Genomic DNA, 144,179 nt, shown 5'->3' with positions numbered 1-144,179 from the left:
CCATAATTTGTACTGGTACCTCCTCATACACTAGTGAATCACTGAGTTCTAATTCACCATAACTGATGATATGAGAAGGATCTGGGACGTATTTTCTCAACATAAAAATGTGGAATACGTCGTGCATCCTGGATAATGTAGGTGACAAAGCTAGCCTATAGGCCACCGGTCCCACTTTATCTAGAATCTCAAATGGACCAACAAACCTAGGGCTACGTTTACCCTTCTTTCCAAATCGCATAACCCCTTACAACGGAGCTATTTTCAAAAATACATGATTACCAACATTAAACTTCAGATTCCTGCGACAATTATCAGCATAACTCTTCAGTCGGCTCTGAACTGCACTGATTCTCTCTCTAATGAGTCGAACCTTATTGTACGCCTACTGCACAAGCTCTAGTCCCATAAGTCGCTGCTCACCCACTTCATCTCAAAATAAATGAGAACGACATTTTCTACCATAAAGAGCCTCAAACGGAGCTATGCCAATAATGGTCTGATAACTGTTATTAAACACAAACTCTACCAACTGCATGAACTGATTCCAACAACCCCCAAAATCCAATACGCACGCTTGGAGCATATCCTCTAATATCTGTATCGTCCTCTCATTTTGCTAATCTGACTAAGGATGGAATGTCGTGCTAAATGATAATTGAGACCCTAGAGCTTCCTGTAAGCTCCTCTAGAAATGTGACGTAAAATGCGGGTCTCGATCTGACACAATCGATACTAACACCCCATGAGAACGAACTATCTCCTAAATGTAGATCTCCGCTAAACGGTTGAGGGAGTAGCTGATCTTGATAGGTAAAAAGTGGGTAGTCTTAGTCAATCATCTACAATCACCCAAATCGCATTATGGCCATGTAACGCCATCGGCAATCCTAACATGAAATCCATGGATATATGATCCCACTTTCACTCTGGGATAAATAATGGCTGCAACTGACCTGCCGGCCTCTGGTGCTCAGCCCTTACCTGCTGGCATGCCAAACATTGCACTACATACTCAGTGATCTTTTTCTTCATACCACTCCACCAGTACGACTCTCGCAGATCCCTATACATCTTCATACTTCTAGGATGAACTGTATACAAAGATCTGTGAGCTTCCTTTCAAATTGTCTTTCTAATGTCAGCATCGGTAGGAACACATAACTTGGAATGGAACCGCAAAGCTCTGTCATCTGCAACATTGAATTCCTCCTCCTGACCACTATACACTCTATCCATCACCTCTACAAATTCTGGGTCTTCTCTCTGAGCAGCTTTAATCCTATCCTGTAAAGTAGGTTGCACTACTAAGCTGGAAATGTGAGCTTGAGAACCATTGTCAACTAATTAAATGTCAAGTCTTTCCAGATCCATTATGATCAGATACTGGATCTCCATAGCCGCAAACACTGATTCCCTAGATTTCCTGCTCAACGCATCAGCTACCACGTTAGTCTTCCCTGGGTGGTAATTGATAGTGCAATCAAAATCTATAATAAGCTCCAACCACCTTCTTTGCCTTATATTCAGTTCCCTCTTAGTGAAAAAGTACTTTAAACTTTTATGGTTGGAGAAAATCTCACACCGCTCGCCATACAGGTAATGCCTCCAAATCTTCAATGTGTGTACTACTGCAGCTAATTCAAGATCATGGGTAAGGTAATTATTTTCATACTCTTTCAACTATCTGGACGTATACGCCACCACCCCGCCATGTTGCATCAATACACAGCCAAGTCCCTTCAAAGATGCATCACTGTAGATTGTATAACCCTCACCCCCTGACTAGATGATCAGCACCAGCGTTGTGACTAGCCTTTGCTTTAACTCTTGAAAACTCTGCTCGCAGCTATCGTCCCATTCAAATCTAGCATTCTTCCTAGTCAATCGTGTAAGAGGCCCTGATAAAGCTGAGAATCTCTCAACGAAACGACGATAATAACCAGCTAACCCCAAGAAACTCTTGATCTCCTGGATGTTCCTTGGTCTAGCCCAATTCACTATCACCTCAATCTTACTAGGATCCACAGAAATAGCATCTCCAGATATAACATGCCCCAAGAACACAGCCTTCTCAAGCCAGAATTCACATTTACTGAACTTGGCGTACAACTTCTTTTCCCATAGTGTCTGTAGAACCTGCCTCAAGTGTGTCTCATGCTCCTCATAGCTCCTCGAATAGACCAATACATCATTAATAAAAACAACAACAAACTGATCTAAATATGGATGAAAAATCCTATTCATCAAATCCATAAATATAGTAGGAGCATTCGTCAGACCAAATGACATAACAAGGAACTCGTAATCCCCGTACCTGGTCCTAAAGGCCGTCTTCGAGTCGTCTTCTGCTTTCACTTTCACTTGATGATAACCATATCTAAGGTCAATCTTCGAATACACCCGTATATCCTGGAGCTAGTCAAACAAATCATCTATATTGGGTAGAGGATATTTATTCTTGATTGTCACTTTATTAATCTCCCTATAATCTATACACATCCTCATAGACCCATCTTTCTTCTTCACAAATAGAACTGGAGCTCCTCACATAGATACACTAGGTCGTATAAAACCCTTATTAAGTAAATACTGCAACTGATTCTTCAATTCTGCTAACATCGCTGGCGTCATCCGGTAAGGTACTTTAGAAATCGGTGTTGTACCTGAAAATAGATCAATATGGAAATCTACCTCACGATCTGGGAAAACATATGTAAATTCTTTTACTATAGGCATGCTAGCAAGTTTCAATTCATTCTCTGACATTTCCTTTACAACTGCCACAAACCCTTGACAACCACTCAGCAGAAGTGTCTTGGCCTGGGTAGCTGAAACTAACTGAGGCAGGGATTGCAGTCGCGACCCTACGAACTTGAATTCCACTCGTCCCGAAGGTCTGAATATCACTTATCGTGAATAGCAAGCTATGTTGGAAAAATTAGCTACTAGCCAATCCATGCCAAAGATTACATCGTATGTCTAACACTATCAGATCAATAGACAGAATTTCCTCTTGAATATCAACTGACCAACCCCAGAGCACCCTACTACACCTCATTGCCGACCCAGTTGATGTAGATACCAACAGTTCAGTATTCAACAAATGTATTTCTACCCCACATAGTCTAACGCACCCCAAAGACACAAACGAGTGTGTGGCTCCTGAATCAAACAATGCAATAACTTTAAAAGAAAGCATACTAACCATACCTGTCACCACGTCGTCTGCCGTCTTAGCATCACCCGGCGTTAGAGCGAACACTCTGGCTAGAACCGTATTCCTCTGCTAGCCCCCACGTGGCGTCTGATAACCTCTCTAGTATAGTCTGGGAGCTGGAGTTGCATCTGGTGGTATAGTGCAGTCTTCCACCATATGTCCCGGTTTACTATAATGATAGTAGACCACACCACCTGCTCGACACTTTCCCCTATGTCTTCTACCACAAGTATAACAAACTGGAGGACCCTGCACCACCTCGCGACCTCCAGTCTCCTAGCTTCGTCTTCTTCCATGGTTTCCTCTCCTCCACTGACCTTATCTAGGACCCTGCTGCTAGACCAAAGATGCAGATCTCTTCCTTTATCCTTGCTCCTCTACATCCAAACGCTCACCAACCTCTGCCAAGGCTGCTCTATCGACTAGCTTAACCAAATCCTAGATCTATAGCACTACCACCTGCTTGAATACACTCCGCCTCAATCCTCTCTCAAACTGCCTCACCTTTTTCACTTCATCAGGTACAATATACGAAGTGAAGTGAGAAAGCTTAATAAATTCACCGCATACTGCTAGACTAATAACTATCCCTGCTTCAGACTCAGGAACTCCTCCACTTTAGCCTCCCTAACAGTAGTTAAAAAATATCTATCAAAGAACAATTCCCTAAACCGATCCCAAGTCATGGCTATCAGCATAGTCCTCTACTGCTCCAAAAGCCTCACAGCAGTCCACCATCCCTCGACCTCTCCTATCAGTCTATAGATGGTGAAGAGAACCCTTTGTTCTTCAGTACACTACAATACGACCAAGACTTTATCAATCTCCTACATCCAGCTCTCAACGGCTGCAGGATCGACTCCTCCCGAAAAGGCAGAGGATTCATCTTCGTAAACTTCTCGATAGTGCACCTATGGCCCACCGATGGACCACCTTGCTCCCTCAAGCTCCTAGCAATCTCAACCATAACCTACTGAGCCACGCTACGTAATACCGCGTCAGAGTCTATCTCGCCTGCACCTAATGGCCCTGCTCCATCACTGCCACTCACATGGGCACTACCTCCTCCTGGATCCATCCTGAAAAATAACAATTGCAACTCAATAATCCTATCCTTATAATTTACCCACTTACCTTAACCTTTTATCTCAACACTCTCAGCTTATTTCTAACCCCAGTCCTACATTCTAGGAACAGAACCAATCAATAGTTTACTATGATTTTCCTGAAAAACACGGAAACCACCACGGAAGTCTTGTCTCTAGCCAGTAGAACAAATCCTTAAATCTTTTCTTATACTCTGGTATTGTTTCTGCTGCATTCTAAAGTCTACAGAACCTAGCAACCTAGGCTCTGATACGAAACTGTAACGACCTGCTTAATTTCCACATTTTTTTTCCTTTTCCTTAAAAATAATACAAAATTTGTATAATAAATCTAGTAGATCATAATCAACCTGAACCTTTGGGTACCAGAGATATAATAGAAACACAAACGGAAGTCTAAGTAGCAGGAAACACAAAAATCATAATAACTCATAACACCATACACAATACGATCCATCATAATACCAGAGTTACTACATCCATAATATTTATATACACATCCCAAAAAGAAAGTCCTAGGGACATTTCCCCCCAAATCCAACCGTCCCCACCAAAACTTACCCTTCAGAGAAGGCAAATCAACAGTACTATCTCAGCGGAGCTTTATCCGCTCTTATATCAGAAGCTCCTGAAATGTTTATGAAATTCGGGGTAAGACACCTCTCAGTAAAGGAAATAAACTAATACTAGTGCGTGACAACATGAGCATTTCAATGATATATATATGTATGTATGTATGTATATATAATCATTTACATAAACATAACCAATAAAACTGTATATCTCATTTCTGGGAAAAACATGTATAATCAATGCATAGCAGAACATACACGATTCTCATAGCATAATTCATCTCATATAAATATAATACGAAAACAACCCTGGTAGGTTAGTTGGCTGTTGTCATGTATTACCCCCACATGACTGGGTTGTGTGGCCCAAAGGCGGGACCTGACAATGGTTGGCCGACCACTACCAAGTCAAAAGTACAGTCTGTAAGTTCGATGGGTCTGCCAGACTTGGTCCGTACACCAAGGGCGCTCACACTTCTTAAAACCACATCAACCATCCAACCTCACGCTACTCCGTACAACAGCGTTAACACAAATATCATAATGAATCATGAACACATAGCAGCGGTACCGTGCAAGTGCTAGCGTAGACCAAGTCAACCATGTTCTGATACCATATAGCATATAATCAAACTGTGATACGTAGATATTTCATACTAATATTTACCAATTTAATCATCACATCATTTTGCATATTTATATACATCATGAAAATTATCGGCTCGTACGCCGACATTTCAAATTTTACCATAGCTCGGCCCGTACACTGGCATATCTTATCTATAGCTCGGCCTGTACGCCGGCACATCATATTCATAGCTCGGCCCGTTCACCCACAAATCATATCCATAGCACCGCCCATACGCCGGCAAATCATATACATAGCACAGCCCATACGCTGGCAAATCATATACATAGCACGACTCGTACACCGAAAAATCATATCCATAGCACGGCCCGTATGCCGATTTTTCAGTATAAAAATCCATATCTTTATCATATTCCCAGAAAAGAGTATTTCATTATAAATTCTACTCAGGCCACACGAAATAGGTTTCATACATATTTAAATATATCATCTTTTACAATAATATTTTCCAAACATAAACATATATAAATATATTTATTTTCCTGAAATTAGATGTTGTAATAACATACATACATTTTCATAAAATAACTAGTTTAGTTTATCCCCTTACTTGATTCCTGAAAAAAGCCCCTAAAATAAGCAGTCCTGCACCCGCAGGGTTTCCCATTCAACACCCTAAAAATGAAATTCCCCAAAACTAAACTTCGGTATTTCTAGGCGCACTACGCTTTTTACAACTGTTAAGCAGTCAAATACTGAGTAGAAAGTCTTACCCTAGATTTGAGACGGATTCCGAACTAGCCCCACCAACGATCCACTCCAACAGATATGCAGAAAACTTCCCCAAGACTGTCATGGTGGCTTCAGATAGTTGATTCGGCAAAGAACGGACCCAGAAAGCTAAAGAGAAGTGAGGGGAATCGAAGAGAGTGTGAGAGAGAGAGATTCTGCGGCCAAATTAAGCTAAAAATCACGTTAATCACTATTTATACACTAGCCTTTGTCGTCGAGCCATGTCACCTCATCGATGAGGTCATGAAGACAACTCGTCGACGAACTCTCCCCTCGTTGACAAGATTCAGAATCACCCAAAACCCCTCTCGGTATTTTCTCGTTGACGAAGAGTACACTCGTTGACGAGCCCAATACGTCGCGTCGTCGACAAACGTGAAGACCTGTTACCCCCTTTTTAATTTCCTTTTCTCCCTTCCTTTTTTTTTTCAAAATATTATAATTCCTCTGGGTCACTACAGGGGGAGCCTTGTCAAGGCTACCTCATTTTGCTCTTTTTTTGTCATCATCAAAAAGAGGGAGATTGTTAGCTTTTCTTGGTCTCATCTCGTTTTGATAATGACAAACCAAAGCATCTAATTGTACTACTATGTACATAGGTAATAAGGTACTAAAGTCAATAAAAGATGCAAATTGTAAAGCCATGAAGTGTACAAGACGATGATATCTGGCTATAAACACAGAGTATATTAAGATCAAGCTTGAAAATTATGAAGATATTCATGGAGCTCATGAAGTCCAAGCTTGAAGAATTTAAATAACTTATTTCATGTATTTTGCAAATAAGACCTATGTAAGTACACTTTCATTGATTATGTAAAGAAACTCATAGATGACCTTAATTGGACCCTAGGTACTCTATATTTCATGGAAAATCATTTTTAAGATGTGCAAAAATTGTTTTAAAGTGTTGAAAATCATTTTACAAATGTGGAAAAATTATTTCAAGTGTAAAAATCATTTTTGGAATGAAAATCCCCAAAATAGGTTTTTCAAAATTCCCTTCATGTTTCTGTCGGTGCATTGATGAGCATATTTCTTTTGATACCAAGAACGCCCCATTTGGAGTTTTCTAGAAAATGTTAGACCCAAAATATTGAAGGGTTTCCGTAGCAGAAAACCTAGAATCGAGTCGTCCAAACCCTTTGCCTAGTCGACTGGACCTCTCGGGAAAAGCAACGTAACGGCCAAAAAAGACTGGTTTTCAAAATAAAGAATTATTTTCAACCCCCAATGGTCATAAAATGGCTAGTAGATCTCTTGGCTATAAATACAAGGTCTTTAACTTGTTTTCATAAGAAGAAGAAGAGAAATATCCATCATAAAAATCCAAGTTTTTTATCTTTAGTTGAAAATATTTCACAAGTACTTTGCAATTTTTTTGTTCATCGTTCAAGTGCTCACCTTCTAGAGTCTCCTTTGAGTTTCATTCATATTCATTTGGGAGTGTATTATATTTTTGTTTCAAGTGTACTCATTCACTCAATAAAGGAGCATTCATTGTATAACTTCTATTTTTTCTTTCTACAAACGATGATTTGAGTGTGAATCATGCCAAGTAGGGGGATATTGCTTGGAGACGTATCTCCGTCTACAAAGAGGAATTGTAAAGGCTTCTCCGTCGAGTGAAGGAGGGAGGTGACTTCCCCTATTGAAAGGAGTGGATAGTGAAATCCTCAAATGGTTTTCTTGAGACAAGGACATAGGCGGGTATAGTCGAACAACAACTGTAGTGATTCCAAAAAAAAATAAAGATAAAAAAAATAAATAATAAAATAAAATTTAAAATTAAAATATATTAAATTAAATAATTACTTAAATAATAATAGTAATCATTAATTAAATTATATAATATAACATAATAATATATTATTATAATATAAAATTAAGTAAAGGATCCTGAAGTTGGAAGCTTTAGGATCAATTAGATTTTAATTGCAGAACCTGAGAAGGCCGCTTCCCCCCCCCACTGAACTTTAAACGTCTTCCTCTATCTCCATCTCTTTCTCTCTTCATTTCTCAACGGATATTTGGCGATTGGGAAATGGAAGGTATGTTGGGTTCCTAACTCTGCCACCGACATTTCTATTGGAGCGGATTTGTCGTGGAAACAGCGTAAGCACCATTCTTGGGGTAAGGCAATTTTTTCCTATTTTCTTAATTTCTCTTTAAATCTACCGTTAAATCGATGATCGAGCACCACCATAGGGTCCTAGTCGCGATTGTCGTCATTTTGGCTGGAGTAAATTTCCAATTTGGGTTTCCTAAGCCCCACTCCAAAGCGAGAGTGGAATTTAGGAAAATAAGTAAATTGGTTATATTTGAAGGTATAATTATTTATTTGGAATTTATGGGCTTATGAAATATTAAAATAGTATTTATTTAGGGTTGATTTAATGGAACTAGGATTTTTATTTTAGGGCTCGGGTGAGCACCGCAGATATCTTTTCGAGGTCCCTGTTGGTGTAGTTCAAGAAATTAGGTAAGAGAAAAAATATATATTAAACCAAATTTTTTATGAATTTAATGAAAAATGAATTGTGTTATATATACGCGTATGTGTTTCGGTATGAGTTTAAAATGCCAACCATTTAAATTATGTTTTTTGAGCTTAGGGTTGTTTTATTAGATACGTATATGTGAAATTGAACTAATAAAAGTGAGAGATATTTTCAGGAAAATTATGTAAGAAATGAAAGGTATTTTTTTAGCATATAAATGTTAAATGTAGGTTGGTTTATTTTACAGGAAATATGTATGAATTTTACTGCAAAATAGTGTGGCATGAGTTAATAGGAATTTTGTGTGGAAATATGTTATATGTGTAAGATGCAGGATATACAGGAAATGAACTGAGTATGAAAATGTTATATGAAATATGCTGCATGTGAGTGTTAATGCAACCATGTAAAATAGCTGAAAGATACTGGGTAAAACAGCTGAAAGATGTTGGGTAAAACAGTTGAAAGATGCTAAGTAAAAATAGTTGAAAGATGCTGGGTAAAACAGCTGAAAAATATTGGGTAAAATAGCTGAAAGATGTTAGGTAAAATAACTAAAAGATGCTGGGTAAAACAGCTAAAAGATACTGGGTAAAACAGCTGAAAGATGTTGGGTAAAACAGATGAAAGATGCTAGGTAAAACAGCTGAAAGATGCTGGGTAAAATAGCTGAAAGATGCTGGGTATGTTATGAAATGAAATGAAAATGAAAATGAATGAAACGGAAATGAAATGTGAAATGTGAACAATGTAAAATGGGAAAGAGTCACGTAAAGTCAAAACGTTACAAAATGACAAAGCTGAGAACATGAACAGATGTGAATTATAGAATAATGACAAATAGAATAACGTATTATGGTATTATCAGTATTTATGCTAGTAGAACATGTTACATTTGGGTGAGGCAAATTCTTCACCTGAGGGCTTGTTGAGAAAGGCAAGTACCCTGGTTGTATCAGGTGTAGCAGTAACCGCATAATGTGTTAGGGCAAAGGGAAACTACTTGTATGAGCGAATAGATTTCCCTATTCTTGGGAGCCTTCGCCAGTAAACCTTTGTATGAACTGTGTGAATACGATATTAATCTATCACTTGAGGGCTTACTGAGTAAGGTGAGTGCCTTGGTATGCTTCAACTGTGACCTTTGGGTTGTCTAATGTATTAGAGCAGAGGGGTGTTACTTGTATGGGCGGGTAATCAACCCTATCCTTAAGTAATCTCGTGGGTAAAATGCTTTGCATATATTTGAATAAGATTATAAAATGATTTCAAAAATTATGATAATGATTAGCAAATGATAAATAATATGTTATATGCAAACCTCATGTTGGTCACACACTATTTTATATATTGTTTCTTCCTTTACTGAGATGTGTCTCACTCGACTATGAACTTATATTTTCCAGGACCTACACGAGATCGAGCTTTGAGGGCTCGAGGTTGTTATATCATTTTGGAATATAGTAATAAAAAGGTTATAATTTCTGATGATACTTTTGGGAATGTATAAATTTTATATTTTATGTTTTATATTTTAAGTCTTCTGAGAAATGGGTGGTTGTTAATACTGGAAGTGTAGATTATGTTTTGGAGATATGTATATATGTGAATACAAGTGGATGCATGGTTTATTATGGTGTATAGATATGAGTAGAAAACTCTGCTATTATGTTTGTTGGAAGATTATATTTATGTTTTCCGCCGCATAAGTGATATTAGAATATCGGTTAGCAAGTAAATAAATGGATTAGTCGCACTCCGGGCCCACTTAAAGGGTCGGGGCGTTACAATAACACCCCGAAAAATGATATGCATGGGAGAGTAAAAGAAAAATAAAAAAAATAATTAATTTATTAATTAATTAAATATTATTAAATTGAATTAATTAAGTAAATAATATGATATATATATATATATAATGTAATAATGATATTATACATATTATATATGTATATAGATACTTACTCAGGAAGTTAAAGATTCATTTCCTAAGAAATTGATTTCAAATGAAATCAAAGAATCCAGAAGACCCCTCAATTATTTCTCACGCAACTCTCTCTCTCAGTTCTCTCCACACCCTCTCTCTCCTCACCATCACTCTCTCTCTCTCTCTCTCTCTCTCTCTCTCTCTCTCTCTCTCTCTCTAAGATCTCTCCTCACCCGTAAATCGAATCGAAAAACGAACACCACCACGAGGTCCCGACTTCGATCCTTAGCAAGTTAAATGAAACAAATTTTAGGTTTGAGCTTCCTAGGCACCACTCCAAGGCTAAGGTAAGGGGAATAAATTAGGTCAGTCTATTTTTGAAATTTAACCGTTTAAATTTGAGTATATGATTTTGGAAATATTTTGGAATTAAATCAAATTGTAGGGATTTGATCATATTAGATTTTTAGGAATATTTTGAAATCAAGTTAAACTGCATGTATTTGATTAAATTAGATTTTTGAAAATATTTTGGAATTAAGTTAAACTGCAAGTATTTGATTAAGTTAGATTTTTGGGAATATTTTGGAATTAAGTTAAACCACAGGTATTTGATTAAATTAGATTTTTAGGAATATTTTGGAACTAAGTTAAACTGCAGGTATTTGATTAATTTAGATTTTTGGGAATATTTTGGAATTAAGTTAAACTGCAGGGATTTGATTAAATTAGATTTTTAGAAATATTTTGGAATTAAATCAAATTGTAGGGATTTGATTAAATTAGATTTTTGGGAATATTTTGAAATTAAGTTAAACTACAAGGAATTGATTATATCATAATTTTTGGGATATAATGGAATTTAATTAATAGGTGAATAAAATATGTTTTTCCCAGGCAGAATATTATATTGTAAAGTAATACCCATATTGTGTGGCAATGAGATTAACACAGAATGTAAATATGGCAGTGCATAAATTATAATATAAATAATCATCTATTTTGTGTGACATGAGAAATAACTGTGTTATTGCATAAATAAGCCTGTTAGGTCATTTTATGATGATATAAGGCAAAGTATGTTTTATATCGAACTCAGGGAACGTAGGGAGTATGGTAGATATGGTAGCTTGATATGATATGATATGATGGTGTTTAAAGCAGAATAATGATATCACCGTGTTTTTATATAGAGATATAAAATGAAAATGTTTAATATAGAATAATGTTTTGACAATGTTTATTACAACAAAATGATATGACAGGGTTGGATATAGAATAATGATTTGATAGTGTTTAACGCAGAGTAGTTGTATGACAGAGTTACAGTATGATATTATTCTATACAGAACAATGGAATGATAGTAGTTTATTAAAAGCTGGAGTATGATAGTGTGATGTATTCATGTGAATGATTGGACAATGTACTACTACCACTTACAAATACATTTAGAAACGCTCACCTTATACGCAAATTATAAAACATAAATCACACAAATTATAAAACATGAAACATATAATCTTAAACCATGAAATATATATTTAACGATAATGCACAAATTACGCTTAGGATAACCGAAACTTGCGAATGAAACCACACAACGAAAACGCTCACCAAAACATATTGTCGTTTGTTAAGTTATGGATATGAATGACTGGTTTGAGGGACGGCGGTATGAAGCTCCTCAAACTTAGCAAGTGTAATGTATGAATAGCTTATTGAGGGACGGCGGTACGAAATGCCTCAATCATGCAGTGAATGTTAATATGTGTGTAGATTATGCAACTTGTGGATTTATGCATACGGCTTATGAGCCAAATTATGAACTAATTTTAAATGGCTGGATGGGGGGATGGTGGTACGAAATGCCTCAATCTCAGCGAATGAATTATATGTGTATATATATCATGTAACTTGTGGTTTTATATGTATAAGGTTGTTAAGCCGAATTGTGAACTGATTATGAATGGCTAGATTGAGGGACGGCGGTACAAATTCAAAATGTCTCAATCTCAGCAAATGATTTATATGTGTACAAATCATGTAACTTACAATTTATATGAATAGGGCTTTTGAGCCGAGTTATAAACTGAAAAAGAATATGTGCTATGAAATTGTATAGGTATGAGTGTAGTTTAAATTTCTATTTCATTTAAGTTAATTAATAAATGAATCATACGTACATATATATACTCATTGCCACACATTGGCACTAATTTATTCCATTTTACTAAGAGGTGTCTCACCCTATTAATATTTCAACATTTCAAGGTCACCAGGTAACCGGGCCTAGGAGCTCAGTGACGGGGTGTAGATATTACAAATAAAGTAAGTGTTAATCTGGATTTGTGTATATAATGTTTTAAGCTTTGGGTTATAGTTCTGTTTGAGGAAATGGTATAGTAATGGTTGAGAGGGAGTACTCTGGTATGTACAGTTGTGGATAGGTTTATCTTTGCTTCCACAGGTAGTGAATGGGCAAGTGTAGTATTTATATTATCGTAAATATATGTGTTATGATTGAAATGGAAAAAAAAAAAAAAAAAAAAGAGGTATAAAGAGATGGGAATGTAAAAGTATGGTATCAGAGACGTCATGATGATTTATTATTATGAATATTATTGTAGAGACCTGGGAAATAATATTAATAAAATAATTATAGAAAAGAGGAATTTGGTTTGGTAAAGACCAAACCATCGACAGTTTTGTGGGAGCTCAGAAAACCATCGACGATTTCAAGTTACTGTGGCTGGGTAAAAGGTAAAACATTTAATAATGGTTTGGTTAAAGACCAAACCATCGATGGTTTCATAGACTCCTAAGAAAATCGTCGACGGTTTTGTCTAGTAGTGCTTAATAAAACAAATCTTGCAAGCCATTTTTGTAATCCAAAAATCAAATATCTCTCTCTTTCACTCTCAGCAGTGGAACCCTCTTCTCCTCTCTTTGATTTCTCTTCGAAGTTAGCCATGACTCGACAATCAGACACCACTATAGGGTCCTAGGAATGACCCTCATCAAGTTAATCAGAGTAGATTTTCGATTTAGGCATTCCAGGCACCAATCCAAGACGAAGGTAAAGGAGATGAATTTTTAGTTATTTTTGCAGTTTAGCTAGTTTTGGAGTGTGTTGGCCTGGGGAAATGTGAATATGATTTTAATTCTAGGGTTAAGTTGATTGAATTAGGATTTATGGATATAGGCTTTGTGCGGGCGCCACATAGTATTCAATTCCCTGCAGGCATAGTTCCACGAAACAGGAAAGGGGAGTAAGTTATGCTAGTTAATTTTAGCAATTTTACTAGTTAAAGTATAGTATAAATTATGAGATATTAGTATATGATTTTTTGGGTATTACAGGATATGAAATTATGGGTAGGGAAATTTATGATTTTTCAAATGATATGCATATTCGGGAAAATTCAAAAATTTGGGTTGCATGAAAAACCCTATAGATGATATATTACTTTCATACAACAGAAATGTAATTTTTCCATACAGTAGTAAAATATAGTTTTCCCATACAGAATATAATATTATAAGCATTATTCAAATTGTGTGGCATGAGAAATACTAGATTTAGTACAAAATTTTTATACAGAATTTTATAGCATTTACAGAACCATGATATTACAGTTATTACAGAACCATGATATTACAGTTATTACAGAATCATGGTATTACAGTTATTACACAACCATGATACTATAGTTATTACAGAATCATGATATTACAGTTATTACAGAATCATGGTATTTCATTCATACAGAATCATGGTAAGACAATAATATACATAAATAATATTATTTCGTATCAGAACCCTGATGGGCAAGAACAGAGCATAGAGCACGGTATCGTAGCTAATTTAGTGTAGATAGTGCAACCACACATCTCAGATAGAGTGTGGTGATGGCAGTCGATTGTGCCTCAATGAAGAGTAGAGTAGCTCCCTAGCAGTCCGGACCAGGTTGAGCAAGCCAATTGTACTACAAATGAGTTATAGTTTGACTTAATCTGGTAGGTCAGTCATGGTTAAGTCCAGCCCTCGGGCCGCACAACCTAATCATGCTGGGTTAATTAATGATTACAATTATCCATCCAGGGAAGTTTTCATGATTATATATATACATACATAGATTTTTAGAAATAAAAACAATGAAGTACAACTAGAAGTATGTTCGAATAGAAAATGTGTATTTTAAATGGCGTGGGTGCGAGTTGTACTACGTGTTTGTATTAAATTGTTATTTTTGTTACAGATTAAATTAACAGTTATGTTATTTGTGTAAAACTCATCTGCCACACACTGGTATAACTTATTTTGTCTTACTAAGAGGTGTCTCACCCCAGGGATCTTAAACATTTCAGGTAATCTAGCTAGCCACACGGAGCGGGCTCCGAGATAGTGGAGGAGTAATTTTAGGAATACAGGGTATGTATTTATTTTGGGGTCTAGGTTATGTTTGAAAATCCCTGGGATTTCTGATGGATTTTGGGAAGTTCATATGTATATTTAAGAGACTCTAGAACTGCATATAAAATTTTGGTGTGTAATGTTTTCCACTGCGTAGTTAGAATGTATTTATGATAGGTTTATCCCTGGTACCCCCTTTTGGGTCTGGGTTAACTTTGTTTACAGTCTGTGGTATCAGAGTTTATTAAATAAAAGGAAAAAAATAGCCAAAATTTTTGGGGCATTACAATTATTATTATATCAGCGGATATTTTTTGGGGTGTTACAATTGTGGTATCAAAGCCTAGGTTGCTAGGTTCTGTAGACTTTAAATGGATAGTACTACCAGAGTCTAGGAATGAGTGGTGATGATAGTGGAAATGGGATAGGTTGTGTGTTGTATGGTGGATTTGGAAAAGGATATATAGTGAAATGGAGTATTCAAAGTAAGTTGAAATTTTAGGTTTTGAGTTTGGAGGCAGAAATCCATTTACGGTCTTCTGAGATTTTCCTGAGAGGACAGTTTCAAGAAAATTATGGCAAACCCTTAACAGTTTTTGTTTCTAGGCAGAGGGACTAGAACTTGAGATGTTAGTTGGTTGGATAGGTCATAATTCATGTGGATTCAGGGTTTGGTCCTTAAAATGACTAAGGGTATATGAGAAAGAGGATAGTAAAGGTATTTGGGCCAAACCATTGACGATTTAATGTGATAGGTACAAACCATCGACGGTTTTGTGACTGAGTTATGTGTTAAGGCTTACCTTGGAAACATGGATGTTTAACTATTTTCTTAGTTGGATAATTGGGTCAGTTACATTAAGGTATTGAAATTCTAAGATTGCTTTTTGTCCTATTTTCAAGATGGACCCAAGGAATAACGAAGCAAATGTTGGTAGTAGTGGTAATGTGCAGGCATTTAGCAAGAGTGGCAGTGATTCAAATTTAGTACTGCGTAGGGTTGTGCAGTAGGTCATGGTGGAAATTGCACAGAACTTTAGGGGATAAGGTTTCCCACCTGCTGATAAAGGCTAAACTATAGAGCAGTTTACTTAGATGAATACCCTAGCTTTTTTAGAAAGTGCCAACGCAATTATTGCAGACAATTGGGTACAAGAGATTGAGAAGATACTGACAGTGCTACGCTGAATTGATGAATAGAAAGTTCTTTATCCTATATTCAAAATGACGAGTGAAGTCGAGCGATGGTGGTTAGTGGTAAAACTTTTGAAGGAACAAAGGCCAGTACCCGTAGCATTGACTTGGGGCCGTTTTAAAGAGATTTTATTTGACTGATACTTTCCCACCTCCGTCAAGGATGCTAAGATGGAGGAGCTTCTGAATTTGACTCGGGGCTATCTTGTTTCACTCCATATATGATTCCTAATGAATTTAGAAAGGAGCAGAGGTTTGAGAGGGGGCTTAGACAAGAAATATATGACCAGGTGACAGTTTTGCAGGTGCGGGATTTCTCAGAGCTGGTGGATAAAGCCACTATAGCAGAGGCAAGTCAACAGATGGGCACAAGAGTACAGAGACAGGGGAAGAGGCCCGTGCCTTTTGGTTTCCAAGCCAATACAAATTAGAGTTCATGGAAAAGGAACGGAAATAATATGGGCCAAAGATCTTAGATGGGGAATCGAGCAAGTCAGGGTAATCCGTTACGCCCTCTTTGTCCCAAGTGTAAAAGGAGACATATGGGGGAATGTTGGGCTGGGACGAATGTATGTTATTTGTGTGGTTGGCCCAACCACATTGCACATGACTGTCGTGCGCACCCGATTAATGCAATCTCTATTAGAAAATTTCAGGGGGATAGTCAGGCATCCCGAGATGGCCATCAGAGGAACACTGCCCTGTGCGGGCCTATTATCTTACACTAGGAGAAGCAAAAAATACAAATGATGTGGTGACAGGTAATATTTTATTATTGTTGTCAAATAAAGTTGTTGTATTATTTGATTTCAGGGCAACACACTCATCTATATCTTGAGAATATATCGAATTGCGTATGATAGAAGCTTAGCTGTTAAATACAGATTTATTTGTGGTCACACCGACAAGTATTATGGTAGGTTGTAGAAGGATTCTCAAAGATTATCCAATTAGTATTCTAAGGAGGATGCTACCTGCTAATCTAACGGTTTTTTATATGCATGAGTTTTACATGATTTTGAGGAGGGACTGGCTAACTTTCAGTTATGCCAGTATTGACTGTTATAAGAAGGAAGTGGTGTTGAGACCACCAGGGGAGTAGGAGTATAGATTTTTGGGTCGTACATGCGCCCTCGCCACAGATGTTGTTAGCTGATCAAGCGAGGAGGCTACCTCTAGAGAGATTTCAATGGTACCTAACCTATGTGAAGGAAGTGTTAGAAGGAGGAACTAAAGTTGGAAGATATCCCGGCACCAATCTCTAAGACTCCAATAAAATTGGAAAGATTTAAAGGATCAGTTATAGGAGTCAATGCATAAAGAATTCTTAGACCCAATGTGTCACCATGAAGAGCACTGGTTTTGTTTGTTAAAAGAAAACGGGATGTTGAGGATGTATATCAATTATCGAGAAATAAGTAAGGTGACAATTATGAACAAGTACCCAATACTCTGTACAGATGACTTGTTTAACCAACTTATGGAACACAAGTCTTTTCTGGAGCGTTACACGAACCTTGCAAAATTTGGGTTTTATTCTCTCATCCCTAATCTCTTTAATTTGACCATAATTTTATTTGTTTATATTTATTGTGAATATTGATTGCATGTGCATATTTAAATCACTTGCTCAAACCGTTGTTAAAATTGTTTAAGTATTTTCCTAAAATTTTTAAATACCTAATTTTCCCTCCCTCTTGGGACTACACCATTGCAAACAATATGAACACACATACTCAACCAGGTCGCACCAGGTAGGAGTGATAGTCGCACAAGTGTCGACTTATTTTGTAAAAGTTTGGAATTTTGAGGCTTCAGGGGCTAGAATGGTCGACCTAGTCGCACCTGATATGCTTAATGGTTGAGCCTTGGTCAACCTATTCTGTGAAGAAAGCCATATTTCCCTAATTAAGGGCCATGAGAGGTGGACCTAGTCGCACCTAGGGAAGCCCTAGTCGCACTTAGGTCAACTGAGACACTAAACTAAAACCTAATCTAACAACTCTAGACTCTAACACATCCTACAATATATAACCTAAAGAAACAAAGACCAAGAAAAACACTTGGGTTACCTCCCAGAAGCACTAAGTTTACCGTCTTCAGCCAAATGTAATGAATGCTTACATCAGAATCAGTCGGGTTCGATGCACACCCGCTTCATACATGGCTTAAACTCAAGCAATGGTGGGGCCTCGATGGAAGATCGCATTGGAATGCTAGAAAGAAAAGGAAGAGTTTTGAACTTAGCTTTTCAAGCTCTTCTCTCTAGTCCAGAGGCTGGGGCATAAACACTCATACAGGTCCTCTAGACCGAATATGGAAGGGCGATCAAGCTGAAGCATAGCCTCAACGGGATCCTTCAAAAGAATCGAGGGGGTAACTTCCTCAACACACTCTTCGATCATATCTACATCTACACATTGGATGTCATAGGATGGGTGTTGGGAGGCACAAAAAATATTTAGCCGAAGCTTAATGTTGCCAAAGGATATATCCATGATGCCGGTCCTACTGGATACATGCATTAGCGGTGGCTAAGAATAGTCGACCTAGGAGAACAGGGATATGATTTTTTGTCGGGTTGGTTGGTCCTATGTCTAATACAATGAAGTAAACTGAGAAATAGAACTTATTGATCTTTATTAGGACATCCTCAACAACACCTTGGGCCTTTTAATGGATCGGTCAACGAAGCTCAAAGTGACCAAGGTAGGCTTAAGCTCTCCTAGACGAAATTGTTGGTAGACCGAGTAAGGAAGTAGATTCACGCTTGCTCCCAAATCCAAAAAGGGCCTTATCGATGGTGTAATCGCCAATCACACATGAGATGGTGGCAACGCCGGGGTCCTTAAGATTTGGGGGGATGTGACCTAACATAATGGAGCTTACATACTCGGTTAACCGGACTTTTTGTTAATGTGCACCTGATATTTGCACTTTTGGGTGTATAGGTCCTTGAGGAATTTTGCATAAGTGGGAACTTCCTTAATTGCATCTAAAAGAGGAAGTTTGACCTTTACTTGCTTAAATGTGTCCATCATGGACTCTTCATTGGCTTCCTTCTTATACTTAGAGTTTGACTGAAGAGCTGCAGGAAATGGCACTGTAAGGATATAGTGGGTCAATGTGCAGTTGGAAAAGGCAAGAATCATGGGATCACTCACCAGATTAGAGGAAGAAGGGTTACATGGTTCAACTATGGGGTCGACCCTCATCTTCTACTTGGCCTTACCTAATTCTGTTTTCCCTTCAATCTTGTTGTCTACCTCCTTGCCACTTATAAGAATGGTCACGACTTGGGCTTGCTCATGATAAGTCAAATGACTAGCAGAAGGATCACACTCTATCCCATATTGATCTTTTGGGTTGAAAAGGGGCTGACTCGGCAACTTACCATCTTCCCGCCTACTCACGAATGTAGCTAGTTGGCCCAAGGTGGCCTCTAGCTTTGCTATGGACTGGGAGTGGGAATGGAGATCTTGTCAATTGACCTAATGATCTGCCTCAGTACCCTTAAGGGCTTTCAACACTGTCTCCTAAAAGGAACCATCATATTGAGGGTGTTGAGTAGGTGGTGGTTGATAAGCTTGGTGACGAGGAGTAGGCATGGGAGGATTTCACTAATTTGGATTTTGAAATGAGTGAGTAGGGAGAGAATTTTGGTGATTGTTGAGGTATTGAGACTGGAAATACTGGAGCTTGTAGTCTCCAAGAGAAGTTAGGATGTTGACCTTACCTAGGATTGTACTTAGTGGAATATGGGTCATTGGCCTGTGTGTCGTACCATATGTGAGTGGACTTAACTTCCTCTTGCACAAACTCAAGCGTGAGAGGCGCATGGGGGCAAGTGTAATCATATGGCACACAACTCCGCACACGTTACCGGCTGAGATGGTTGTCCTAAGGAAAAGACTTGATCAAGTTTCTTGATGATGGTGTGCAGAGTGGGTGTGAGCTCATGGTCAGATGCTAACTCGTAAATTCCCTTAGAATAGGAAGAAGAAGGTTGGGAAGTTTAATGAGTTGCAACGATGTGTTGTTGAGAATTCTCAGTGAGGGTCTCAAAGAGAGTCCAAGCCTCATTCTCATGCTTTGTGAGGAAAGTATCTCCATATGATGCATTGACGATAGATCGATCACGCTCAGCTAACCCCACATAGAATGTTTTGACTAGTTACCACCTGAGGACTTGATGATGAGGACATTTAAATAGAAGGTCCCTAAAATGCTCCCAAGTCTCGAAAAATTGCTTACCGTCTATCTGATAAAAACAAGTGGAAGCCATCCTAAGTTGATTAGTCATCCCGATGGGGAAGTACTTTTTAAGAAATTCATGTTGCATGGTGGCCCAAGTGGTCACCGAGTTTGGTTCTAAATAATTTTTCCAATACTTGGTTTTGTCCTTAAGAGAAAATAGAAATAACCTAAAGCGGTGGGCATTATCACCAAAATTGGATATGCAGATGGTTGAGCAAATTTCAAGGAATTCATCAAAACGCTTATAATGACTTTCAGAGGATTTCTCATAGAAGTTGGGAAGCATTGAGATGATCGAGGTCTTGATTTCAAATTGTGCAACCTCAACATCTGAGAACCAAATTCAAGATGGTGATCTGTATGCATTTGGAGTGAAATAGTCCCACAAAGGCCGAAGAGGTTGCTCCATCGCTGCAGATCGATGGAGTGCATGAGGGTCCAAATTTTGATTTACGTTATTGGGAACCAAAACCTGTTGGAATTTAGCCATGAATTTAAAATTGGAGGACTCAACTAACTTTAGACTCGAAGTGGATTTCCTAACTGACCTGTGAGATCTCTCAATCTTAGGGTCGATAGGCACTAATTTAGGTTCCAGAGATCTCAAACCCTACATAAAACAATTTAGCATAGATAATCAAGACTTCAAATAATAGATAAAAATGAAAGAACAAAGAAAATAAAAATCACACAGTAAACTACACTAATTTCGGCTCACTACCGTAAGTGAGTCCCCAGAAATAGTGCTAAAATTTGATAGCTTCGCCAAGACTTGGGTCCTTAACTACCAAAGAGAAAACATATAACCTACCTATCCCCAAACCGTTGACGGTTTCCCCTTAAATAGTAGATGATTTCATTCAGGCCAAAAACCATTAAACTCCTTGCTTGAAATCGTCGATATACCTGGGCCAAATCGTCAATGGTTTGCCCTGTTTCTTTTAAAACTTGACAGTTAGGTGCTTAATATACATTTGATTATAGGATATTTTTAGCAAAGTCTTTATTTTGTTTATGAAAATCATAAGTATTAAACTTATGACTTAGTGAAATCCTATATTCTCTTATGAACTAGTATGTACATGCAATTTTCTTAACTCATGCTCAATAAACATGCGTTAAACAATACTGCAAAAGTTACATTAAATTCTACCTCAAACACTCGCCATTATACATATGTTTCTGCATGTTCTTCATTGGAAGTGCTTGAGTTCGTTCGAGTAATTGTTCACTTTGATATTTCCTTCTTGAATGTCCACTCGATCTTTGCCTATGAGAATGTTCACTTAATCTTTGCACTAAAACTTGCATTTGTGTGATTTCGCCACTTATATCTACCACAACTTAGTATGTAAAGATTAGTTGAACTTAGAACCACTAATGAGTTGTTATCATCAAAATACGACAATTAGAATCATGTAACCACTTAGACTAACAATCTCCCCCTTTTTTATGATGGCAAACCAATGGTGTTCTCATAGGATATAATTGTAAGCTCCCCCTTAATTTATGCATATTGTTGAATAAGATGAAAATTTTCTCCCTCTTACTATATGCATATAAGGCATAATTAAAACATTGAACTAGATATTTTATATCTATTTAAGCTACATCATACAATTATAAAAACTAGAAAGTTCATTTTATATTAAGACAAATTAAAAAATAAACTAAACTTTCGTTAAAACAGATTAAGTAACAAATCTGAACTTCCATTAAAATCATTTTAAGCAACACTACAGATTTGTACTTAATACACTCACCTATAGCACCCAACCTACAACACTAACCTACTTACTTCTCACCCTTTGATCATCATAAAAAATAATCATCAAAAAGAAAGGAACTATTCTTTTGGCTTAAAATGTTCCAAAATGAGTTAGGGGTTGGATGGTACATAGTATTCATGTTGTTATGATTAATTTCCCTAAGACTTAATATTATGCAAGAAATATGCTGACTATGCATATTCATTAGTTTTACCATCGTATGTTCATACTACTAAGGAAGACATCTCTTGTCTATAAGAGGTAGGTTTCTTGGGCATGCTTCTGAGATTTTAATCAAAAGTGGATGAAATTATAACCAATACTTTCATTTATAAATAGTGACCAATCAATGAGGATATGTACAGTTTAAAGATCATATTGGTGTTAACATTTGAACTCATCAATATTGGCTTCAACTTCTAAAGTCCCCAGCGTAGTAATCAAGCAATTATTATGCATAAACTGGGATTTTATACCTTGAGGGCTATTTACAGAAATTGTGGCAAATGCTTCTAATTTTGTACTACATAAACTTACTTAGTCATCACAATCCTTTTTTACCTAGGGATGGTTTACCTAATGTCTATCATTCAACTAATCCTAGGTTCTAAGGAGGCAATAGTCTAAAATTTAGGTAGTTCGATTATTACCCATTCTTCTTTGGGTTTCAAGGGGTTTGTCTTCCTAACTACCCATTCTAGCTTTCTTTCTTTGCCTCTAGCACCTCTAAAGGGGCAAGTGTAGCAGATTTGACCTTTCCATTCACAATACAAGTAAGTCTTGTTTTCATGTGAAGGATTTGACTTACTTGCCCTATTTGATAAGATGTCAATGTGACCATGGGAATTATAAGAGAGAACATAACTCAAACCCTTTTTGTGAAATATATTTCTTTGGGTCCCCAAGGGCTTATTGAAGTTTTCTTTTTCCTCTTGTGAATTTATAAATGATTTTCCCATAATCTTCATTTTTCTTTTTCAAGAGGATATTTTCTTTTAAGGTATTTTCAATTTGAATTTTTAAATCTTCAGCATTTGCAATAAGCTCCTCATTTTTCCTCGTAAAGGTACTATTTTCTTCTTTCAAGATGGAACAGAGACAAGGTTTCTTTTGTTTGCACTTTGACAATTTTTCTTCCAAATTTTTGTTCCAATAAACATGTGTGAAACAATACTAGAAGAGTTACAATAAACACTACTTCAAACACTTCCCATTATACATATGTTTCTACATGTTCTTCATTGGATGTGCTTGAATTCTTCCGAGTGATTGTTCACTTTGATCTTTCCTTCTTTAATGTCCACTCGATCTTTGCCTATGAGAATGTTCGCTTGATCTTTGCACTAAAACCCATATCTGTGTGATTTCGCCACTTATACTTGCTACAGTTTAGTATGCAAAGATTAGCTTAACTTATAATTACTAATGGGGTGTTATCATCAAAATACAACAATTAGGATCTTGCAATCACTCAGGCTAACAAAAATATTCATTATTATAAAAAATAATAACAAGAAATATTAACAATAAAAAAGACCAAAATAATAATTATTATTTTAATGATAATAATTACTATAAAAATAATAAATAATAATAGCAACTAATAATAACTACAATAAAATTAATAATCATTATTGTAAAATAATAATAATAATAATAATAATAATAATAATAATAACAACAACAACAGCAACAAAGGCAATAATAATAAAAAAAGTAAAAAGTAATAATTATTATTTAAAGGATAATAATTGCTATAAAAATAGTAATAACAATAATAAAAATAATAATTACACTAATAATAATAACTATTATGAAAATAAAAAAAAATAATCAAAGGAAAACAATAATAAATTACAATAATACCAATTTTTATTATTATTATAAAAACAATAACATCTATTAATAATTACAACAATAATAACAACTAATAATTTATTACTGCAAAATAATAAAAGAACATCATAAATAACAAAAAAAAGGTCAAACAAGATAAGGTAGGGATGACTTAGATGGTTTGGGCATTCAAGACGTGGGTCTAATATCGCACCTGTGAAAAGTAGTGAATCAGTTATTGTTTCTGGTATTAAAAGGGATAGGGTAGACATAAAATGGCCTGTAATGAGGTAGTGAGGAAGGGTTTTTAATAGCTCTTAAGTTAGTTATGGGAGGAAAAAAAAATGCTCTCGATTAGATGAATTTGGGAAAAAGGATTCATGTAAACCCTGCCTAATGGAACTTAAGGTTTGTCATCATTGTTGATGTAGTGCAATAGACTGAGTCATCTTAGCAAATTAGGTTTAGCATTTCCATGACTTGACATGACAACCAAATAGGAATGGTTTCCCAATTCATTTGAGTTCTTCACCTAGTATAAATCTACTAGGTGAAGATGTAGTCAAATAACAAATGACTCCTTGTGGTTTCCTAATTCATTCGAGCACTTGAATTCTTAGCAAATTAGGCTTAGCATTTCCATGACTTGGGGCAACCAAATAATATTGGTTTCCCAATTCATTTGAGTCCTTCACCTAGTATATGAATCTACTAGGTGAAGATGCAGTCAAATAACAAATGACTCCTTGTGATTTCCTAATCCATTTGAGCCCTTGAATTCTAAAATTCAAAACATACTCTACAATAAATCAAAGGTAACAAATGACTCCTTGTTTATGTAACAAATGATATGTCATTGATTTATATTGACCATTTTCTGTCACGGTTATACACATAATGCACATTTTATATGACCATTTATGTTTAAATCCTTCTAATTGCATGATAAATAATATGTAATTGTTTTACTTACTATTTTCTATCACATTATACACAAAATGCCTATAGTATAAGTATCATTACGGAATGGTCAAATAAAATGTGCATTTTTTTTCACAAAGTTGAAATTGACATCGACATAAAAAATTCCACATCTTTTAAGCCTTGAAATTTTTACTCAAAATTGAAATCTATGTGTAGAGACCCGGGAAATTCAAATAATAAGAAAAATAAGGAAAAGGAGGAAATTCGGTTTGGTGAAGACCAAACCGTCGACAATTTGGAGAGGGGCGCAGAAAATCGTCGATGGTTTTGTATTTACTGCGGACCGGTTATAGGTAAAATGGTAAAAAATGGCGGGTTAAAAGCTCAAACCATCGACGATTTTGTGAGAGGTGCAGAAAACCATCAACGGTTTCGTCTGTAGTATTGATTATAAGGAAGTCCTACAGCTAATTTTGTTTATAAAAATTAAATCCTCTCTCTCTCTCTCTCTCTCTAAACCCTACAGCCCTAACCCCATTCTCTCTTCATTTTTGCTCCAATTATAGGCCGAATTGACGATCGGGAACTATCACAAGGATTTGGGGAGGATTCTCTTCAACTTAATCGAAGCAAAATCGTGATTTGGGGCTTCGAGGCACCACTCCAAAACTAGGGTAAATAAGGTATTTTAGGATTTAATTGTTAATTTGGAGTATATGGGGCCTAGGAAATGCTAAATGAGAAATATTCTGGGGGTTGAGTTGATTAAATTGGGGAAAATATAATTTTAGGGTTTTAAACTTCGAACGTAGTGGGGCGTGTTGTTAGCAAGCCTCTTAGTAAGGCAGGTAAGGAGAATAAATTATAACAGTAATTTTTTTGGAAATTAAAGGATTGATTAGAGTATGTGAAATGCAAATATGGTATATAGTTTTAGAAATTATGACATGAATATTTTTTGTGAATATTATTATATTATGAGTAATGGTGTAAAATGGTGTGGCATGAGAAATATAAAATGATTGTTTAATATTGGGAATGTGATTGAAATTGAAATATGTGAATTGTACTGAGAAATGAGACGATGATATGATTATATTAAAAATTTTTATACAAATATGAAGAAATGGAAACCCAATAATGTTTGCATATATATAAGTATGATGATACGAGATTTATATACAGAATTGATGAAAAGTGAAACATAGATATGTTTTTACTAGGAAATGATGAAATATGATATACATATATGTTTACAGTGATACGATAAAATATAAGATACAGATGTGTTTTTATTGAAAGGTAGAATATGTGAAAGAAAGATATGTTGGTACCGAAATGTTTTATATAGAAATAATGAATTGAGTTGTATACTGATATAAGATGAAATATGTACTGAAATGATGAAAATGATACGGAAAATGATGAGATTATTACTGATGTGATGAAATCTACCAGCATACTGAAATGCGAATACTGAACTGTGAAAATGAGTTCCTACTGATGCTGATGGGGAGGTATGCTCAGTATGGAAATTGTGTGTTTAGTTCCTACTGATGCCGATGGAGAGCTATGCTCAGTATGGAAATTGTGTGTGGAGTTCCTACTGATGTCGATGGGGAGGTATGCTCAATATGAAAATTGTGTGTGTAGTTCCTACTGATGCTAATGGGGAGGTATGCTCAGTATGGAAATTGTGCTTGTAGTTCCTACTGATGCCGATGAAGAGGTATGCTCAGTATGGAAATTGTGTGTGGAGTTCCTACTAATGTTGATGGGGAGGTATGCTCAGTATGGAAATTGTGTGTGTAGTTCCTACTGATGCCGATAGGAAGGCATGTTCAGTATGGAAATTGTGTGTGGAGTTCCTATTGATGCCGATGGGGAGGTATGCTCAATATGAAAATTGTGTGTGTAGTTCCTACTGATGCCGATGGGGAGGTATATACTCAGTATGGAAATTGTGTGTGTAGTTCCTACTGATGTCGATAAGGAGGTATGCTCAGTATGAAAATTGTGTGTGTGATGTTCCTACTGATGTCGTTGGGGAGGTATGCTTAGTATGGGAACCATATTGTGAAATTCCTACTGATGCCATTGGGGAGGGATGCTCAGTATGGAAAGTAAGTAAGTGTTGAGAATTAAAATTATGTGATCTGTTGTGTAAAGTACATATATGTGGATTTACATATACATGAATATTTATTAAGTTAGAGCATGTTCTTGAGAATGAAAGCTATTTGAATATGAATTTGAGAAATGAAAGCTTATGAAAGTTATTGAATATGAAATGAGATATGAAAGAGTGTGTATTTAATAGTATGAATAATTAGGGCGAAGCAAAACTCTCTACTTGAGGGCTTACTGAGTAAGGTAAGTGTCTTGATGAGTATCAGTTGTAGTCGCACCTGAATTAATCGAGTAAGGTTACAGACGAAATCAGAGCAGAGGAGCGTTACATGTATGGGTGTGTAAACTCCCCTATCCCCGGGAACTCTCGCCGATAAATATTGTTTGTAAATGTATGAGTATGACAAATGGTATCAAAGCTAACAAAATTATGTTTTATAATTATATGATTATGAGTACATATCTTGTAACGCCCTAATTTTTATACCACTTTTTTTACATAATTACTCTGATACCCTTAAATCATAACCTGAGTCGACCCAAACCTATAGGTACCGGGGATGTTCCTGTTTATATTACATGTTACCAAGATAGAGGAAACATAATATGTATGATCATATATACATATACAATACAAACCAATACAATACCAGAGTCTACTGCATCCCCCAAAAGACCATAAACAACCTAGGAACATATCCCCAAAATTCCACCCAAAAATATCCTTCCTACTACTTACCCTCCAATTAGGGAAATATCAATTGTCTTCTCTATCTCCTAGCCTGCTCTGCTCGTCTAACATGATCACCTAAAATGTTGGAATTCTGGGATGAGACACATCTCAGTAAGATGAAATATGTTAGTACCAGTGTGTGGCATAAGAGTTTTCAAGAATAATATATTTATCTGTCAAACTGTATCTGAAATAACATAATAATATAAATCATATCATAACTCACACCTAGGTCACTTAAAATACAAGCATTTCTGAATTTTCTATCTAATCATACTTTCATCTACAATATATATAATTTTTGTTTACTATAAATCCATATATATATATATATATATATGTGTGTGTGTGTGTGTGTGTGTGCGCGCGCGCGTGCGTGTGTGTGTGAAAAATCTCCCCTAAATGGATAACTGTATGCATGAATTAACCCCGCATGCCGGGTTGTGCAGCCCGTGGGTGGGACTTAACTCTAGCTGACCTACCAGGGTAAGTCAAACTGAAACCTCTGTGGTCTGATTGACCCCCTCAATTCAAACTACCGGGGAGTCTTCGTCTCTCCTCTGGGCACAATCAATCGATCAATTTCCACACTTTATCTGAGATGTGTGGCTGCACTCTGTATTCTGTATTAGCTATGGTACCGTACTCTGTAATTTGATCTGGTCCATCAGGGATCTAATACTATATAATACCGTATGTATATATATATATATATATATATATATATATATATATATATATATATATATGTATCTTACTGTTTACCATAATTCTGCATAATTGAAATAACCATGATTCTGTATTATATGAAACAACTGTACTGACTGTAATACCATGATTCTGCATTACCTGTATATCATGGTTTTGTATTTTCTGTATATCATGGTATTGTAAAAACTATAAAATCATGATTCTGTATAACTATAAATTATAACTTTGTAATAGCTGAAATCATATTTCTAAAAATATTTGAAATTCATGTTTCTGTTTCAACTGTAAATCATAATAATGTAGAAATTGAGTAAAATTATGTACTAAACTGACATTTCTTATGCCACACAATTAAATAAATAAAACTCATATACTATGATTTGCATTTTTTTTCTATTATATAAAAAGAACTTATAATCTATAGAATTTTCCTGAAATTCAAATTCTTGAATTTTTCTGAAAATACATACTTTCTTACCCACAATTTCATATTCTAATTTTTTCCTGAAATTATATTATGAAAGCACATAATTATTTATATATACTATAAATTACTGGTAAAATTTCTAAACATCTGGCATAACATATTTACCTTACCTGACTAACTGAGACCTGTTTACTATTTTTTTCTATCTCACGCCTATGGCGTTCATGATTTCAACACCCTGAAATTACACATATACTCCCTAGTCAATCAACTGAATTCCCAGAACAATTATCATATTCACATTTCTAAGCCTATGGAATAAACTAGATAAATCACCAATAAACACCCTCCTTACCTCAGTTTTGGAGTGACGCCCTAGAACCCCAAACTGAAAATCTGCTCCAGTGAAGTTGTAGAGAACCTTCCCACGAACCTCATGGTGGTTCCTAATCGTCAAAACGGGGTTTAACGGAGTGGGAATCGAAGGAAGAAAGGGATAGAGCCATAGGGTTTGAGAGAGGAAGTAAGAGAGAGTTTTTTTTTCTAAACTTACAAAATGCTCTCGGGTTCCTTATTTAAAAACAATTCTGCCAAGAAAACCGTTGATGATTTTCTATTCCTCACACAAAATCGTCGATGGTTTGGGTTTCACTCATTCCCTTGCACCGGTCCACGGTAAAAAGAAAATCATCGACGGTTTCCTTGCTTCCTCACAAAACCGTCGACAGTTTGGGTTATACCCAAACCATCTTCCACTTTTCCTTATTTCTTTTATTTTATTATTAATATTAATATATTTTTTGGGTCTATACTATACTTTATCAAAAGATATAATCATTAAAATGAGTGTGTTATGATATAACTAAACTCATGTGCCACACACTGTAAATGATTCATTCCGCCTTACTGAGAGGTGTCTCACTTATAAGAACTTGACTCGAGATATGTAGATTGACTAAATGGCGAAAGGGTAAAAGGGTAAATTTTGTAGGCTTCATCGACGAAGGCCCTCGTACTCTTCATCGCCGAAATTCAGAGCCTCGTCGATGAAGAGATACTGAATGTGTTGTAAAATATCGAAATAAGGTTCGTCGCCAAATGAGCCGGTTCGTCGACAAAATGTATGGATGATTCGTCGACGAAGGCGCCATCTCGTCGACGAGGTTGGCCAGGTCAAAGGGGCTATAAATATCCTATTTTATTACTTCATAGCTAAGTAAGCTACAATTCTCTCTCTCTCTCTCTCTCTCTCTCTCTCTCTCTCTCTCTCTCTCTCACACACACACACACACACACACACACCAGCGGGATCTCTCTCTCTCTCTTCGATTCTTCATTGTTCATTGCCTTATTCAACAATCCAACGTTGCTGCGTGGATTAGGAGAGGAATCTCTTCGAGAATAGTGGACCAAATCTTCATTTCGGGGATTTTCGGGTTTTGACACCAAAATCGAGGTAAGGGTCCAATTTCAGTTTTGTTTCGATTTATATGTAGTAGTAAGAATTATAGTGAAGTATAGTTCTTGGATGTTTAGGTTTTGGTGTCTCGGTTCTTAGTTTTGGAGCCGTAGAGTTCGTATTTTGGTATTAGGGAAAAGGTAAGGAGATTCTGTTTATATTAAGTATTTTTGAAACCGGGATTGGTAAACCTATAGTTTATGATCGTATGTACGTTTTGATTACTTATTTGGGAAAATCTATCGGGTGAAAAAGCGGGATTTTCGGGTTACAGTTTTTGGGAAAATTTGGGAGTTTCGGGTATCATCTCTATTTTGTTAGAAAAACCATATGTTGTATTGAAAATGTAGTATTGAGATGATCGTATCCATATTTGTATTAAACTGTATTCTTGAACTGAAAATGATAGGATTTGCTGTATACCAAATTGTGAGGAATGAATTGTTGTATGTAAAATGTTTCAGGTTTTATAAAAACAGTTAGAGGTAGCTAATTACCGTACGCTGATGAGTATAAGGACAGTTCCAAAATTGTTCCACATTTTGTAAATCAACTAGGGGCAGCTAATTACCGTATGCTGAATCAGTTAGAGGCGGCTAATTACCGTACGTTGACGCTACGTCTCGGCTAATTACCGTGGCCTAGAGTGTCCGACTCTGTATCCGAGGGTGTGAAATATCGCCTGTTCTTTCTGGCTAGTCACCGATGGGTGTGAGCTACACCATACTGGCAATGATATCGCTGTGAGGCTTCGGTTATTGCAGGGTATCAGGTGCTTGAGTGTGATGACACTGACCGTATGTTTGGTATCGTATGTACTGGAATGGATTTGTAAAAAATACTGGAATTGTATTGAGCTGTATTGTACTGTATTATATTGTGTTATGTTTTACACTGAAATAACACTCGTATGCCACACACTGATATAACCTGCTTTAGTCCTTACTGAGAGGTGTCTCACCCCGAATATGCAATTGTTTTTCAGGTCTTTCGAGTAGCCGAAACTAGCATCCTAGCGTCCGGAAGCAGGGGTGTCATTTAGCTACGTTTGGTGCCTGAGTAGGTACGAGTTTTGTAACCGGATTGTTAGTGTGGGGTTTTGTAGACACCCGGAGTATGTTTTGTATTTTGGGATATATATTTCCTGTTATGTATAGACTCTGGTATGACATGATGTATGTATAGAAAGAACAATTTCGCTGCGTATTTGATTAGTATGGATATGTACGCGATTGTGTATAGGGTGTACGTGGTGTACCCCACGGGGTCGGACCCTCATTCAGTGTAGTATGTTTTAATTGATACAGAGACAGGTTAGGTTATATTCACACCTGGGACTCATCCGCGGGTTGAGGGCGTGACATCACCTAAATATTTAAATATTTTAGGGAGTCGTAATAGATCAGAGTTCCAAGATAGAGGGGAGCTAATAATACCCTGATAGACAGGGTAAGCATTTTGTGTTGGGGATGTTTACGTAATCCCCTAGAGTATGTTATGGATTTTTGGGATGTGTATGGATGGTTATTTGTATCTTGGATGGTTTGTAAAATATTGACTTGCACTGTTAGGTTTGTTTGTATAAGATAGACTCATTACCCGGTACCCTATTTCGGGTCGAGTTATGTTGATACGGTATCAGAGTTTGCGAAGTGGTAAATGATTGATTTATTGATTATTGTTTATAAAAAAAAAAAATTGTATGAAAAATCAGGATGGACTACTATGTAAAATTAAAAGATTCAGAAAATGTCAGAAAGAGCATGCTTTGGATGGCAATAATCTGCAAGTCACATAGCAATGGAGATTGGTTATAATCAATGGAATGCCTAAACAATTCTGTTCAAATTACTGCCAATTGAAACTGAACTGCCTAAAACAAGCTGTTCAAAAAACTACAACTGTCTAAAAAAACAAGGTGTTCAAATTCCAACTAATGGAGTTGAACTGTCCAAACACAGCTGCCAGTCACATCATGGAAATGTAGAGCCACAGCCGAGAGTGGCTGAACGCTGAAGACAAAGACCTAAAAACAAGGTGTCAAATTCCAACTAATGGAATTGTGAACTGTCCAAACACAAGCTGCCAGTCACATCATGGAAATGTAGAGCCACAGCCGAGAGTGACTGAAGACAAAGACAGACAGTCTTTGTCACGGAGAGGTGACCTGCTTTCTAATTCTGCTAGAACGCCTAACTGGAGTTACTGTTTCCTCTTCACCCTGAAAAAACAAACAACCCAATTCAGGAAATATAAGAAAAAATGCCATGTAAATTAGCACTTCAAAAAAATTTTCTAATAAAAGGTAGAACAGATGTCAGATACTCACATGCTTGTAGGGAATTTTCTCATACGTGGTAAAACTGCCATAGGAAAGTGAATCTAATGAGTAGTCTGAAGAAGCAAGGGATTCTCTTTTATAGTTCCTCCCAGGCTTCCTATCATGCCAGCTTTGAGCCTCATCTCTTATGCTATGGGATGAGCTCTTCTGAAAAGAACTCATCTCATCTGAGGGACATGACTCTGCAACAATATCAACTTCAGTAGGCCAATTTTCAGAAGAACGCCTCTCTTGATTTGTTTGCTCGACTTCGGGTGATACTGAGCTTGATATCGATTTCTTAGCCAGTTGTTGATCCATCGGGATGGGAGCATTTGTGGTAGACTTTTTTGCTTTTTTCGTATGCAACATGGCTGAAGCCACCGCAAGAGTCAGGATAACGAGAAAGATTCCAAACATGTTCTGCACGTTCGAATGTCTATCTTCTGACCCATCCATGGTAGCATCTACTGTTACTAAGCTTTGAGAGCCACCAAATGAAAGATAATCTTCTGCAATGGACTTTGTTTTAGTTGCAGAATTGAGATCATTTTCACCCTGGACTTTTGCTGCCTCGAACATTTCAGAGCTTTGAGAGCCACCAAATGAAACATAATCTAATTTTGAGATTTCATAATCAGCATCTTTTGCAATGGACTCGGTTTTAGCTCCAGATATGAGATCATTTTCACCCTGAATTTCTGCTGCCTCGAACATTTCAGAGCTTTGAGAGCCACCAAACGAAACATCATCTGATTTTGCAATTTCAGCACCGGCCTCTTCTTTGATGGGCTCTATTTTAGCCCCAGGATTGAGATCACTTCCACCCTGGACTTCTGCTGCCTCGGACATTTCAGAGCTGATTTTTAAAGCCTCTGATGCCAGAACTGGCTCATTCACGAAGTCAATGTTATTTTGCAGCTCCTTATCCATGTGAAAATCAACGAACCACATAATTGCATTATCTTCTTCAGTCTGTTCTGCTTCTGGATAATCAGGTTTGCTTACTTCGTCATGTAGAATTGAATGCACTTCATCAAATCCCAAAGTGCAGTGTTTTTCCAGGTTGCCATGTGCTGAAGCCTCTTCAGTATTGACATCATCAATCACTTGATGGTCTTGCTCTTCCATTAAACCCATTTCAAACTTGTTCTCCCTTACAGGCCTCAACTCATTTTGCCCCCCCATTCCAACCCCTACCACTTTCTTTACAGGTCCCAACTTATTATGTGGACCTATTCCAACCTCTACCTCCTCTATAGCTCGCAACTCACTTTGCTCACCCTCGTCATCCATCCCTCTATTGTGACTATTATCAACAACAATGAAATCATCAACCGAAAAATCCTTGTGCAAGGCAGTCAAATTACCGTAATGCAGAGGACCCAATTTGTCTGCATGGCTCAAAATAAGAATGAACTTGGAGACGTAAGATACAGAGTAGGCTGACAAGAACCGAACATTTTGAGCTAACCAAACCTGGAAAGTCTGTGCTAACCCAACAAAATTTGCTTCTGCGAATTTGGCAACTGATGAGCGATACACTTCAGATGTCTGAGCTCTATAAGTGGAGTAGCTGATGACAGGAGAATCAGTGTTTGAGACGGATAAACAAGCAATTACAAGGATTAAAAGCAGACCAATGGATTTTGATCCCACAAGGAAGTATGGCTTAGGCTTAGGTGTGCATTTTGCTTCAATAATCCTCTTGACGGGTGACGGGTTGGTTGGAATGGACTTCAGTTCAGAAACATCCTCAGATTTGGGGGTTGCCATGGACCTTGGTTCAGAAACATCTTTAGGCAAATGAACGTCGTCGTCTTCTTCTTCTTCTTCTTCTTCTTTGGTTGCTTCCACAGGAGAAACTACATCCTCATATTCTTTCTGGGAATCATCAGATTCAGTCTCTTCACTGTTTTCTGTATCTGAAAAGCATTCAAAAGAAGTGAGGTGATCCCCGAGCTGGCCCCCTTCTCCCATGCCAACCTCTCTTTCCTTGTTGAGATAAGCCTCAATCCGTGGGTTAGGTCTATAGTGAAGGAACCGAGGCCTTGGTGAAAGGTAGTTAGTCTTGGGATCATAAGGAGGAAGAGAAGGATCGGCATCAAGAGGGGCTAATACAGCAAGGGATGGTGTTGATGGTGAACAAGGAAGTACAGACATCGGACTAGCATCAACGCTGTTAGATTCGATAGTTATAGTCTTAGTCAAGGATTCAGAGGCATTTTGGGAACTCAGTGGTATCTTGGAATTGAGGATTATTTGTTGTTTTGAGCCTTCCGATATGGATGCTTCCCAGTGGCCAGACTCTGTAACTGTGGAGTCAGATGAAGCTTCATTCTTCATTTGATTCAAAGACTCTGTAGCTGTGGAGTCAGATGAAGCTTCATTCTTCATTTGATTCAAACTCGGGTATGCCATCGGATCAGAATCGTCTGCAACATTCAACAGGTTAGTGGAACTAAATGGGCTCTTTCCATCAGAGAATGAAACAGGCGTTCGAACAGGCTCGTTTCTCTCCGTCAAGATTTTCTTTCTCGGCGATGGGGTAAACTTGGAAGCCGCAGAAATTGTTGGAGACATAAAATTCTTTGTGCCCTTCAAAGCAGCAGGTGGCTTTAGACGCGCAGGTTTCAGATTCGAATCTTTCTCGTTCTCTTTCTGCTCATAATCCCGTAACGATGCCAGGCTTTCCTTGTAAACGGGATTTTTTCGCCCAAAATCTGCAAAGAGAAACAACAAATATTAAAAACCCAGAGGCGGGGCAAAAATTCAATGCTCCATCTAGTGGCTAAGAAATTTAAATAAAATAAAAGAATAAACTGGGAGGCCATATCTTATGCATATAGTTTCAGTAAAACTCTAAAATTCCTGTAGCAACCAATCAAGTGGGGAAATCTTAAAAATGAAGAGGAATACGTGAAAGATTGTCGAACCTGAAGGACTGTTAGCGGGAGTGGTGGGGTTGAAGCCTCTTGGGTGTGCAACAATCGAAGAAGGCCTTGTAGCTGGGTTTCCGGAGAAACTCTTTCTAGCGTCGCTGCTATTTTCTTGGGTTCTTGAATTAGGGTTTGGTCTACCTACATGCGGGGAAGGAGACCTGTGTGAAGATGTAGCCATGGATTTCTCAGAAGAATTCGTGGCTTGGTGGGAATACGAAAAGGGAAAGAGAATCGGGGGAGATGACTGGGGTCGCAAAAGAATCTTGAAATATTTAATGAGGGAATTGGGAGATTTTGAGACTTGAGAGAAGATTTTCGCCAGACTTGGAAGATCTGGGAGATTTCTTGTCTTCTGGTTGTAACGGCTAGTTTCAAATCAGAACGAAGAATGGATTTGGAAATTTAAATGGCTGGTTTTTGACCGTTGGTATAAAGAGACTGAAAAAATGATAATAATTAATGAGGAACAGTAGAGCCGTTGGATCATCCCCTCCTGTTTAAAAAGGTCTATACATTGTAGCCGTTAGAGGATCTTTTACTTTATTCACCAGTGGCTCAAAACGTGGCGTTGACGCTGGCGTCCATTCTTTATGCATCCCATTTTTTCCCTTTTAAATGGATTTTTAGCATGATTTACAAAAATAGATTAATCCGATGCTTCAAAACGCAGCGAACGGAGCCCGCATACAATCTGCATCTTGCAGATGCAAAAGAAGACAAAAATTAAATCTATTTTTATTATTTTTCTAAATTTATTCCTTGAATATCATTGCTCTTGATCCTGTTTATTTCTTCATCTCTAATATTTTCTTTTAACTTTTCTTTTTCCCTTATGGAGAAGTTTCCTTTCTCTACATTTTTCTGCTTTTTTGTTTAATTCCTGCTTCTTTTTTTGAATTTCAATTTTTTTAATTTATTATTATATTTTGATTTTGGTTTTTGGTTTTATAGTAGTTATCATTTTGATTTCTACTTTTTTTTATATGTATTTTTTGTATTTTTTATAATAACAATAATAATAACTACACGAGGAAAAAAAAAAAAAAAACTTAGCACGAATAAACCAAACCTTAAATCCCACTAAGTGGGACCAATTACATGAATCCTCATCTATCAATTTATACAATCTTGAGTGATCTCTTTCGATCTCAAATCTTTATTTACGATCTCATTGCAAATTATTTTATGTTGACTTGCATCCCTTCTCCTCATTGATGTATTATTTGGTACGTATTGTGGGTTCCAAACCATCTCAACCACCTTCCCTTGTCTTTAACAAATGGTATGCTTAACTTATTATGAATATGTTCACTCTCCTTTAGCATTAATTGTTCATTCATCTTAACATTCCTATTTTAATTTCTTTTACTTTTGGAAATATTGTTTCTTACTTACCCAACATATTGATTTATATAACATAACTAGTCTTATAGTTGTACTCTACAACTTTCTATTTAATTGTAAGAGCACTCTATGATCACACAACTAATCCAAGGACTTCTCCTTTTGGCCAACTTGTTTTAACTTTATGTGTTACATCTTTTTCAATTTCTCCTTTAGCTTGCAAAATAACACAAAAACCTATCTCTTCAAAAAAACTTCTTTTTTTCTTTTTGAAGAAAGATCAACATATATAACATCATGTAGAAATATAAAAGACTAAAAACTATGGCCATAAAACAAAGGATTTACACTGATCTCCCCTAAGGTTTGGCAAAAAGACAAGAACCTCCCCTGAGGTTTCAAAAATTCCATTAACCTCCCCTATGGTTTCAACACCATAAACCTCCCTTGAACCTATTTATATAGAATGATAAAGGGATCCTTGTCAAAAAGACATAAATCGCCCTTAAAAGACTTGTTTTTTTACAAAATACAAGGGGAGATTTATATCCTTTTGGCAAACCTCAAGGGGAGGTTCCTGGATTTCTCAAAACCTCAAGAGAGGTCCCTAGAATATTTGAAATATCATGGGAGGTCAGTGTCTTGCTGTCAAACCTCAAGGGAGGTCAATGTCTTTTATCCAAAAGCAAAAAGTGTAAGGTAGGGCAACTTGCCCTAACATCTTGGGTAATTTTTCTTTCTAATAAATCAAAACTAACATGGTCAGCCTAGTAGAAATCAAACAAGAAATAGAATTAGATGCTCATTTGAAAAAATTAAATATCAATACTAAATTCTATTCAAGCTAATTCTAGATAGTGTGTCCAAAAACAAACCTTAGTTATCCCCCTCGTTCCACCCAATTCTTTCCATGTCGAGGCATTTTTTTGCCCTATTTTATCCATTTTAGTGGTTTAGGGTGGTCTAAAATGGTTCAGATATTTTCAAGAGGATTTAAGTTTTTGAACAAAAATCAAGAAAACTCATATATTTTAGGGTTTTTCTCTCTCCCCTACTATTTTTTGTTGCGCTGAAATAATGCCATTCCACTTAAGCATTTTCAAATTAAAATTTTTGACAAAACAACTTCATTTTGAACCCTGGTGTAGAGACCCAAAAAATAGTAATTAATGAAATAATAAAGGAAATAAAAGAGTTGGTTTGGCACAGGGTCCAAACCGTCAACGATTTGATGCTATCTCAGAAAACCGTCGACGGTTACAACTACCGAGAGTATTTTAAGTACCAAACCGTCAATGGTTTCATCAAGCCGAGGAAAATCATCAACGGTTTTGAGTTATTGTGGTCAGGTAAAGGTAAAACAATAGAAATGGTTTACTTAAAAAACCAAACCGTCGACGATTCCAAGGAAATCGTCAACGATTTCCCCTACGCCAGCAACCTTATATAAAGGGATTTAAGTCATTTTTAATTGTTAAAATTAAACTCTCCCCTTTCTCTCTCTCTTAGGGTTGCGGCCTCCATACTCCCTCTCTTCAATTTTTGCCCGGATTCAGCCCGAATGGAAGGATTAACATGATTTTGGGTTCCCTGCTACGATTCTCCGCTGTTTAGCCGGAGAGATTTCGCTGTTCAAACTTCTCACGCATCACTCCAAACCTGAGGCAAGGAAGTTGTTTTTCATGTTTAATTAATGATTTAAAGAACATGGGCTTAAGAGTATTAAAAAGGTAAATATTTTGGGGTTGAGTTGATTAAATTAGTATATTTGGATACAGGATTTGTGTGAGCGCCGCAGGCACGGTTTTGAGTTCCCTGCAGTCATAGCTCCAAGAAACAAGTAAGCGGAATAAGTGACATCAGTTATTTTAGAAAATTGCATTGATTAAAGTATAGCATGCGATTATAGGATTATATAGTATAGAAGTTATGGGTATGAAAATTATAGTTTTACGTATATGTATGTATTTTGGGAAAAGCCTGGTATTTGGGATTCTGATAAACCCTAGAGATGAGCATATTGTTATTTTACAGTAGAGAATTATAGTTTATCCCAAACAACAGGGAAAATACATTTTTTTCTCAATTATATTATGAATAACACTTAAATTGTGTGGCATGAGAAATGATAGTTTTAAATATAGAGTTTATATACAATATTTTACAGAGCCATGGAATTACAGTTTATTCAGAACCATGATATACAATTTTATACAGATTCATAGTATTACAGATTTTACAAAACCATGATATTATAGATTTATATAGAACCATGATATTACAGATTTATACAGAATCATGGTATTATAGTTTATACAAAATCATGGTAACAAGGTAGTATTTATAAATAGTATGATATAGTATCAGAACCTTGATGAACCAGAGATTCACAGAGAGCACGTTACCATTGTTATACAGTTATAGTAGTGCAGCCACACTTTCAGATAAAGTGTAGAGACTCGAATGATTATAGCAAATAAATAATAAAGGAAAAGAGAGAAAAATGATTTTTCCTAAGGGGCTCAGCAAGTTCTCATCGACGAACGCATAATGCTCGTCGACGAAGAGTTACCGAGAGGGGTGATTTCAGGACATTCAGGCTCGTCAACGAACTACCTTCCTAGACTCATGAGGAGTCGTGGCTCGTCGACGAGGCCACATGGACAACACTCTATAAATAGGCTCAAACCACATTTTTAGCGAGAAATAAAGCGCATGCAACTCTCTTTCTCTCTCTCTCTCTCTCAAGAAATTCGCCCCTCTCACCTTCTCTCTAGAATTCCGGCTTTGTTAAAGCCTGAATCAACAATCGGAAGCCGCCACGCTACTCCTGGGAAGATTCTCTTCAAGTCTGTTGGAGTAGTTTGTTGGTTAGGCCAACTTGGGAACCATCCCAAAACTAGGGTAAGTTGAATATTTTGGAGTTTAATGATTTATTTGGATTATTAGGGACCTAGGAAGTGTTTTATGAAAATTATTTTGGGGTCTCATTGAATGTTGTGGGAAATGAGTTGATAGATTTGGTAAAAATATGATTTTTAGGCTTTTGAGTTGGGAATACCGAGGATTGTCAGAATTGAGTGTTGTTGTGAGTATCTCAGTAAGACAAGTAAGGGGAATAAATTATAGTAGGTGTTTTTATGAAATACTGGGTGAATTATATGTGAAATGAATTATGGTATTTTCCCTAAAATTATTATGATATGATTAATAAATAAAATTTTTGTGGCATATGATCATATGAAAATGATGAAATGTTAATTGCGATTTTTGGATAATAATGAAATGGGATAAAAGGATGTATGGAAATGATTTTTATGAAAACATTAAAAGTATGAAATATTGATATGTGCATACTGGAAATGATGAAACATGTGATATGTAATATATTTTCATATATATGCATATTGTTATGAAAGGAAACTGGTATTGAAATACTGAGAATTTATTAGTAGAGAAGTGTGAATTTACTAGGAATATTGAAATGTGAACATTGCAACTAACAACTACAATGAATATTAAATTTGAAAATGCTAATATGAGAAAAATGAAATAGTGGAAAAGAGAACCTTGATGGAATGAATATGTAAACCCCAGCGATGGGTTATGATATCGAGCACAGTACTGATGCTAGCGAATAAAAAGTGCAACCACACAAACTCGTGGAGCATATGGCAAGGCAGTACGAATGGACCAGAGCAGGGTTGTATATTGCCCCCTGGATTTCGGACCAGGATATAAGGCAAGCCATTTGTTACTATAGACAAGTATATGGTATTACTTAATCTAATCAAGTCAGCCAACTGCGATTAGATCCAGCCTTCGAGTCACACAACCTTGACCATGGGAGGAGGCATGATGTGTAGGAAAATCCTCAGGGCAGTCGTGAGTTACAGACATGGGTGTATGGATTATCGAGGATACTCATGTGCTAAATATGGAAATGGAAAAGAAGTGGGAATATGGAAATGAAATGAAAACAAGAAATGATATTGTGTGATTTAATAAATAATTAAAGCGAAGTAAGACACATCGCCTGAGGGCTTACTGAGTAAGGTGAGTGCTCTGATAAGTATCAGTTGTAGCTGAACCTAGGTTAATTGGGTTAGGTTGTAAACGATTTCAGGGCAGAGGGAAGCTATTTGTATGGGCAAGTGAGTTTCCCTATTCTTAGGAACTTCGTAGGTAAACTTGGATTATGAATGAATGATTTTGGAAATGGAAGTAAAAGCTTATGAAAGCTTGTGTTTTATATCTATATGATTATGATTATGGAAATGATATATTTTCTCAGAAGATACTATCACTGATATGTTATATGCTATGAAACAATGAATCTCATATTGCCACACACTATAAATAATTTATTCTGTCTTACTGAGATGTGTCTCACCCAATCATTTAAATATTTCAAAAAATTGAGATCGAGCCGGTGATAGAGCTCCCAAATAAGAATAGAGCTGGTATCCTGACATACAAGGTGAGTGTGTAAACTAAGGATGAATGATTCCCCCAGAGTTTTGTTATTTTGGGATGTATGTTGATGTATAAAGTTCTGGATGGTTGACACTCTAGTATGTGTATTCAGTGTGATGTATATATATATTTTGTGACTTTCGCTGATAGGAATACTGGTATGACCATTTTGTCCGGTACCCACCCCGGGTCGGGTCATGCTTAAATGGTGTCAGGGAGGTGATGTGGCCGATATGTTATGTATGCTAATATATGGAAAATAAATGGTAATAAAAATCGGGGTGTCACAATTTGGTATCAGAGTCTAGGTTTGCTAGGTTCTGCAGACTTTAGTAAACAACGAAATATAATACTAGAGTATAGGAATGCATATTGATTAGTATTTAGGGTTTTGTCTTGTGACCTGCAAATAGGGGTTCTGTGGTTGTTTTTGTGTTTTTCCTAGGGTGACGATTCCAGGAAAACCATGGATACTATCACTGGGTTTTGTTTTGGGTGGTAGGATTGACTTCTAAATGAGAATTGAGAATAATAAAATTAAATGATTTTAGAAAGATGTTTTATAAGTTATAGTCTGATGAATATATTAATTGTGTGATAATGATGGAATTCTGAGATTGACTGTGTCCTTTTCAGTATGGACCTTGGGAGCAATGACACGAATGCTAGGGGTGATGGAGTAGGACCTTCTAGTATGGGAGGCAGAGATTCCAACGCAGTATTGTGACACCCCGATTTTTATTACCATTTATTTTCCACATATTAGCATACATAACATATCGGCCACATCACCTCCTTGACACCATTTAAGCATGACCCGGCTTGGGGTGGGTACCGAATATAACGGTCATACCATACTAGAGTATAGGAATGAATATTGATGAGATATAAGCTAGTTGTTGTTAGAGGATGAGATTAGTATTTAGGGTTCTGTCTTGCGACCTGCAAACAGGGGTTCCGTGGTTGTTTTTGTGTTTTTCCTGGGGTGACGATTCCAGGAAAACCATGGATACTATCACTGGGTTTTGTTTTGGGTGGTAGGACTGAATTCTAAATGAGAACTGAGAATAATAAAATAGATGATTTTAGAAAGATGTTTTATAAGTTATAGTCTGATGAATATATCAATTGTGTGATAATGACGGAATTCTGAGATTGATTGTTTCCTTTTCAATATGGACCTTGGGAGTAGTGACACGAATGTTAGGGGTGATGGAGTAGGACTTTCTAGTATGGGAGGCAGAGATTCCGACGCAGTATTGCACAGTGTCACTTAGCAGGTAATGGCTGAGATGGCCAGCAGTTTGGGGGAGTGGAATTGCATAATCGAGCAATTTACGCGTATGACACCCCCATCCTTTGCTGGAAGAGTAGACCCGATAGTGGCTGAGAATTGGGTCAGGACGTTGAGGACATACAAGTAGTGCTCCCATGTACAGATGAACAGAAGGTGTCATTTGCAACATTCAAGCTGATCGGAAAAGCAAAACGCTGGTGGAGATCAGCGAGGTTGATTGAGGAGCAGAGACCGGATCCTATGCCGGTGACGTGGGGTACGTTAAAGGAATTGGTTTTCAAGTGATATTTCCCTACTATTGTACGAAGCGCGAAGGCAGCAGAGTTCCTACACCTGACTCAAGGGCAGATGATGGTGCAGCAGTACGCAGCCCGGTTTATTAAGCTATCATGGTTTGCCCCATATTTAGCACCAGATAAGGAGAAGAAGGCGAGAAAGTTTGAGGAGGGCCTCAGACAGAATGTATTTGAACAGGTACATACTCATAAATTAGAAGTTGTACAGACGATCCTTGACATTGCCATACCTGCGATGCCTATGCAACAAAGAATGAGAGTATGTGTTAAAAAAGATACATGAAGGGGTATGTGGGAATCACCTGGGTAGAGCCTTAGCTCACAAGGCTCTGCAACAAGGATTCTATTGGCCCACTATGAGGAAAGAAGCGATCAAGATGGTCAAACGATGAGACAGATGCTAGAGGTGCGCGAGCATACCACACCTACTGGCTAGTGTTCTCTCCCCCTTGACGAGTCCTTGTCCCTTTGCCCAATGGGGACTGGATATCCTCGGACCACTACCACGAGTGATAGGGCAATGAAAATTCTTATTAGTGACTACAGACTATTTCACTAAGTGGGTAGAAGTAGAAGTCTTGGCCTACATAACAGAGCGTAACATTACCAAGTTTATATGGGCTTCAGTAGTCTGCAAGTTCGGCATCCCTGCGGCTATAGTTACAGACCACGAGTGGCAGTTCGACAATGACCACTTCAAGAATTTTTATGCCGACCTGAGCATAAAACTTTCATTCACATTTGTTGCACATCTACAAAGTAACGGACAGGTGGAGAACATCAACCGGACAATACTGCACGGTCTAAAAACGCAGCTTGAGGCTTCATATTGACTTTTTGAGTCCGATCATCGATTTTGATAATAACAAACTGCATATTACTAATGTGTGTGCCTAAGTACTTGAATAGGTTAATCATTCAGAACACACACATGAAAGTGATGTGGCTGCCAAAAAGACCTTAACGAACACATACTCCTAGCATAATCTATGGAAATCTGAAGAGCAAAAGAAAGAAGAAGAAGTTTTTCATTGTATTGTTTTTGGTTTTTAAATTTGGTTTATATTATAATTGCATGTCTTGCATGATAGATTGCATAAGCTCAAAAAGACCATAGAATGATTGTAGGAATCTCTCAAGAATTTAGGTTAATAACTCACATTTATAGGGATTTAACTTATGTCTTTATTTGGGCTAAATTTAGGATTGACGACAAATTCAGTCGACCAAACCTAGGCAGTGTAAATTGCCTCAGTCAACTAAACCGGGTGGAAGTCAACAATTTTACTTCACTTGGTTGGATGTATTCTTTTTTAACGTATTTTTCTCAGTAGACTGAACTCACACATGTCTGCCCCTCAACAGCTCAGTCGACCAAACTTCCAGTTCATTTTTTATTGAGTCGACCGAATCATAAGAATAGCATATCAAAGTTCAGATGTAGTCGATCGAACCTCGAAGGGTTCGGAAATTGCCCTGTGTCAGTCAATCAAGCTTTCAGTTCAAAATCTTCTTGGTCGACCGAACTTGGCAATTGGGTTGATCGAACTTAAAATATAGTCGACCGAAAACTTTAGGTTGAACATTTTTAATAGCAGTAAAACATGGTTAATTTTATTTAACCTTCATTTATCTTTTCTAAAAAGACTCTTATGTCTCTCAACGCTTATATTTTTGTGTATGTCTATATATACTAGTTCATTTTGAAAGATTAAGTGGGATTAGAAAATATCATTAGCCAAAAAATTCTCTGAATTTCCAAATCCTTATTTTCTTATATACAAGCCAAAAATCCCTCTCTTACTCATCCTACTTGCTAAAATCCTTTGGTAAGAGTATTATTGAGATTGTTTATATTAGCTTATACTCTCATTGTATGTGTTTGATATTGATTTGATTGAGAGTGAGCTTGAGATTTCCCTTGTGATTTAATTCATAAGTCTTTAGTGGGAATACTCTCTAGAGCTTGAGAGTCTTGCATTATTGTTGCAAGTATTCAAAGGCTTACTTTTGTGTGCTTTTGTAAAATACTTTTCAAACAAGTTTGATTTCAAATATCTCCTATACTTTATACTTGATATTTGTTCTAGAGATATTTGAGTGTGCACTTGAGATCTTTGAGGTTATTGCTTGTGATTGATGTACATATTTGAACTCAAAGATATATTCACACCACTCTCAGACATAAACTATTATTGTTGTGTATAACTGAGAGTTGGCTTTTAGACTTCACTGAGCTTATACTTTCATATCATACAAAAGTGCAATTTGTAATTGTATTGAGCATATTGTTGTACAAATCTGCTTGTGTTGGAAACACCTTTACTTGTACGAAAAAGGTTATTTGATTGTAATCCAGGCGTGGCCTGATGTGGGAATTCTCCGCCCCGTAAGGACAGTGTGTGAAGGTTGAGGCCAGCCCCGATAATTTGACTTGGTTGTAACTAGTACCGCTCCACCCGTTAAGTGAGTAATAGTGGTAATCCTTGAGCTTGCGAGTTAAGGCAGGGACGTAGGTAGTATTAACCGAACCCTAATAACATTTATTGTGCTTGCTTTTAATTTCCGCATTTAAATTTCAGCACTTGAATGTTTGCGTTTAATTGTTTTAATATTTGATTGAGTTTATAATTATATAGAAAGACCCTACGTTTGTGTAATACTGGCTGAGGAATCTGAATTGACTTAGGAAAAAGTTTTAAAATTCCAATTCACCCCCCTCTTAGGAATTCACCAATTCCAACACCTCACACGGCAAATAGGTAGAAGAACTTTCGTCAATTATCTAGGCGTACCACACAACCCGATGAGCAGCTATATGTGAAACCCCTTTCATGCTCGCCTTTGGAGCAGAGGCAATCATCCCTATAGAAGTCGGAATCCCCTCCTAGCGAAGGCAACACTTTGACGAGGAGAGCAACAACAAAGAGTTAAGAGCGGAATTAGATCTCCTAGAGGAAAGAAAGGATCAAACACATTTGAGAATCACGACATACCAACAAAAGGTGGCTAGGTATTACAATGCTCGGGTTAATGCGCAAACATTTAACCCAAGAGACCTGGTCCTCAAGAAGGTGTGAAACAACCTTGCAGAGCCCGGTTCAAACAAATTGAAGCCCAATTAGGAGGGACCATACCAAATCGCGTCAGAAATCAAGCCAGAGACGTACACTCTAAAAGACATAGAGTGAAGGGAGATGAAAAAAAATGTGAAATTCTTATATCTTAAAGAAGTACTACTCTTAAATTTCTATTACTCAAAAAGTTGTACAATTAAGCTTTAGAGGCTTCAACAACAAGAGTACACTATCAAAAATAATAAAATAATAAGCTGAACTTTATAGTCGTTAGCTTTGCTTCCCTCTCCAACCTCTTCCTTCCCAAGCTCTTCAGTCTCGTCCATCTCCTCCCCTGATTTCGGGGTCTCATTGCTATAACCGTACGAGCACACACCAGTCGAAGAAAGGTCAGGAACTCAGGATGCATCGTCCTGACTTGCTCTTGGTACCTCCAGAAACCAGTGCGATAAATTTTAGAAGAGTTGAGGATGAACTTATTGGAATTCTAGTACTCTGACACTGCGACACTGGCAGCAGCAGGGATTTCTTCGCGTCGAATCCTTGCTATCTCCTCTTAGAGAGCCCTCTCGTGGCGATCAGCATTAGCTTGGGCCTCATGCAACTTATTCTGTGCAACAACATATTTCTCCCTCGCATCAAGGCTCTGCTGGTACATCTCAGTTACCTTCTCCTCTTGGGCCAAAACCATAGTTGCCATCTGCAAACAATACAAGATTACCACGAATTACAAGTACTGAAAGTGAGAGATCATAGACAAAACTAACAAGGGTATCTGCTAGGTAGTATGTCGCATGGTGGTAGACAAATAATCAGGAAGCAACAACTTAGCCTCCACAAGGTCCTTCGAATGCACTATACAGCGCAAGGCGAGGCTAGTAAGTGTGGGCTCATGAAAGATGGGCCCTCCCGATGGAGCAGACATGGGCGGATCCACCTGAGTTAAGGGCTTGCACTCCACTACCAACTTATCCACCATCTGTTTGACTCGCCCTGAAAATCTCTTTTCTTCTTCTTCTTGCTCAACCTTTGCCTTTTCGCCTCAACCATCATCGTCTCATATTTATTGAAATCCATATCTGCAAAAGGAAGAGGGAAAATGAATAAAACAAAGAACAACAACCACATGGTATATACAATCATGGATAGGACACACTTGGAGAGATGGGACTAAGCTTGTACTGCACAAGGACCCGTTCCTTAAGCAGCTCGCCGTGAGGAACAATCCCCTACCGACAACCTTCTCGCAGATTTTTAAGGATGACCTGCTCTGATGGGGATAGTGTAAGAGCCAGGTGCCGCAGCAGCACTGAAGAAGAGAGTAAAGTTAGATGCAAAGTATATATGCAAACTCTAAAAGAGAGAGGAAGGAACATCACCATCGCCATCAAGAGGAGTATACCAGACGCGGGGGTCGTGATAGTTTAGCTCACCAGAAGCAAAAAAGAATCCGAACTTCCTATTGTGAATGGAAGAGCTACCAGGAGCAAACAATTCATATTCAGGAAGAGAGTTGAAGTAATATAGTTCCTTATCTATGGAATGTGATCTCATCTAAAAGCAACTCCGAAACAGAGGTACTATAGGTTGATGACCTCGTTTTAGGAGGGCAATGGAAAAAGATACCAATGATAAGTAAGAGTTGGGCACGAGCTGTGAGGGGGCAATATTATAAAAACGGAACACGTTGGTGAAGGAAGGATCAAAGGGCAACCTAGGACTAGGTCAAGGAAGTCGGAGTATAGAAATAGCTTATTAGGCCCTAGCTCTAGAGTAGACTCGGAATTGGTCGGCAACCTAATATTGATATTATTAGGAACAGTGAATAAACGACGTATATTGCGTATATCTACTAGGGAAAGGCTACACCGGGTAGTCCTCACAGTAATTGGAGGCTTGGACTGAGCCTCCGACGACCTCATGATGATCAAAGGTAAACACAACAAACAACTTTAATTACTTGATTATTTGGATCAACAGCATAACTTTCTATAAAATCACTAAGAACATACGAAGAACATCTCAAGAACATATGAAGAACATACGAAAAACACCAAGAACGTACGAAGAACACCAAGAACATACGAAGAATAAAGCACAAACCAACATACAACCAAACATAAACAAATAAAAACAGTGAAAAGAGACAAAGAAAAAAGTAAAGGAAAAACATAGCTAGCAGAGGAAAGGGGAAACTCTCGATCGGGACAAGGAGCAAATGGGCAAGTGAACACCCTTTATAGCGAAAAGCTTGCCCAAATCCCAAGAAAGCGTGCATCTGGAGAAGGCAGGAAAATATAAATTCATTCGCATCTCAAGGAAGCACTTGAGCCCCCGTACAAGCACATTATCTAAGAAGGATGCATATCTTACTACACACAAAAGCTGTCACACGCATCCCAAGCTAATGTAACATCCAATAGGAGTGATCACGAATCAAGAGAAATCTTGAATCTCTCAGGGTATGACACAAATAACAACAAATCTTGAAACTATGCAGGTGCGAAAGAACATAAAAAAGGACCTTGAAATGGCCCAACTAAAGAACAAAGCTTGTGAAGCCACAAGAATGCCTAAAGAATGAGCACAACCCATTAGGCAAAAATGGCCTAACTGATGAGCAAAGCTCATGAGGCCACATGAATTCCCAAAGAATGAGCACAACTCATTAGGCAAAAGTGGCCCAAATGACGAGCAAAGCTCGTAAGGCCACAAGAATGCCCAAAGAATGAGTACAACTCATTAGGCAAAAGCAGCCCAGCTGACGAGCAAAGCTCGTGAAGCCACAAGAATGCCCAACAAATGAGCATAGCTCATTAGGTAAAAATGACTCAATTGACGAGTAAAGCTCGTGAGGCCACACGAATGACTGTCGAATGAGCACAAATCATTAGGCAAAAAAGGCCCAACCGACAAGTAAAACTCATAAGGCCGATAGAATTGCCACGAAGAGCAGTTCGGTAAAAATAGCTTGGTAAGAATTGCCACGAAGAGCAATCGGTAGGAACAACTCGGCAAGAATTGCCATGAAGAGCAGCTCGGCAAAAACAGCTTGACGAGAATTGCTACGAAGAGCAGCTCGGTAAGAATAGCTCGGCAAGAATTGCCACGAAGAGCAGCTTGGCAAAAATAGCTCGACAAGAATTGCGACGAAGAGCAGCTCGGCAAAAATAGCTCAACAAGAATAGGTTGGCAAGAATGCCCAACGAAGGGCAGGTCGACAAGAACAGGTCAGCAAGAATAGGTCGGCAAGAACAGGTCGACAAGAATGCCCCACGAAGGGCAGGTTGTCAGGATCAGGTCGACAAAAATGCCCTATGAAGGGCAGGTTGGAAAGAACAGCTCGGCAAGAATGCCTTACGAAGGGCAGGTCAGTAGGAATAGGTCGGCAAAAACAGGTCGGTAAGAATGCCCCATGAAGGGCAGGTCGGCAAGAACAGGTCAACAAGAATGCCCACGAAGGGCAGGTCAGCAAGAACAGGTCGACAAGAATGCCCCAAGAAGGGCAGGTCGGCAGGAATAGGTCAGCTAGCACAGGTCGACAAAAATAGGTAGGAAAGAATGGCCCACGAAGGGCAGGTCAGCAAGAACAGGTAGGCAAGAATGCCCCACGAAGGGCAGGTCGAAAGGAACAGGTAGGCAGGAACAGGTCAGCAAGAACAGGTCGGCAAAAATGGTTCAGTGAGATTAGCACGACAAGAATTGCCCACGAGGAGCAGGTAAAAAAAAACTTTCGAATTTTAGAAGCAAGCTCCACAAATTCGAAACTGAAGAAGGGACAACTGATATACCCTAAATATACCAAAGTCAAAGGGTTAACTTGCCATATGGGAGAATTAAGATGCAGCACCAATCAAGGTCATCAACACTCAAAGATAGCTACTCATAATGGGTCAAATACCATAAAGGCCAGAGTGACTCAGACCTGCACCATAAATAGTTGGTGTCAACTCCATAAAGGCCAGAGTGATTCACTCTTGCACCATAACTCACCAATAAATGACATTACATCCTCGGGTTAAATTCCTGCGCTATAAATAGGGACTCGGGTCACCAATAAATGACATTACATCCTCGGGTTAAATTCCTGCGCTATAAATAATGACTCGGGTGGACATGCCAATGTATCTCATTCATAACCAAACTTTACTATTACTTTATACCTCTCAAAGCCAATCCCTGAATTAGGCATCAGAGTGATCCCCCACAGTACACCCCATGTCCACTAAGCCTTGCTTCTTTTTCTGTCCTTTTCGGGGGATCGAGATTGGAAGGTCCACCAGAGGTTCTTCAACTTTTTATCCCGCAACATATATATATATATATATATATATATATATTCATAAAATCATAATATTTTAAATACTATCATATTCTAGCTCACTTTGTTTTTAAGATTGGATCATTTATAAACTCACATATTGCAACTTTCGGCACAAGTCAAGTATAGTGGTAAAGAACAAATGATATTCACATGATCATTGTTGCCCCAATATACTTATCATACTTCTTGTTCACCCTTTGGAACCATTAAGCACACACTTATGTCATCAATTAAATATCTCCTAGAAATGCCCCCGGGTATAAGCTCAGATGGTAAGGATGAGCGACAGACGACCTTGGACAAAGGTGAAGTCTGAAATTTGAATTCTACCGCTTGTAGCGCACATCCATGATTTACCTCCTACATGTTGGTTGAGGGCACAACTGACGTAGGTGTGGAATTAGTCTGGTGCATAAGCCCAGGACACCCCGATGATATCCAAAAAAAAAAAAAAAATTCCTAGAAACATCTCAATATTATAAATCTTTGACATATGGACATTTGTTTTGTTACAAAATTTGAGCTTAACAATCTCAATGTAGCAATATAGAAAATTTTAGAAAAGGTAATAGATCTAGTATGGTTTCAATCTTCACCTATAAGCATACTAATAATTTTTCAAGTTCTTTTATGTACTTACCATCTTGTATATTTAACAAATTAAAGACCTTTTTGAAATTTTAGAGCATATTATAACATCAAATAAGTAAAAACCAGCAGAAAAACATGCTATGTATGGGAAGGATTTTAAAAAACAAAATAAAATAAACCAAAAAATGTTGTCCAACTACAAAATTTTAGCCATGTAACTAAGTATTGTCAAAATCCCGACAATAAAAATTTTATAATATTTTAAGCCACAAGAATTGATATTAATTGCATAATTTAGAAAATAACATGAATGTTAAAAAAAAACACAAAATTCAATATTGACTTTAGTTATGTGTAAAATATAAAAATTTGATATTATCCCTTTTATATTTCAAGTATTCAATAAATTTAACTATAATAAAGGAATATTATAAAATCAAAATCTTCATTAAGTTCATTGAATAATTTAGCACATAAATTAAAATATCCTTATAATTTCGTTATTTAAATTTTTAACTGTTATTAATAATGTATTCATTATTTGTATAACCATTCCCAATAAATGAATTAGTTTATGACACAACAAAGACAAATATTTTAAAAACCCTCAACAAATAAGGTGATCCATAGTTTAAAATGCCATCATAAATTTATAAATTAATTTTTGTAAAAAAAACCGGCTATCGGAATCGAACAGATGACCATCGCATTACAAATGCGATGCTCTAGCCTCTGACCTAAGTAGACTCACTAAACGTAAATTGTACATGCATAGGAATTCAATAAACTATTGATCTTATAGCTATTCATTTTTAGTTATTTATAATTCTATTTAATTTAAATATTTCATTTATTGATTGACCTAATATTTTTATAATCTCTAATAATTGTTGAATTAATAATTTTTGTAACTTTCTTTTATTCTTAAACTATTTTATGAAACAATAAATATAGTGATTAACTTTTAAAACCTTGTCATAAATTAAGTAATTACTATTTAGAACCTCCTGATAAATTTTAACGCTGCCATTCAATTTTTTTAACCCGTAGTTTGAGGTAATATCCTTACCTAGTTTTTAATTTTCTTGAATGTTTGTTACTATTTTTTTTGTTAATTTTGTCAATCTATATATTTCATATCGTTGCATGCTACCCTCTCTCTCTCTCTCTCTCTCATAAAACACATCCAAAATCACTCACCAACATTTATAGCCTCTTAAAATTACTAAAAGTTACATAATATTGAAAAATATTTGAAATCAAATAATGTACACACTCAATAACTATACAATTTAATTATTACAATTTAATTCAATAATTTAAAAAATTTTCAATGTTAATCCAAAATAACCTCTACAAACTCGATGCAAATATAGGCACACCAAATTTTATCAAAATATTATCTCTTAAAAATATGTAAGTGTTTAAAATTCCAAACTTAATGATAAATGTCTTATATTTGAATTGAATTCTATGAAGGTAAAAACTAAAAAGCCTCCAGTTGTGTAAGCTCAGGTGGTAACGAAAGATGATTGAGGGCCGGTTGACGGTCAAATGGGAGTTCGAATCTTACCATTTTGAGTGCATATCCGCGATTTACTTCTTTACGTGTAGAGGTAGGCGTGGGACTAGGGCTTCCAATGATCCCACACTCCGCGTAACCCAAAAAAAAAAAAAAAAATCTTCGAAACTATTCTCTTCTAAAACTACCAATATCTCTGTGCCTTACTCAGCTACAGAACTACAGCGAGGCCCTTCGGTCCTCGCGATCTGACCAAACATCTCTACACGATTATCGTACGACGCTCTCCAGACAAAACCCCGTTCAACCCCAACCCTTCCCCAACCCCCCACGCCGCACCTTCGGAAGGGCCATGTCCGCGCTTATCAGAGCACTCCCTCTACTTGCCTTTCGCTCCAAACCACTCTTCCTCGCACCCCTCCCTACCTCCCGCACCTTCAATCTTAAAACACTTCCAAAAAGCATTTCCTCTGTTTCTGCTTCTCTCACCCCGCCTTCTTCTGCTGAAACCCAGATAACTGACTCTAAATTTAATTCTGCCGTCAAGGACTCTTTTCAATGGCTCAGTAGAACTGCGCATTGCGGTAACTTATCTGTCAATGATATGGGTAAACGGGTTCGTCTCTGCGGCTGGGTTGCTCTGCATCGGGTTCACGGAGGTCTCACTTTTCTTAATCTTCGAGATCATACTGGTATCGTTCAGGTAAATGTACTACTCGTTCTTTTTTTTTTTTTTTTGGGGTTTTCGTTGTATTTTCTCAGCTAACCTCCGGTTGTGAATTTTAGTGTTTCTTCTACTTACCCCCCCCCCCACCCTTTTTTTTTTTTTAATATTTTTAATTTTAATTTTTATTTAGTGTATGCATATATGTATATATACGAGTTTACTCTAAAGTTAGTGTTTTTTTCTATACCTGAGTGTGAATTACTTGAAAGCTGAATTTCTGTATCCCTGATTATGAATTATTTAATTCCAATTCACGGGTGTATGTGGAAATGCCACTTCATATATATGTTATTTCAATGGCAACGAGTGTTTTAAGTGCCATGAGGAGTGTCCCTTGAATCATTAGTTGTTCAAATATTGAATAATTCCTGAGGACGGGATTATGAATTATTCAATGCCAACCTTTTTTTTTTTTTTGATATGGCTGGGTGTTACGCACCAGACTAATTCCCACCTACGCCAGCCGTGCCCAATGCCAACTTATTTTGAAAGTAGTTTAATGAATATATTTATGTTTTTCTTTGTTCTACTTGTTTATTTATTCTTTTAAAATTTAATTTTATCAATGCTGAAAATGGCAGAATGCAAATTTGCCACGATGCATTGGTCTTCATTCATAGATTTTAGTGATGCTTTTGTGAAGATTTTGTTCTACAGTTGTTATTCTTGATTTTGTGTATTGATGTTGGTCTTTTGCAGGTTGCAACCCTTCCTAATGAGTTTCCTGATGCGCATTCCACTGTTAATGAGTTGAGGCTTGAGTATGTGATTGCTGTGGAAGGTGTTGTTCGATCCCGGCCAACTGAATCTGTTAATCAAAAAATGAAGACTGGGATGATAGAGGTATGTTTCTCTGTTCAATATTAATTCTTGAACTGATCTGATCAAGGTGATGTTTAAAATTTTATAATGAACTACAAATTCCGATGGGGGATGATTTTGATCAACAAAGAAGTTGCACCAGAAGAAACTAATCGCTCTCATGTGAAAATTTGAATAGTAAACAAGACTATTCCAACTTAGATGAGTATTATAAAAACTGCAAGATGTGGCATTCTTTGTTGCATGTTTAATGATTTCCTGTCCACGCAAAAAATATTTTTTCCTCTTAAAGAAGAATTTAACAAAGGGAGAAGGAAGGGAAAATTACAAAGAGAAGAAGTATAAAACACCCTACCAAAAGAGGAAGACAAATGAGAAAAATGAATGAAAAAAGAGAAAAAATAAAAGGATATCAATGTAAAATATCCTCCAATTCTCGCTAGAGATTGATGTTCTCTTGATGGCTCTTGAAATAGAGCTGCAGAATTAGGCTAGATATACGAATATTTTCTAGAATAAATGCAAAAGATGATACTAATATGTAAAAAATTATTGGTCTCTTATGGAGGTAGATGAGCTTTCTTCTTTGTTGCTGATGTTATGATTGTCGTCTTTCCTTTGGAGTGGATAGTCGTTCTTGGTCCTTGGATTCTTTGGAGGTTTATTCTTGCAAATCTTCTTGCAATATTTTGATCCGTTCAAAATTTTATTTTCCGCACCATAAAAAAATCTAGAAGGTTAAAGTTCCCCCAAAAGTTAAGGCTTCTTTGCTTGTGCTTCATAATGTCAACACCAAGAACTCGTTGCAAAGTAGGGGATGGAACTTTCCCTAGATGTATGTGTTCTTTGCTTTAACAATTCGGAAAATATTGTCTCATTTGTTTTTGCACTAAGATTTTGCTTCGAAAGTGTGGAATAAGCTTTTTGGTTTATTGGGAGGAAGTTGGGTTTGTTTGGATATGGTGGTGAAGTTACTGGCAATTTCCTTTCATGGTTTCGTAGGAAAAAGAATTTGGTAGTATTATGGGGATGTGCTTGCAGTGTTATGGGGTTTATGTTGGAACCTAACGTGCATATTTTTTTTTTTTGAGAAGAAGCTGAATATCTTGTCGTTTTGGGACAAGATTCATTATTTGACTTTGTGATGGTGTGTTGGTTCTTGGTGCTTTAAACGAGTGAGCTTCTCAAATATACAACATGATTGACTTTCTTTGATGGTTTGATTGGTGTTTCTTTTCCTTTATTATTTTTTACTTTTTTTGTTTTTTGTTTTTGTTTTTGTTTTTTTTGTTTTTTTCCGTTTATGTTTAGGAAGACTTCTTATTCTCTTTTTTGTACATTCCTGATCCTTTAATGAAGTCTCCTTCTTTTCCCTTTTCAAGTGTTCCTTTGGGGTTATTTTCTAGTTATTGGGATCCGGTTGTGGAGAGGGTGTCTAGTGTTTAGATGGGTGGATGAGTGCCTTTTTTTTCCCCCCTTTCGGATGCAAAATTACTCTTATGAAGGTTTGTCTTTCTACTATCCAATTGAATTTTCTTTCTATTTTTATAATTCTTGTGGGGTTTGCTAACAAGATTGAGAGAATTATGAAATATTTCCTCTGGTCAAGGGTAGGGGGCTTTAGGGATCATTTGGTGAGGTGGGAGGTGGTTTGTTGGTCTAAATGGGAGGGTGGATTAGGTCTTGGAAATTTAGCATCTAAAAGCTCGACTCTCCTGGTCAAGTGGCTTTGGCGGTTCTTGCTAGAGAATTCTTCATTGTGGTGTAGAGCTTTTAACAACAAGTTTGGGCTTGATGAGAATGGTTGGAATACTAATTTTGGTTTTAGGTGTTCTTTGGAAATTCGTGGAAAGCTATTTCTTAGATTTATTCCCTCTTTATTCCCCATACTAAATTCTTGTTGGGTAGGTAGGGGCTGTAATATATGTTTTTGGCAAGATCTTTGGATGGGGAATGTTGTTTTGTCCACCGTTTTTCCTTGTCGCTTTCATTTTGAGCTTGGGGCTAATAGGCTCCATTTCTTCATTTATTGTAGATTTGGGCGGTCCTTTACCTTCTTGGGATTTTCAATTTTGGAGGTCCTTGAATGATAGGGAGACAAAAGAGTAATCCTCTTTGTTAGTCTTGTTGCGTAGTTGTCCGATCTCTTTGGGGGCTGATAGTTGATCCTGGTCTTTGGAATCCTTGGGGATTTATTACTGCAAGTCTTATTCTGTTTTTTTGACGAGTACTCTATTCTTCCTTTCCTCTCTACAGAAGTCTTTTAAAGGCCAAATTTCCTCCTAAAATTAAAGCTTTTATTTGGTTGGTTGCGCTTAATAGAGTCAATAACAATAACTTGTTGTAGATTAGGAGGCCTTTGAAGGCCCTATCTCCAGATGTTTGTGTGCTTTTAACTGTTCAGAATTTGCTCCGCGTCTTTTCTTGCATTGCTGCTTTGGAGGCTATGGAACAAGTTAATCTATTGTTTTGGAGAATGTTGGGTTTTTCCAGAGACAATGGAGGAGTTTTTGGCAGTTTCTTTTGTCAGTTTTGGTAGGAAAAAGGAAAGGCATCGTTATGGAAATGTGCTTTCTTTGCTGTATTTTGGGGATTGTTGATGGAATGTAATGTGTGTATTTTCTCAGGGAAGGCGATGTCGTTTCTGCTGGTTTGGGAGAAGATTTGATTATTTGGCTTCATGGGAATTTCAAGGGGGTGTGCTTCTCGGATATTTAGCGCCATTGGCATTTTTTGTTGACTTGTTAGGGCGTGCTGGTTTTTCTGTTTTGTTCTCTTTGATTTTTGGTTTCTCTTCAACCAAATGCACTTCAATATGGCAAGCATAGCACACCTACCAAAAACTTTGAGCTTCATGTGAAAAAAAAAAATATTGAATGCTTGGGACAACAACCCTCCAATATAAAGAGAGTCGGGTATTAATTATCATCAGTATTATTATCATTAGGAAACTAGGATTAGATTAACAACTTGGAATATAGGGGCACTTACGGGTAAAAGCATGGAAATTGCTGATACAATGATTAGAAGAAGAATTAATATAATTTGCCTTCAAGAAACTAAGTGGGTGAGGGAAAAAGCTAGAGAAATTGATAAATCAGGATTTAAACTTTAGTACACTGGAAAATAAAAATATAAGAATGGACTAAGCATTATTATAGACAAAAATTTAAAAGGTAGCATTGTGGATGTAACTAGAGTAAGGAATAGAATTATAAAAATCAAGATGGTATTAGGACAAGAGATAATAAATATCATTAGTGCTTATGCTCCTCAAGTTGGCTTAGCAAAAAATCTTAAGAGAATTTTGGGAAGATATAGATAGTATTATACAAGACATACCAGGGACTGAGAAAATATTTATAGGAGGAGATTTGAATGGACACGTTGGAAGAGATGATAATAATTATGAGAGGATACGTAGAGGATATGGAGACAAAAATGAGTCTGGGGAGATGATCTTAGACTTTGTTATATCATATGATTTTAGAATAATGAATACTTGCTTTAAGAAGAGAGAAGAACACTTAATAACCTTTAAAAGTGGACAAAATAGAAGTCAAATAGATTTTTTTTAACTAGGAGGGTAGATCGTTTATCATGCAAGGATTGTAAAGTTATTCCAGGTGAAAACCTAACCACACAACATAGAGTATTAAAAAATGGAAGAAAAAGGATAAAATAAACCAGTGTAAGAAAACTAAATGGTGGAACCTAAAAGGAGAAAATATAATAAAATTTAAAGATAAAATGATCAAAGATTGGGATTGGACCATAGAGGATGAGATAGATACAAATACTCATTGGAAAAGATTAGCTAGCTCTATTAAAAAGATAGCAAAAGCGATTTTAGGTGAATCGAGGGGAAGATTCTCGAATAGCAAATAGAGTTGGTGGTGGGATAAAGATGTACAAAAAATCATAAAGACAAAAAGAATTTGGTATAAAACGTGGCAAAAATGTAGAAACAAAGATAACTTTGAAAAATTTAAGGAGGCAAGAAAAGATGCAAAAAAGATCGTTAGTGAAGCTAAATATAGATCTTTTAATAGTTTGTATGATAGATTAGGTACAAAAGAAGGGGAAAGAGATATATTTAAACTTGCTAAAGCTAAAGAAAGGAAGAGCAAGGACTTGGGAAATGTAAAATGTTTAAAAAGTGAGGATGATATTGTCTTGGTTAAGGACGAAATATTAAAGAAAATGGCGAAGTTACTTTAGTAAGTTGTTTAATGAAAACTAAATAGAAGGCTTAAACTTAGAATTGTCAAATGAGGAAAAGACCAAAAATATAAGATTTATTCGCAACATTAGAGTTCAAGAAGTTAAGTTTGCACTAAAAAAGATGAAAAATGTGAAAGCTATGGGACCAGATGACATCCCAATTGAAGTTTGGAAATGCTTGGGTGATAACGGAATTATATGGTTAACTAATTTATTTAATATAATTGTAAAAACTAAGAAAATGCCAGATGAACGGAGGAAAAATACTTTAATACCTATATACAAAAATAAAGGAGATATTCAAAATTGTAATAACTATCGTGGAATTAAACTTATGAGTCACACGATGAAACTATGGGAAATGATAGTTGAACAAAGATTAAGGCTAGAAACGAAGATCTTGGAAAATCAATTTGGTTTTATGCCTGGGAGATCTATCACAGAGGCCATTTATCTTTTAAGAAGATTAATGGAAAAGTTTAGAGAAAAGAAGAGGGACTTGCATATGATATTTATTGACCTTGAGAAAGCATATGATAGGATACCTAGGGAAGTTCTATGGTGGGTTTTAGAAAAAAAGGGTGTATGTTGTAGGTATACCGATGTCATTAAGGATATGTACGATGGAGTAATGACTAGTGTAAGGACTATAGATGGAGAAACTAGAGAATTTCCAATCACCATAGGTGTACATCAAGGATCTGCTTTGAGTCCTTATCTTTTTGCTTTAGTGATGGACCAATTGACTAAGAGTATTCAAAAGGAGGTTCCATGGTGTATGTTGTTTGCAGATGATATTGTATTAATTGACGAAACTAGAGACGAAGTAGAGACTGAGCTAGAATTATGGAGAGAAGTTTTGGAATCTAGAGGTTTTAGGATAAGTAGAAATAGAACAGAATATATGAAATGTAATTTTAGTAATGATAGGAGAAATAGTGGAGACAAAGTTAAACTTGATGATGAAGAAATAAATAACACTTGTAGATTTCGATACCTTGGATCTATTATGCAAGTTAAAGGAGAAATTAAAGATGATGTAATGCATAGAGTTAAAGCACGTTGGGTAAAATGGAGAAGTGCTTCAAGTGTGCTATGTGATCGTAGAATACCCTTAAAATTGAAGGGGAAGTTTTATAGGACAACTATAAGACTAGCTATGCTATATGGATCAGAATGTTGGGCGAGGAAGAAACATAATATCCAAAAAGTAAAAGTTGCAACCCCCAGGGTGTGGTTCAGGTGGTAGTGCCGGTTGCGGGAGTGCTTCTCACGAGGTCAGGTGTTCAAACCCTCCCGAGTTTGTTTCCGCTCCTGAATTCCTGAAATTTACCTCCCTTTGGAGTTGTGGGGTCGGCTTTAAGGGGCATGGGATTAGTCACGTGGACTATAAAACGGACACGTGGAAACCCGATGCGTAATCCAAAAAAAAAAAAAAAGAGTAAAAGTTGCAGAGATGAGAATGCTTAGATGGATGAGTGGTATAACATTGAAAGATAAATTAAGGAATGAACATATTCGTGATAAGTTAGGTGTAGCTCCTATAGAAGATAAGATAAGGAAGAGACGACTTAGATGGTATGGACACTTGCAACGTAGGCCGCATAGTGCACCTGTGAGGAAGAGTGACTTAATTACTGTGAGGGGCAATAGAAGGGGTAGGGGTAGACCTAAAATAACTTGGGAGGAGATAGTGAGTAAGGATTTAATATCCTTGAATCTATCAAAAGAAATGGTCCATGATCGCATAAATTGGAGGAAAATAATTCATATAGCCGACCCCACTTAGTGGGACTAAGGCTTGGTTTTGTTGTGTTGTTTGTTGTTGTTGTGTGTATTTTTTTAAAATAAATTTATCATGTCTATATATGGTTCAAATGATTCAGTATGGTCTTTCCTGAATTATGACCTGTTATTCTGGATATGTGCAACAGGTTGCTGCAGAACATGTTCAAGTTTTGAATGCTGTGAGATCTAAGCTCCCATTCTTGGTTACTGTTGCAGATGATGCAAAAGATTTTGTTAAAGAGGATATCCGTTTGAGGTAGTTTTCTGGAGATTGTTTGTGTGCGTGTTTTTTTGCTAGCATTGTTTGTGAGATCTAAACTCACATGGTCACGTGTTCTAACCTGTTTACTGCTCCTGTTTAACTGATTTAATCCATCATTCACAGAGTAAAAATGTTGTATTTAGATTTTTCATTTGGTTCGCACCTCAGATGAGCGGCAAAAGCAAAATCCTTTTGGGATCTGAATCATTGATGAAAAGTGAAGTACTTAATTGTTTTTTAATCTTGCTGATTGCCTGATGATATGTTTAACATCTGTGATTTCATTCACATGTGAGGAAGGATGGATGAGCTGAAGGATGGGTTCTTGTCTTGATTGATGAAAGAACAATGAATTTCATTGACATCAACGGTGTTGAGAGAAGAAGAGTTTGGACTGTGGAGTGAGGATATGGGTATTTCAGCCAGATTTTATATAGGAGGGGGGGTTTTTTTTTAAACTTTTTTGGTGGATTTGCATATATTGTCAAAGATTTCTAGGCTAAAAGATGTTGAGGGCTTCGAGGATGTGAGTAGAGATGGAGATAACATCTTTGGAGTTCTTGGGAAGATTTTTGATGGGAAGCAGCTTCTTAGAGATGGAAAGTTGTGAAGAGGGAAATGAGGTGTCTATTTGTTGTGTGAGGAGAAGAAGAGGCTGTGGAAGCCTCTGAATTGGTTTTTCAAGATTTCATCAAAGAAGGGAGAGGTGACCACAGTTTTTGTGGAGGATAATCATATGATTAAGTAGCTTAGAGGGAGAGTGGCCCAGTGATAAGTTGGAAGTTCACTTGAAGAATGGGGCGGAGTCCATAAAAATAAATCTCAAATGTTGCTTTTCAAGGGTAAGATTTTTGGGCAAGGCTCTAGTTGGGGAAGTTTGTAGGTGCCATTGATGCTGTTCCTTTGAGGAAAGATTTTGAAGAATAGGCTAACAGAGTGTGGCGAGTGGTGACTGGACTTAGGGCTTCTGAGATGATGGACAGCCTTTATGTTTCAGTTATCTCCAGAAGCAGTAGCAAAAAAGAGGATTCTAGAGGAGTGTAAATAACAGAGAGCGAAGATGGGGTTGCTGCTTGATTGGTGGTATCCCATAATAGGATGTGGGTAGGTGAATGCTCAATAAAAAACTATGTGGATGTTTGTGATGGATTACTGGTTTGTTGTCAAATGAAGATATCTTCAAATATATTTGTCGAGGGGGGGGTATATGGGAGCAGATGAGGCATCTAGACTGGAGACACATTTGAATTGGGCAAAACAATTGGTTAAAGCCCATGATTTTTTTGGGCTCTAGTGATGGTGGAGCTTGAGCTAGGAATCTGGAAGGTGGTAGCCCCATTGTGGTCAGAGTTGGCATTGGTGATGATGAATGCGGCGATGGGTGAGAGGGTGAAAAGGTTGGTCTTTATGCACCCAATTACTGAAAGCTGATTGGATACAGGGTGGTTAAGGAAGGGAGATGTCATTTTCATATTTCAAAGGACATCAATGGAAGGGCTAATAGGGCAGCTGGATGCATGAAGGGGGAATAGACCCAAGATGGTGAAGTGGTGAGGCCTGCTAGGCTAATATGGAGTCAGACATTTTAGGTGATGCTAATGACAACATCTAGAGTCTGAAGTGGTCTATCTAGATAATGTTTAGGCTAAAGATTTTGGTTTGTTAAAATACTAAGAAGTCTCCAGATCTCATATGGGACTGTCATGTCACAGAGGAAGCATGTTCTTGATCTTTTAGATGAGACTGGGTTTTGGGGATCCAAACCCGCATGTACACATATGGATCCTAACAACAATTATTACTTGATATGGGTGATTTGTTGGCTGACCTTAGATGATATTGGAGTTGTTAGGAAGTTGAAATCCCACATGACTAGACATATCTCTTGCAACAAGTGTTGTCAGCCAGTTTTTTGAATCTCTTCGAAAGATCCATTGGGATGCTGTCATTCTATGTTGTGTACCTCAAAAGGTGCAGGGAAGATGCCTCTTGTATTAGGGGTCCACATTGCTATTCAAGGTTATATGATGCTGATTGAGTTGGGTCACCCTGAGATCTACAACTGGATATTGTGTATTTTTTGGTGGTAACTTAATAATGTGGAAGAGTAAGAAACAAAATATTGTGGCTAAATGAAGTGCTGATTCAGAATAAGGAGCCATGGCAGACGCTACATGTGAAAAACTGGTTTTTCTAAAGAACATGTTGGAAGAACTTGGTTTTACACGTTTTCAGTCTATGGAGTTATGTGTGATAATTAAGCTGCTACTCATATTGCCTCCAACCTAGATTTTCATGAGTGGATGAAATGTCACTTTATCCCATAGAAACATGGGCAAAAGCTCATTATTATCACTTGTGTGAAGTTTGAATTCTGACGTGCTGATTTACTCACTAACGGTCCAACTGGGGGTGGACGGGCGCGCGGGGGGGGGGGGGGGGGGGGGCGAGCTCGGGTTAAACCCATTTGTAACAAGGTAGGACCATATGATATCTACGCTTCAACTTGAGGGGAAGTGTTTCCGGTTATTAGTAATTTTTTCTCAATTATTTCGGCATGGTATGATGGTCATTTCAATGTACACGACACAATTATAAATAAAGAGGGAGATCTATCATGTGATCATGTCTTCCTTACACCACTGCTAACAGTATTGTGTCAGGCGAATAAGGAGATTTATGAAGCCTGATTTAGATAGGACTCAAAAAGTAGCTTGTGTTTCTTATTCTAGGGCTAGGGGCTTAGTTGAGGAAATTGAACCTCTATAGAAGGGACATTGCATGTGGTAGGAAAAGCGGAATTGGCTGAGGATAGAAGATTCAGTGCAATTGGAGGTTCTCAAATGCTAGAAGATTCTTTGAGCCTTTTTTCTATGGGGCTGGGAGGCTTGTAGAACATAGGGCTGAAGAGTATCCAGCATAGGGATTGTTTAATTTTGGTAAACTAAAGCAGAACAGGATTAGGCGATCTAACTGAAGGAGATATTAACAAAGTGCTAATGGAGATTAAAAAAAAAAGTGTGGAGGATCCCTTGTCCTGCACTCCTATAGCCAAATTAGTCCTACTTCTTGTGAGATGGGAGGAAGTGCGGTAATGTCATCTAGTGCAGACAAAAGGAGGCTTCTAGATGGGTAAAGAAAATATTCTAGGGCTTTGGGAGGTCCTTAGGGGCTTCTAATGCAGTATTTGAGAAGGAAGCAATGCAATTGTGGATGAATCTCAAACAATAGATGGAGAGAATAGCGAGGATAAAGAAGTTACAAAGAAGGAAAATAAGGGCATCATTGTGGCTCCCCACCATGGTTTTAAATAAAGGTTGCGACCGTTATGTAACGCCGTTACGTAACGGTTTTTTGGGTTGTCGATATTGTTACACACCGCGAAATCAGTGTGAAGAAAAATCACGGTCCTAGAGGCCGTTACGAACCGCGATCGTTACATAAAGGCCGCTATGGTCGTTACGTAACCGCTACAGGACTGTTACACCAAAAAATTTATTTTATTTTTTACTTTTTCTTCTCACTTTTCCTTCTCTTTCATAAATCATTTTCAATATACCATGTGGTGAGAGGGAGAAAAGATTATAATGAAGATGACAATGATACAAAACTTACTATTTCTTTAAATACTTACACAATAGATGCATTAATTAACAATTTGAAAATAGTAGTTTGGTAAATATTTTATTTTGATGATAATGTAATGTGATATTTATGTTCTATATTTTTCAACTTCAACCATCTTTCATTTCTAGCTATTTTATATTTGTATTGTTTGTATGTCTTATGTGTCTAATAGATTAATGGAGTGTAGAATGTATTTTGTTCTATTAATTAATTTAGCACACATAAGAATTTATCACAGATAAGAACAATGAGAAGCATAAATGCGCACACACCTAAGTTTTCTATCAATGGTGGTTTAAAACAAATGCAAACTTGTTGCCCTTACCAAAGAACTTATTTACTCGAACTAAATGATCCAAAATACACTAAAACTCTTTCTAAGAAGGGCAAAAAGCTTAAAAAATGCAAGTACACTAGTATGCACAAGGTTGTGCGTGCTTCAAAAAAATTCACGGTCGTTACACCCGCTTCCCGTTATGTAACACCTGCCAAACTCATTCTTTTTGTGTTGGAGCATTAGATTTTCTCCTCATTCCTCTTCATTTGAAACCAAGGTAGGGTTTTGTTACTGGCCTAGATGTCAACCCAGGAAGTGAGTAACCACTTCGTCTCTCTCAACTCGAGGAAGATGGAAAACATTTTGGCCTTATGGCATTCGGTGATCCTGAGCAAACCGACTTGTTCTCCGTCAAGAACCAAGTCAAAAGATTTCCTTTTCACGACCAATGGCATTCTCAAGTTGCTTTGAATGAGAGAGAGGACCAGATTGGCTGTGCACAATGTCAGAGAAGCTTGCAGATCTTCGGTGGTGGAATTGGGAAGTCGTATTTTTTGGATAGAAAGAAGTGAAAGTGGAGCATTTGTCATTAATTTTCAATTTTATATACAGAAAGATTGTTATTGGAGCACTAAGAAGTGAGTTTAAGAATAAAATAATCAAGTAGAACAATTGTAGTTAATTTCAAATTTTTATTGTTATATTTTAATTTGTACTATTTCACATTTCTTCATTCTAGTCATATTTTTTAATGTTATTTAATCCGAAGACAAAAAGTGAACATGTGTCCAATTATATTTCAAATTTGTTTTGGTTTTGAGAATATTAACCAAGTAGGTTGTTGATTTTCAATTTTTAGTTTTTTCTTATGATTCTCAGTTTTCCTTTGTTTTTCTTTTCCATATTATGATTGAAAATAGCCCCTGAAATCTGAACAGTTGAAGGTTGACTTGAAGATATGGAATTAGGAGGTGTTTGTTAGGGTGGATATAGGCTGTCTCAGATCTTACAGGAGGTGAAGGAGCTGGGCGTAAAAGACAGCCAGAGGGATGGTATCATCTTGTTTGAAGACAAAGGCGTTAGGGACATACTCAAAGAAGAGGTATAAAAATTTGTTAATTAAAGAATATTTTTTTGGGGTCAGAAATCTAGATCTCTTTAGCCATCAGCTGGTGTTAAATAGCACCAAATTTTTTCATGAAGTTGCAAACTCACATAGAAGGATCAACCATGTCATCAGAGCTGGCATTGAGGGGCTGAACTTCAGCAAGGATGAGAATATTGTTAAGGGATTCTGAAGTTCTTTGATTCCTTGGACAAAGACTCTGCTGGTTGGAGGCCCAAACTTGATGGTTAGATTTTGACTCAATCAGTGAGGAGGATAACTCTTGGATGGAAAGGTGTTTTAATGAAGATGAGGTTGTTCAACACTTGCACTAGGGACAAAGATCCTGGGCTGGAGGGTATGTCCATGGCCTTCTTCAGGAGTTAGCGTACATCGTGAAAGGGGTTAGGCTACTTTTTAGGAATTCTTTGAACAGGGCAGTTTTGAAAATATTTTGGAATGCAATATTATTGCCTAAATTCCAAAAGAGGGGGGGGGGTGAAAGGATTGGAGATTTTAGGTGCAATTGCCTGGTGGGCAGTGTGCGTCAACTCTTAGCCAAGGTTCTTGCTTTGAGACTTGAAAATGGTGTTTAGGAGAGTGATACCAGAGCCCCAGAATGATTTTGCCGCTGCTAGATGGATTTTGGCTGCAGCATTGGCAGCAACTGGTAAATGAGAGCATGGATTCTAGACATAGAAGAAAAGAACCTGGTTCATTGTGCAAAATGGATGTTGAAAAAACTTTTTACTGTGTTAATTGGGATTTCTTATTATAAGGATGAGGATTTTGCAATAGGTGAAGAGAGTGAATCAAATACTTCATATCTACCATAAGATTATCAGTTTTGGTGAATAGAACTCCAAAGGCTTTGTTGAAAGTTGAAGAGGGTTAATTTAAGGGGTCCTTCCTTATTGCCTTATTTGCTCATTATTATCATGATGCATTTACTCGAATTTTGGAAGGAATTGTGGAAATTGCTTTATTAAAGACTTTAAAGTGGGACTGGGAGCATATGCTAATCTGGAATAGGGTAACTTGTTCCAAGCTGTTGATGCCATTTTTTTGTGAGACAGATGAACATCTGCTTAGAAATTTAAGGTGTGTTTAATTCTGTGTAAAATGAGTGTCTTTGGAAGAGGATGGTTTTTGATAAAAATATTTAGGCTGAAGGGTTTGGTGCCCCAAAGAGGTATGAAATTTTCATTGGGTTGGCCTTTGGGAGGCTATTACGCAAGACTTGGATGTTTTTTCAAAGTTCATTGGCTTTGTGGTTGTTAACGGTAACAGGATAGATTTTTGGCTCAATGTTTGGTCTGGAAATTAAAAGAAGTTTTTCTTGCCCTTTTCCGCATGTGTGTTGATAATTGAAGGATTTTATGGTTTCTAGGGGCTTTTTTATATTTTGTGGAACCATTTTCAGCCTAGAGTAGAGGTAGGGCAGCCAGTGGTGGCCATGGCAAGCAACTTAAGCATCATTATTTAATACAAGCCCTTACCCTTAAATCTTCCTAATGTCTAAATTCGTTGCTCCTCCCTTGTTTTACCGCAGGATGATATTTTCTTTGGATTGTTATTGCCCTTAGCCCCTTATCATATTTGATTGATTAGAACGTATTTTTGGCTGCCACTGGTGTAGGCCATTGGGTAGATGGATGTAGCATATATATTATATATAAAAATAAAACTTTTATTGCTCATAAAGCTTGTAAATTTCTTTTCTGATTTAGATTGTCTGTGGGTCTTTCAATTGGAGTACACTCATGCAGTCTCAAATGATTAAGAGAACTGGGATACATGTTCTTAGATATAGGTGTCTTGATTTACGCCGGCAGCAAATGAATTCCAACATAATGTTGCGGCATAAGGTGGTGAAGCTCATTCGACGATACCTGGAGGATGTACATGGGTTTGTGGAGGTACTATCCTGTGAAGTTTTAAGTATTCGATTTTAACTTTAAAAGATTGGTTTTAGTTTGGTTACATTATGTTGTTCATACTTCATCTTGATTCTGATTGTATTATGTTGTTCATACATTGACTTGATTGTGTCTTTTTCATGGTTGTAAGGTAGATTGAAACTCCAATACTCTCCAGATCTACACCAGAAGGTGCCCGAGATTATTTGGTGCCCTCCAGAGTTCAAGTACACATCTTATACATTTTTACATTCCCTTCATAGTTGCTTTGAGGCCATTTTCCCTGATGTAAATTTGTTTGGGAAATTTTTGCTTGATAATCTGGTCTTGATCAATGTTCTCTTTTTTAAGGTGTTGTCTTGTGTGATTTGAAGGGAAAAAAATGTAAAATTTTTTCATACCATTGGTAGAAAATATTTATGCTTACCCTAAATTCCTAGAGCCTAGTCAGGTAATGATTTGCATTAGGATTAAATAGTTTCCCTTATCATGAATATGCATTATGTTGGAAAAAAATGTGGATTGAAATAAAATCATTAGGAGTACATAGTTTATCTCAAATCTTTGCATTTTGATTAAGATTTTAAAACTGGGCAAAAGCATTTGTTGGAAAAAGTGTGAGTGCATCTATTTTGTTGACAGAAGTGTGAGTTTAAATAAAATTTTTATAAGTAATATGTCAATAATCAATGTAAATTTTTATTTTACTCTTTTTTTTTAGCCAGTCTGAACATGATTCATATTTTTTGCATTGCTTTGTTTCGTTTCACCTTTTACTCCTTTCTGTTTTTGTTATGAACTTCCTTCCTTGTAATTGTCATCTTCCATCTAGTTATAATTGCTGCATTTTATGAGCTGGTGAAAGAGTATCTTCACAATGGAAACTGGAATGCAGCATAGTTACGATAAATAGATTTACTCCGTACATTTTTTTTTTTAAACTTCTTGGAAATGTCTTTTTCTACTAAATTTCTCTTCAATTCTCAATCCTTCAAAGAAATTGAGAGATTTAATTGAGTTGGGTGAATATAGGGATACCGCCTTCACCTGAACCCAATGGGTTCTGCACTGCTCTATTCTTGTTTTTGATGGATTTTATTTATTTATTTTTATTTTTTGATTTGGGTTAAAATTGGGGTTACGTCAGATATGGATAACATATGTTAACTCAGGTGCATCTTAGCATGTCCCTACACTGAACACGCCCTGTTTGTAATCTTATTATTACCAGTTTTTCATAATTACAACACTATCTTATGGTACACTCAAACATGGGTTGTGTCTAGGGTGTCAAGTCGTGGATTTTGACACCGGACAACATGGATGCAATCGTCCATAATTTCAAAATTAAGGGTTTAGGCACTAATTTTTAATGAAGTTAAAGTACAAGTGCTTATATGAACATTAGAATCCACATTGTGGTTGTTGCATGCATCACTCGGAAAATGCCAAATATATAATTTCACTTACTATACACAAGTGATTACAACACAACAGAAAATCATTATGCTAGGAAGACTTCCCAAAACCACATCGTATCTATTTACTTTGTCTCATGCTCTTGTTGAACAGTACCTAAAATGTTGCTATTCTAAGAATGGGTTAGCACATTAGCTCAGGAAGAATTTCCTCTACTATATTTAGAAATGCCCATGTTCATTGTGAACAAAACAAACATTTCATGTTGTAGTATGGCATGATAGGAAACATGACATGAAAATTTCAACCTTGAGGGAAATGATACTAGGGAATATGATGTGTAGCTTCCACAATAATAAAAGGAAGTAGTCATAAGTGGGCAAAATCTTGCCTTGTCTTTGACTTGTCGCCGGATGCAATAACATGTATTAGAAGCACATGCCAACATGCGTCCTTATACGTACAAATACTCCCTCAACACCCCTCTTGTGATAGGACGAGAGGTGGCCCATCCCTAGAATATGTGGTGCTGATTTCCTTACCATGACATGCGATTTGGCCAGATCATGTGATATTGTTAAGCTGGCTGTGGAGTGCATATTCATCTAGCCACAATGCCACTCCCTAACACGAGATGCCTTTAGAAATTCATGCTGCAGCAATTCCACTCCTCCAGATCATCAAGAAGAACTAGAGCTGGGTCACACATACACATGTAATTTGTACATGATAATATGAATGATTTTGTGTTTGCCAATTCCACTCATGTATTATGAAGATGACATGCAAGAATAGTTTAGTATCAATTTCTAATTGCAAATGTAAAAGCATGAACACTATTCTTCTATAAAGTAATATCTAAGCATGCTTAAATCTATCATATCCCATAAGAAATATGGTAAGATATATTTCAATAATAAGACGTAGCACAATCCTACGTTCCACTATAGTGTTGCCTGAAGCCAACTGTAGAGAGGGGCTTGTTTGTCTCAATAGGAGAGGAATGAAGCTCAAGGTCTATACTACTTTAATTTGTTGTCTTCTAACTCATCTTCTACTTCATCTTTTGCTATAGTTATACATCTTTAGATTCATTTTCAGCTTGGTGATCCCTCCTTGGAAAAGTTGAAATAGCTACTTCTTCGAGTCATTTCTTCTAGTTTAAGTCATTTGTCTGATCTAGAGTATGAGTCATGTTAGTTGGGAAATCATCGTTGTGTCTTTTTGGCTTCTTGAATCAAAAACTATTTTGTTAGTTTGTTCAGATATTTGGGGTCATAATTGTGTTCTTTCTATGTGCGGTTTTTGTTACTTTGTTACCTTTGTTGATGACCTTTCAAGGATCTTGGCTTCACTTAATGAAAGATTGTTCTAGGTCATTATATTTTGTGCCTTTGTTCTAAGATTGAAACTCCATCTAATGTACCTATTCGCGTTCTTTACAGTGACATATATTGCAAAAGAATATTTTACTCAATTCACTACCTATAAGGGAAACTCAAGCATACTTTACTAGTCATCTTGTGCTCAAACTCCACAAAAAAATGGAGTTGTTGAAAGACAGAACAAACATATTTTTGGCATCTGTTGTACCTACTTATTTCAAATGAATGTGGCCAAAGTTTTTTTGAGGTGATGCAATCCTTAAAACTTTCTATCTTATCAATAGAAAGCTTTTATTTGTTCTTAGCGGAAAAATATCATATTGAGTCTTTTTCCTCATGAACCTCTGTTGTCTTTACCTCCTTGCATGTTTGTTTGTGTCCCTTTCGTGGGGTATTCTCGTTCTTAAAAAGGGTATAGATATTACTATCCTACTTTGCTTCGTCTGTCTCTTTGGCGTGACTTTGTTTTAGTCCACTCCACGTTACTTAGGGTCTTTGAATGCAAAATACCTTGTTGACTCCTTTCCCTAGCCTAATATTGTTTCACTTCCTGACTTGGGGTTGCTATCTTTGCCTAACTCTCATTCCTTTGACTCTTCTGTTTTGCTTCATCTTTCTTGTTGTGTGAATCATCATTCTTTGCAGGTACATACATGGCAATAGCAAATGAGAAGCAACCATTTTCAGTGCTTCACCCTCCTCTTCAAATCCTCTCCATCCTAATACATGCCTTCCTATTGCTGTTCAGAAAGGAAAACACACTTGTACTCAACATGATATCTCTAACTTTGAGTCTTATGATTCTTTGCCCCCTTTCTACTATACTTTTGTTACAACATTGTCATCCATCTCTCTTCTAAGGTTTATATTTAAAGCTTTGTTTTATTATGAATGGAGTTACAAACTTACAGTGGATGAAGATGTATGCTTTGCAGGCCATTGATACTTGTGACTTGTCATGCTTCCTGCGTGATGGTTTTGCTGACAAGTTGAAGGATTGATTAGTCCAACAATGCAACTCATTCATTAATGGCTAAAATCACATGTGTGTTTGATTCTCTTTTTTGCTGCTAGTTTTCATTGGTCTCTACATGTGTTGGAGCAAAAGAATGCCTTCATGATCGTCATGAGGAAGTTCATGGAGCAAAAGAATTCGTTGCTCAGGGAGAGTCCGAGTTGGTGCCATTTGGAAAGTATTTATATGGCTTAAATTTTTTTTCTACATTGTGGTTTGAGAGACTTATTGAAGTTGGAGACATGAGGTAGATCATTCTATATTCTACTATCATATTACTGGTTGGAAGTTTATTGATTTTTTTTATGTGGATGATACTATAATCATAAGTTGAAGAAAATGTAATAGACAAAGTTAAAGCGGGGTTAGGAAAAATGGAGAAGTGCTTTGGGCATGTTGTGTGATTGTAGAGTACCCTTAAAGTTCGAAGGGAACTTCTAGAGGATGGTTGTAAGACTAGCTATGCTAATATGGATTAGAATGTTGGATAATTGAAAAACAACAAATCCAAGAAGTGAAAGTTGACGAAATGAGAATGCTAAGGTGAATGAGTGGTATAATGTTAAAAGATAAATTAAGGAATGAACATATTTGCGGTAAGTTAAGCGTAGCTTATGTAGAAGATAAGATAAGGGAGGGCTACTGAATATTGCACTAGTGAGGAGGAGTGAGCTAGTTATTGTGAGGGCTAGTAGAAGGCGTAGGGGTAGACCTAAAATAACTTGGAATGAGTTAGTGAGTAAGGATTTAATAATAACTCTGAATTTTTTGGAGGAAAAGTGCCCATGGTTGTGTAAATTGATGGAAAAGGATTCATGTAGCTGACCCCACTTAGTGGGACTTGAAACTTGGTTTGTTGTTGTTGTTATATTGTAATCATAGGTGATGATTATCATGGGATTGATCATCTAAAGGAAGTCTTGCTAAAAATGTTCCAAACTAAAGATTTTGGACCATTGCAGTATTTCTTGGTAATTAAGGTAGTTAGACCTTCGTAGTTGTTAGGTCAAGGAAATATATCCATAATTTTGTGGGATTGTAAGTTATTGAAATTGTACTAAATACTCTCATGGATCCTAAAAATAAATTAATGACAAATGCAGGTGAATTGTTTGCTGAACACATGGAGAATAGTTGGAAAGTTGAATTATCTTATGATCACTAGCCATATATTTCTTTTGCAACTACTTTTGTTAGTCAGTTCCTAGACTCTCCTGAAATTAGTCAATGAAATGTTGTTATCGACATTTTGAGATATCTCAATGGTGCAATTAGTAGTAGTGTTCTGTAACAAGATCATGGTCATACTCGTGTTTTTTCTTTACGGATGTATAAATGTAGACCAAGCATGGTCTCCTTTTGATAGAAGATCCATAACTAGGTAGTCTCTATTGTTGGTGAAAACTTGGTGTCTTGGAAGAATAAGAAATATATTATATATGCAAGGTCATGTTTATAGTTAAGTAGGGCCATGGCTTATACTAGAACCTAGTTTTTATATGAGAGAACTAAGCACGTTAAAGTTGATTGTCACCTTGTTCGAGAAAAGCTTTTGTAAAAGCTTATCAGAATCACTCACTTGTACTTGAGTATCAATTTACTGATTTATTAGCAGAGAATTCTTTCAAATTTCTTTGCCCCCCTTTTAATTCTCACTTGGTACCTAAGTATCAATTGACAAATTTTAATGTTTGAATTGGAATTTTAAACAAGGAGTTGCTGAACTAGTGATAAAGCAAGTAGGAGGTGGCACCTATAGTTTTGGAGTGGTCACCTGACTAGTCTTTAGAAAACTTAGTCCTTTATCTTGATTGGTTGAGCTATCACCATAGGGTGGGTGGTCTAGTCATACCTGACTGCAATGTGCATGCACTATAGCAGAAAAGAGCAGCATTTAACACACATTTTAACACATAGGTACTTATTTTTGTATTACCATTAATACCTTTTTGAGTAAATGTTGTTAAAGTATTTATCCCCATTTGCTTAATATATACATGTAAATAAGTAAATATCCCCTAGTTGGATTCAATATAAATAATTAAAGTCAAAATTTTAAAATAATGATAATCCAAAAATCAAGTTCAATAACAAAAATTTGGATTTTCAAACAACTCAAGAATAGCAACTCACATTTAGCCAAAAAATCTTTATCAAGTGTCACTCTCTGTTGTTGCATTTTAGCCATAAGAAAATTCGAGCATTAGGGAGAAATTTCGGAGCCCTCGAGTCCTCGAGAATGACATATCCTTCCTCTAAGTATATCCTAGCTCACCTTTCCAAAGCACAGTCAATTCTCCTCCATTGTAGTCGTTCTTCCATCCTCATCGTCAGTATCAACTTGAACCCAAGCTCCACCTAGTGCCCAATCCTCTGTGATTGTCCTCCTTTATCGGGGGAATAAGGTCGATACTTAAAAAACCTAGAAACGATCGTAGAGGACATCATGGTGGTCATCACTGCATCCCTGCCGTCCTTTGAGGTCGCAAAACTCACGAAATTTTATTTCGTGAAAGCTAGTGACCTGTAGTTCCATTTTCGTCAATCAGAGGGGTTGCTTTCTAAAACCTTGCATCGTCTTCTTATCTTGACTCCTTCCAGAGATTTGCCTCTACTGAACTCTAGCATATCATTGCAGCAAATCCTCCTTGGCTGTTAGAATCGAGCAGGAGCAGTCAATCTCAGCGATTCCAATGTTCTAGTCTCAGTGACTCTTGCTTGGTCTTCTTCTTCAACATTCAAAGTTAAAGATGGTCCTGCCTTCGAGAGTATTTGTTTGGAGCTTTTTAGCGTTAGAGATGGTATTGCAACCCCACTAGATTTCTTTCTAATCATTAGTAGGGCTTCATGAGCTTCCTACCTTGACTTTGGGAGGCTTTTGTACATCTCGCCTAATGTGTTCTGCTTTAGTAACTTGTTGGTTGTTTGTGCTCTCTCGCCTAGTGGTACATTGTTTGCTTTTCTGGTTGCCTAATTGCTTGGGGGCATGGGAGGAGGGAAGGGGATGGTTGGACTTGCTATTGTGAAAATTGAGAGAAAAATTCAGCGCAAACCGCTTGAATAGTTAAGCTTTCAGGCTATCTAAATTTGTAGGGAGATTCTTCTCTTATATCTTACTGAAAAAGGAGTTCTTATGGATCTTGAGATCCCTGGGGGTGTTTTGTTTGGGCCTATTAAAATTAGCAAATGGGTGAGCAGGGGATGCTTTTTCCATAGAGAGAGAGGTAGGATTCGTATAAAACTAAGGAGCAACGAGAGGGGTAGGTTTGTTTGTATTGAGAAGTAGCCTCTTGGAGGACAAAGGTAGGTACTCCGTGTCCTAGAAGGGAATTAGAGTGAGAAAAGGTACAAATTTTTAGAAGCCTTGATGAAGTTATCTTTTGGCTTTAAGGAATACCACATTATGAGATGTGCAGTTTGTGTCTCCAAGAATGTAGTTAATCTAGAGCAGACCTTGGAGAAATAGAACGTTTTTTAGAGGCTCTTGGATAACTAATCATTCTTTGAAGTTGTCAAAGAGCACCCGATAAAGCAAAGAAGAATTGGGCAATTAAGGAGTAATTTCTCCATTAATGATGGTAATGAGGACCGCAAACATGGGCATTTAAATAATGGTCTCAGAAGGGCCGTTCGTAGATGGGTTGAAAAGGGTAAAATTAATGTGGTATTGACAGCGATTTAGGAGGAGGATCCAATACCTTTTCCAGCTCTAAGAATATGAGACTTATGAAGCGAGTACCCCTTCTAGCGATCAAATGAGTAAACTAGGTGGATTGGAGTTGGGGCGAAAGTTAGAAAGGGAGGGTGGGCAAAGCTCTTAAGGAACGTTGAATGGAGAGGTATTAAAAGTATAGTGTTTGGAAGACTCGAAGGTGATGGAGGAGAATTTGAGAAATGCACTGCTCAATATTGATCCATCTTTCGATCCAACCGGTGGGACATTAGAAAGGGAGTCAGAGATTCCTGAGAGTGGGGGATAGAGGAGGTATCCGATATGGAAGATGACTTGAGCAACTTTTGTCAATTTGAGAAGGAGTTTTTGGTGGATCAATTGAGAGCTGATTTAGCCTTATATGTAGAGGAAGCCTTGGCTCAGCTAATAGACGAAAACTCCATAGTAGAGGAAGTGGAATCTTTAGGATAGAGTAACTTACAGAAAGCACAAAATTGTTTGGGGAAGAGTGTATTCAATTGTTCTAAAAAACTGCGCAAGGGGGTATTAATGATATTAAGCACAATTTAAACTAGATGAAAGAATTGATAAGGGGTCTTTGTCCTCTATCCCTAAGTCTAATTATGAGACGGTGGACTTTGTTGATATTCCTTTGGTAAAAAAAGGGGTATTGATGAAGAGGCAACTTTTTCTATGCTATTATGAACTCGCCCAAATTTGGAAAAGGTGTTCTTCCCCTTCCTATTCAATTTGTTGTTTCTTCTGACACTTTATGCCATACGGAGGGTTCTTCTGGGGATAACACATCTGGTATTGGCTTGAGGGGCAGTGAGAGAGACATTTCATATCCAAATAATTCCTTGAGGACTTGGGTTTGAAATTAGTTAGTCTAGTAGGGGTTGAGGTGAAATTGCCATCGATTCCTAGAACTTATAAGTGAAAAAAAGGTAGGTGCAGAAAGAACTTAAGAATTTGGTTTCTTCTATTAATTATGGGGGAGGGAAGGGAATTGGGAAGGGAGGTAAACATATGCAATTGTGAAAATCATTAGCTGGAATGTTAAAGGGCTAGGAGATTTTAGAAAGAGGGAGTTAATTAAAAAGGTCCTTCTTAGATACTCCCTTGTTATGTTTTTGAGAATGTTGATGGGGGGTTTGTTAAAGGAATTTGGGAAGGTTGCAATAAGGATTGGGCCTTTATACCTTCTTGAGGGTTAGCGGTTGGTATATTGGTAATGTGGGATACTTGCTTTGTTAAAGTGGATGGTCTAGTAGGTTTTTTCTCTCCTTTTGTTTTAGTAGATGTGAGAGGCCAAGGTCAGTGGTGGGTTTTGCTGGTCTATGGTCCTTCTAGATCAACCCTTAAGAGCTCTTTTTGGGATGAACTTGGTTATGTGTACGACTTTTGTGCTCCTAAGTGGATTGTGGGAGGTGATTTTAATGCATTGAGGTTTCCTCGAGAGAAGAAAGGAGGTGATAGAGTTATTGCTGCTTTGCCGAGTTATGACTCCGTTGTTAGGGAGTGTGGTTCGAGAGACCTTCCTCATAATGCTAATGTTACGTGGTCGGTGGGTGGGGATAGCGCAGTGGCGAGTTGGCTTTTGATAGATTCCTTTTTTGTACAGAATGGGTGGACAAGTTCCCTAACCTCTCTCAATCTTTTTTACCTAGGCCCACTTCTAACTACTTTCCAATCTTGTTGGAATTGAGGAAGGTTGCCTAGGGACCTACTCCTTTTAGGTTTGAAAACATGTGGTTGGATCATGATTCCTTTCAGCCCTTAGTTAGGAATTCTTGGAATGAGGATGTTGAGGGGGGTTGGGAAGACTTTAGATTCATGATAGGTTAAAAGAGAAGTTAAAAGAATGGAATAGGGAGGTCAGGAGGTGTTCAAAGACTTAAGGTTTAGAGAGGTTAGTATCTTAGGAGAGTTGGTTGAGTTAGTTGGGAAGGAAGAAGATAATGCTCTATCAATTGAGTAAGAGATGCGAAGAGTATCTTTGAAGAATGAATTGAAAGAGGTGATTTTCAAGGAAATGAGAAGTTGGAGGCAGGAGACAAAAGTTTAAATGGATAAGAGATGGGGATTGTAATTCTAGATTTTTTCATAGGATGGTGATAAGGGAAATGAGGAAGAATTTGATCAGGGAGGTGGAAATGGATAGGGGGGTCATTATAACCGATCAGAGTCAAATTGCAATCACTGGGTTTTATCCTAATTTGTATTTTGAGGAGGATGTTAGTAGTCCCATGATTGACGGATTAGATTGGGACTGTTTATTTGGTGAAGAGGTGGGTTGGTTGGAGAGACCTTTTGAGGAAAAGGAAGTGAGGGCCCATGGCTTTTGGGATGGAGAGGGATAAAGCTCTAGGACCTGACAACTTTAATATGGCTTTCTACCAAGATTGTTGGAAGGTGGTTAAGGATGGTTTGCTTAAGGTCTTTAATGAATTTTACAGGAATAGGATTTTGAGCAAGAGTATCAATCCCACTTTCATAACTCTCATGCCGAAGAAGAATAAAATCTATTAAGATTTTAGACTATTGACCTATTTAACTTAGTTTTCAGTGTTTATAAGATCATCACTAAAGTGTTAGCTAATAGGTTGAGTATGGTGCTTGATAGGACTATTTCTAACGCTCAAAGTGCATTTGTGGGGGGGGGGGGGGTAAGCAAATTGTGGATGCTATTTTGGTTGCTAATGAGGTTGTGGAGGATGTTCAGAGAAGGAAAAAGAAGGTATCATCTTTAAGTTGGATTTTGAGAAAGCTTATTATAGACTGATAGAATGAATTAGAAATTTCTGGATAAGATCTTTGTGAGGAAGAGGTTTGGCGAGAGATGATGGTGCTGTAGTTGAGGCTGTTTGCATAATGTGAGCTGCTCGGTATTAGTAAATGATTAGTCTAAATCTTGGTTAAAGGCTACAAGAAGGATTAGGCAAGGTGACCCTCTTTCCCTGTTTTTATTTGTTTAAGTGGCTGATTCTTTGAGTAGGATGGTGGATAGGCCAGTGGATTGAGGTTTAGGGAAAGGCTTGGAAGTGGGGAGAGAGGGGTTCAAGGTTTCACTCCTTCAGTTTGCTGATGATACTATTTTTTTTCTAGAGGACAATAAACCATCCTTCAAGAATATTTTGGGTCTTGTTCATGTTTTTGAAAAGGTTTCTGGGATTAAGATTAATATGTGTAAGAGCAGTATCGTGGCTGTCAATTTGTTTTTTTTGAGAATGTTAGGGTGCTATCTATGGAGGTGGGTGTAGTGTTTTGGAATGGCACTGCCCTATATTGGGGTTCCCTTGGAAGGTGACCCTAGATCTGCTAGTTTTTGGGATTCTATTGTGTAAAGGGTTTTTAAGAGATTGGACAGTGGAACTACTCTTATGCAGGCTTGACTTTCTGGTGTCCCTTTATTTTTTCTTCCGATTTTCAAGATTCTGGCGGGGGTTGCTACTAATATTGAGAAGATAATGAGGGATTTCTTACGGTCAGGGATGGGGGTAGTAGGGATCATTTGGTTAGTTGGGGAGTGGTGGGTAGGTCTAAACAGGAGGGTGGTTTGGGTATTGGAAATCCAGTGTCTAAAAACACGGCCCTTTTGGCTAAATGGCTTTGGCGGTTTCCACTAGAGAATTTTTTCGTGTGGCATTTGGTTGTTAAAATCAAGTATGGATTCGATGAGAATGGGTGGGATACTAGTTTGAGATTTAGATGTTCCTCGGAGAGTCTATGGAAAATTATCTCTCAGAGTTATCCCCTTTTGATTCACCATAATAAATTCCTGGTGGGTAGAGGTAGTAATATTCGGTTTTGGAAAGATCCTTGATTGGGGAATGTAGTTTTGTCCACCTCTTTTCCACGCTTTTTTGCATAAGTTCAGGGTTGGATGAGTCTATTTTTCTTTTGTTGTTGATCCAGGTGGCTCTTTGCCTTCTTGGGATTCCACTTCTGTAGATCGTTAAATGACAGGGAGATAGGAGAGCTATCCTCTTTGCTTGCCTTGTTGAATAACTATAATTTTTCTTTAGAGGAGGATAGGCAGTCTTGGTCGCTGGATCCTTCAGGGCTTTGTTTGTGCAAATATTTTTGTGATTTTTTGAATAGGTCGAATTTATCTTTTTCTCTCTATAGTTCCATTTGGAAGGCAAAAGTCCCCTTTAAAGGCTTTTTTCTGGTTGGTTGCACTTGATAGATATATTACCAATAACTTGCTGCAGGTTAGGGGACCTTTGAAGGCTATATCTCTGGACATATGTGTTCTCTGCTTTAATTGTTCAGAATCTTCATCGCATTTGTTCATTCATTGTGGCTACGCTTGGAGTGTTTGGAATAAGTTATTTGGTATTTTAGGCGAATGTTGGGTGAGTTCGAAGACAATGGAGGATTTTTCAGCAGTGTCTTTTGCTGGATTTGGAAGGAAAAAGGAAAGGGCAGTGCTTTGGATTTTTTTTTTTTTTGGGCAGTTTTTGGAGGGTTGTGGATGGAGGGTAATGGGCGCATTTTTCTAGGGAAGAAGTCGGCTCAGTTTCTGGTTTGGGAAAGGACACATTATTTGGCTTCTCTTTGGTGTGTGGGATAAGGGAATTTGAGCTTTTCTGATATTCAGCACGATTGGCGTTATGTGTTGGGACTGTTTGTGATGGTTTTTCTCTTTTGTTTCTTAGTGTGCAGGTTGTTCTTTTGTGTTTTTTATCTGGATTTTCCAGATCTTGTTAAGGAGATGTCTTATTTTTCTTGATATATATTCTTATTCTATTAATGAATTCTTCTTTTATTACAAAAAAAAAAAAAACTCACTGTTGTTGCATTTGATGCATCGAGCTTGTGCTCTAAGAATTTCATTTTGAATGATAGTACTGTCAATTATTACATTATCTCTCTCTTGTGACGTTCCTCTCTCTTCTTCTGTAGCTGCTCTACATTATCATGGTTAATGTAATGCATGAAAGGAAGAGATCGTATATGATCAGTTTGGATTGAAGGGAAGATCCTTTGTGTTGAGACTGGACGAAGTGGGAAAAGGGTGATTTTTTGCTTGTACTTAACCCGACTCATAATTAGTGGCCGAGGTTCTCTTTAATGGTTGCAAAGTAGTTCTCAGATGGATTCAAGTTGATCTTTGGCAGGTTGGGAAGGGGATTGCAAAGTGTTAGATTTGTTAGCATGAGATACTGATTGGTGATTCGACCAACGAAACTAGGGATGGATGAAAGGGGAAATGATTTTCATTGTTGGTTCTTGGTGGGGATGGATGGTGAGGATTCATACAAGAATTCTGTGCCCAGGTTGGGGATTTTCCCGCTGGTCTCAGTGGCATAGATGAAGGGCTACAGCAGGGTGTTTGTTCATGGAGCTAGGTAGTGACGAAAGAAAATGATGAGATCTGTGCATGATGTGTTTGTGTGATATAGGTGCAACAGTAGCCTGTTCTTCCATTGCTACCAGAGAGAAAAGCTTCTTTGTATGTGGGCTATGGCACCCATGACAGAAGTTTGTTATGGGGGCTGAGAATGCTGAATGCATCGAAGATGGGGTGGAGAGGGTTGGGGTTGTTTGGCGATTGCAGGCTTGGGGCCAGATTTTTGGGTAGTAAAGGATTTGAGATGGCCTGGCTTAGGGGCTGCTGGGTGTCATTTCTTTTTTCCATTTGCTATGTCAATTTTACATTGGGAAAACTCATGTTTTAAAATGTGAAAGCATAAGGCGAGGTATTTTAACCCTTAAGAAGTGAGGCGTAAACCTTAAGGTGTTGGAATGTAAGCCTTTTGAGAATTTTATTTTTAGATAAAAATGTGTACATAAATTATATATATTTTAAAAATAATAAAAATAAGAAAATCACAAATATAGTGTTAAAAAATAGATATACTTTGCAAACTACTTGTAGGCCATTTAAAAATGCTAACTTGAATTCAAGACATAAATCATGACAAGAGATAGCTATACAATTAAAAAGTTCAAACTATTTTTGTGATCTAAGATATAACTCTCAGTTATTTTGGAAAGGTTGAGGTTCAAGAGTTTTAGAAATCAACTCATATTATGACATTCTTTTCATACAAACATGTAGTTAAAATTTTCTAGCCAATTCTTACATGAGAATCACACACCCAAAATGCGTAAGCCTCAACTAAAAAGGTGCAAAAGGCACGCCTTTTGTACAAATGTGTAACCCTTATCATGTAATGCGTTAGCATTTTTGGAATTTGGTATTTTAGATTGAGCCTCAAGGCGTTTTAGGCACGCCTTGCCTTGAGGCTCACCTCGATCGAGCCTTTAAAAACACCGGTGAAAACCCGTATTGCTGTATAGTGAAGATAATGAGTTATAAACTTCGTTTGTTATTATTACTGGTTTTCTATTATGTTTTTGTAAAAACTGAAAACCAAGTTTTATGATTTTCAATACTTCAAAATCCAGAATTAAATTTTGTGGATTAAAATTTTCATTATTTGCACATTTTTAAATTAAAATTAAAATGTAATGACCGTGTGAATTTACAATATAACTAATACAAAATATATAAAATTTCTATAAATTTTAAAAAATGATAAAAATTATTCAAAAAATCATTTATACCATTTCTCATGACTCTTCCTTGAGCACGGAAAAATGAGTTTAGAAAATATAATAGTCAAATAAAACAATTATAATTATTTTCTATTTTATTATAATATTTTACAAGTCATATTCTTTTGCATTTTTTTTATGATATTAATCATATTTTTTAATTGTTATTTGATTCAAGGACAAAAATGAACATGAGTTCTATTAGGTTTTTAATTTTGTTATAATTTTGGTAGTATTAACCAAATAGGTTGCAAGATTTTTAGTTTTTATTTTCTCGTATCAGTCTCCATTTCAGGTTTTCATTTTCATAATTTTTGATAGTGATACTAAACAGCCCCTATTCAAAATGTTTTAATTGTGAATAGGATGTTGTATTGAAGGCCGATGCTCTTGACCAAAAAGAACTTTGCATAAAAGCTAGGATGTCTGCATGTGGCTTCAAGTTGTGGTGAGCCTCAAAGAGCTGGCATGCAGCTGCAAAGAAGAGTTCTTGTAACTGCCACTGTTATCCATTTGAGAGTTGGACTTTTGGTGAAGTTCATGCAATGGAATTTGAGAATGCATAGATGCTGGAGCAAAATCACTCCCTTGGGGGGGGGGGGGGTGGTGGATTCTTGTGGGTCAACTGGTATGCTAAATCTTTTTCTGGTGGGTCAAATGGAGCAGGAAAAGAAGTGGGCATAGTACCAATGAGGTCTCTAGAGAAGTACCCTTGGAGGTTGTTGGTGGTGGGAAGTTCTGGAAGGAGCAGGAGTGTCAATCTACTAGTGACCCGGGTGTGGTTTGAGTCTGTAAGAGCATGTGTATGGATGTGGATTGCAAATCATGGGGCTGTGATGTGAGAAATGCTGGTAAGGCATGTAAGAAAGGCCAATTTTACTCAGGTGTATACTCATCGACCTGCAGTGTAGGAAGAGACTGGAGAAGGAAAATTCTCTTGTTAATAATTAAATGACTTCTGACTTGTGGGTAAGTTAAGAAATATGAATGGAAACTTTTATATTGTGTAAAGGGAAGCAAATAGATTTTAGTCTTTTAGTTCTATGTTTTAATTGAGAGGATTTCTTATCCACCGTCTGTTGCAATTATTTATTTCATTAATAGATTTGTTTTTTATGAAAACATATAGCATAAAGGAAGGACTATTCAGAGTTAGGTTTGGTGCAGATAAAAAAGGTAAAAAAGCAAATAATATTGAGGAGAAAAAAAAATGACGTAATGTATTGGACAATGAGAGTGAGTTTGATAGTGATTTTTCTGTGATGGTGGTCTATAATTGGATAAGGTTCATGAACCATTATGTTTCTTTTTCTTTTGATTTACTTGGGGATATTCATTATGTGCCATGATATTCGCCTGAAGGTTTGGAGGGAGTTTCTATTTTTGATGAGGATGGATTCGGTGAAGATTTGCTGAGGAATCAATGTGGGGATGGAATTTTTACCCACCCCAGTGGGGGAGGTCAGTGAGAAGAATATTGAAACTTAACAGTTGATGGATAAGATGGAAATGTGGTTGTCTTATCCTGCAGGAAAAGTTCACTTGGATGGTGGTATTAGTAAGGTGACGCAAGGCCAGCCTGAATTAGCAAATTTACAGTGTTCTTTGAATTGCAACAAGAACAGATTATGAGGGCAAGGGACTGAAAATGGGTTTTCTTGTTTAGAAGTGATGAGTTTTCTCCCCCCCCCCCCCCCCCCCCTCTTTTTTTTGTTTTGTTTTTGTTTTTTTAGCATTTTCTCTTTTCGAGTATTTCTTATCCTCTACTATGTTGTAATTGCTGTTGTTTCTTTCTCAGCACATTTTCTTTTATTGTCTAAAAAAAATCCATGAAAAAATTATTTTTCATCTGAAATTCAAAACTTGGCTTTTTTTTTCTGATACTCTGAATAAGAATTCCCTTTTCAGTGCACAGCTACATTGACCATGTCCAAATCATATGTTTCATATCATGATAGGTCAAAAAATAAGCAAATCAATTAGACATTCATACATGTGAAACACTTAATATTTATGTATACAAAATTGCATGCGTACGGGCATCCCCAGCCTGATGTTTGAGCAGTCCCCTTTCCTTGCGTGGATATCTTACTTGTTTATAAACGTTGGCTATTATAAGGAATATGTGCTATTAGGGCAAATTATAGGAGATATGGAATAACTAAAGAGATTGAGGTGTGTTGCATTTATATTTATCCGTTTGGCCTTTTTCTGTTGGGTTTATTTCTCAACGATGGAGGGATGTGCAAATTTTTTTGGCAGGAAGCATGATTTTAATCTCGTATAGCTACTGTTGATTGGGGATACTTTGTGAATTTCTTTATTGACTGACAACTTTGATTCACTCGATTGCTTTTATTTTTTATTTATTTAGTTTTGTTATTATTCATTTTTTTTTATAGCTACTTGTTAATTGATGATACTTTCTTTTTTGATTCACTCTAATGTTTATTTTGAAGCCAGGAACATTCTACGCTTTGCCCCAAAGTCCCCAACTGTTTAAGCAAATGCTGATGGTCTCTGGTTTTGATAAGTATTATCAAATTGCAAGGTTTGCTGCTGACTATGAGCTGTTTGAGATTTAGGGCGCTGACTTCTGCCATGTTTTGATTTTTTTTTTGATAAAATAAAACTCACATGATTTAATCCTAAAATACAAAAAAAGGGAAAAAAATAAACAACTCAACAAGACAATGCAAGTGAGACGTGATGACTGTAGTTTCTATTTTCATTTTGCAAGAAGAGATATGACCAAAGTCACGATACAAGTTTGAATTCGTGTTTCTTTGTTTGCAGATGTTTCCGAGATGAAGATCTAAGAGCAGATAGACAACCTGAGTTCACGCAGCTAGATATGGAGCTGGCTTTCACTCCTCTGGATAACATGTTGAGGCTCAATGAAGATTTAATTAGACAGGTTAGTACATCTGGTGCCTGGTTAGAAGAAAATGAATGGCTGCAAGCTTGGATGATGCCTTACATAAGCAAAATAACCAGGATAGAAGTAAATGAAGATAGCCAAGAGATTGTGTATAATAATCAATTTATGATGACAAGTATGAAGAGACATATTCAGAAAGGAAACTGCTACTCATACTCTAAATTCTTACTCAAAATTCGTATTCCCTAATGTGACATTTAATGTTTTATGCTGTATGCCCTGTTTTTAACAAATTTCTTGATTTAAGTGAATTGACAACCTGGGATGGAATCCCACATCAGGGGGTTATTAAAATGAGTATGAAAGAGGATTATGTCCCACATTGCTATTCTGAAAAGACATCAAGGGGTGCATCCTGTGTACACATGGCATATTCAATGGAAACACAATAGAAGAAAGAGGAAATTGAGATGAAAACGCATAAAAAAAAAAATCCAAGAAATTATCTAAAGATTCCATTTGATTTGCTTCTACAAAGAATGTAAAGTCTTGAACTAACCTTCTTTCATCTTGTTAGAGGAAGATTCCATCCCTTCAAAAGCTCCAATGTTCCTTTCCTGCCGAGGGATCACATAATGGCACAAGGCACCCAATCAAATATCCGCTGCTTAGCTACTTCTTCCTCTCTCCAAGCACTAAACTCATTATGGACTGAACCAGCTTGTTCCCAAATGATATCAAACAGCATAGGCCAGTTCCCGAAGGGATCTGTGAGAGGGAAAATGCAAAAGAAGATGTTCAACAGAGCTAACAGACTGCACAGCCTCTTACAGAGGAAACATCTGTGCACTAATATTTTCTCTCAATGAGTTTTCAATTGGCAAAGTCTGTTGTCTGGAAGCCTCTCAAATACTATAGGAAAGACTGCTTAGGGCCATCATGATTAACAATATAGTTGGATGAAATATCAAAATCACCATTCTTAGTATGTTTTGGAACCACCCCAATCATCCTCTCCCTTTCTGATCATGGCTTCATGGAGATATCCAAGGTGACAATCAAATTATTCTAGACCCCAGTGGGCACCTATAACTAAAAGCGATGCCAAAACTATGTCTTCTCTAGAACAATTGACTGTGGCACAGGGTTGAGACATGAGGGCTAACTTGATGTAGGGCAGGAAGCCAGGCCTTGGGAAGATCCTTCTTGGAGAGTAATTAAGAAGAATTGGATTGAGAATTTTTTGGTTTAGTTAGTATTTTATTATGTGTTCAGTATTAATTAGTACAGGATTATGTGTATTTGGGGTTGTTTGTAATACTTGTGTAGTGTAGGGGCTTGTTTGTAATTCATGCTTTTTTAGGGATATATGTGTAATTTCATGTGTAGAGCTCTCTTTCCCTTCCTTCCTCTATTCTAATTTCTCGTTGGCTGCAGAACCTTGTTCTGCATCTGTATCATAGCCTCCTTTCATTGTCTGTCTTAGAAAGACCTCAATGGATCTCTTTGGCGTCCAGGTCAAATAAATCTTGAGAGTGAGCCTCTCTTTTGGTCTAAGTGTTTTCTTTTTTGGGATAACAAAAGAGATGATTTGGTTAAAGAAGAAAGAACTCTTTTGGTCCAAGTGTTGCCAACCTGCTCTGTTCTGGACTTTCAATCATTCTTGAAGATTTCAGCCAATGGAAAAAACTTGTGGAGCCTTTTATATTTGACTCATTCCACCGGCCATTTTGGCTGGAGAAATCTTCTACCTTAACCAGATGTTTAAAAACAAAATGATCTCTTTCCACTTCTCAAACCATTGCAAAAAATCAAAATAGGGTGGCAGAGCACCAACAAGGAGGCATTATCAAAGTGCTTCTCCCAATCCGTTGAAACACAATCTGTTTGCTCTTGAGAAGATGGAGTTTTGGGTAATGCTTGATCAAGTGTAATCATCACTAAGGAGGTGATTAATGAGACTTAAAAATGAATAACGAAGTATAAGAAGTGTTCCATATATGATGATATGTACAATAATAATTTAACAATATTATTTTCAAAGAAGAATACGTAAAAGTGCTTGCATGATCCTTGGGATGTCCTAAACCTTGACGCCATTGTGTAATTGTAGACATGTATGCATTCATGCATGTTAATGCCAACTTTTGTACAAAAAGTAAAAGTTGTCGAAATGGAATGTTAAGGTGGTTGAGTGTTATAACATTAAAAAGTAAATTAAGAACGAGCATATACACAATAAACTAGGCACAGCTCCAGTAGAAGACAAGATGGAATTCTTTTATGAAACCTTAGAAATGATTAATAGACTTATTAATGTAAGTTCTAGGACTAATATATTACAAGTTAAATACATCTATGTTGTGTATGAGGTGGAACAGTTGTAATATAATGTGTATCAAACATATTTGTAAGATAATGTGCATTAAAAATATTCAGTTAATACAAGAAATTCATAAATCATTTAAATATTATTTATTATACAAATAATGATAATTTAGATATGAATTGTTAAATAAAATGTTGTTGTAAGTTTATATGAATTTAAATATTATTTATTATAAAAATGATGATAATTTAGACATGAATGGTTAAATAAAATGTTGTTGTAAGTTTATTTTTTCATATGATTTCAAAAGCTCTCGTAATAATCTTTTGTTTTGATAAGAGAATACAATATTTTAAGAGAGAAATTTCACTTCACTCCTAAATCTCTCATTTGAATTATGAGAAAATTTCATTCTATGGTTATTAAAATAGTGATATGGATTGTAGGATTGTATGATTCTACGACCTAGATTCACCCAAACGATCCAAGCCGCAACAAAAATCGGAATCAAGTAGAATCGTAGAATCGGAATTGTAGAATCATATGTAGAATTGTACAGATCCTACTCTGTTACCTGGATTGGGATTTTTTTTTTCCTTTTTGGGCTTCAATAATGTGGCCCAATACATGTTTTTATTCCTTCAAAGGCCCCAAAAGGTTTATGTTTGGTTCAAAGTCTTCGAAAGCTGGGGCAAAATGGCTCCCAGCCTCCCATCAGTGAACAGATTCAGAGGAATCTGCACCTGACTTCCCTGTAGTTCGATACCTCAGCCCTCCACTCATTGAAATTCAGCAACCAGCACCTGAATTTATCTCCTGTTTGATGGCCAGAGAGCCCTCCATCTGGTGACTGCTATTTGATCAGCAGCTGCTAGCAGTCTTGCTGTTTGACCAGCAGTTCTTTGGTGTTCAACAACCAGAATTCCTGGGGTTCAACAAAAACTCAGTCCTCAGTCCTCAGCCCTCTTCCTTCTTTGGTGTTCGACAAGAGCACATCAGTCCTCTTCAACACAGAGTTCTTGTTTGATCAGCAGCAGCCAAGAAAAGAGCCAAGCCAGCTGGCCCAGCAGAGCTGCAGAGGTATGCTTTGAAGCAAATTTTTTGCTTCTTGAAAAGACTCAATAGCGAGCACTGTTTTTCTCCTTCTTCATCTCCTTTTCTTGCTCTTCTTCTTTTTCTTCTTTTTATTGTTTGAACTTTTTATTGTATTTTTAACTTACTAAGTTACTAACCAAGTTTTTAGTCCCAAGACTTGTCATAAAGATCCACATATATAAATTTTTAATATTTATTTTACATTGAAAGTTGAATCTTACGATTCTCTATCCGATTCTATGACTTGATCCTGCAGACCCCTCCAACTATCCCACTAAGAATCCCAAAAAAACCCTTGTGTCATTCTATAGTTAAAATTTCGGCAAGTGTCAAAATTTTGAGATTTCGATAATTTTTTGGATGATTTGTTGAGATTTTGATGGAAATTATGTAAGACAGAAATCGACTACCATTTCAATTTTGAAGACGAAAATTGGAAATTTCGACAATTTTGTGGAAATTTAAGACCATGGGGGTGACTTAGATGGTTTGGGCATTTGAAACACATGCCTAATAGGGCACCTGTGAGGAGTGAGTTATTGTTTTTGGCATGAAAAGAGGTAGTGGTAGACCTAAAATAACTTGGAATGAGATAGTGAGCAAGGATTCAATAGCTCTCAGCAGAGGAAGATGCTCTTGCTTGGGTGAATTGCCTGAAAAGTATTCATGTAGCTGACCTCATGTAGTTGGACTTAAGGCTTCTCGTTGTTATTCATGCCAACAATTCTACAATGCCAATGCGTTATTAATCAATTCATGTGAAGCTATGAAGTGTTGATTATTCCTCAGCCCCCTTACAAGTCTCTTATTGATTAATTGCTTTATTTCCCAGGACAAACAAATGTTTTGCATAGCTCAGCTCAGGCTTGTGACATAAGTTAGGTTCAGGCTTTGTTTGAGTCAATTGTATGCCTGATAGATCAAACTCAGTTTGAATTGTAATTTTGGGTTTGGGTTTGGCTTGTCTTGTCAAGGTTAATTGTTAAAATGTTGCTGGATAGGACTGGATTAAGGTTTTAAAATTTTTCATAGTCAATTGGTGGTTTTTATGTTGATATTAAAAATTTTTTGTAGTCAAAATTGACAATGCCCTATTGCAGTTTGAATTAGTATGCTTAGTATATCAATTGGTGGTTTTTATGTTGATTATAAATGTGTTGTAAAGTTTACTTAAGCAGAGTGCAACGCAGTTGCTCGAGGCTTGTCGAGCTGGCTATGGTTTGGCTTCTCAGGTTTCTAATTATGGTGTTATAATGAATTTTCCTGTGAAGCAGACTGGCTTTGTTCAAATGACAGTTTGAGAGAGAAAAATTTTCCCCATGTCATTGAAGTGAGAGGGTGTGCTTCAGGCGTGCCTAGGCGTGAGGCACACAGAGGTGATTTCCTCTGTGCCTCATATGGGTTGAGGCATTGCAATACGCAAGAGCCACTCTGGGGCAACTGTCATTCGTTCTTGACTTTTTCTTTGTATTCTTTTAATCTGAGCCTTCTGCTTTGTTATACGTTATAAAAAATGTCATCATGAGTAAGAGCTTTTAGTAAAGTGCAACATCTCTTGAGGTTCTTCTCTCTTGATTGATAGCCGTCATGAGGTTATGAAATCACCGACCAAATTATGGATCAGATCAGGTCTCTTCTCATGAAATCGGGTCTGTCCATCTTCTTTTTAATTGACCAAAATCCTGAGGGATTGTTTGGAACCACTTATGAAAAACTCCTTTTCTGAAAAAAAGTACTTACCTGGAAAAGTATTTATTAGATGTACTGAATTAAAAAAATGCTGAAAGTTATGAGTACTGTTTGGTTGTGTATAAAAAAGTAGTGATTATAAGTATTGTTTAGATACTCACTTTTATTATCAGTATTGTGTGAATATATACTATTATCATGTGAATAATACTATTACATTTCAACATCTAATAAATATATTATGACATATAAGAAATAATATGTAATTATTAAATGATGTTAACATTTTTGATTAATATTTTCTATTTAATATTTATAATTGATTCTGTAAATATTTTAAAATAAAAAAATAATTAATACTTATGTTAAGTAACATCTTTAATTGACATTTTCAATGTTGTCTAATTAACAAAGTAATTGACATTTTCAATTAAAATTTTTAATTAAAAATTCTAATTTAAATTTTAAATGTTTTCTAATTATCGTGTTAACAATTTTAATTAATATTTTCTAATTAACAGATTAATTAATATATTTGTTAATTAACATTTTTAATTGAGATTATAATGTTATCTAATTATAAAACTAATTATTTTTTTTAGTTAGCAATTTTTAATAAAAATTTAGCCTATGTCTAATATTAAAATTTTAATTAGAATTTCTAATTAATATTTATTTTAATTAAAATTTCTAATTAATATTTATTTTAATTATTTTTTTACTTAAAACTGTAAATATAGTCTCACTAACAAATTGATTAACCTTTTAATTAAAATTTTAGAATTAACATTGTTAATTAACATTTTAAATATTTTCTGGTTAACAAAAATCCAGCCTAAAACCTAATTGCATGACCGCTGCTAAATCAAACCCTAAACATCATAATACCATGCAACCTGCTGCAGTAGAAGGGTCATCAGCATCACCAAAGTCCAGGAGCAGCTTCAGCAGTTGCCAGAAAAATCCTGGGTGCTGCTGTCCTATTCGACACATCAAGATATACCTCATATTTTGCAAAACTAACTCCATAGCAAGCCACAAAACCTGCTGATCTGCCAGCTCTCAAAATTTCATAGCCAGAAGATCCTCAATGTGCCCCCACACACCAGCAGAAACCCGGCAGTGCCAACCCTACATGCCAGTGCGTGACAGTTTGGAGCAGCCATTTTCCTCCAATTTCCTCCCCAATGCTTTGAATCCTTCCCCACACCATAATACCAAGTTTGTCATTTGTTTGTCCAAAGGTACAACCTTTTTTAGTTGTTCATGTGTGACATTCCGGGAATGATTGCTTGCTAATGCCTGAAGCTGTTGGTCAATAATTATAGAGTTCATTGAGGCCTGAAACAGTGATATTTCTGTGTTCTTGATTTGTTTTTTATCTTTCTTGTTCGTTGTGTGCTTGTGGTTTGCTCCGGTTGTCGAATGTTGTGTGTTGGGATGGTGTCCATGAATTCCCGGTGGATGTTGTTCACTGTGTACTTCAGATGTACTACTGTGTAGAGGCTGTTTGGTATTGTTAGAGCTGAATGTTGGTTTATTGGGATGTGTTTAAGTCTCTTGGAGCAGGGGCAGCATTTATACATTGATTTTAGAGGGTTGTGGTAGTGCTATGTCCAGTTGTTTAAGTCTCTTGGTGCAGTGGCAGCATTTGTACATTGATTTTGTAGGGTTGTGGCAGTGCTATGTCCAATTTTTGGTGACTCGTTCGTGGTTGAATCAACGGTTGACTCGTTTGTGTTTGGTTCGTTGGTTTGAAAGTTCACTTGTGGTTGTTTTAGACAGAAGTTCACTTTTTGGAATCATAAGAGCATTTTGTTTGCTGTGTATTTCTGATTGCTGCTGCATCAAGGTTGTCTGTGTGTTGGGATGGCGTCCTCAAACCCAAAAGTGTGCTTCCATCGTCAAGCATTTGTTCAAGTGAACAACGTACTATAACTATCTCAGAGGAAGAGTATTCAAGGTTCCTACAATATCAAACATCCCAACAAGCATCTCATTACATTGCACCTTTTGCTTAGAAAGGTAATCCTATAGTTTGTATGTCATTTGGTATCTCTCCCACTAGTCCTTGGATTATCAACTCTACTGCTACTAACCATGTTCCAGGTGTAACCAACTTCTTTTCTGCCCTCCAATATCCTAAAAGTCTACCTCAAGTTACCCTTGCTAATGGGTCCACAACTACAGTTAAAGGGATAGGAACAATAAATCTTACTCCTTCCATCTCTCTTTCTTCTGTTTTATACATTCCCAAGTCTCCTTTTAATCTTATGTTAGTAAGCTTGCAAAGGCACTAAATTGCACTATAACGTTCTTCCCTGATTTTGTGATTATTCAGGATCCGAAGACGAGGAAGACAATTGGTACAGGACGTGAGGCTTGTGGACTCCACTACTTTGAGTCTCTTTCTTCTCCCATTGCCTGCACAACTGCTGCTACACTGCTTGAAATTTCATTGTTGCCTTGGCCATCCGTCCTTGGACAAATTAAATTGCTAGTTCCTACCTTGAAATATGTGTCTAGTCTTGAGCATGGTCTTAAATTTCCATGAAATTGTCGAAATTTCGGTCGAAATTTCCGATTTTCGCAACTTCAAAATTGAAATGGCACTCGATTTTTTTTTTACATATTTTTTGTTGAAATTTTAATAAATCATTCAAAATTTTTTGAAATCTCAAAACTATATTGAAACTTGTTGAAATTTCAACTATAGAATGAAACTTCTTTGGAATTTAATTAAGTGATTTAGGAACGAAGTGAAATTATTTATTTATTTATTTTATTTTGTCATTGAAACCAATAGATCATTAGAAGGGCTTTTGAAATTGTATGAAAAAAAAAACTTGCAACAATTTTTTTTTTATCTAACCATTCATGTCTAAATTATCATTATTTGTATAATAAATAATATTTAAATGATTTAAGAATTTAATTTGTATAAACTAAATATGTGTAATGTTCATTATCTTACAAATATGTTTGATCAACAAATTATATTACAAATTTCCCACCTTATACACAACATAGATGCATTTACGTTGTAATACATTTGTCCTAAAACTTATATTATTACGTCTATTAGTCATTTCTATAGTGTCATAAAAGAATTTCATGTTTTACTACTTATTCCATTGTTTTTCCAAATTGAAATTGTAATTGACATCAATTTTTGTCAAAATTTCCATGCTTTTGGAGCTTCAAAATTTGAGTCAAAATCAAAATTTTAGACCTTGGTCTTGAGTGCGTGTCTTGTTAGTTGGCAAAACATCATCATGTTCCCTTTGATTCTCGAGTCAACAAACGGGTAGATAGTCCTTTCATGCTCGTCCATCTGATGTTTGGGATCCGAGTCGTGTCATGTCAAAATTGGGGTTTCGGTACTTAGTTACATTTGTCAACGACTATTCTATAATGACTTGGTTGTATTTAATGAAAGATAGTTTTGAGTTGTTTAATATCTTTTGTGTCTTCTGATCTTAAATAAAGACTTAGGTTGATATGGCAGTCAAGATACTTCATAGTGAAAATCCTAAGGAGTACTTTAGACCCAATTTAGTATCTATATGACTAATTCTTGTATGATCAATCAGTCTTGTGCCCACACTCCACAACAAAATGGAGTTGCAGAACGGAAAAACAGACATATTCTCTAATTTACTCGTACCCTATTGTATCAAATGAATGTCGTCAAAGGTTTTTGAAGTGATGCCATGCTCTCACTGCTTGCTCTCCCATTAGTAAAATACCATCCTCTGTCCTTGGTGGTAAAATACTATATTTAGTTATCTTCCTTAAGGCTCCTTTGTTCTCACTTCCTTCTCACATATTTGGTTGTCTTTTGTCCATCAGTTAACTCCAAGAACGGATAAGTTGGATCCACTAATAAATGCATTTTTTCTAGTGTGTTCCTATACTCACAAGGGATTTTGATGTTATAGCCCTACTTTAAATCGATTCTTTGTCTCCACTAATGTCACCTTTTTTGAGTCTACACCATACTATGATTTCTTTCGAGTTCTATTGAACTTAATGAGTCCCTTCCTTTGCCTTGTCTTCAAGATCTTAACTTTATATCTGGGCCCAATCCTCTTAACAATTTCATCTAGTTTGAGTCCTTCTCGTCGCTTGGATCATCCCAATTTGTAGGCATGCACACGGCGACTCACGGGAGGAGAGCCTCCTCAAGCTTTCCACTTCTATGCCTTTATTTCCCTCATCGGATGATCCTATTTCCCAAGATGTTGATCCGCATATTGTTGTTCGAAAAGGTAGACGTAGTTTTACCGAACATCCATTCTCTAATTCTGTTTGTTATGATTCTTGTCACTCTCATATTATTGCCTTGTTAGTACTTTGTCTTCTATTGCTCTACCAATATTTATTTATAAAGCTTGTCCCGTTTTGGTTTTGAGGAAAACAATGATAAAAGAGATGCTTGCTTTCCAAGATAATGATACTTGGGATTTAATATGTCTTCTTCCTGATAAGTCAATGGTTGGTTGTCATTGGGTGTACACTGTGAAGGTTAATCCAAATGGTTCCTTGGCTCGATTGAAGGCCTACCTTGTTGCTAAGGGATACACTAAGGTGTATAGCCTAGATTATTTAGACACGTTCTCCGCTGTAGCCAAACTCCCCTTAGTACGTTTGTTCATCTCCTTAGCCATCACTTATCTTTGGCCTGTACACTAGTTAGATGTGAAGAATGCTTTCCTGCATGGTGATCTTCAGGAGGAGGTCTGTATGGAGCAACGAGCTGGGTTAGTTGCTTAGGGGGAGTTAGGCTTAGCGTGTCGATTCAAGAAGTCACTATATGGTTTAAAACAGTCACCAAGGGCATGATTTGGTTGCTTCAGTACTGTAATACTTGAGTTTGACCTTTAATTATGTGCAGTATATTTTATCGCCTTACTCCATTCGGAAGGATTATGCTTATAGTGTATGTGGATGATATTGTGATTACTTGTGATGATGATCAAGGTATTCAAAGCCTAAATCATTTCCTGCAGACAAAGTTTTAGACAAAGGATTTGGGACCATTGAAGTACGACTTGGGTATAGAAGTATCGAGATTTTGTATAGGAACTATCTTGTCTCAGAGGAAGTATGTTCTTGATCTTTTAGATGAGACATGGCTATTAGGATCCAAACTTGTTAATACATCCATGAATCCTTCACAAGACTTGTTAATACAGTAAGTTACTACCAGATATGGGTGATTTGTTGCCTTACCAAGGATGGTATTGGAGACTTGTTGGAAAGTTGAATTATCTTACAGCCACTTGATTAGATATACCCTTCACAACCAGTGTTGTGAGTCAGTTTCTCGATTCCTTGAGAACAAGTCACTGAGATGCAGTGTGAGATATCTCAAAGGTGCACTAGGGAGAGGTTTCTTATATTAGGATTGGGGCCACACTCACATTTAGGGATATATAGATGTAGAGTGGGTTGGGTCACCTTCCGACCGAAGATCCACAATCAGCTACAGTATCTTTATTGGTGGTAATTTGTGTCTTGGAAAAGTTTGAAACAAACTGTGGTGGCCAACTCAAGTGTTGAGTTAGAGTATAGGGCTATGGCGCATACTACATGTGAACTTGTTTGGTTGAAGAACATGTTGAAAGAACTAGGTTTTCCACATTCTCAGCCTATGGAGTTAATGTGTAACAATCGGACTGCTATTCATATTGCCTCCAAATTGGTCTTCCATGAGCAGACAAAACACATTGAAGTTGATTGCCACTTTATTTGGAGACTTGTACAGAAGCTCATTACAACCACTTATGTGAAGTCTGAGTTTCAGCTTGCTGATTTATTCACTAAAACCTTGGGAGGTGCTCGTGTGAAATCCATTTGTAACAAGCTAGGAGCATATGATATATATGCTCTAGATTGAGGGGGAGTGTTAGTGGTTATTTAGTCATTAAAAAAGCATTATTATTATGTATTAGAGTTATTTTAATAAGTGTGAGTTAGTAAGGGTATTATGGTCATTGGTATTATACTTGACATACATTATTAGAGGGAGAGACCTATCATTGAGGCAAGGTCTTCCATTTTACCCTATTATTCAACACAAACTAAGTAGAACGTATCTTAATTTAACATTTTTAAATCGCACATTTAATATTTTCGATTAAAAAAGAGTGTATGATTGTTATTTACAAAATAGTATTGTTATCAATTTATATATATAATGTTATTATTTAATATTGTTTTATAAATTATCATTAATTATTGATTAATAAAATGATCATCATTGCCTTCAATGGTTTAAATACACAAGTTTGCACCACCTATGAACAGTAACTGTTTATTAGTAGCGAGAAGTTAGACCTGGTTACTTCTCAAAAAGTACTTGTTTTTGCTAAAAAAAATGTAGTTTTGAAAGAGTACTTTTTGCAATGAGTACTTACTGGGTGCGGGCCAAACAGTATTTTTTTTATGTAGGTGCTTATTTAAAGTAGGTTTTGAAATAAGTACTTATTTTTAATGTAGTTCCAGTGTGGGCCTATCTTCTCCCCTTCTTATTCTTCTTCAATTTCTTCTTTAGACACTGCTGCTCTTTGTCAGGGCTGCGTTAATCCCAATTTCTTCGGTTTATTTTCTTGTTTATTTTCACAGCCATCTCTTTATCCTATTTTTTTGATGTTTTTTTTTTTTCAAATAAAATTTTGCCCTGTTGTATCCATGGTTGAATGTTCCTTGAATTTTGGGATTTAAACAGATTCTGAAGGCTTGGCTAACAGTAACTTGTGTATTACGTTGAACTATGCTTGGAAATTACTAGGTAGTAGTTTCTATGCATTTGTGTTCTAGTATTGAATATTTTGGTTTTTAAAATTCAAATATTAAATTCCGATGTTTTTACAAGTCAAGAATCCATTACACAGGGAATTTAAGGAGCAATTTTGATAAATGTGCACCTCATCTTTGCGAGGCACGCACCTTCATCTCTTGCCTCATGGCTAGGCTCCATGTACAGCTCAGTGCATCTTGCATCTTTAACAGCGATGCACTATGTGGGCTCCATAAGTTACTCTAGGTGAATGGTTATTTAGTTACATACTTACATGATATCAATGCCTTAGGTTATTAACTTGATTTGACACTTATCATAGTATCTGCATCTTTCAAAAATTGATCGCTATATATTTATTTTTTAGGTTTTTCTAGAAATCAAAGGTATTCAGCTGCCAATCCCTTTCCCAAGACTGACTTATGCTGAAGCAATGAGCAGATATGGTTCAGACAGGCCAGATGTTCGATTTGATCTTGAGTTAAAAGATGTACTAATCTCTTTTACTTCTTCATTTTCTATTTCCTTCGGCAGGAATTTCATGCTCTATAAGTGTAGTAATTTTATGATCCCAAAAGCAATTCTTTTCGTTGATATTTCTGTAGTTACTTCACAACCTAAAGGATTTCATCAAGGCACACCATAGTTGAACTGCTATAATATGTTTTTCAAGTTATGCAATTTAAATCAATATTATGGAATTTAAAACCATATATTGAAGGGCCAATCTTATGCAGGATGGCATGATAATTTACAGTTGGATGTCTGATTTAAAAAGTTTGAAATATTTTACAATAAGGCACCTTAAAATTCCAGGAGCAGGATGTAAGAAGCATTTTTTTGGGGGTTGGTTTCTTTGGCATGATGTCTGGCCTGTTGATTCCCAGGGAAATGTTTATGTTGGCTAAACTAATGAATGCTCTGGTGAGTTCCTGTATGTATGTTTCAAAAAGGGTAATATGGGATGTTTCCTTCTTGAAGAGGGCCCACAATTGGGAGCTGGATTTTTATTTTTAAAATTCTTTGAATGTTTATATGTGATATTATTGATGTTGCAGGGGGGTTGATGGAGTGAAATGGAAAAATATTAAAAAAATGGCTATTTTGAAGTTAATATTTTTTTAGGATCATTAATTAAGGGTACTGTGACTACGAAAGAAATCTGTTTCCTTGAAGGGCCACTTGGAAGATTAGTGGTCTGGATAAGGTCTCTTTCTTTGCTTGGGAAGCTGTTAGGAATAAGATTTTGATGCTTGAGAAGCTGCCAAAGGAGGAAAATAGTGCTTGCAATAGATACATCTGGCACAAGAATAAGGTGGAGACAGTCCATTACCTTCTGGTTGGTTGCAACTGGACAAGAAATCTGTGAGACTCTTCTTTGGCTGTGTTGGTATGCAATAGATGGCAGCAGGGTCTTGCTTGGGGGAGCTGTGGGCTGGAGGAGTTGTAGAGTTGATCCCTCTTACTAATTTTTGATTAATATGGAGGGAAAAGGAACTGTGGGGCTTTTGAAGGTGTATATATTCCTCTTAATGCTGGAAAAGAGGCATGGTTTAAACTTTTGCATTTTTGGTACTGTGGGCGGCATTTTGTCAGTAGCCTGACTGGCATTGATTTTGTTGATGCTTTTTCCATGTAAATTCCTTATCTTTGGTTTGCACTTGGACCCTCTTGGTCCTCTTAGTGAATTTTTTTCTGTTGCTTATTAATTGAAGTCTTTTGTTTGGATATAATTCTGAATAACTTGAGATTTCAAATCTGTTTGTGGTCATGGAGTGGAGGCAGGAGTGATGAGCTAATAGTGGTGGTAAGGGTGATAGTTGCAGCAATATTTTGGTGTTATGAGAATGATGGAGGTTAGGATAGTGTGCTGATGAAAGGGCAGTGGTGGTGATGGCAACAACATGCTAATGGTGGATTTGGCAGTAGTAGCGACAAGGTGGTGGTGGTGGTGATGGTAATATAATGTCGTTGCCTTGTTGATATGATGGTGGAGGTGGTGATTGGAGGTACTAAATTGGTGAAGATGGTTGTTATAAAGGAGACAAATGGTGGCGGTGGGTGTAAGGTATTAATGGTGGTCGCAGTGGTGGCACAGTATTTGGGCTGGTAAAGACGTAAAGTGGTGGAAACATGGTTTTAAATTGCGGTAGAGGGTAGCATAACGTAACGGTAATGGGTGTAATGGGAGGCGGGAGTAGCGGATGTTACATAACGGGAAGCGGGTGTAAAGGCTGTGAATTTTTTTCAGGCACGCACAACCTTGTGCATATTAATGTACTTGCATATTTTATGCTTTTAACCCTTCTTCGAAAGAGTTTTAGTGTATTTTGTGTCCTTTAGTTCAACTAAGTTGTTTGTAAGGGCAAGAAGTTTACATTTGTTTTAAACCACCATTGATAGAACAATTACATGTATGTGCGTATTTATAGTTCTCATTGTTCTAATGTGTGAAAAATTCTTCTTTGTGCTAAAATAATTAAGAAAACAAAATAAATTATACACTCCATTAATCTATTAGACACACAAGACATACAACTAATACAAATATATATTAACTAGAAAAGAAAGAAGGTTGAAGTTGAAAAATATAGAACATAAATATTAAATTACTAATATTATCAAAAGAAAATATTTTCCTAACAAGTTAGCATTTTCAAATTGTTAATTAATGCATCTCTTGTGAGTATTTTAAGAAATAGTAAATTTTGTGTCGTTATCATCCTCAGTATAATCTTTTTTCCCCTCTCGCCACATAGTATATTGAGAATGATTTATGAAAGGGGGGGGGGGGAGAGAAGAAAAAGTAAAAAATAAAATAATTTTTTGGTGTAACAGTCCTGTAGCGGTTACATAATGGCTGTAGCAGCCTTTATGTAACAGTCACAATCTGTAATGGCCGCTACAATCTTGATTTTTCTTCCCACCTAGTTTTTGGTGTGTAACAGTATCAGTATAAAATCGTTATGTAACGGTGTTACATAACGGTCGCGGCTATTATTTAAAACCATGGGTGGAAATGTTGATTATGGCAGGGTCAGATGATGCTTATGTTGGGGTGATGGAGTTGCTGGTGCTGGTGTGGTGATGGTGTTGCTGGTGCTGACGAGGTATGGAGATTGTGATTGTGAAAAGCAGACAATGATGGTCATTGTAGTGGGGGGTAATGGCAAAGGTAGTGACTGTAGGAATCCCGTTTTCTGCTAAAATTGGCTAGAAGGATTTTAATATCCCTGGTGGAAACTCTGCTTGCTATGTATTTGGTTATCCTTCTGCTTGCAATATTATTACTGGTCATTTTTGTGTCATTGACAAAAGTGGGGTGATGGAGTAGCTGGTGCTGGTGGGGTGATGGCCGTGGTGACTGTAATGGGTAGACAATGATGGTCATAGTAGTGGGGTAGTGCCAATGATAGTAGCTGTGGAAATCCTGCTTTCTTGTGAAATTGGTCAGAAGGATTTTAAAATCCTTTGTGAAATCAAAGAAAATCCTACACATCTCTCAGTCCCGATATGGGCTCAAGTCCAATGAAATGAACTTCACCTTGGAATGTGGGAGATTTCTTGCTTACGAACCATTGGGATTTTGGAACAGGGATGAAGGGTTGTATTTTATGGTGTTGATCTGGATAGAGAGGAATGCGAGAACCTTCCAGGATTGCACAACCCCTCCTAGCCTGTTATGGGATATTGTTGTCTTATTGGCATCTCTATGGGCCCATTTGCTCAGATTTATATGGGGTTTGTCTATGTTTGACCTTCGAAGGGTTTGGAAGGCAGCTCTTTTGTAATTTTTTGGTTGTTGTCTTTGCTTTTTGAATGACAAGTTGTCCTCTTTTTGTACCTTGCTTGTTCTTTAATAAAAAATTTTCTTATCCAAAAAAAAAAAATCCTCGTGAAATCTGAGCTTGTTATGTATTTTGTTATCCTTCCTGCTTGTAATATTGAATGCTACTGGTCACGTTTCTGTGTCATTGATAGAAAATAATGCTAGAGCAGTGTTAGTTTTAGCATAGGATTGTATTTCTATTATATGTTCGGGGGCATTGTTGTCCTATCTATATATATATAGGACTGCAGCTGGTCTCAGACAGGGAGAGTGATTCTTCTTTGGCTAATATTCTCTCTCCATCTCTCTCATGTATGACTTTCTCCCTTAGTACTTCTTCTCCTCTCTGATTTATGCTATGGTAACAGAGCACTACACTTCTCTAAACATATTAATCTGACTTCATTGTAGCCTTTTATTTTCTTCTCTGCCTTCCTCTCCTTCACCTACTCTTAAATTAGAAATTTCTTTTATGGTTTGAGAGTTGTTTGCGTTTCTTACCCTTCTTTTCTCAGCTGTGTGCATCTTGTGTGTGAATTGGTTCATGGTGATCTGCTGATTTGAAAGGAGTTGCATACTGTTTCTGGTAGGCTGCTGGTGCTATTAAGTTGTTTTATCTAATTGGCTGTGGTGGGATGTTGCTGTTATGATGCTGGGTTTGTTCATGATTGATTTCCGGAAATCTTGTATCAGTTGCTGGTTTGATGTTTGATCACCCAATATCCTATTCCGTGTTTGTGCCTGCATATGCTTCTGGCTGTTGCCAGGTTGTGTACTTATTTTCTGCACATCTGTTTTGATTGCCCACAATTATGTGGCAGCTAATCATCCTTGTATGGAGGCTATATGACAGAGGTGGCTAGGGTTTTGTTTGTGGCTGCAAGTGCAGAAGAGGCAGCTAGGGTTTTGTTTGGTGCTGCAAGTGCAATATAGTTGGCTAAGGTGGAGTGGGCGTGGTGGGTGTTTGACGACTGTTTTGGTCTGGGCCAGCTATTGGATTTGAAAGGAGTTGTTTAGTTGCCAGACAGTCCAGTTTAGAACAGGCCCAACACTCAAATGGCTCTGGTTAGTTATCAAATGAATTCTAATAAGAACTCTTGTTAGTTATAAAATGAATTCTAATATGTGGGTGAGTAAGCACTTAAAAAGAGGTACAGTTGCGAACATTTTGGAAATGTCTGTGATTCTTCTGACTTGGGGATATTTCTCATGTGATTCCTCTGCTGATGGTTTGGAGGGTGTTCTGATTTTTTAGGAGGATAGTTTGGGTGAAGAGTTGCTTACATGTGTATTGACACTCAGCCCCTCCAGGAATGTTCGTGCGTCCTAGGCCAGTGATACCAAGGTGTATACACATCAGACACACACCAAGTCAGGAGCGGCTATGTAAGAACTCTTGTTAGTTATCAAATGAATTCTAATATGTGGGTGAGTAAGCACTTAAAAAGAGGTACAGCTGCGAACATTTTGGAAATGTCTCTGATTCTTCTGACTTGGTGGTATTTCTCATGTGATTCTGCTGATGGTTTGGAGGGTGTTCTGATTTTTTAGGAGGATAGTTTGGGTGAAGAGTTGCTGATGAGTAATCAATGTGCGGATGGGATTTTACACACCCCTGTGAGGGAGGTTAGTGCAAAGGATGTTGAAGGTTTACAGCTAATGGATAAAATGGGATTCTGGTTGGCTGATCCTGGAGGGAATGAAGTTCATTTGGATAGCGGTAAATGTAAATTGGAAAAAAGATCATTGTGAATTAGCAAATTCACAGTGCTCTGTTGACTACAATGGGAAGGGTTTGAAGAGGGTTTTACTTATTTAGTATTTGTTAGGCTTCTATTGTATCTTTTTTTTTTTTTTTTTAGAGGATCTATTGTCCTCTCCTAGGCTGTAACTTTACTCTTCCTAATATATTTCTTTTGTAAAAGAAAGTTCATGTTAGTGGGGCTTTATCTATATCCTGTAGTTCAAATGGTTGATGCACTCATTCTTGAATGTGAGGTTGCTCTCTTGATCCAGCTTTTCTCAAACAGCAAGTTTCATTCGTTGTCTGAACTAATGTACAATTACCTAATGAAGAGAGTAATTTGATTTTCCTTTTTTTCTTTTCTACTAGAGTAATTTGATTTTCCTTTTTTTCTTTTCTACTTTTTTCATTTTTCTTATTTATTTATTATTTATTATTATTTTTGATATACGTGTGTATATATATATATATCTATATATGTGTATATATATGTATATATATTTTTTCCTAGGCATTGTTTTGAAATATATTCAATGGAACTGCAGGTATCTGATGTTTTTCAAGAGTCCCCTTTCAAGGTTTTTGCAGATGCCTTGGCAAATGGGGGAATAATTAAAGCTTTATGTGTGCCTTCAGGTGCAAAAAGATATTCGAACACGGCGCTCAAGAAAGGAGATATTTACAATGAAGCAATTAAGTCTGGTGCAAAGGGGTTGCCTTTCCTGAAGGTCTTAGACAATGGTAAAATTGACAATATAAAGAATCTTGTGAACGTTTTTTTATGCGTACACAGGTGAATGCTGATCATTTTAGATTTTTTTTTTTTAGAGGAAATTGAAGGGATTCCTGCATTAGTATCAAGTATTGATGCAACAAAGAAAGATCTGTTGCTGAGACGGTGCTTTGCGGGACCGGGTGATCTTATCTTATTTGGAGTGGGTCACCATACTTTGGTTAATAGAACTTTGGATCGACTTAGGGTATTTGTAGCCCATGATCTGGATTTGGTTGACCATGTAAGTTTGTAAGCCAATTTTTAGTTTCAAATCATTTATAGTAATTGTCTCCTAAACTCTCTAATATCATTTGGTTCTAAATGTTGGATATTTAGTCCAGGCATTCAGTTCTATGGGTAACTGATTTTCCAATGTTTGAGTGGAACAGTTCCGAGCAGAGGCTTGAGGTGTGTCTCATGTCCTATGCCTCTTGTAGTTCAAGTTAAAAAAGGATCATTTATTTCATGGAAAACACTTAAGTAGTCATCTTATTTTAATGGAATTACATTTGATTGTAATTTTTCTTTACTTTTCATTTGTGTTCACACACACATGTACAGTTTTTTAGGGTGTGGGGGTGGGGTGGCCAGGTGCAGTGTTGTATTGTCAAAATTTTAGTGTTGTTAAGTTGAACTATTCCATTGACTCTGCTAAGGATAGATATTTTACCATTATCACATTTTCCGAAATTGTCCTATTAACTATTATGCCTCTGTTTGCATGGATGGAAAGTGCTGGTGGTTTTCTCTCATGTTTCATGTTTGTTACAACTGTAGTTTTGTATTTTTTTTTTTTTTTAATTTATTCCTGGGAAAACCAAGTCATTTTTTTTAGGGCAAAAGACACTCACCTCCCCCAAGGTTTGTAAAAAAGACAAGGGCCTTGAAGAATGTTTTGCATAATTGTAACTAATTATAATTTGATAACTAGTTTTGAAGTTCAAGCAGCAGTCTATGGTTATAGCATGATTGTTTTTCAGTCACTAGATGAGGATTTTTTCTCACCTAGCTGTAGAAAACAAATCTAAGTTTTATTTCATGGTTTTGAAGTCGCAGTTGTTTTGCAGGCCTTGCATCACCCATTCACTGCTCCCAACCCTGAAGATATGGGAGATCTTTCCTCTGCTCGTGCTCTAGCTTATGACTTGGTTTACAACGGAATTGAGGTATTTTATGTTTTATTTCTGGTATCTGGAATTCTAAAACTTCTTCTAATATCCACTTATAAGGAGAGTGTGCATCTATTCTGTGGCGCTAGCAGATTGGTGGAGGAAGTTTGAGAATTTATAAGCGTGAGGTCCAAGAAAAGGTTTTGGAACTTGTGGGCATATCTCCTGTTGAGGTGAGAAGCTCCTTAACCTATTGCATACTGTTTAGGCTTGCTTTGTGATGCTGTTATGGCTATTCTTTTGGGTGTTGCATGCTTAATTTTTAACTTGGAGAGTATCATGTTGGTGTCTAGTTATTGTGGTTTATATTTACCTTGTTTTTAGGTTGTGAAGTTAACTGATCTTCCTCTTATGAATAATGTTGTCTGGATTTTCATGGCTTTTATGGATCAAGAATATTCTTGGCATTGGAAATAATGGGATGATATGGATGGGTTCTGATTATGTTTGCTTGCTTTGGAATGTTGTTATGGCTACTGTCTGGGTGTTGCATGCTTCCTTAAATTTTAACTAGTCTCTATATCACATCCTTTGTAACAGAACGTTTAACATCTTTTTTTGGGTGTTGACTCTTCTGAAGTAAATCAATCCCTTTTTTTGGGTTTAATAGTGTAATAGGGTAAATTAACTTTCTGTTCTGAATAATCGTTCAGATCATATGTTTGGAGACAGGATGACCTCCCTTTGGAAACAGGCTGATGGTTATTGACACTTACCCGAGAAGCCTTGGATTTGGACTTGTATTAAATTTGGATAAGATGCAATATAAAATTGTATTGAAATTTGTCCAAACATCCTAGTCTAAATCCAAACTTTAAAATCCATGCTCCCAAAAGCAGTGTTAGGAATGATTATGCCCAAACCTATTTGGAAACATTGCAAAAAGAGATGAATTTATTTTATTAATCCTATTTAATGGATTCCAATCCACATTATTTCTATTCTTATAGTTGACCATAATTAGAATGAATTTTAAATTTTAGTCATAGACTCATAAATTGCTTCATCCTACAATTTGTTTACCTCTCCACATCTAATCAGGTTGCATAAATGGTGCATTGGGAAGGCTAGATATATGTTGTTGGCCTACAACCTAGAAGCGTACGCTTTTAGATCAGGTGGTCGCTTAACCCTATGAATTAATACTTTTTGACAGTTTTTCTTATGAGTTATTAGAATAGGATGTAACACTGAGTGCCCAAGGTTCCCATGCTGGAGTTTGGGAAGGGCAAGATACACTTAGTTTTACCTCCATGCTTGGAGAGAATATTTCCTTATTTTAATCACGTTTAGGTGGAACACCCTTAGCATTGAATCAAGGCTTAACCTCAAATATTAGTTATTAGAAAGACTGCAAGGTTTAATCTCGGTTCTTGGTTTGCACCCCCAAATGCCTATAAGAAAGACAGTTATGGCATTCCTTTTAGCGGGATCTCAAATCTTAGCCAACAATTGCCTAGTTCTCTAACCAAGTGCTACTACCACAATTACGAGGTCATTCGTACAACTATAAGAATAGTAACTCAAATGGATTTATTATTTTGATTATGTTCATAAATTAATTTGCTACATGTGTTTAATGGGGTTTGGGTAATTTCTTTTGATAATGGGTGGAACATGCTCTAGGAATTAATTTAGTTTGTTATGATTACATCATTGCTGTTTGTGCTGCTATCGATTGCAGTGGATTGGTGATCTTCCTCATTGAGATTGTGGATTACCATGGGTTTAATCCTCTAGTTAAGATGATTATTCCTAATGCAATCCACCAGCACTAATCCATACTTTTGTGTTAGAATTTATTTTTTGAGGAAAGTTCTTATTTTGCATGACGTAGTGTATGATGGAAATATTTTTTGGTTGATGCATGTGATTCCATGGATGATTTTGGCTCTTTCTTAACATAGGCTTTTGAACTATGAATTGGAAAAGGGATATTAGAAACCTAGGCTTTTGTTGAGTTTTTTTAGGACTAATGTTTTTGTTAAAACTTGATATACATTGTTGGCCCACAACCTAACAGCTTAAGCTTTTAGATAAAGTGGTAATCTATCATGGTATCAGAGCTGGTTGCCAGGAGGTCTTGAGTTCTAGTCTTGTTGCCCGCGTTTACTGTGTGGTAGTTAAAAAAATTATTGTGTTCCTTATCATGGGTGCTATTTGTCGTGTGTTTATCTCTCCACGTGCTATCAGGCTGCATGTGTAGGGGTGTGTTAAATCTTGATATACATTGTTGTCCTACAACCTAACAATTTAAGCTTTTAGGTAAAGTGGTAATCTAACAGTTCTAGTTTTATTTTGTTTAATTATGTATGAGTTGAATCCCCATAGTTTGCTTGACTTAAACCTTGCGCATAGGCTTAGGTTGTCGAATCATGGTTCAATATTAGGAGGTATGCTAGATTTTTGTTATTTATTTTTTCTTCTCAACTTAAGCTTTTCGTTGGATTTAGTTATCAAATTATGGTCCAAAATTAGTTGGTAAGGGCCATGGAAAAATGAATGTGTAGCTCTAGAACTCTCTCTCTCTCTCTCTCTCTCTCTCTCTCCAAATCATGGTGATGTTTTCCAATCATTATCAGGGAGGGTCTTCTTTGAAAATCAGTCCAAATTGGAGGCAAGTCCTTCAATCTTAGATTGGAGATGGTCGTCACAAAAATTATATTTTTGTGTTAAAGTTAAATCCTTTAGTAAATTAGTGCATTGGTGTTTCAATAGTGGTGGTGATGTAGGACGGGATGGGGTGACCTAGTCCTACCAATTTCAACCCTCACAAGCAAGCATACACACTCAAGACGCTTGAAATTAAGTATTCCATTAATCACATTAAATCAGAGGACATTTCACATGTTCTAGGATTTTTAAAAGGTGTCCCAATTGATTCTTTCAAAAAGATATTAAGTTAAATGCGGAAAGATGCAATTTCAATGTTCCAGGAATTAAATTCTAAGCTTAGCACAGCAATATTCCCCAATTGATTTCAAGCTAGCAAGCTGAAATATTGAAGTCTATGGATGCAAAGGCTTAATAAATATAAAATTTCAGATTTCCAGCAAAGGCTTCAATATAAAATGAGGGTTCAAATAAGTGCTGAATTTACCAATAATACAATGGATGACTTGATGATATTTTACACAAGTTAGTTCACGCCTTAAGTTCTTCGTACAAGCTTTGAAATACCAACGAATGCAGCAATGCAATGGAGTGATGGTGGCCGTGTGGGGATATGAAGGTGCTGGCCATGTGGGTGTATTTGGGTGGAGGTCGTGAGAGTGGGATAGGGATGGAGTCGCTGGATAGAATAGTGGTCTCTCACCACCTGATCTCTGAGGACGTAGCCTCTCACTACACAATCACAAGGATTGGACAAAGCTTAACAAGCTTCACAAAGGAAATACCCTTTAATTCAATATCAATACTTTCTCTCTCTCTCTCTCTCTACATAGTTCTTACAATGAAGGGGTATATATATTGCTAGCATGGGGGGACAAGGCATTAATAAGCTTAGCTAGTATGGGGGGACAAAGACATTAAACGACTAACAATTCCCATACAAGCATGGGAGACACAAATAATAAAGACACCAACTTGCTAGACACATTAATTACTCTTACCAATTACTAACAAAATAAATGCTCCAGCTTTCTAGACACAATAAATACTAAGCGCAACTTACTAACACTCCAATTCACTAGACATACTCACACAAATTCCTAACATACACATACAAGCAAGTTGTCTTGCATGTTTACAAATTAAATACAAACAAAAGTCAAGGGGAGGCCCAATTTGTGTGGGCCCAATGGAGCCGTGTGGGGCCCACATGGGTCTTGAACTCGGACTTCCTTCGGCATCTCTACTTGGGTCTTTCTTACATTGGAACATCTTCTAGATACTCCATAAGTTCCTGCGAAGCAACGAACGAAAGGGGCATCTGGAGGTCTTCCATGTGAACATGTCGGCGAAGGAAATGTGGACTTCCAGAGGTCATGCACGTGTCATAACATCTGCAAAAGAAATGTTGACTGGAGGCCATCCACATGTCATAATGTCTGAAAATGACATGGGCAACGAATGCTGATCCCCATCAGGTGGCTTGTTGGATCTCAAAGTTTCTCTTCCCCAGCTTTGTTTAATTCGTTTGTTGGTCCATGTTGACATCTAGTTTTGAGGACTCGTTTGGGTTGCCAACATTTTGGTGACCGTTTACAAACCAAACAATATTGAAAACCAAAACATTGGTTCTCTAACTTGTCCTTTTTATTTAAGAAAACAGAGTTGCTACTTTATTTTAATTTTTGAAATGGCAAAGTAAAAGAAGGCCTTTTGAAAAGAGATTAGGTTTGGGAGTACATTTGTCAATAGGGAAGGTAATGCTTTGAATTCTTTTATTTGGGATTCAAAACATTAGCACCCTAAAGCACCCATTCTGTTGAATGGTTACCGTGCTTACCTTTGTGTTTGTATATCTCCCATTTTTTAAAATAAATTTTTGAAAGAAAACAATTAAATTTTGGAAAAATGTCCAAAAATCATTTTTGAAAACTAGGTGGTTTGTAGGGCTGGATCATTAGGGATTCAAATCTGGTTTATACGCAATTGAACAAAATAAAGAAGATAAGGAGGCATAAGAAGAAAACCTCAGAATTTTTAGGGTTTAAATCAATCAGTTTGCAGCAAGATAATGATAACACTTCATTCAATACTGCAGATAAAATCAATATAAAGCGTATATTTAACTCACCAAATAGCTTAGACTCAAAATGAGTCAAAATAAATACACCAAATACCCCTCAACTAAGGCCCACAGAAAAATAAAAATACCCCACACAAAATTGTGGTTACTATATCTACTATGCTTCTGAACAGCTTTCTTGTTATTCTGAGCAGTGTCTCTACAGTACCGTGAACTTTGCTCAACCTGAAAATTCAATTTAACTCCTAGGTTAATCCTCCACCATCATCTGACCAGTTCAAATATTTAAGCTGGTGAATTTGCCATTTTTGCTTCTTTTCCTGTGATTGCATCAGTTATAAAACAACAATACTGAACATCTGATGTTGTCATGGGAAATAGTTAAACCTGACTTTGAAAGACAGTATAGGGGTCTTGAATCTTCCATTCCATCCCTGTTATGAGTTTGTCTTGACATCATCATACTTTTGACCAGTCTAAAGTGGAAGATAGATAATCTATTTTGTTGAACAGGAATGCACGTGGTATGCAACTTTGGCATGTGATTGGAACCCATTTACTTGTTAAATGTAGGATTGCTATCTTTGTATCTGATAATTTATATGCAAATTTCATTATTTATGTTTCAGTTCATTGTATCAATCCTTCCTTTCAGTAAAAAGGAAAAGGATTGTGCCATGTTTCAGATTGTGTTTCAATTTTGCAGTGTAGTGGTACTGCTACCATTATTTTATCTTCTGTAGCCTAGCCATATACTACTGCTTATTTATAATTATTTATTTTATGAGGCAACACACAAGGAATGGTATACTAGAGGATTACTTTTTTCAATTTAAATCCTGAATTACAGTGCCTTTATTTTTCCAGAAGTTAATTTTTTCTTTGTGCAAAAATTTCTGAGTTGAAGATTGAGATTCTGGTTTTTCTGTGTTTTGTCAACAGGCTGAGGCAAAGTTTGGATATCTTCTGGATGCCTTGGATATGGGTGCTCCTCCGCACGGTATGAAATACCACCTTTGTTCATTCTGATGCCCGACTAATCACAGTTATTCACACCTATGGGTATCTCATTCACATCTATGTGAAATATCCATCTCATTCAAGTTAGAAGTGATCATGATTATGATAAAGCCACCAGAATAAAGAGACTATGAAGTCATTTGATGCTTTAAAAAAAGACAAAAAAAAAAAAGGATAAAGTTATTAAATTGCTATAAAGGCATGATCATGGCTATTATTTTGAATTAAATCCATCATTTTTCTGTGTAGGAGAAAAAGTGATTAGTTGTTCTTGTGTTGTCTATTATTAGCTTAGCAAAGACATTTTGGCATGCAGCTATGATATATCATTATATCTATGCCAAGGACTAAATTTTGAGTTCAATGGAAATTTCAAGGGTCCTAATATATGGAAGTTTTTTATTTTGATGGAAATTTCCATTTCAATTTAAAGAAACACAGGAAACTTATAATAAATTAGGAAAAATATGAGTGAAAGTTTTGGAAATATTAAAATGGGTGTTTCTGAAAAATTTAGAAATAAAATAAAATATTCGAAAATTTGATGATTTCTTTTCATTTTTTGATTTCAATTTCCTGGAATTTCAGATGATATATCTGAATTTATTTTTGTAGAAATTTCTCAAAAAGGAAATTGAATGTGGATTTTCTTTTGAATGCTCTTGAAATCCAAAATTCCGACTGGAAGTTTGGCGAAATTGCAAAATTTAAGAACCTGATCTGTGCCTTTGTGTAAGTGGTGAAGTTTACTGCCGCAATTGTGTTTGGTGTAAGTATCCATTTCATTTAGTTTTAACATACATTGGTTCCTTCATTCTCATAAGTAAATTCTCAAAGGCTACAAGGATAAGAGGAATGAAGTCATTATCTTAGAAGTACTATTGATGACATGCAGCACTGAGCAGACATGATTCAATAATGGGGATACAGTTTCAAAATAATTACGATTCCACACTGTTGGATTTATTTTTTGCAAATAAAATCTGAAATTCAGATTCTAGTAGTTTCTGTTTCCTGTTTTCTAGCCTAGAGATCTGCTGATTTGATTTGCTGATTTTGTGGCCTTCCTAATTTGGTGGCCTTCCTTTAATATTTATCTTGTAATTGTGTCTCTTGAAATTTAATAAGAATGGTTATTCTTTTCAAAAAACCTTCATGTTATTAGAGCCTTGTGCTCTTTTTCTATTTTGTTCTTTCTTTTGATGTCGTATAAGTCGGTGATGACCGGCGCCCAAAGAAATCCTACCGGCTCTTCCGGTACTTCCTTAACCATCCAGCCCAATCCCACTATTCCTCCCAAGCCTGTATCTGCCGATTACTATTCTCAGAATTCAGCCCTTTATTTCACGTTTACAAAACTCAATGGGCACAACTATCTCGAGTGGGTTTAGTATGTAAAATTGGCGATCGATGGCAGAGGCAAAATGGGGCATTTGACTGGCGAAATATCGAAACCTGCTGCTGGTGACCCTAATATAAAAAAATGGCAGTTCGAAAATTCTCTTATTATTGCTTGGCTCATCAATACCATGGAACCTGCCATTGGAAAACCTCACCTATTTCTTCCCACCGTTAAAGACGTTTGGGAGGCCGTTTGAGATCTTTATTTGGACCTGGAGAATTCTTCTCAAATATTTGAGTTGAAAACTTGACTCTCGAGATCCAAGCAGAATGATCGCAATGTTACTACTTATTACGACAAATTGGTAGCGTTATAGCTGGAACTTAATCAGTGTAATGATGATGTTTGGGAGAATTCGAACGACCACGCTCGCCACAAGAAGAGAGAGGAAAATGACAGGGTTTACATGTTTTTAGCCGGCCTTAATCGGAGTTTGGATGAGGTTCGATGCCGCATTCTCGGCAAGAAGCCATTGCCCTCTATTCGAGATTTTTTTTTTTGAAGTTAGATGTGAGGAGTCAAGGAGAAAAATCATATTGCGCAACACCGAACCTGGTTTCAACCTGGAACCTGAGAGCTCTGCTCTTGTATCAAGAGGTGTTGATTCTGACGACAACGGGCGTAAGAAACTGTGGTGCGAGCATTGAAAAAAACCATGGCATACGAAGGAGATGTATTGGAAGCTTCATGGAAAACTAGCAAATTGGAAGCCAAAATCCAACGTGACAATCACACCTACCAAGCCACTGGTGAAGAGGCTTGGGAACCTTCTACCAACTCGGATGCGGTCGCTTTTATCAAGGAGCAATTAGATCACCTGTACAAATTGTTTCAATCTCCAAAACTATCCTTAACTCTGTCTTGTTCTTTGGTACAGAAGGGTAACTCTCTAGCTATTGCATTTTTAGATGTTATTCCTAACTCTGTTCATTCTTGTAAAATTGATTCTGGCGCAACTAATCATATGATTGGTTGCTCCAAATTGTTCTCTTCCTATAGTCTGTGTGCAGGCAATAAAAAGGTCAAAATTGTAGATGGTTCACTCTCAGTAATTGTCGGGATAGGAACTATCAAACTCACTTCATTGTTAACTCTCCATGATATGCTCCATGTTCCCAATTTGTCTTACAATTTGTTGTCCATCTGATCATCAATGTCAAGCTAATTTCTACTCTTCTTATTATGAGTTTCAGCAATTGACCACGGGGAGGATGATTGGCAGTGCTAAGGAAAAAGATGGACTCTATTATTGATGATGGACCTAACTCGAGTAGACAATGTCAAAGTACTTGTTTAAATTCTATTTTTGTTTTCAAAGATACTGTTATCATGTTATGCCATTATGGGTTAGGCCATCCTAGTTTTCAATATTTAAAATACTTGTTTCCCAATTTTTTTCGGAATAAAAGTCCATCTTCTTTTCAATGTGTAGTTTGTCAGTTTGCTAAACATCATCGTGCATCCTTTTCCACCCAACCCTACAAACCAACCACACCATTTACTATGATTTATAGTGATATTTGGGGGCTTGTGTAGAACATCTATGTAATCTGGAAAAAAATGGTTTGTGACCTTTATTGATGATCACACGAGATTAAGTTGGGTTTATTTGATGAAGGAAAAATATGAAGTGGAAACAATTTTCAAAAATTTTTACACCACGGTACAAACACAATTTCAAAAAAATATTCAAATATTGCGGAGTGATAATGGTCGAGAATATTTCAAAAACATTTTGGGCCAATTTTTTCTTGAAAAAGGATTTGTTCATCAAAGCTCTTGTGTCGACACTCCGCAACAAAATGGTTTGGCTGAAAGAAAAAACAAACACTTGTTGGAAGTAGTTCGGGCATTGTTTTTTACCAATTAGGTACCTAAATATCTTTGGTGTGAAGCCGTCCTTACTGCTACATATCTCATAAATAGAACGCCTAATAACGTTTTAAGCTTTGAAACATCTTTTGATGTTTTCCATAAGTTTTAGCTTATTCTTTACCACTAAAGATACTTGGTTGTACCACTTTTGTTCATATTCATAGTCATAATCGAGGAAAACTTGAACCCTGAGCCACAAAATGTGTGTTTATTGGTTATGCTCCCACTCAAATGGGGTATAAATGTTTTGAACCCATTTCCAAAAAAATGTTTTACCATGGATGTTACATTCTTTGAATTACTTCCCTATTTTATGCCTCATCTTCAGGATGGGGGAACCAAAACAAAGATTTGGCTGTGTTTCATGATTTTTTTCAAACCGAAGACTCGCAAAATGATCCTTCTCCAACTTCGATTATTCAACCTAAAAACCCAAGCTTAATTACACTAGGAGAAAGTATTATACCAGGAGAAAGTGAGTTGAGTTTTTTAGATATTGAAAAGGTAGGTCTTCCTACAGTGCCATCTCATGATGTTCATGATCCTATAATGACTAACAAAGGAGAAACAAAAAAAAACACCCCAGCATTGGTACCATTTGACATTGTCTACTCGCGACAGAGGACAACTCGAAAGAAAGGATCTTCCAATCCTTTACACTGTCTAGAATTCGTAAACCCTCTTGGTAAAGTCCTCACTGAGCCTTTACCTCATGCTCAGTCCATTTCATCTTCGAGTTTTGAGTCCTCTAGTTTTGAACTTGAGTCTGGTTCCAATACTAGTTCAATGATTCTGAACTTCCCATTGCTGTCTGGAAGAGTGTGAGGTCTTGCACCCAACAACCATTGTCCAATTATGTGTCATATGAAAATCTCTCACCTGTTTTTCATGCTTTTACCTCAAAATTGTCTTGTATGGAGATTCCTAATACTTTGCAGGATGCTCTAAAAGTTCTTGAGTGGAAGGAGGCCATCTTCAAGGAGATGAAAGCTCTAGAAAAAATTGGCACGTGGGAGTTAGTTGATCTACCAAGAGGAAAGACAACTGTAGGGTGCAAATGGGTGTTTACAGTCAAGTATAAATCTAATGGTTCTTTTGAACGGTGTAAAGCTTGATTGGTTGCCAAGGGATTCACTCACACCTATGGCATTGATTACTTGGAGACATTCGCCCTAGTCGCAAAGCTAAACTTTGTAAGAGTTCTTTTGTCACTTGCAGCTAATCGTGACTGGCTTCTGCAACAATGGACGTAAAAAGTGCATTTCCTTGGAGGGAGAAGTGTACATGGATGCACTTCCAGGATTTGGTGAAAAGTTTGGCACAAAGGTGTGTAAACTGAAGAAGCCCTTGTATGGGTTAAAACAGTCATCAAGATCCTGGTTTGAGAAATTCACTCAATTTGTTAAAAGTTAGGGGTATACTCAAGGGCAAGGTGATCATACGATGTTTATAAGACATTCACAGGATGGGAAGATAGCGATACTGATTGTGTATGTAGACGATATAATTCTCACTGGCGATGACATACTTGAGATGAACCGATTGAAGACTTCCCTCTCATCAACATTTGAGGTCAAGGACTTAGGATCTCTAAGGTATTTCCTTGGAATGGAGGTTGCTCGGTCGAAGAAAGGGATTGTTGTCTCCCAACGAAAGTATGTCCTTGACCTCCTTAAGGAGACTGAGATAAGCGGTTGTAGGCCAGCAGACACTCCAACAGATCCCAATCAGAAACTTGGAGATGACAAGGAAGGTGATCCAGTGAATACAACTCAGTATGGAAAGTTGGGGGGAAAGTTAATTTACTTATCACATACACAGCTCGATATTGCTTTTTCTTTGAGTTTGGTAAGCCAATTTATGCATTCACCCTATGAGAAACATCTTGAAGTAGTTTATCGGATTCTCAGATACTTGAAAAGTACACCAGGCAAGGGTTTACTCTTCTAGAAGACCACACAGCAGAACATAGAGGCATACATTGATGCAGATTGGGTAGGCTCAGTTATTGACAGGAGATCCACGTCAGGATATTGTAGTTATGTCAAGGGAAATATTGTCACATGGCGAAGCAAGAAACATAATGTGGTTGCAAGAAGTAGTGCCGAGGCAGAATATAGGGCTATGGCTAACGGAGTTTGTGAGATGCTATGGCTGAAAAAAAATTCTTGAAGAGCTGCGAATGCCGGTGAACATGCCAATGAAGTTGTATTGTGACAACAAAGCTGCCATAAGTATTGCTCAAAATCTAGTACAACATGATCACACGAAGCATGTAGAGATTGACAGACACTTCATAAAAGAGAAGATTGATAGTGGAGCTGTTTGCATGCCTTTTGTTCCTATTAAACAAATAGCTAATATCTTCACCAAAGGACATTTCAGACCTAGTTTTGAGCTCTTTGTAAGCAAGTTGGGCATGATAGATATCTATGCTCCAACTTGAGAGGGGGTGTCGGATTTCAAGGGAATAAATTAGGAAATTCTATTTTTTGCAAATAAAATTTGAAATTACTATTTCAGATTCTAGTAATTTCTGTTTCCTGTTTTATAGCCTAGAGATCTACTAATTTGATTTGCTGATTTTGTGGTGATTTAATTTGCTGATTTTGTGGCTTTCCTAATTTGGTGGCCTTCCTCTAATATTTATCTTGTAATCGTGCCTCTTGGAATTTATTTAGAATGGTTATTCTTCTTCTCAAAAAACCTTCACACACTACAGAGACACATCAATTAATTAGTTTGAAAATATATATTTAAGAACATTTTTCTAGATTTATTTCGTTTTGCATGTAATAAGTGTACTTGTGTGCGTGGGTGTGCAAAAATTTGACAACTACTGCACACGGCTCAGCCGACATCAGGGGTCTGGGAAGGGCAACATTTGTATGTGTATATAATCTATATGCATGACACTCCTATCCATTCAACAAGTTAATTTTCATTACGCACTTTAATAATCTAAATAATATTATAGATTCATATTTTGATAAAAAAATTTCAATCATTCTAGAAGAAGATGATGATTCCTGTTTATATTGCTGGTTTTCTTCTATTTGTGAGTGTGCATGCACACACACACACATTAGGTTAGATGTGCTGTGCTTGGTCCAATGAATTTTGTCTTCTGTCAAACTCTATATTTTGGGGCCAAACCAAAATGATCAAGACAAGGGGTTAGGTTTATCTGTTGAATAAACACCCCTCCCTACCCCCAGCCCTCCTCCTTCCAAATGAGGAAATGCATTGTGTTGCTAAAATATGCAACCTACTTTGGTGTGTCAACAAGGTGTCTGATTTTTTTTAATGAATTTCATAAAATAAAAATTATTTTTTATTTCTTGACATGTGCTGGATATATGACCCAGTGTGCTGGTGTAGTGTGGTGTCTTGGGCGTATTGGATACGAACACCAGATGGGTTTTGAAGTTTCTGTGCTTCTTAGATCATATAGCATTGCGTATTGCCAAAAGAGAAGTAGTTAATTTGATTTGCAGGCATTAACTGGGCTAACGGGCTATGATTTTGAATTCAAACCCATGCTTGTTTGTGGAGAGGACAAGTTGATTGATCCTTGTGTAATCTATTAGGAAAAATGTTAGCAATGTATTGGTTATATTCAGGCCTTGGTTAAATGGTGAAGGATTAGGTTTGTTTGTCATGTTCCTTGTGCATGGGGAAATGGTATATTGATTCATGCATTAATGTTTAAGCTAAGAAATAATACTATTTTAGTAAGAGGTTTGTAAGTCATTACAATTCACTCTTAATTGATAAAGTATTGCATCACTTGTAAAATGGCCTTGAAACAGTTTTCTCATGGACCGATTTATGTTGAAAACTTCCTGTCATATGGTACCATCATCTCACTCATCGTATGAAAAAGAAGGGAATCCCCTCGGGAAAGCTGTGGAAACCCAAAGTCAGGAGAGTTCTGTTTTGTTTTGTTTTTTTTGTTTGCTTGTGAAGCCTTTTGGAATACAATTCTAGTAGGTATCTAAGAGGTGTGGTGCCTCTTCTGTGCAAAGAGGAGGGAGAGATCCTAAGCCACATTCTATTATATTGTAAATTAACTGAGGAAATCTTGGGGTGGGTCCATTTGGCAACTGCTTAAAGTTAATCTGAGTATGCATGAGTTCCTTTACCTGGATACTGTGAGGGGGGGTGGGGATAGAAACAATCAGAGTTTCTAGAGATTGGGGAATTGCACCCTTACAACTGTTGAAGGTTTTAAATGGTTTTAACTAAAATTTTGAGCTTGCAAAGATGCAGAAAATTTTGATGGAAAATTTTATGTTGATTTCAATTTAAAAAAATGTTTGAAATTAGCAATGTAACATATAATCTTTTAATGGAACTTTAGAAACCGTTTATGAGGTAGCTTATCTGGAAACACCTCTTTGTACTCATCTAACGCCGCTTGGATGGTCGTAGGCACCAGCTCTTGGCCTACTTGTTCATCTACCACCACCATGGCTAGATGTGTTTGCTCACCCTTTCTCAATTCCTCATTGAGTTGTATGGCTGAAAGTGACTTCCTGTTGTCTCCTTTCGTTGCAACGACTTGCACCATGCACGAGTGATCTCCCATTAGACACAGGGAACCGGCCGAAGGTATCAGCACTGCCCTCGTCCCCCTTAGGAATTCAATTCCTAGAATGACTGGAAAGTCATCCAATGACACCGCTGTGAAATTCACATGACCTTCCCATTGTCCACGCTTCACAGTCACTTGCTTGACTACTCCCAGAGTAGGCTGGGCTACAGAATCAACTGCTTTCATGTGTCCTGTATCCTTCTCTAAGGATAAGTTGAGTCTCCATGCTTCCAATTACGAAACAAAATTATGAGTAGCCCCCGTATCCACCATAGCGCGGGTACTCTTCCCATTTATCCTCAAGGCTACAAACATTAACCCTTTTGCTCGTGTAACTTTCGGTGCTTTCGCCTGCTTTTCCAATACGTTCACCTGCCGCATTGCACCTACCCTCGGGGCATCATCCTCTTCCTCATCGCTTTCCACCACTTGTCCCGAAGTGGAAGCTTGTAAGGCATTGAGTAATCCTTTGTGTTGACACTTGCTCACTCTATGAGGTCCTCCACACAAGTAGCATGAAATTTTAGTCTTCACGAAATTTTACTCTTCCCCTTTCCATTGGGTGTGTTGATTGCTTTAGATGACGAAGCTTCCTTTGAGGTTGATACTTTATATTAGGCTCCCCCACTCTTGGGTTTGCCTTTCTTGAAAGACTTTCTACTGTTTCCCTCTCCGCCAAACTGTTTGGACGAAACGGTATCATCACCAGTGTAGTCAGTCAAGCGTTATGTAGTAGCTTGTGCAGTTGACAAGTCTCGAACCCTTTGCCTATGAAGTTCAGTTTTTGCCCATGATTTCATCCTCTCTAGAAAATGGAACAACTTGTCCTTCTCTGACATGTCTTGGATATCCAACATTAAAGTAGAAAATTGTTTCACATATTCCCTGATTGACCCACTCTGCTTGAGGTCTCTCAGCTTTTTCCTTGCATTGTACTCAACATTCTCAGGAAAGAATTGGGTCTTGAGCTCTCTCTTCAAGTCTGCCCAACTATCGATTACACAACTTCCATTTTCAATTCTTTGTACTTGGTACGACACCACAGTTTGGCGTCACCAAGTACATGGTCGCAGTGTTCACCTTTGCTTGTTCTGAGGCCACCCTCACTGTGCGAAAGTACTGCTCCACATCAAACAAGAAGTTCTCTAACTCCTTGACATCACAAGCACCCTCATATGTCCTGGGTTTTGGTACCTTGGTCTTGCTAACCATCAAATTCATCTTTGCATCCAGATCAACCATCCACGATTGCAAAGTTTCCATTGTATGGCGAAAGTCCTCTGGCATCTCACCTAACAAACTTGCTTGTTGCTTTTGTGATCCCATCACTTTATCAACAAGTTCCCTCATCTGGGCCACCTCCACGACCACAGTGTTAGCTGTTATCTTAGCTTGTGCTTCCAGCACGCTGATCCTCCCAACAATGTTTGGTGCCATGGTTACTTACCAAAGCTTGCCAAATCCCATAAGGAAGGTAACTGAATTCTTGTAACAACTGAGCCTTGACTCTGATACCAAGTGTCACGATCCAACGTGCCTATAATGTTATTTTTTTTAAAAAATTATTGTATTCACAATATGGGCGTTATTCAGTGTTGACCTCTTCACTTGCTATTAGGCTGCACGTGCTTGAGAGTGTTAAGGCTTGACATGCATTGTTGGCCCACAAGCTTTTAAGTAAAGTGATTGTTTAACAATATCTAAGTTCAATCTTTGCATGAAATTTCAAAGGCTTAAGTAAGCTATCACTCATTCTTGTTGCAATAATCTTTATTTAATATCTAAGTGTTGTAGCATGTATTAATCCAGTGACGATGTAGAAGTCTTGCTTTTCATTTTTATTTATTTATTTATTTTGGGGTTGGGGGGTGAATTTAGTAATGGTATATTTTTTTGAAGAGAAGAAAAACATCAGTTCCCCCTTCCCTTCTAAAAATTCCTTTGTAATATTTGCATCTAAAGAAATGTATAGAAGGAAAAATCCTTGAATGATGATGATGAAACCCAATATGGAGACTCGAGGAAGATGGATGAAGCCAGGATTTTATGTTGAGGGGGCCAAATGAGTACAAAGAGAAACTCCGGAAGAGAGTTTTTGCACGAGTGTCAAAAAAATCGTCTTGAGGTGGTCAAAAGAGAAATTGTCAGAGATTTTATTTATATGGTCAGTTGTTCAAAAAAGCAATCGCATATAATATTTGTCCCTAGAGGAAGTTATATGCTTCACAGTAGAGAGTGAGTTCTTTTGTTGTCGAAACCCCTCTGCTGCTCTCTTTCCATGTACCAAAATAAACTCCTCTGTAATTGGATTGTCAATCATTACACGTCTCTAGCACATGAACCCGAAACCAGCTTCACCGAGAAGCTTCTATTACTGAGTTGAACATGTGACTTCATGTGAAATTGTCATTTAGAGGCCATTTCCATTGTTTGTTGCCTTCGATTTCTCTATTCAAGAAAATATATTACCTTTTTGATAAAAGAAAAACCACTTCCACTCCATGTTGAAAGTGGTGCAGACGAGTAGGGTTTCGTGTGATCCTTGCCCTTCTAAAACACAATCTTCCACAGGCCTCCTTTTTCTGCTGAAAACTATACAAATATGGATGCTTTTGTCGGAAGGATGACATCAAACCAATTTTTTTTAATTTTTTTTACCCTTAATTGATTTAAAAATTGAGGCTTGAAAGGGTTTTAACTAAAGCCACCCTTCCACCTTTGAAGAGACATAACCTTTTCTAACCCAGCTTCCTCTGCGCCTTTTCTACATCAGCTACCCCAAGGTGCCTTCATCTTAAGGAAGATGAATTGTTTGGCAGGCGAGAATGGAGTATGTCATTTTAATTTTATAAATCAAACATACAATTTTTCATTCTATTCCACTTCCAATCCATTACATTCCTATGTATCAAACATTGGGTAAATGTCTTCCCAAAGGCTTGAATGGATTGTGATGTTTCTTTGGAGTTTGAGGGGCATACATGGGACTTATTACCAGTGTAACTTTGTTCTTAACCATGTGCAGATATAATTTGAATTAGACCGATTGACTCATGTTATTGGTGGCAAATAGTGTCTCATGTCCCAGCACCCAATAAATATTGTATTATTTTTCTATTTTGAATTTTAGAGTTTTATTTATAAACTAATGCTTTGTTCTGGGCGCAGGGGGAATTGCTTATGGGTTGGATAGACTGGTGATGATGTTGGCCGGTGCCAATTCCATCAGGGATGTCATTGCTTTCCCAAAAACTACTGCCGCCCAGTGTGCCCTTACAAAGGCACCGTCAGAGGTGGATCCCCAGCAGCTGAAAGATCTTTCTATTGGGACTCGGCAGTTATAACCTTAACACAATGTTTGGTATGTGGGAATGGAATGAACTGGGCATGGAATGGAATGAAAAAGCTTACCGTGAATTTATTCAATTATAAAGATCAATACCATTTCATTGCGTTCTTTAAATTTTACTGTGAATTTAAAAGCTTGTTTCTTTCATAGGAATGGAGTGAAATATAATGGAATGAAGTCAAATTTATGATTTGATGCTTACATGTTCTCCATTCAAAGTTTGGATTCATTACATTTGCGCCTCATTTCATAACACTACCCAATCCTAAGAAATGTTTTTGTTGTAATACCATTCCCCTCTGGGTATGTTAAGAGGTTGTGCCTGTTGCAAAGCATAGTTTTGGTCTCTTAGTAATGCCGTGTATTTTGGAACAGCAATTATGTGTACAAGACGCGACTTGCAATTTCTTTGGAATGGTCAATTATGAACATTGTAGTATTAAAAGCACGTTTACCTTCACATTCCATTCCTGTTCCTTTATTTATGCAGTTCTTTTTCACCAAGAAACTGAGACTATGGAGGTTTACCAGTTCTTGAAACCTGTTTATTTATTTATTGTTTGATAGACATTTGACCAAGTAATTAAAATGATTGGTGCGCATATATCATTGGATCGACTCTTTGTGGGATTAAATACTAATTTGCATATATAATGCCACTAAGGGTAAAACAGGTGGGAAATCTTTTGTTTAAAAGCTAGTAAAAAATTTGGAAACGATAATTCCAAAAACAATGGTTCCCCTTCAGCATATTGAAAAAAAAATAAAAAATCATAGAAGTACGTTAATATTTAAAAACATGAATTTTGAATTTTGAATTTGGATTTGTGTAAATTTAAATGAATTTTAATATAATTTTGTACTGTATAAATTTATAAAAAATTTAAAGGCTTGAATTTCAAGTGTTCAAATGTAGGATAACTGAATAAGAAATTTTATAACACTTTTATTAGGCTTAAGAAAACAAATGTTCCTTCTTAGGTTAGCATGATGGCCTGGCCATCCAGTTAGTTTCTCTATTTGTATATGCCTAGGGTTACTCTAGGGGGCAGTTTAAGTAGTCTTAAATCTCATTTTGAAGCTTACTTCAAATAATTTTTGGTCTCATTTTACGATGCTCAAAAAAGTACTCGTACCACCACAATTCGTTAAATGATGCAATGTGTTTTATTTGAAAAATCTCATTGCTTATTATAAATCCCAATAGCTAATTCTAATTTTAGAAGTAGTTATAATTAGTACTTTCTTTTTAATACAGTTAAAAAAGTACTTATTACTTTTAAAAGGAGCCTAATAACATAAGACTTTTCTTAATAATGCATACTTGCAAAAAGCAGACAATTTAATTTAACATGCAATATTGTAATGATAACTCTTTATTCAAAAATTCATACATTTATACAATGACACCCCTTTTGCTTTGATACCAATTGATAAGACTATGGAAAGCAAGAATACTAAATAACACTCGATAAAACATTCACATAGGTTTACCTTAAATATTGGTACAAACTTAGAGAGACTTAAATGCATACTAGAAGAAGAGATGGATTTAGTTTTTTTGACAATATTTCTACACAACCTTCCTTCCATAGAATTTTGGAAGCGTGGACTTAAAACCGTTAAATCATGGATAAGATTGAGGTTTTGTTATAGATAGCACATTACAAAAAGGAGAGATTGTCCACTAACTAATATGTGGCTGCTTTGGTTTAAAGAAGATAACTTTGCATCGGCTTGGTATGCTAGATAAGTTTGTCGTCATCTACTATCTTAATAAAGTGGATTCCTTTGCCTTAAAAACTTCCTTTGTTTGGTCTCCTGTTCCACATAAAAAAACAAATAAAGAAATTATTAAGCACTTTCTAATTTTAAAATCCATAAAAAACAATAATATAGGCCGAGTAAGGGCCACATAGCATATGTTAATGATGATCCACGACTTGATTATAGGAAAAAAATACAAAAAACTTGCAATGAGATGCAAGAAGGATAGTATAAATGAAGAAGATAATGGTTAAAAATTAACAAAACCAAATTATTTAAGTTCCTGGCCTCATATAATTTAATCTTCACATCCATGTTGGTTTGGTTGGGGAATACTATTCTCAAACAGGAGTTGGTTCTTTGCTTTCCAAATAGGGTAGATGGAGGAGAGCCAAGTGAGCTTGTGGAGCAATTTTCTGGAGGAGATTCCAAGGCAGGAGAGGGTTTTCAAGTCTTTTTTCCCAGTTTGGCTAAGGCTTTGGCATCAGGAGGTGTTGAGTACCAAGTGATTAGATTAGCAGAAGAGTGGGACATTCGAAGAAGATATGCTCTCTGCATTCAAAGTTGAAACAACAAAATTTGAAGCGTCATTAGCAATGCCCCAAGATATGTGTTTCCAAGGTGTTTAAACAGTAAGGATGGCCATCTAGGCAATGAAAGATTGCTTTGGGTTATGCTGTGTATTCCCAAGGATGTTGGTCTAACATACATTGTTAGTTTTCTCTCTAATTGTTTCCCAAGCTGCTGAATGGGTGGAGAATTTTCCCACAGGGTTGGGAGTCTAATAGGCATGATCATTTTCCGTAGCTGTCGGGGTAAAACAAGTGGCAGCAATGAAAAAATAGACTTTGGTGGTCTTCTAGGCCAACACCAGTTATGGTCCTTGATAATATCTGATAGACTTGCTTTAAAAGATACTAATTCTGAATGAAAGTGAGGTCCGTAATTCTTTAGGAGGGGAGCGTGTTGATTATCATGAAAGAAGGAGATGGATTTTCCATTGTCTAATCTGCATTTAATAAGAGGGTAGACTTTGCTTTTTTACTTTTAGAGTTTTGTTCCAAGACTAGGTATTTTGTCTAGTGATCTTAAGTGACCAAAGGTTATCATTTAAATGTGTATGAGTGAATCCAGATGACCCAAAGAAAACTATTTTGAGCTGCAGATGTACCATAAAGCTTGATTGCAATGACATCGCTCCAATCTATAAGAATTTTAAGGGTTGGGCCTACTTCCTCAAAATCTTTGCAAATATTTTTCCTTTTGACTTGCCATTCGTATATATATATATATATATATTCCAATCGTTGCCTTCCAAAAAAAAAAAGGCCTTTAAGACTTGTTTTGATTTTAATGTAAATTGCTTTTGGCAAGAAGATGGCTCCAATCCAATAGCTATGAGTGGAGAATATTTTAGATTAATTGGAGCCACCTTGCATAGGAAGGTATTTATGAGTCCAACTACATATGAGAGAAGATTTGAGGACTCCTTTTTCCATTTATTTATACTATTTTCTCTTAATTGTAATGTGATTTTTTAATGAACTAAAAATAAAAAAATGCAAATCAAAAATAGAGACTGTTCCAAGCTACTACCAGGGGTAGTCGATTAGCCTCAATGGAGTGGTCAACTAGCCAAGGTAGAATGGCCAGGAGGTTGACCAGCACAAGTGGGCAGTCGATTGGTTTAGTTATTCTGTAACTCCAATGATTAGTTTTTTTCTTTAACAGCTAGTGCTAAGCTAATTAGCTTGTGACCTAGGTCGATTGATTTGAATAGAGAACAAATTCTAACAACAAAAAATGGATAATTTGTTGTAAACTTTATAAAAATATGCCCATTTAAGCCTAAGGAACGTTAGCCAAACATTCTAAACTATTTTACCGTGTTAAAACTCTTTTCTCTCTCTAAAATTCTATTTTTGCTCAAATTTGCTCATCCTTGGGAGAAAGTCTAGAAAATTCAAGTGTCATCTCTTTGTTTATTCTTTGAGAGTTTTATTTTGTGTTTCAAATTGTAAATCTTTCATTGTGAGGTAAATTTCAAGTGTATTCAAATATCTATTGTAAGTTGGGGACCTTGCCTCCATGAAAACAAAGAGATTGTAATTGGAGACCTTGTTGCAGTTAAAGCAAGGAGGAGTAGTGGAATCTCAGGGTGGTTGACCTTGAGAGAGCGAATGTAGGCTGGATTGCTGAACCACTATAAATTTGTTTTCATCTCTCTTTTCCTATTCTGTTTACTTTATCGTTTTAATATTTGTGTAGTTGCTTGATTGATTTAATTTATATTGAATCAAGTAATCAAGCACTTAATTTTTATTAAACCCAATTTAGCTTCCCTCTCGGGTTGCCTTTGCGCCAACAATTGGTAATAAAATAAGGGCTTTAATATTTTTGTCTTAAACTTTCAAGAGGATCCATGGTGACCAACACCCCTCTCCTCTTGGATTTGAGGGGACTTCCACCACTAGATTACCATTTTTTTGATGAAAACAAATATATTTGTTTTTGGAAAATTGACATGATAAATTCTATTCAATCCATTTATTGTGAAATTTGGACTATTATTGACACTGGACATACTCCTACTAGAAGATGGTAAGACCATACCAAAACCTATAAATAGGTGAGAAACCGATGAGATGCATTTGTATATCTCGATAGAAAGGCAATGCACTTTTATATAGTACCTTAGATCGTAATGAATTTGATAATATCTCTATTTATGATACAACTAATGGTATTTGACATGCTCTTAAAATGTTATATGATGATGATAGACATGATAAAATTGCTAACTTAATTGTTCATCTTGTAAGAAGATGAAATTGAAGATCATTGCTTCATAGCCTTTGAAGTCAAAGAAGAGGCAAAGAACAAAAGGAAAATCAAGAAGAAAAATCCAAGTGTAAAGCTCTAACGTTGACAACACAAAAGCTAATCTTTATAACTAGTCTTTGCCTCACGATAACTAAGGAAAAAGAAAGGTTATGTGAATGTATTCTTAATGAAAAACCCACTTATGATGAGTTATATAGTGCTTTAATTGAAATCAATGATGACTTAAAGTGTATCGGTACCAAATACAAAGAGTTCAAAGATAAGCTAAATATTGTGGCAAATAAAATGAGATTTTGAAAAAGGAAAAGAATGAACTGAAAGTTAGGGTAGTATCTAGTTCTACCACAAATGAATTGAGATTGGAAAATGAAAATTTGAAAAAGAAAGTTGAAAATCTCAATCACACTCTTTTAAAAATTGCATAAGTACTCAAAAGTTTTACAAAATTCTTGCCAATCAAAATTATGTTTTTGAAAAACCTAAAAAGAGGCATTATTCACACAAAATAAATTTTAATGTCAAGAAAATATGAGCACCAAAAGGAGCCAAAGATTGAGCCTTTTTTGAACTTTGAACTTGTTGTTTTAAAAAATAATTATTTTAGATTGAGCCTTTTTTGAACTTTGAACTTGTTGTTTTAAAAAATAATTATTTTGCTCAAAGTTTCATCCCTCAAAAGGTAAAATATTTAACTTGTATTGCATTGTTTCCTCTTAAATTGTGTATATATGACATATTCTTTTGTATGATCTTTTGTGCATAACTATTGTTATCATTTAAAATTTGAGATGAGATACATGAATTTCAATATGATGACCAAATTTTGATGGGTACAACTTTTGACATGTGCAAAGCATGCTTGAATGAATATCATGTCTTTATTAAGTATATGAAATTCTATGGTAATCATATTGACTTTGAATACTGAAGATTTTGAGCATATCTTTGTGGAAAATTGAGCACATAGAATTTTTCAAATCTTTTTGATGTAGAAAATTTGTAAATAGTGAGCTTATTGATTTTCTTAAGAATATATTGTAAGCATGCTATTAATGAACTCATAAATAGGAGAATTGAGCATATTGTATATCTTCTTACTTTAAACGATTAAGCTCATTGAAAATCATCAAAAACTTGACTTTGATGATAGTTTTTGGGCATTGAAAATAAAATTAGAATAATTGTTAGCCAAGGTTTCATCAAAATGAAATTTTTTGTCATATGCTACATTGTTTAAAATTATCTTAAATTAATGACATTTGAATGAATAAATCATTGGAAGTTTGCCATCTTGATCATATGCTCTTTTGTTGAAAATTTGGAACTTGTGACAAATGAGTTTTTTTTTTTTTTTTTTAGGGAAGGTGATAAAGAATTTGAGATAAACTTGGAAACATGTTTCAAAATGCCTTACTGAAAATGAACATTTTGAACGTGACTTGTACTTATTTTTGATTGGTTGATCTTTTTAGTGCAATTTTCTTCATTTATTTATGCCTCCCTCCTCCCTTGAATCTTCTTTGGCTTTATTTATTTATTTATTTTTCAAATTGCGAGAAGGGTTGTTGACAAGTCAAGGCGGCGCAGTCAATTGACATGGGAAGTGGTTGACCGGTCATTTTTAACTCGGTAGACTAGTCTTGGCAGTAGGGATAGGCAATCAATTGATCCCCTGCAAGCAGTTAACTAGTTTGTCGTCAAGGGGTGTTTTAAAAGATGAAAAATGACTCATTTTCTCCTATTCTTCCATAATGAAACCCTTTTTCCTTTTCATCTCACTTCAATATAAGGATCAAATCTGTTAGCTTTACCGTGATCCCAAGAGGGGGAAGGGATAAATTGGTACTTTTAAAATTAATTCCTAAGGTCAATATCCTAACAACAGTATATTCACAACCCTATGGTCAATTTAGTGCAATTAATCAAGTATAATATGTATCAAAAATTAAATAATGCAATTTAATTAACTAAGCATGCACCAGAAAGCAGTAAAGAGAAGTGACACGCAGAAGTGTTATCGAGGTTTGACAAATTGCCTATGTTCCCGCCTTGACTAATAAGTACAAGGATTACCACTATAATGCTCACTTAAATGGGTGGAGCGGCACCTAAATAAATCAAGTCAATTAGTACAGGGCTGACCTCAACCTTTATAACCAATCTTTATCGGGCTGGATTATCGCCTCTTCAGACCACACTTGGAAACACAATAGTATGTTCACAATAAAATGATACAATGATTATGTTTTCATGTAAAGCAGATATGTACCCAATGTAATCAATCACATATACCACCAAATGATATAATAAAGTAAGCTCAATGTGGTCTTAGATGTCTACTCTCAAATATTTATTCAAGCGTTGCAATCAGTGCATGAGAGTGCAAATAATATGATCTTTGTATCACACAATATATTCAATCACAATGCTCAAACAAAGATACTAGCCACACTTCAGATATCTCAACAAATGATTTTTCTCAATATACAAGCCTCAAAAGATGTATAGATTTTGTTTGCAAAAGGATTTGATCTTTGTTTTCAAAAGATAATATTACTCAAGGAATATTGCAACAAAGATCTTTAGAACATAAACAAATATCTCTCCAAGAAATTTTCTCAAAAATGAAACACACAAAATATTTGAAGATGATTTGAAAATATTTTTAGTAACCAAAATCAAATGAGAACTTCTTAAGATATAATGATAGTGTAATACTCAAAAGCTTAAGTGAAGTCTTCTTAGGAAAGACTTATCAACAAAGTCTCCTAAGAAAACTTGAGGTCTTACTTTCAAACAAAATAATATCAAACAATCACAAATTTGAGAGAGCAAACCTATAGGACAAGAACACTCAATTCAAACTTACAAATGGATTATTGGCAATATGGCAAGGTAAGTATGAGTATAGGAAACTTGGAAGTAAGAGAGAATGATTTTGAAATTCAGAGAAAAATCACTAATCAAGTTTGCTAATCGTGTGCTAATTATTCCAAATGATGGGGTATATATAGACTTCCCTAAAAATATAACTGTTTAGGACACATATGGAATTATTATAAACGTTTCAATACATTTTAACCAAAATAACCCCGTTTTATTATTTTAACCACGGTAAAAATATTGGGGCAACCCGAGAACACCGGTCGACTGAAGCAAGGTTTGATTGACCGAGTTGTGCACGTTCAGTCTACCGGACATAAATTGAACTAGAAGTTTGGTCAATCGGATACGGTGTCCCAAAGGCAAATTTTCTTTTCTTCGTTGTTCGGTCGACCGAGAGCTTTTGAACTGAGTAGTTTGGTCGACTGGAGCGTTGAGTTCTCACACGTGGGAACTCGGTCGACCAGGGCATTGGATTACATTTTGGGCTCGGTCGACCGTAAGGTCAAAGAGTTGACTCTGAGGGAGTTTGGTTGACTAGGTGAGAATGAATTGGCATGTCATGGTCGACCAGGCAGTGGTCAAATAGTTGACCTAATCCCAGTTCAGTCGACCAGGTGATATTCTAGGCCTTTTTTGTTTTGAGGTTACCTATCATACCATGCAGGTAATGCATGTAATTATTACAGTATAGACCTTATTTACTATTACAGACCCATAATGAATATAGAAATTAAATACAACATAAGTAGGATCTTCAGGGCCTTCAACTTATACTTCTTGTGCCATCATTTTGACCTACCAACTGTATATTTGCACATATCCTTAAACACCTATAAAATACAACAAGTATTTGTCATTATCAAAACTAGGTGTGACCTATAAGGTCAACATTTTCCTCCTTTTTGATGATGACATATACGTCATGCAAAAAATATGGGTATAGCCTTAGAAGGCTCCCCCCAACAATATGCATTAAGTGCAATCCAATTTCAACCCAATTTTTTGCCTCTTCATCTCCCCATTTTGGAAACCGCAAAAAGCGCCATAAAAATTATAACTTTAGGCAATGGGTAAAAACCATTTTTATACGCAATAAGTTTGGAAAATTTTTGAAAAATTTCGGCAACACACCGTTTGAAAATAGGACATTCTAAAAAAAATCCTGTATAAAAATGACCTGTTTTGAGTTTATAAGACTTAGTAATTTATCCACAACTTGGAAACTTAAACAGTTTTGGTCCAATATGATCATTGCAATAAAACACAAATACCATTATCATCATGCAGTAAATATGAGAATTATGCATCGCAAACATTAATCAATTTTCACAAAGTCTAAGCCAATGAAAAATGTCAACGGTAGATTAGTTGTTAGACTTGTAAAATTTATTTGAAGGCTCCCCCTGAATTTATGCAAACTATGAAATATCTAGGAAGCATCTCTACTATGCATGAACCCTAATTCACGTCTAATTTGTATAAACCTATCTTCGGGAAGTGCTTTAGTGAAGATGTTCGCCCACTGCTCATTGGTGCATACAAACTCAAGAGCAATATCCCCTTTCTGCACATGATGACGAAGAAAGTGATGTCTAATTTCAATGTGTTTAGTTTATGAATGTGAGATAGGATTTTTAGAGATGTTGATTGCACTAGTATTATCACATTTAATCGGTACTGTAGCATAGTGCAACCCAAAATCCATAAGTTGTTGTTTTATATAAAGAATTTGAGCACAACAACTTCCAGCCGCAATATATTCTACTTCGACCTTGGACAAGGCAACTGAGTTTTGTTTCTTGGATAACCAAGAAACGAGATATTGTCCTAAATAGCGACAAGTACCGCTTGTACTCTTTCTATCAATCTTATTATCGGCAAAGTTAGCATCGGTATAACTCACAATCTCAAAGGTAGTATGCTTAGGGTACCATAAGCCTAACTTTATAGTTCCACTTAGATACCTAAGGATTCGTTTAACAATTAATAGATGAGATTCCTTAGGAGCAGCCTGAAACCTAGTACACGTACACACACTAAACATAATATCAGGCCTCCTAGCAGTGAGATATAGAAGACTCCCAATCATGCCACGATACAATTTCACGTCAATAGGGATTCCTTACTCATCTTTATCAAGTTTAATGGAAGAACTCATAGAGGTACCAAGAATTTTATAATCTTCCATATTAAATTTCTTTAGTAAGTCCTTGACATAGTTAGATTGGCACATGAAAGTTTCATATTCAACTTGTTTAATTTGCAGCCTTAAGAAGAAACTAAGTTCACCCATCATGCTCATTTCAAATTCACTTTGCATGCATTTGACAAACTCATTACACAACTCATCATTAGTTGCTCCAAAAATGATATCGTCCACATAAATTTGAACAAGGAGCATATTATCATTTTTGGATTTGATGAAGAGTGTAGTGTCAATTTTGTCACTGGTAAACCCATTTCTAGTAGAAAACCACTAAGCCTCTCATACCAAGTTCTAGGATCTTGTTTCAATCCATACAAGGCCTTAGACAACCGGTACATATGATTTGGATATTTATGATTTTAAAAACTAGGTGGTTGTTCTACATATATTTTTTCATTAATATAGCCATTTAGAAAAGCGCTTTTAACATCCATTTGAAACAATTTAAAGTTTTTAAAAGCAGCATAAGCAAGCAACATACGAATGACTTCAAACCTAGCAACAGGAGCATATGTTTCATCAAAGTCGATCCTTTCCTCCTGATTTTAACCTTGGGCAACTAGTTTAGCCTTATTTTTAGTCACTGCCCCATTCTCATCTTTCTTATTTCTATATACCCATTTGGTTCCAATAATTTTATGATCATTAGGTCTAGGAACTAGGGTCCACACTTTGCTTCTTTCAAATTGATTAAGTTCTTCTTACATGGACATCACCCAAGACTCATCTTCTATTACTTCTTTAATACTTTTAGGTTCTTCTTGGGACAAGAAAGTAGAATGACTCACTATGTTTTTCAAGGAGGATATTGTGGCTATACCATGGGATGGTTCACCTATGATTTGATCTATAGGATGGTTCTTAATAAATTTCCAATCTCTAGGCAACTCCTGAATTTCATTTTCATTATTATTATCTTCAGATGATTTATCATTTACTTATGAATTTTCACATGTATTGTTTTCAATAGATAATTTATCTAAACATTTTCTAATATCAATATCTTCTTCATCATCTTTCTTAGAAAATGGATTAGATTCATCAAACACAACATGGATAGATTCAATGATAGTCGATGTTCTTTTATTAAAAACCCTATATGCTTTACTATTAAGAGCATAGTCTAGGAAAATGCCTTCATCAGATTTAGAGTCAAATTTCCCTAGATGTTCATTATCCCTAAGCACAAAGCATTTACAACCAAAAACATGAAAATAGGAAATATTAGGTTTATGGTTGTTCCACAATTCATAAGGGATTTTATTAATTGAAGGTTTAATCAACACCCTGTTTATGACATAACAAGCAGTATTTATGGTCTCGACCCAAAAATATTTAGGTAAGTTATGTTTATTTAGCATAGTTCTACCCATTTCTTGTAATGACCTATTTTCTCTTTCTACTACACCGTTTTGTTGAGGGGTCCTAGGTGCAGAGAAGTTATGTGATATGGCTTCTAGGTCACAATAATTTTCTATGCATTCATTATTAAATTCAGTTCCTCTATCACTTCTTATGTGAGTTATCTTATAGCCTTTTTCATTTTGAATTCTCCTACAAAACTTGGTAAACTATTCACATGATTCATTTTTATGTGAAAGAAACAACAACCATATGAATCTAGAAAAGTCATCAACAATGATAAAAGCATATGATTTACCACTAAGACTTTGGATAGAATTAGGATCAAAAAAATCCAAGTGAAGCATTTCAAGTGGTCTAGTGGTGGATATAAATTTCTTTTTCTTAAAACTAGATTTTCTTAAACTAAATTTCTTTTTCTTAAGCATCACAGATTTTGTCTTTTACAAATGACATTTTAGGCAAGCCTTTCACTAATTCTTTTTTTACAAGTTTTGACAATAAATCCATGCTAGTATGTCATAAGCGCCTATGCCATAACCAACTAGCTTCATTTATTGCAGAAAAACAAGTTACTTGTTGTGAAACTAAGTTATCAAAAGTGGTAATATAAACATTTTCATCGCAATCTGCAGTAAAAAGCACTTTGTGATCTAATTTATTTTCAATGCATTTATCATTTTCAAATGATACCTTATATCCTTTATCACACAATTGACTTATGCTCAACAAATTATGCTTCAGTCCATCAACTGATAAAAAATTATCAATAATAAGGGAAGGATCCTTACCAACCTTACCTACGCCAATGATGCGTCCTTTTGCATTGTCGCCGAATGTCACATATCCTCCATCATTGGGAATGATTGATACAAATTTTCCCTTGTCGCCAGTCATGTGCCGTGAGCACCCACTATCCAGGTACCACCTTTCCTTGGAGGAGGATGATCTCAAACACACCTGCAAAATAGACTAAGTAACTGATGCTGGTCCCCAAATTTTGTTGGGTCCACGGGGGTTAGTAGCTGGATCACCCTTAACAACCCATACTTTTCTAATTTTCGCATGCTTATTCCTAAGTGGACAATCAAATTGAATATGCCCAATTTGTTTGCATTTAACACATTTCATTCTACACTTAGGATCTTTAGGAGGGACTTGAGATTTTGATTCACACGTGAAATGTCCCAAGTAAAGATTAGGTCGTCTAACATTTTCAATGCCATTAAAACCTAGACCCTCTTTACTTAAAAAATTTCTTTGGGCACCAAGTAGTTTTTAAAAATTGCGTTTGCTCTTGGTGAATTTAAAAATAATTTTGGAGTTATCCTCCAATTTCCTCTCAAGCTCAGCAATAGTCACATTTTTTTTATTTTAAGATCGAAGCATGAGAGGTTTTTGCAATGCTAAACAATTTTGACCAATTTTCACATTTCTTTTTCAAATCATCATTTTCTTTGGTCATTTTACTCAATAGTTTAGATACACGAATATATTCACATTTTAATTCTCTAAACATAGACATGCAATCAGAATCACAATCATCAGATGAATAATATGAAGATAATGAACAAGAGGACGATACCTCATCACCGTGTGCCATCAAGCACATATTAGCGAGCTCTAAGTTGCTGTGGTCTGATTCTGAGTCACTGCTGCTTATTTTTATTGGTCTCTTTTTTCAGTAGTAGGCAGTTCGGCTTGATGTGCCCAACTTTGTTGCAATTGTAACACGTGGTAGCATTTGATTTTTCTTTTATTTTGCTGGACCCTCCCTTCTCAGATGTAGACTCCCTATATCTTTTGTATGACTTTCTATTCTTCTTGAAGAATCTACTAATTTTTCTAGTTAGTGTGGCTATATCATCATCAGTGTCAGGTTCCCTACATTCACTAGATGTGTTAGTGGAGGTTTTCAATGCAATCACTTTCTTCGCTCTATTTTTTCATTAACTCTCTCATTTATAGCCAATTCATAGGTGATCAAGGAACCTATCAATTCATCTAAAGTCATGGCCTTAAGGTCTCTACCCTCAGAAATGGCCATAGCCTTGGCTTCCTAAATAGGAGGCAAGCCTCTAAGGATCTTCCTAATCATCTCATATGTGGGATAAGTCTTCCCTAATGCATGCAGTTAGTTTATGATGTGTGTGAATCTAGGGTACATGCTTTGAATGGACTCACCTACATTCATCCTAAAGGCCTCATATTCACTAGTCAACATATCTATCCTACTGTCTTTCACATCCCTAGTACCCTCATATGTGACTTCTAACTTATCCTAGATTTCTTTTGCAGTAGCACATGCCATAATTTTATTAAATTCATTTACATCAAGACTACAATACAGAATGTTCACAGTAGTGGCATTCAAACTAACAGCTTTCATATCCCCATCAACATATTCTTCCTCAGTTTTAGGAACTCTAGTTGTACCCTATGTTTTCATTGGAATATAATTTCCCTTAGAGACAGTCCTCCACACCTTCCAATCAGTATTTTGGAGATAGATGCACATCCTCTGTTTCTAGAAGGTGTAATTAACAACACTGAAAATTGGAGGTCGTGTGGAAGATGGTCCCTCAGAGAAAGGGGTCACGGAGCTATGAGCCATATAAGATCTTTTGCAAATAACTACTAGTTTATGTTATGTGGCTATGATACCAATTATTAGCTTTACCATGAGCCCAAAAGGGGGGGGGGGTGAATTGGTACTTTTAAAATTAATCCCCTAGGTCAATATCCTAATAGCAGTATATTCACAACCCTATGATCAATCTAGTGCAAGTAAAGTATATCAAGTATAATATGTACCAAAAATTAAATAACGCAATTTAATTAACTATGGATGCACTAGAAAGCAGTAAAGAGAAGTGACACGCAGAAGTGTTATCGAGGTTCGACAAATTGCCTACGTCCCCGCCTTGGCTAACAAGCACAAGAATTACCACTATAATGCTCACTTAAACGGGTGGAGCGGCACCTAAACAAACCAGGTCAATTAGTATAAGACTGACCTCAACCTTTACAACCAATCCTTACAGGGTTGGATTATCACCCCCTCAGGCCATGCCTGGAAACACAACAGTGTGTTCACAAAAAAACGGTATTGTGATTATGCTTTCATGTAAAGCAGATATGTACCCAATATAATCAATCACATACATCACCAAATGATATAATGAAGTAAGCTTAATGTGGTCTTAGATGTCTACTCTCAAATATTTATTCAAGTGTTGCAATCAATGCGTGAGAGTGCAAATAATATGATCTTTGTATCACACAATATATTCAATCAAAATATTCAAACAAAGATATTAGCCACACTTCAGATATCTCAACAAATGACTTTTCTCAATATACAAGACTCAAAATATGTATAGATTTTGTTTGCAAAAGGATTTGATCTTTGTTTTCAAAAGATAATATTACTCAAAGAATATTGCAACAAAGATCTTTAGAACATAAGCAATTATCTCTCCAAGAAATTTTCTCAAAAATGAAACACATGAAATATTTGAAGATGATTTGAAAATATTTTTAGCAACCAAAATTAAACGAAAACTTCTTAAGATATTGCAATGATAGTGCAATACTCAGAAGCTCGAGTGAAGTCTTCTTAGGAAAGACTTATCAACAAAGTCTCCTAAGAAAACTTGAGGTCTTGCTCTAAAATAAAATGATATCAAACAATCACAAATTTGAGAGAGCAAACCTATAGGACAAGAACACTCAATTCAAACTTATAAACGGATTATTGGCAATATGGCAAGGTAAGTATAAGTGTAAGAAACCTGGAAGTAAGAGAGAATGATTTTGAAATTCAGAGAAAAATCACTAATCTTATTCTAAATGAGGGGGTATATATAGACTTCCCCAACATTATAACCGTTCAGGACACATATGGAATTATTATAAATGTTTTAATCATTTTAACCAAAATAACCAAGTTTTATTATTTTAACCACGGTAAAAATATTGAGGCAACCCGAGAGCACCGATCGACCGAAGCAAGGTTCGGTTGACCGAGTTGTGCACGTTTGATGGACTAGGCATAAATTGAACTAGAAGTTCGATCGATCAGATATGACGTCCCAAAGGCGATTTTTCTTTTCTTTGTGATTCAATTGACCAGGAGCTTTTGAACTGAGTAGTTCGGTCGAATGGAGCGTTGAGTTCTCACACGTGGGAACTTGGTTGACCAATGCGTTGGCCTATGTTTTGGGCTCGGTTGACCGTAAGGTCAAAGAGTTGACTCTGAGGGAGTTCGATCGACTAGGTGAGAATGAACTGGCATGTCACGGTCGACCAGGCAGTGGTCAAATAGTTGACCTGGTCCTAGTTCGATCGACCAGGTGATATTGTGGTTGTGCAGTACAGTCGACCAAACATGCAAATTAAGTGCATTTCGGTTCTGTTTAATCATGTGATCACCTATTCCATTTAACCAAATATATATATATGCATATGTGGGTGTCCTTGGGTCGTTCTAGGCCTTTTTCGTTTTGAGCTTACCTATCATACCATGCAGGTGATGCATGTAATTATTACAATATAGACCCTATTTACTATTACAGACCCATAATGAATATATAAATTAAAGACCATATAAGTAGGATCTTCAGGGCCTTCAACTTATACTTTTTGTGCCATCATTTTGACCTGCCAACTGTATACCTGCATATATCCTCAAACACCCATCAAATACAACAAGTATTTGTCATTATCAAAACTAGGTGTGACCTATAAGGTCAACAAAATCTCTCACATTTTCTCTAGATCTGACGATCCAAAAGAGCCCCCATCTCTTTTCCATCATTTTAACTGGGAACAAAAAATGGCGAAATCTTGATTACAGGATAGGTGGCTCTCCTTGGCTAATCAATATATCCAAATGTCCATTAATATACTGATGTATCATTTGCTAGCCAGTTTAGCTTTGAATGAACGACTAAGCCATGTTTTTCTCAAGTCACTTAACTAGAATTAACCTTGGGTGTTAGGATGACTTTTACATGCACCAATAAAATTGAGGTATGAGACAATGTCAAAATGAAGGTAGGTTATCATTCTACAAACTCAAAAAATAGATAAAAAAATCCTTTTGAGCTCATGATTATTCATTTCTTGAATATCTTGTCGAAGGATCACTCGTTACACTAGGGCAGTATCGAGGTATCCAATATATGAAAGAAAGAAGAAAGTATAGCTTTTGAAAAGGAAAGGTGTGACATTCCAAAAATAAAAAGGGGCAAACATCACAAGGAAAAATTATAGAAACCTGAACCTGGAAAATAAAGAAAGAAACAAGAAAAGAAGAAAAGGGAATTTTAGTAGGCTTCATCAACGAATCCCCTGTTTTCATCGATGAATGCATTTCTGTGATTCGTCGACGAAGTTTAGGGTGTCGTCAATGAAGAGATCCCGAAAGATTGAAAGTTAAGGCTTAGGGTTTGTTGATGAAGCTCCTTCTTTTGTTGACGAACTCCCTTCTATAATTCGTCGACAAAGACATCATTTTGTCGATGATGACGTCATTTCGTCAAAGAAGGTGACCCGGTCAAAGGGTTATAAATTGATTTTTTGGTTGCTTAATCATTAAAAAACAAAATTTCTCTCTCTCTCTCTCTCTCTCTCTCTCTCTCTCTCTCTCTCTCTCTCTCTCTCTTTGTCTATGATTTCTCGATGTTCGTTGTCAGATTCAACAATCAGAAGTTACTACGATGATTTAGGGGAGATTCTCTACAAGCTTAGCGGAGCGGATTTTTGATCTAAGCTTTTCAAGCATTACTCCAAAATCAGGGTCAGTAAGATATTTCAAGGCTTTATAGTTGTTTTGGAGTATAGGGAGCCTAGGAAATTCTAATTGAGGAATATTATGGGGTTTGTGTTGATTTATCTAGGGGAAATGTGGTTTCAGGATTTTGAGTTGCAAACACCATAGGGCGTAGATTTTGGGGGTTTTAGTGGGCTTTCTTGTAAGGCAGGTAATGGGATTATATTATGTCATCTTTTTGTGAAATATGGACTAATTAAAATACAATATATGTTTTTGGGGAAAATTATTATGGTTGGTTGGATCATCTCTTATTTTCTATTAAATATGTAGTTTGAGTTAAATAAAACCCTAGAGATGCTCATACCCTATTTTCAGCAACTTATGTTTTTCCCAGTCAGGTTATTTTATTTATGGTTAAAAAGGAAAATTGTGTGGCATGGGAACAGTTTTAAATGGCATATGTGAACAAAAGGTTTTAATTGGTTTTTATACTATATATGATATGATGGCCAGGGGCTGAGTTTTGATATAACGGCCAGGGGCCGAGTTTGATATGATGGTCGGGGGCCAGATTTTTATTGAATTACAATTTTATATGAAATGAGTTATAATACAGGTTTTATTACGTAAATTGCCATATATGATTCTAGAACCTTGTGAATTGAGCACAATCATAGCTATATGTGGTAGTGAGTGCAATCACATGGGCATGGTAGTATGATAAGTTGATTGGAGACCTGGACCGTAGTACTACTCTGAGGTTTCTACAGGGGGCCCCATCCGTGGTATACTGGGTGACCATAGGTAGGCACAATCGTACTTGTGATGATAGTTGACTCAACTGGGGAATTGCTGGCTGCGAGTTGAGTCCAGCCTTCGGGACACACACCCGTCATGGGGGGACGCATGTCGTATGAGTATGTGATAGCGTGATGACGCTACTTTGGCAGTCCAGGTTGCATCTTTTATTTATATATGGGTAGATTTACTATAACTGGGCTATATTGAGTCGACCATTATTACTGGTAAATTATGTATCTTCTAATATACAATATAGTACAGTTTTCTTTAAAAATGTCATTTTTATGTATAGGTAAATGATGGAATTTTATTTCACACGAGAACCCATGCTAGTCACACACTGATCTTAATATAATCTGTCTTACTGAGAAGTGTCTCACCCCATTATACAAATGATTTTTTAGGTCCTTTAGAGAACCATTCCTAACTTGTCTTGGGGTAGGAATTAGATTTGTGGGAGTAGTGCAGGTGAGATACCAGTTATCCTATTTTATTGTTTTGAGGATTTTAATATGTAGACGAATAGTGGTATGTATATATTTAGGGAACAACTAGAACTCTGGTAAAGAATGTTGATGTTTTAGTAATCTTCCGCTATATGGTTTTATTTCCAGTAGTGGCAGGTGCACTCAGGATTCCCTGGTTAGGGCGGATTGCATTATTATATATATATATATATATATATATATATATATATATATGTATGTGTGGTATTAGAGAATGTTTATTTATTTTTCTAGCACCCCGAGCCCACGTGGTGGGTCGGGGTGCTATAGGTGGTATTGGAGTGCCTAGGTTGCTAGGTTCTGTAGACTAAGTTGGATGATTTTAATAGAGTATAGACTTAAGTAGGACAAGGATAGGAATGGATAGAATAGGAATTTCGAGTTTTGCTTTGTAAGCCGGGAGATATAACTTGATGGACTTCTGTGTTTTTCTGGATCAGTCGACAGGTCCAGAAAACAATGACAATCCATTGATGGTTTTATTTCCAAGAGGAGGGGAAGAAACTTGAAAATTTGAACGGGAATAGAAAACTACTAGAGTATGTCATAATTTAGGGAAGAAGATTTAGGTCAGGAGTGGAATTTATTTAAGTGAGTATTTTGTGTTATAATTGCACTAGACATGATAGGATATGGGAATTCTAACACAATTGGTTCTTTCTTCAGGATGGATCCTAGGGACAGTAATGCTATCATCGGAGGAAGTAGTAGTGAGGGAGCTGCACATGAGGGTGGCATCGATTCTATAGTGGCATTTCAGGATTTTGCCTAGCTGTTTATGGTTGAGGTTATGCGGAGTTCTCGGGGGCAGGATCGTTCCACTGTTGAGCTAGGAGATTCTATTGAGAAGTTCACTCGCCTAAAGCCTCCTACCTTCGTGGGAAGTACCAACCCGATCCTTGCAGAGAACTAGATTCGGGAGATCGAAATGATCTTGGTTGTACTGCAGTTCACCGATGAGCAGAAGGTGCTATATCCTGTGTTTAAGTTGACCGGAGAGATCGAGAGATGATGGGAAGTAGTAAAACTACTAGAGGAGCAGAGACTGGTACCAGTGGCGACGACGTGGAGCCATTTCAGAGAGGTATTCTTTGATTAGTATTTTCTAGTCTCTGTCAGAAAAGCAAAGGTAGAGAAGTTCTTGAACCTGACTTAGGGATAGCTGTCAGTTCAGCAATACGCCACCCAATTCGTGGAGCTATCATGGTTTGCTCCCTACATGGTAGCAGATGAGGCCATGAAGGCTTGGAAGTTTGATATGGACTTGAAGTAGGAGATTAAAAAGCAGGTAGCTGTATTGTAGGTCCAAGAGTTTGCTACACTGGTGGATAAGGCCACTGTAGCAGAGATGAGTCTACAGGGTGATGTGGAGGCTTAGAACCCAAAGAAGAGGCCAATGCCTTCTAGTTTGTATTCAGGTGCGAGGTAGGGTCCTTGGAGGAGGTATGGTCATGGCAGAGGCTAGTGACAGGATATAGGTGCTAGGGCATTTCAGGGTGCCTCATCACACCTTGTTTGCCCTAAGTGTGGCAGGTAGCATTCGGGCAAATGCAGGGGCAGATCGGGTGACTGTTATTGGTGTGGTAAGCCCGGACATATGGAGCGAAAATGCCGTGAGACGTTGAATTTCCCACCTCCTCAACAATAGTATCGGGGCGGTAGCCAAGCACCACGTGGAAACTACCAGAGGAGTATGACTCAGGCGAGAGTGTATTTCTTGACACCTAGCAATGTTGAGAACGTCGATGACGTGTTGATAGGTACTATCTCCATTTTGTTAAATAGTGCCATTGTATTGTTTGACTCAGGTGCGATGCATTATTTTATTTCTCAGGAATTCATCAAATTGTGTGGGTTAGAACCACAATCGTTAGATGTTGAGTTAGAGGTGGTCACACTGACAGGGGCAGTGGTAGTGTGTAGTAAAGTAATCCAAGACTGCCTAGTGGAAATTCAAGGGAGATTGATATCTGCTAATATGATTATATTTGACATGCATAACTTTGATCTTATTCTAGGGATGGATTGGTTAGTGGCCAGTTATGCGATTATTGATTGCCATAGGAAGGAGGTAGTGTTCAGACCTCTCGGGGAGCTAGAATTTGTATTTGTTGGGTCATGTGTGCACTTTGCACCACGGATCCTTTTAGCTATACAGACGAGGAGGTTACTCCTAGAGGGATGTCATGGATACCTAGCATTTATGAAAGAGGCACCGAGAAAAAAACTTAAACTGGAGGATATCCCCATGGTAAGGGAGTTCTTAGATGTTTTTCCAGAGGACTTATCAGGATTGCTTCCTGATCGCGAGGTGGAGTTTGCCATCGAGTTGACTCTAGGGATAGTGTTTATTTCTAAAGCTCCATACAGAATGACTCCAGTTGAACTAAAGGAGTTAAAGGAGTAGCTGCAGGAACTTCTAGATAAGGGGTTTATCAGACTGAGTGTATCACCCTGGGGTGCACCGGTGTTGTTTGCAAAGAAGAAGGATGGGTCGATGAGGATGTGCATCGACTATAAGGAGATTAATAAAATTATAGTAAATAATAAATACCCGTTACCCCGAATTGATGATTTTTTGACCAGTTACACGGCACACAGGTATTCTCCAAGATTGATCTGCAATCTGGGTATCATCAGGTAAGAGTCAAATTAGAGGATGTACCAAATACGACTTTCCGTACTAGGTATGGCCACTACAAGTTTTTGGTTATGCCGTTTTGGTTGACTAATGCTCATACGACATTCATGAACCTAATGAACAGGGTATTTCGCAAGTACCTAGATCGGTTCATGGTGGTATTCATCGATGACATCCTAGTTTATTCGAGGAGTCCTGAGGAGCATGCAATTCATTTGAGGTTGGTACTCTTGGTACTTAGAGAAAAGAAATTATTTGCAAAGTTCAAGAAATGCGAATTTTGGTTAAAGCAAGTGGAATTTCTGGGACATGTAGTGTCGAGGGAAGGCGTTTCAGTGGACCCGAGTAAGATTGAAGTGGTAGTTGGTTGGGTAAGACCAAAGAACGTGCATGAGATTAGAAGTTTCTTGGGTCTGGCTAGATATTACCGCTGGTTCGTAGTTGGTTTTTATAAACTATCAGGTCCGTTGACACAACTCACGAGGAAGAATATGAAATTTGAATGGTATGATGAGTGCGAGCAAAGTTTTCAAGAAGTGAAGCAGCGTCTAGTTACTGCCCTAGTGTTAACTATTCCATCAGGAGAAGGTGGATTTGTGATCTACAGTGACGCATCTAAGAAGGGACTTGGGTGTGTTTTAATGCAATAGGGAAAAGTTATTGCATATGCTTCTCGCCAACTCAAGGAGTAGAGTACAACTTATACATAGAAGATTAGATCATCAGTTCTTATAGAATATAAGTTTATTGTTCACAGTCTTAAATGAAATCGGACACACCATTGGTAGGATTGTAGCACAAGGTTTTAATAGGTTTGTCTTGACTATTGGGAATGGTACAATTCCAACTCCTTGTGCTAGTACACTTTGTGTGTATTGAACATGATCATCTTGGGGTAATTATTTTTATATTGACTATATAAAACAATTAATACCTCATGGTTATTATGAGTGCTTATGCTCTTAATCTTGATATGATTATTAGAAACGTGCATATAATGTTTATTACTTTGATTCATAGAAAAGTGAGATTCTTTATGGGTTAAAAAAAAAACCTTAGTGAGTGTGATGAAATTATGTGTATGGTGAACATTAATTATTGATGGAATCCATGTCCCAGTATCGAGATTGATGATACCCTCTTGAGGAATCTTATAAGTTTTGATTGTGTCAAACCTTGTAGGTAGATTTTGAATCCGACACATCAAATAAGTTAAGTACTGGAAGGTCTTAGGGAATTAATATGTCAATTAATTAAATTGTCAGTAATTTAATTGAATAGACAGGTATCTGTAACCTTTACGTGGGGATATAAATAAGTATTTAATAATAGGAGCTCAAAATTTAATTTCGAATATGACAGAGAGTGCAATTGTAATTATTTAGTGGTATGAATTATAATTAACGTAATTAAGGATGAATTCGGGTCAGATTAGAAATTCTTAATTACGTGAGAAGCTTTAATCATATTTGCTCATAGGTCCTTGCTGTAGCCTATATACACGTGCTCCATTCAGAAGCTAGGGTGAGATAAGCGAACTCTCACAGAGGTAGACATTTTTGGTGAGAGAAGAAAACCCTAGCAGCCGCTTACGAGCCCACTCTCTCAGGAGCAAGGCGTGTTCAAGGAATACAGTAGAAGATTCCTGGTCATCTTCAAGAGCTCGTTTTCGTACTTGCAGATTCAGGATCAAATTGGACAAATCTCGCAGGTATAATCCTAATCACATAATTAGGGTTTGCATGATTAGATTATTTTTTTTATCCGTATGCACTACAACAGGATCTTAGGGCTGTTCCGCAAGTCCTTTCACCCTCTACAAGTTCTTTCTCTATTATTCTTTTGTTTCAGAAATCTCATAGCCCTTAACCTTCTTTGAAAAGGCTTTCATAAAATTCGTACAAAGAACTTAACCTCATGAAAATCCTACTACTTAATGACTATTCAAAATGAACATACAAATATGAAAATATTGGAAAATAAAGAAAAGAAGGAAAAATTCTATTTATTTTTTTTGTTTGGTATGGTAGGATCTACAAAGTAGATTGACTACATATCCTTAAAAGAGGAATCAAACCATTTGCAGTTCCTAAAAAATTATTTTTTGGGTTATTTAATTGAAAATTCTTGAATTCGCATAATTTGTTTCTTGGGAGGAATAACTTGATTTACCTTTTTAGAAAATAGGCTTTCTAATCCATTCAATAGCCACACCATGCATGGTTCATTAAAAATTTGAATTTCCCAAAAAGATTTGGTTTCTTTAGAAGGGAAACCATAAAACGTATTTTATAAAGTGTGGATTTTTGGAGAGAGTATCACATGCCCACCTTGAAATTGTTTGAAAAACGTTGGAGATCAAACATCCAAACACCACATCATAGATGTATAACTCCAAATATCTTTAGAAAAATTTTGTAAAAATATGAAAGCTTTTGTAAAATTTTGTACAAATTCATTTTTAATAAAAAAAAAAATTAGTTTTTTGTAGGTAAACCATGAAAATTTGAAGTAATATTGCATTCATATTAAAATAAATATACTTTACCAAGTGCAGAGACCCAAAAA

At 36.6% G+C, this 144,179-nt stretch overlaps 2 protein-coding genes across 3 annotated transcripts; one reads left to right on the top strand and one right to left on the bottom strand.

The window, feature by feature from the left end:
• Positions 1–32,335: 32,335 nt before the first annotated feature.
• Positions 32,336–36,192, bottom strand: LOC131164963 (uncharacterized). The gene is made up of 3 exons (XM_058122531.1): positions 35,819–36,192; positions 32,892–35,605; positions 32,336–32,783 (listed from the first exon to the last, which is right to left on the bottom strand). The coding sequence occupies exons 1-3, from the start codon at positions 36,000–36,002 to the stop codon at positions 32,715–32,717; spliced, it is 2,967 nt and encodes a 988-aa protein (XP_057978514.1). The 5' UTR covers positions 36,003–36,192; the 3' UTR covers positions 32,336–32,714.
• Positions 36,193–52,860: 16,668 nt separating this feature from the next.
• LOC131164712 (aspartate--tRNA ligase, chloroplastic/mitochondrial) lies at positions 52,861–121,020 on the top strand. Of its 2 annotated transcripts, XM_058122130.1 has the most exons (15): positions 52,862–53,454; positions 54,178–54,321; positions 60,459–60,568; positions 67,391–67,502; positions 67,658–67,729; positions 84,024–84,115; positions 84,361–84,481; positions 96,731–96,853; positions 102,482–102,677; positions 102,765–102,952; positions 103,048–103,119; positions 103,779–103,877; positions 103,973–104,053; positions 109,519–109,576; positions 120,639–121,020. In XM_058122130.1, exons 1-15 carry the CDS (start codon positions 53,104–53,106, stop codon positions 120,812–120,814), a joined length of 1,995 nt encoding a protein of 664 aa, XP_057978113.1. In that variant the 5' UTR covers positions 52,862–53,103; the 3' UTR covers positions 120,815–121,020. The 2 variants fall into 2 exon arrangements, with proteins under 2 accessions (XP_057978114.1, XP_057978113.1); XM_058122131.1 differs by lacking the exon at positions 103,048–103,119 and having other exon boundaries at positions 52,861–53,454.
• Positions 121,021–144,179: the final 23,159 nt, after the last annotated feature.

The sequence above is a fragment of the Malania oleifera genome, chromosome 9, assembly GCF_029873635.1.
Source record: "Malania oleifera isolate guangnan ecotype guangnan chromosome 9, ASM2987363v1, whole genome shotgun sequence".
In the NCBI taxonomy this organism is placed as follows: domain Eukaryota; kingdom Viridiplantae; phylum Streptophyta; class Magnoliopsida; order Santalales; family Ximeniaceae; genus Malania; species Malania oleifera.
The sequence above is the reverse complement of the archived record's forward strand: the minus strand, read 5'-3'. Positions and strand labels throughout refer to the sequence as shown.

Excerpts from the sequence above, each read along its gene's own strand:
- LOC131164963 (XM_058122531.1), bottom strand. The coding sequence starts at position 36,002 with ATGGCTACATCTTCACACAGGTCTCCTTCCCCGCATGTAGGTAGACCA. Across the intron at positions 35,606-35,818 it reads TCCCGCTAACAGTCCTTCAG|ATTTTGGGCGAAAAAATCCC; the intron begins GTTCGACAATCT and ends TTCTCTTTGCAG. Across the intron at positions 32,784-32,891 it reads AGAAAATTCCCTACAAGCAT|GGTGAAGAGGAAACAGTAAC; the intron begins GTGAGTATCTGA and ends TTGTTTTTTCAG.
- LOC131164712 (XM_058122130.1), top strand. The coding sequence starts at position 53,104 with ATGTCCGCGCTTATCAGAGCACTCCCTCTACTTGCCTTTCGCTCCAAA. Across the intron at positions 67,730-84,023 it reads TGGTGCCCTCCAGAGTTCAA|CCAGGAACATTCTACGCTTT; the intron begins GTACACATCTTA and ends TTTATTTTGAAG. Across the intron at positions 102,678-102,764 it reads CCTGAAGGTCTTAGACAATG|AGGAAATTGAAGGGATTCCT; the intron begins GTAAAATTGACA and ends TTTTTTTTTTAG.